Raw genomic sequence first — 144179 nt, forward strand, 5'->3', positions numbered from 1 at the left:
ATCGGCCCTAAAACTGAATGGGACGAAAACCGAGGTCCTTATACTTGGTCCGAAAGGAACCTCACTCCCCACGGACAGCTGGCCAACTTGTCTGGGCCCTCCCCCTGACCCTAAGCCAGAAGTGAAAAGTCTGGGTGTGTGGATCGATTCTGATCTCACTTTCGCTTCACAGGCAAAGAAGGTGGCAGGGACTTGCTTTGGTCTCTTAAAATCTCTGAGGAAAGTCCTGCCCCTTCTCCCCCCCAAATCCCAAAAACTATTAATCCAAGGTCTCATAATATCGAGACTGGATTATAGTAATGTGATATATCTGGGTGCTCCCGAAGCGACCCTCACTAAACTGCAGAGAATCCAGAACACCGCCGCCCGGATCATCACAAACACCCCGGCCAGATCGTCCGCTAAACCAGCCCTCAAACTCCTTCATTGGCTCCCCATCAGAGAGAGAGTCAAATTTAAGGCCCTGTGTCTTGTTCACAAAACACTGCATAACCAAGGCCCCCCAGTCCTCAGCAAATTCATTACCCCCTACATATCTTCTAGATCCCTTCGGTCCAATGCAGAAAACCTTGTCAATACCCCCAGATTCAGGAAAACCCGATCAGGAGGAAGACGCTTCTCGGTACAAGCCGCTCGCCTTTGGAATTCACTCCCTCATGACCTGCGACTTGAGCCACAATACCTGCGCTTCAGGAAGCTGCTAAAAACACATCTCTTCCCATAACCTGTGTTATTTTTGATCTTTTGTCCTTTCATCCTTCCCCGCTCCTGCTTCTCCCGCTCCTCAGATCTGGTTAATTAGGGTTCTTTAGCGCTGGGATACCTCCGGGTGACTATCGCGCTCTATAAAAATAAATAATAATAATAATAATTACTAGAGACTTATAATTAAACTAAATATGCCAATTGTGGATAAGCCAATGTTATCATGTTTTAAGAAGAGAGCACACGCACTTTAGCACTGACTAGCAGTGGTAAAATGCCTAGATTCCTAATGTGAACAAAAACAAATTCAGCAAAAAAAAAGTTGACGAGGAAGCCAAAGTGTTTCATGGTAACCCTAAAGAAAAGGCCATTTTCCAACATAGTCCAATGCAGGCACTCATGCATCATGTTGCAAGAGTGCCTCCATTGCTTGTAGTCAGCATTATTTATGTGCAGGAAAAGACATCTTCCTTCACAAACACAATCCTGAGAGGCATTTTCATCTTTATATGTATTCTGCAGAATGGAACACATGTAGAAAGAGGAAGCAAAGAAGAGAAATTAACATATTTATTCTTTTCATGCCTCACCTGGGGAGGCATAGCATTTTGACACATTCCCAGATCTACCACTAATGGTAAATATGGGAATGCACCAAAATCCATGGATTGATGCCTGAGAATACCCATGCTCCACCCATGGAGCACCTCCCTGCTGCATAGCAGCGCATGGCAGTGATTTGCGCTGCCGTGCGTTACTCTAGATTTATCAAGCCATTGAGGGCCACACAAGATGACCCAGCTTGACTTTATAAATTGCACTTAGGTTTTGTGTCACCATTGCGCCCCCTTCTGTGGCACAACAGTGACACAAACTCTTCATAAATATGCCCCTGAATTTCAATGTTTTTAGAGAACATAGGGCCAAAAGGTGTAAAGCGTCAATAGTGGATATTTGTTCAAACCTGACCTCGATAAATTCACAAGTTTAGGCCGACCATGATGGAGGGTGGACAGGCTAGAGGGGCCGAGTTAGGCCTGCCAAACCTTAAATATTAGTCTGCAGAGAGCTGCGTGGATCTACGTCGAAGATGCATCACATAGCCAAAGTGATGCATCAGTTTCAGGATGTGATGAGGTTGGCTGTGTGATCCAGTTGCGTCAACACTTTCATCAATGGGGCTTACGATGCAAAGTCCGGAGTCCGGATGCATCACAAATTTAGGATGATGCCTTGGCTCTGAGGAGCTGCAAGGCTGTGATGCGGAGTCTGGCATCATTGTCAATGGTGCTGCCAATGCAGGATTCGAGTGTCTGTGCCGAGAATTCATCACACAGTGGCAGTCCTGAAGGTGATGTGGGCTGTGGCGGTGATGCGAGTCTTTGCAATGGGCCCAAACCATGCAGAAGCAGAGATGCATCAGTTCTCCTCAGGGTTGCATCATGCAGCAAAGGAGATTCTTAGGTTCTGCTGGATACACAGAGGCTGGCAAAGCACTTTAAACCCACTTCCAAGGGTCCATGAATGGAGTGGCACCAATGTCAGTGTAGACTCACAGATGTCAAGGTGCAGATACAAGTTTGTTGGAAGGCTGTTATGTCCCTCAGGCATCAAATCATGAGGCCAACCAAAAATCCCCTGGAATCACTCTGGATTCTGGGTTCAAGAAATGCGGGTCCAGTCCTTCTCACCCAGACAAGAGGGCAGCGGACAAAGGTCAGCACAGCAAAGCAGGAGTACATCACAGTGGCAGTCATTCAGCAGCATAGCAGTCCTTCTATCCACATATCCAGAAGTGTACTGAAGTTGTGGTGTCCGAGTTCCAATATATATACCCAGTTGTGCCTTTGAAGTGGGGAAAAATATCTAGAGGTTTCCGCATTGAAGTCTCTAGTCATCCTGCCTTGCCTGTCCAGGCTGCAGACAAAATAGGGGGTATGTAGCCCTTTGTGTGAAAGGAGGACGCAGCCTTTTAAGGTCTAAGAGGGGCTGTGCCCAACTCCTCCCGCCCATCCTGCCAGTGATGGCCCATTCAGGCACACCTAAGCTCCCTATTGTGTGTGGCTCTCTAGGAGGAATACACAAAACTCAACTACACCCAGTCATGTGACCAGAGACAGGCTACAGGCACTTAATGGATAAGACTAGAAAATGGCATCCTTCTAAAAGTAAACACAAGGGGATGATGGACGGAGCGCTGAAACTTTTCAAACACTCACCGATCTGGTTTGAATCCATCATCATTCTTTAGCTCCCCACCACAGTTCATACCCAGCTATATTCAAATCAGTCTTGGCCCGTTGCCTCATGGGAACCGTCCAGCCCGAATTGCCAAGCCAGGTCTTCCCTGGACCGGAAGCAAGCATCCTGGGACCTATTTTGGGGTACTACCCCTCATCAACCAGACTAGCTTAAATCCAGTTGCAAAGTGAGCAAGGGACCCACGTCCTGGCATACCCTCAACACCTAGGGCTAACAAAGCAAACACAAAGAGATGACAGACGGGAGTGCTGAAACTTTTCAAATACTCATCCCCAGTCACAGATCAGGTTTGAATCCATCACTGGTTTTTAGCTCACTTGACCACCCCAGTTCAGACACAGCTATATGCAACTCTGTCTTGACCCTGTGCCTCATAGGAACAGTCCAGCCTGAATTGCCAAGCCAGGTCTTTCCTGGACCGGAAACAAGCATTCTGGGGTTTGTTTCGGGGTAACACTGCGAATCAGCCAGGCTAGCCTGAATCCAGCGGCAAAGTGGCAAAGTGAGCAAGGGACCCACGTCTAGGCATACACTCCCAACATAGGGCAAACAAAGCAAACACAAGGAGATGGTGGACAGAGCGCTGAAATGTTTCAAACACTCACTCCCAGTAACAGATCTGGTTAGAATCCATCATCGTTATTTAGCTCACTCCGCCATGTCATGTAGTTTCTAGCACCCCCATAAACCGGGGCGTTTTGGATGACCTATTCTGAGAGCTTGCTGTGCAGACAGACGCTGAACACCTCCACTGGATGAGTCAGCCATTAGACCAGCTAGCTCAATGGTGCCACTACCACCCTTCTGTATTATACAGTGGTGTGTGTAGTTTCTGGCAACCACCGTACATGATAACCCTGATTCCTAAGGTATTGTGGAAACAATACGGTATCTTTCCCTCAGTCACTCCTGCTTAATTTTCTCAGAGTACACATAGAATGACAATTGGAACAGTTTCAATAAATATTTATTGGTCAAGAGTCAGTCTAGGTTGAAACATATTAGCTGCGAAAATCAAAAGACAGGAGCAGACAAATGTGATTGCTAGCACCAATATCGTAAATAGCAGATACATTTCGACCATTGTGCTAATTAGATGAATAAAAGCATATTATATAAAACAATAGCATTGGCGTACCCCCACAATGCATAGCCTACCTAAATGTACCTAGCCTAGATATGTAGGTGAAGCCTGTATTTGTAGATGTCAGGATAGATCCTAACTAAGCCAAGAAACCCCCAGGGAAATGCCAACCCCTTGTCTGATGGTTCTGAATCAAGGACCCCGTATCTGCGTTGAGAATGTCACCATGAACTGCCAAGCCAAGTCTTCCCTGGCATGGTGAGCAAAAGAATGATGGATTTAACCCAGATCTATTGACTGGGGGTGAATGTTTGATTTGCTCTGCATTCCGTTCATCATCTGTGTGTCTTTTGTTTTCTCGCCCTAAATGCGCCGGACATGCCTAGACGTGGGTCCCGGGCTCACTGTGCCACTGGACAATTTGCTGACCTTGACCTGTTAAATTGAGGACTCTGCCTGACCAAATACTCTGCCGCTATATGTGGCATTTAAGGTTTTCACTTAAACCTTTGACAACGTACTGAGAGCCTACCTACCTGCTAAGCTGCATGGCTGGGGGATCACCCGCTATCTCCTGAAAGCACTTGAGTCTTTGTATAGTGAAACCTAGGTGAAAATCAAATTGGAACAAACTGGTCCAGTTCAGAGAAAATTAATACGGATAAAGGCCTTAAGCAAGGATGCATCCTTGCTCCCTCATCATTTGATCTCTGCGTGGTGGATTTAGAATACAATCTGATCCACACTTGATAATGCCTCCTGTGGCTAACTAATCAGGATGGCCAAATAATCCAATATGTGGATGATATGGGTATACTCGACCATGCCTAAGTGGGCCTACAAAGTATTCTCTACTCCTTGGCCTGATACTGCAATATCAACCCGATCAGGATTAATTTGAATACATTGAAATAGTGATATTTGGCAGGAAATTAAACGGAAAAGGTTGGTGGTATGTAGAGGGTGTGAAACTGGAGAGAGTGAAAAGTTTCAAAAACCTGGGTGTGCACTTGTGCAAGAGAGGCAGGAAAAGGGCAAACAAAGAGACTTTAAATGCCTCTACCAAGCAGCTATTATATGCAATGGGGCATCTGAAAAGGAGCTTGGCTTGCCCTAACTTGAAAGCACTGCTAACCGTGGGTAATGCCTACCCTCTCCTATTGTGCTATTATGATTAAAGATCACCTACTCAAACTTCTGGATAAACAACAATGTGCACAAGATAGAAATGTGTTTACTCTCCCAGAATGCATTAGTTAATCCCTGATTAGGCTAGAATGAAATTTCTCTAAGCAAAATCTGGTGCTGCTTGCCAAATGAATAGCATACGTCTTCGGGACAACTATAGTCAGGTTGCAGCAAGATAAGTATCAGTAGAATACTGGGGTAAAGTGCAATTTCTATTACTCCTGTCAACAGCCTAGTTTATACTGGGTGCTATTACTGGCTTTTAAATTTATGAAGATTACATGGACCACTGTTGACTCGCAATATCTATATGGGTATATTTTTTACTGCAATGGTTATAATTAATCAAACAGTCAAGAAATGCAATATCTTCAAACAAATCTTTTGCCTGTTTGCAACATCACGTTTCGAAAGGAGAAAGAAACTTGTTAAGAATGTGTATCTGTGCAGTTCTGAGAAGTATTTGCTCCATAAACAAGGAGATGTAAGGGTGTTCTTAGCAAAGATGGGCTACTGTCATCAGTGGATTCACAATTTTTCCCTAACTACTAAGCCATTACAGAAACTGACACCAGGTAACATAAGTGAATCAGCGCTCAGGAATGGGACATGCATGAAATCCGTAATGGACTTGAGACACACTGTGCACCACACTTGTTCTAGAAATGCCAGATTATGAGAAAGAGTACTTTTTATATGGTCACGAAAAGCAAGTGTGCTCTCTTTTTTTTTTTATGTCCTCATTGCCCAGGTGTACAGGAGTTAACTCCTAGATCCCTTCCCGAAAGGCGCCTCTAGTAATCTTTTAGAAACCTGGAGTGGTACACTCTACACCTTGCCATCTGAACTCAACCATTGCGCCTATTCCGCCCAGTCAACCGTCGGCAACCACCAGAGTATTTAGAAGTATGGTATAGGGGCCTAATCATTGGACTCATTGATTAGTGACTGTGCCCATCCCTCATAAGGAAGCCAAAACGCATTTCGCTTACATTTATCAGCTCTATCCAACATATTAGTGTACTTAATTGAAGCCAGCCATTCTATTTTGCTAGGGGGGTTAGCCTTTACCCAGTTTTTACGGATTTCCCTAAGAGCGAGTAGTATTAAGTAAAATATCAATTTTTTTGTATTTTTTAACAAAGATATATAATTATTTGCAAGTCCAAAAAAGACCAGCCATTCGCTTACCTGGGGTGCGTCACCAAGTATAGGGAATATTGTATTACTCACATCCAGCCAGAACCCTTGGCTCACCGGACAGAGCATAAACATGTGAGTATCATCACTTTTCTCCTTGTTGCATTTAGGACATCTAGATGTTGTTCCACTCCCCAGTTTAGATCATTTGTATGGGGTCCAATAAACCCTATGGAGGCAAAAGAGGTAGTTCTGCCTTAAATTTGCAGGTCGGAATGTGGAGTATAGTATGTCACAAGATACTTGCCATAAATCTTGGATCTGCTCTCCTGGCAATCTCTTCTCCCACAGCTCCGTAGGCAAGTTAAAGTCCCCATCCGCCATCTCCATTAGCAGCCAATAACCATTCCCCATCTCTTTTTTCTGGGTACCCCTGGCTACCAAACTTTCTTCCAATTTATTGGGCAGTCCTGCTCCACGGCCATCAGTGAGACTCCAACTCAACACTTGCAGATACTTAAATCTCGAAAGTTGGCCATTAGACAATGTTTGGCTCTCTTCCCAAGGTACTAGGGAACCGTTTGTAATCAATTGACTCCACATAGTGATTACTGCATTCTTTAATGGGTGCGCCATACAGTCCTTTGCCCAGTCTGGGGATCCAGGAGAGTCTAAGATTTCCGCTATCCCACTGTAATAATTAATTTTTAACTCTCTCCTGACTTTATGCCAAGTTTCTGCTAAGCTCTGTAGGGTTTTTAGACAATTCTTTTTAAAAAGCTCGGGTCTCCATATTTATGAATAAAATCATATTCTCCCCTGTTTTACATTTTTTAACATTGCTGAATACATCTTTCCTATTTTTGAGTTATCTGGCCCCTTAAACAACACTTTTCCTCTTTTTAAAAACCCAGGCATAATAAGATAGGTCTGGCAACCTTAGGCCCCCTTTCTCATATTCTCGTCTCAGTTTTTTCCACAAAATACGCACCCTTTTAGAGGTCCAAATAAAACGAGTTATTTTAGATTGTGTTTTTTTAAGCCACTCATCCTTAAAAGCCATTGGATTATTCTGGGAAAGTAATTTTAGGGAGAATGGCCATTTTGATGATACTGACTCTCCCATAGATGGATAAAGGCACGTGAGACCACCCCAACAGTAGTGTCCCAATTTTCCTATTGGTCTTTTGAAAATTAGATTCAGGGATTTGCTCTATTTTCTCAGTAATTTTAATACCCAAGTACCTCATTTCCTTTTTAACACAACTCTCTTGTGTGGTGATATTCCAAGCGATTATGACAGTTTTCCCTTGGTTGATTTCATATCCTGCGATCTTTCCAAAACCTGCCGTCAGCTCATACATTTTTGATAGTGCTGAACTGAGATTTGAAGTGTATACCACCAGATCGTCTGCATATAGCCCCACTTTTTCTTGCCAACGCCTGGCCCGAAAAGGGAGAATCTCCTCATGTTTCCTGATTTTCTCTGCAAAGGGTTTGATGTAAAGATTAAAAAGCAGTGGGGACAGCGGACACCCCTGTCTCATCCCTCTGAAGTTGTTGAATTTTTCAGATAACCTCCCGTTTATTAATATTTTTGCCATGGGGTTTTTATATATCTTCTTTATTGCCCTACAAAAGTTTCCTCCCAAATTTGATAATCTTAATAGTTCATGTAGGTAGGACCAATTTACTTGGTTGAACGCTTTGGTCGCTTCGACTGTGATGATCGCTAATGGCTCCCTATCCACTGAGGCTAAATCAATGGCGCCTATAAGACTATAAGTTAAATCTTTAATACCTTCCGCGCACAAAACCTTTTTGATCTTCATGAAGGAGTGCTCCCACCGCCCCATTCAATCTATCTGCTAATATCTTCGAATAGATCTTATGTTCCGAGTTTAGCAGGGAAATAGCAATCTGTTTTTTTATCGGTTTTAAGGATCAAAGTCACAAAGACATCATTCCATGAGGGAGGGATCTCTTCTTTATTTTCAAAAATAGCTGTAAATAACTCACTAACTGCTGGCATCAAGTATTTACTTAGTTTCTTAAAAACTTCCGTAGGCAGCCCATCCGGACTTGCTGCCTTACAGGATTTCCCTGATTTAATGGCATTTTCTATTTCTTTATCTGTTATTGTGTTAATAATAGCAACCTTTTTGGGTCTGGATACTTTATGAGGTAGTTCTTGTTCTAGCCAGTCTAGAACCCCCTTCCCTGTCATGCATAAGTCTTCTTTATATACTTCCTCATAATATTTTAACAACGTATCCTCTATACTAGCCCCTGCTGTAGTTGGACATCCAACATTACCATAGTTGACTTCTTTTATAAAACTCGTGGCCTGATCACTCTTCATCTTCCAGCAAGTAAATTGCCACAACCTTCCCCATACTTAACCCGTTCGACGCTACCGATGGAACCGTTTCGTCACGCCCCTCGGGTGGGCTGTGCTCATGACGGAGCGGTTCCGCCACGGCCCGGCCGCTGCACCTGCGTGGCGCTGATTTCACGCCTGCGCAGCGGGTTTCATTAAGCGGGCGGGGCCGTGACGGAACCGTTCCGTCATAAGCACAGCTCACCCGCGAGCCGTGACGGAACGGTTCTGTCACCAGCGCAGGTGAGCCGCGCGCCCGCCCACGACCGTTAGCGCTGCGGCGGAATAGCCGCCGCAGCGGAGTTAAAATGGGCCAGCTTGCTGGCTTGCTGCCTTTCTTGCAGCCGTCTTCCTACTGCCGCCAACAGATCCATCTTAAAAGTTTGAATCAATGATTGTCCCTCCTCATATTCTACTTCATTACATTGTATTTTATGTTCCAAACTCTGAATTTTGTTTTCGTTGCTTAGAATTTCCACCTTCCGCTGTTTTTTTTTATACAGCTGAATTGATGTAATCCTACCCCTCAAGAAGGCCTTGTATGTGTCCAAGACAATCCCCATCGAGGCACTGCCCAAATTATTATAAAATAATTCCTGGGATTCTAGGCCAAGTTTGTTTATCACCTCGTCATCAGACTATATGGAACGATTCATGGTCCATCTCCTTTGTGCCACTTCGGTCGAAGGGGCCAAAGTCAACGTTATCGCAGAACGGTCAGACAAGAGTTCACCTACATGATTTACATTACGAACCTGGTCTTTTACATTTTGATCCACTAAAAACAGGTCTATTCTTTATTGGTGCCCATATTTCTTATTATTAAACATAAAACTCTTTAGAGCTCCCTTCTTCTCTCTCCATATATCGCACCACCCAAGGTTCTTTATTGTATTTTTTTCATCAGTGCTCTTGACTTGTTGTACATTATACTCCTACTTTTGGTGGAACGTCAGGGTTGCCATCAAGAACCACATTAAAATCATCTGCCAATATGACGGGATCAGGGAAATACAGCAATTCAGAGAGCAAATTACTGAAATGCGAGGGGTCATCAATATTAGGCCCATAATAGCCCACTACCATATACAATTGATCATAATATTTAACTTTTACAATTACCCACCTTCCAGCCCTATCCAACCTGCATTCAATTACCACCAACTAAGTATTGATTGTAATCAGAATTGCTACCCCACTTATAGTGAGTTGCTGCTCTGTACATACAATGTTCTGTACCCATCTCCTCCTCTTAAACAACTCTCTCATCCCATCACCAGTAAGATGTGTTTCTTGAAGTAAGATGACTTGGGCTGAAGAATCTTTTAGCTACTGTAAAATCCTCTCATGCCTGTGACTCCCCCTTAATCCATTTACATTCCATGATAGAAACTCTATCAATGGCTTTGCTGTCATTTCTTCACTTTTTTTGTTCTTTTGACTGTACTACTACCTGAGTTTCGGTGTATAGAGAGGCCTTCATTTTTTTGTTTTTTTCCCCATGCTCCCACACCTGTGCACCAAAAGCTTCCCTTGACCCCCTCTCAACCCTCGGGAAACCCTCCTCTCCCTTCCTAATGGCCTAGGCCTAAGGAGGCCCTAATTACGAAGGACTCAATAATCTACTTATACTCATCAAAAAATAGTGATAAGCCACTAAGGACCTTTAACTCAACATTAAAAACACTATGTACCTTACGAATTAATAAAAGCTACAACAGTCATACTCCACCTCCTGATATTGATCTCAGAAACTCTTTTGCCTCCTCAACCCTACGAAAAGTCTTCAACTTAGTTTTGTTCATTACTCATAGGCTAGCCGGAAATTTCAACTAAGCTGTGGCTCCCAAACTTTTGAAAGTCTCGATCAAATTTACTAATTCCCATTGCTCGGTAGCCGTTAATTGTGAGATATCTGACATGATCTCAAAATTAGTACCATCCACTATCAGAGTTTTTAGTTTCAATGCCTTGAGAAGGATTTCTTCTTCAAAATTGTAGGTGTGGAAATTTACCAATATTTCTCCCGGTTTGGCTTTATTGACATTCCTTCAGTATGGATCTCTATGGACCCTCTGTATATCCATACTTAGTTCTTCTTCTGTCCATTTTACCTGTAACCCTTCCTTGATCAGATATATCACAATTATTTTATGTCTTCTCCTTCGGCTCCTTCCGGGAACATAAACAACCGGAAATTACATCTTCTTTTGTTGTTTTCCATTGATTCCATTTTGTCTTTCAATTGTTGTTCATTACTCCTGAGGTCACTAATCTCCTTAGTGTTAACCGCCACCTGAGATACCAGATCTTTCACCTCCTGTAACTACTTTCTCTTTGGCCAGTACCTGACCCCCTTCGCCCTTTGCTTTAACACATTTATCTGCACTGACCTGCTTCAAGGCGTCGCATTTTGCCTTGGTCCTCGATTTTGTAACTGCCTTAGACAGCCTCAGTTTATGGGTACCTCCACTGCCTGTCCACTGCATCAACGCCTTCTGGCCCCTGCCGAGCTCCCAAGCAGCTTGTGCCCAGCTGGGGTTTAGGATCAAAGAGACTTGCAGATCGCCCGAGCTCAAGGGAGTAAGAGCTCAAATCCCACCTTCAAACACGTCTGCTCCCTTGCGCCCCCGTCTCGGTTCCACCTCCACCTTCAGGACGGGAACCCCGGCGCTTGAGGAAAGTGAGCCGCCGCCGGCAGGAAAAAGGAAAGCCCGCACACCAACCGCCAAAAGGTGCCGCAAACCTTATGAGGAAAGGTTACTGTAGTATTTAAGGAATGTGTAGGACCAACATAGCTTAGACAATAGAGAATATGTAAATATGTGTATATTATTTTGATGTGAATAAGATTGTACATTGTTTTTTTTTCATTGTTTTTGTACTGTATATATGTAAGCACTGTAATGACTGTCACATTTGCAATATATTTCTATGGTTACATTCAAAATGTATTTGGTTTAAGGAATCCGAAAAAACTAAATACAAGAAATGATTTAAACGCCCTTAGTTAATAAAAAAAAGACTAATGAGGCAACAGCAATAGTTTGATTCATGGTCTCTGGGGTATTCTATGTATATTTAATCATGTTGATTCCTTCCCCTGAAGTCCTAAACAGAATCACTCCCCTATTTGTTTGAAGCGCTTCACTATACTGCCACTACACACAGCTGAAAAAACAGAAAGATTATCACTTTTCAAATCCTCCACATTTCCCTCCGTGAGCCAAAAGCCTCCGCTTTAGCAACTGGTGGTGTTTTCTTCACTAAATCCGCATAGAATCCACCGTAATCAGAAGCCTCTTCTACCGCGAACTAAACGGCCGCCATGTTTCCCCATCCGCGCCACCCAAGTGTGCTCTCTTTGTGTTCACATTTAGCAGCACAGCATTGGGAAACCCTCTTGCATAATATTCTGGAACTCTAGATCCAGGTGCCTTGGAGATCAGATGCGACTACTGCTGTAGCCATCACCCAAGGAGATTCTGTGGTTTTGAAGCATAGATGAATTGTGTTTGTGACACACTCAGCAGAGACACAGTTGACACAAAGAAGAACCCAACATCTAATCAATGCAAGATTAGCTGAGTGGAGCTAATAATTCTAGTAACCCTAAATGTGTCGAAGAGAGGATATACACCCAGATTCATGAAGGTGCCATTCTGCGTTTAGCAAATTGCGAGAAATAGCGATTCGCATTTTGAAAATCGCAGAATGGCATTCATGTAGAAATGCGATGGAAAAACGAATCGCAATCGGTCGCAATTGCTGATTGCGATCTTTCCACAATCGCTTAATTTTCGCAGATTCGGCACTGTTCCATGTAGAAATTGCGATCTCGCAATTAGCTAAATCGCATTTTGCGATCTCGCTAACTGCGAGATTGCAAAAACGGGAAGTTGCATTTCGAGCTCACTGATAACATCACAGCCAGGAAGTAGGCTTTCCCCACCCACAAACAGAACACAGAGCCAGAGAGTGGAAGCAGGATTCTGAAGAGCTCCAAACCTTTGACTGTGCAGCACCCCAGCAGGATACAAATCCTCAACATGTCCCAGGATGCAGCAGGGAGCAGTGGGCAGGAGAGGAAGAGAAAACTCAAGTTCTCAGAACTTGAACTCGAGTATTTGATTGAGGGGGTCACCAAGGACCATGCACGCCTCTTCTGCAAAGACTCCCGGAGGGTGCCAGATGCAGACAAGCGCAGGATCTGGCAGCGAATCCGCGCTAAAGTAAATTCGGTTGGGGTGACCCAGTGGTCAATTGATGACCTCAAAAAGCGCTGGTACGACCTGAGAGGTCGTTCAAAGGAGCGTATTGCCGAGAGGCTTTGGGAGCGACTGGCCACCGGTGGAGGGGAACCTGTAGCCACACCAAACACTCCATTGGAGGACTTTATAAAGGACACCATCGCACCAGAAGCCTGCGTGGGGGTAATCCAGCTGGACTCGTCCCGACCCAGCCAACAATTAGAAGGTAAGTGCCATGCGACTGCGACCCTGTCCCCCAACAATGCCCATGACTCCTGAGCTAGCAATATGACATTGACATCCCCAACAATGCAGCCCATGCACACCTGAAATGCCCCATTGCATTGTGGTAGTTGTAGTGTAATCATATATCCCCAGTTAGCTGAACACAGCCAGACCTGTCAAATCAAAGTAAACCCAAAAGCCAGTCAGGGTAAGCAAGGCTGCATGCATGTATCAACATTGCTTGTGCAAGATACATAACATTAATCATGCACCCTTTTACATTACAGGTGCTGTTGCGCAATCCAGAACAGATAGCGAGGCCCTGCACATCGCCGAGACCCAGGAGGACACTGAGGGTGAGGGCCAGTCCAACCAACGACCCGGTCCATCACAGCCACCTGCAGTGCTTCCACCACCACCACCACGTGCAGACAGGGCCACCCCTGCAGCCACAGGTGTCCAGCCAACACCCCAACAGACACCCACAGCAGTGGTACAGGCCCACCACCAGCGCCTAGGAGGCAGACGAGGCACACAGCTGGAGCCAGCACACACACCAGCGCACTGAGGTGCCAGCAGCGTCAGGCCACAGCAGGCACGGGCTGGCACTCCTACTTCCTGATCCTGGCCTGGCCATTGAACGCCGCATGCTGGCGGTGTACCGTACCCTGGCCAAAATATCGCCCAGATGACCGCTGCTGTCAGAGAGAACAGCCAGCTGATGGTAGCCCAGCAGGACATGACCCGCCACCGCCACCGCCAACTACTGGCCCGCCTGTCGGCCTACACCAGGTCGAACCACATTGTTGGTAATGCAACGTCACAGCTGGCACGCAGGTCACTTGCCATGCAGTGCCAGATGGTACAGTGTTGCCAGGATGTGGCCAGGTCACTAGATCTGCTAACAGCAGCAGTGCTCGGCAGCCAGTCCACTGTCCATGGATAACCAGGGGGGCCTGACGATGTGAGCGAGGTAGTGTCGACAAACAGCAGCGCATCCTTCCCGCCTGTGCCTGTACGTCCCCGCAGCAGCAGGCCGACAGCATCAACTCGGGCCAACACCGCCCCTCAGGACCCAGATAGACGACTTGGTTCGTCTCGTCGCCACCGACAGTGAGAACTTAGACACTCTCAGGGAGGCCATGCAGGACACCCCTGCAAGCCTTCTACCCCAGCATGGGGAGGTATGAAGTAATACTCTCTTCATGTGACACCAAAATAACAAAAGGCCAATTTATTGTGCATTAACAATAAAGATTTATAATCTGACTTGAATCACACTCATGTCATTATTACATTTGTCATGCATGAGTGCAGTGTTTTGTGAGGGGAATGGATGCACTAGAAACAGTTATTAGTGATGTGGTTGCGGCACCTGTGTCCTTCAGCAGGATTTTCTCCGCGTGCATGACGCACATGTGGAGGTGGGCGGTTGTCCCCTTCCGACTCACTGCCAGATATCTCCACTGGTATCCTGCGCTTGGTAGCAATGTTGTGGAGTATTGCACACACGCTACGATGCGGCAGCAGACCTCAGGTGTGTATTTGATTTCCCCACCAGTCTTGTGCAGTATGCGGAAACGGCTCTTCAATAGGCCAAATGTCCTCTCAATGCAATTTTCATGTGCGTATGTGTGCAGCATTGTAACGCCGTTGCTCTGGTGTGGCAGGGTTGAGGTATGGGGTGAGGAGGTACTCACGTAGACCATAGGCGCTGTCACCTGAAGGTAAGAAGCACAGGGTGAGTGCCTGTTCTGCACAGATACATGATCACAGTGTACTATTTGGGGGCATGTGTACTTACCTAGTAGGTGTCCTTCGCCAAAGTCTCCCCTGGCCAGTCGTGTGTGCATGCTGCTGTGCCAGAAGATGAAGGAGTCATGTGTGCTCCCCGGATATTGTGCCACTATGTCCCTGGTGATATTCTTGGCGTTGCACACCATCTGGATATTGAGCGAGTGGTATGACTTGTGGTTACGGTACATGTATTCGGTTTGTGCTGGGGGGCAGATGTGGATGTGGGTACAGTCAATGCTACAGTCAATGCATCCAATTACATGTGGGAATTGTGCAATGTTGTAGAATTTCAGCTTGGTGTCATTCAAGTCCTGTTGGGTGGTGGGGAATGAGATGTAATGGTGTAGCAGGGTCTGCATTGCATCCAGGAAACTCCTTAGGCAGCGTAACATGGTGGGCTGGGATTTCCCCCCTGGAACAGCGACTATCCCCTGGAAGCTTCCGGAGGCCAGTAGGTGCAGGCTGCACAATACCTGCACATGGGTGGGCACGGCATTGGTCCTCCTTGTTGGGTGCTGCATCAGGGGGTCCAGGTCTAGGATCAGCTTGATGATCATTGCCCCATTCAGGCTGTACTTAGCGTAAATTTGCTCCCTGGTTTGGCCCAGAAGGATGACCCGCTGGCGGAATATCCGCTCCTGGATCCTACGTCTGTTCCATGCTGCTCGTTGTAGCCTGACCACCATGTAGAGTCCTGGCATTGTGAGAGTCCTCAGGCTCCAGCTGCATGTCCTTAAGTGTGTTTGGTCAGGCCTGCACCTGTTGGTAGTTTGCTAAAGTTTAAAAAAAAAAATGTTTTCCTTACTGGTTACCACCTGGATGGGGTTTTCCTTAAATTGCGCGTCACAAATAGCGGTTTTCGGCTTTTTCGCAATCTGCGATTGTTCATGAATGGCGATTGTGATTATTTTGCGAGTTCGCAATTGATTTAGCAGAATCCATAGTTTCTCGCAATTTCAGATTTTCAAATGGGCTTGTTCCAGGACTCTGTGATTTTATTTGCGGACTCGCAATTTTTATTTTGCGAATTCGCAATTTTGGTACTTGCACTATCATGAATTCCTTTTATTCAAATTGCATTTGCAATTGCTAAATCACAGCTATTGCGATCGCAATTTGGCTACATGAATCTATCTCATAGTTCTTTAAATCCTGCTACTCTTTGGCCACTTCCAAATGTAGAGAATATTATTGACAATGATGGTGAAGAACATGATTGCTTGAAATTAACGGAATTGTGCACAAAACTACGACCTGACATCTGAGATATGCTATTGAATCCAACTGATATGGCTGTATTCACTGATGGCTCCTGTTTAAAAGACACCAAGGGAAATTTGTGTGCAGCATATGCTGATTACTCCTTAACATACATTTTTGAATTATCATATATGTGCAATGTATTTTCAGCGCATTTTGCCAAGTTGCTTACTCTTACTATTGCTCGCATACAAAGAGTTACCATTTACACTGAATTCAGGATTGTTTGAAGTTGTGAATGCTTTTGGCCACTTCTGGTAGTTTGTTTGTTTTCATGAGTTCTGCTGGGACACTAATTCAAAACATACCACAAATACTTAATTTTCTGTGTTCTGTGAGATTGCCATTTACACTTGCAGTTATGGAATGTGCAGCATATTGATATGAAAGTGATAATGTCACCAAAGGAAATTATTTTGCAGATGCAGTTTCACGTTACTACACAGCACTGGGTACTGCATTGCTAATGTAAGTTAATATTCACCAGGTACCTGTACATACTTGTGTATCAATTAAAACATTAGATGAGACTTGGGTAGTACAGGAAGCAATGTCAGATTGGGAAAAGAAAGAGTGGGAAAACACTGGATGTAAGCAAGGAAAGCATAGCTTCTGAAAAAGGAATGATGAAAGATTTATCTTGCCAAATTCGCTTTTACCACAGATGATGCGATTGTCTCATGGACCTACACATGTGGGAAGAAATGGGATTATAAATAGATGTAATAACTACTTATTCACCCTCACTTTAGGAATGGTTCGGAAAGTCATTTTCAGAGGTATGCAGTATATCAGCAAAATAATGCTGGGAAGAAAACTCACATAGCCTTGAGTAGTTGAGAAAGGCATGTGGTCCTTCACTAGATTTCAGGTTGATTTTATGGAAATGTCACCATGTAATAATCTAACGTACATGATAGTAGTGGTATGCATGTTTTCAAAGTGTGTTAAAGCATACCTGACAAAGATTCAATAACAAACAGTTGCAAAATATTGCTTAGGGAGTTGATTCCTATGTAAGTAATGCAGTTGACAATCAAATTAGATAGAGGTGGACACTTTTATGAATGACATCTCGAAGGTGATCTGTGAAAAATTAGACATTGATCGAATGTTTCACCACATTATCCTCCGCACGATCATCACGTGTTACTGAGAGACTGAATTGTGAGATAAAATAACATCTGGCAAAAGTGTGTTTGTCTACTTTTCTGAAATTACCAGATGCACTCCTTCCGATGATACTAACTATGAGATGCACTCTCAACCAAATGACTGGTCAAAGCCCACATGAAATATTGATGTGTGGACCAATAATGCAGTTCATTGGCATTCTATTGGCAGTCTTGCTCAAAATTACTGTTGACTTGATCCTGGATTATTGCAAGCATCTGGTTGATTTATTGTGCTTTATCTTTCATCAGGTGCAGCTTGCCACCCCTCTCTGACTTCAGTTTCATGTCACAATCTACAACTAGGATAGTGGATTCTTGTCAAAAAGCATATCAGTACTACCTGCAGCAGAGATGGAACGGGACTTATCAGGTTATCCTGGTACGGAACACCACTGTTAAGGGTAATAGACAGCCTTTTTTGATCCATGTCTCACACTCTCAGAAAATGTGGGCAACAGAAAGAATGTTATCAGTTTGTTGAGTCAGGGAGTAAGACTCACGTTTTGGAAAAAGAGGAAGGGCTGACAAAAAAGTCAAATGAAAGCAGTGAATACCAAAGTGAAAGCCCCGGTTTAAAAGCAAAACAAAAAGGGAGAAGACAGAGTAGAAGTTTAGTTGAACAAATTTGAACTTTGGAAAACAAGTTCAAACTATAGGTGAGCATAAGCAAGGCAGTGTGGAGCAGAGTAATTCTGCATTTGGTAGTTTAAAGGTAACTGAAAAAAAAGAGAAAGTGCCATTGGAGAGCCTGAAGCGCACCATAGATCAAGGGAGGTACAATATGTAAACCAATGAGACGGAGAAAGACAACCAAGAATTACACAGCTCCTGGGTGTGCATATTTGGGATTTATTGAACCAGAAAAGACATTAACTTGAAAAGGCTTACATTTTTCCTGAAGATTCAAAAGGGTCCCCATAAATTGAAAGAGTAGGGAATACTGAGATACAAAGACATGTTCCTGAAATGCAGTGAATTGATGACTGTTGAACATTTTTGAATAGATTTTTTAAGAAGTTTGTTTTACAAAACTTTTGAAGCACTTTGTTTTTGAAAGACAGATCAGATGAGAAAATTTCAACAAGAAGAGAGAAGATTTGTATTGCCTTCAAATTAGTTTTAATAGTTTGATTTTCACTGTTGTTGTTGCACTGCTAGTGTGTGCATTTCCTCCAAAAGGGTATCACTCAGGCACAGCAATGAGAATAGTACTAAATATGAAGAATTCGATTTTAGAAATAATATGAGAATTATTATTCAGAAAACTCACATGGCATGGAGAAATCATGGATGTTTCTGATTGCTATATGTGTACACGACTTCCTAATTCTGTTTCTGAACGTAGGAATTACACTATTGTCTTATGCTCTGAACTTTTCTTTTTTTTGTATATATATATTTTGATTTTTTCTCTCAGAGCACACTCAGTTAAAAACAAAGAGGGGGAAAAAACAGGAAAAAAACCAACAACAGCCAATACATCTTCAAATCAATGTACATCACAATAAAAGCTAAAATCAAAAATTCACATAAGCATGAGCTGTAACCTGTTTGAACATACATGTCTTAACCCCTTCCACGCTCATGACGAGCTGGCCTCGTCATGGCGTAGCCTCCTCGCACACTGATGACGAGCCCAGCTCGTCACGTAAAGTGCGATTTAAAAAAACTCAGCACATGAGCGGAATTGCGCTAGCGCGCATGCGGTTAAATAAATAAATCCAAATGTGGTTAGTGAAAATTAATAACCTAAGCGAAAGGGGCGTATCTTTCCTTCCAATTGTTAAGGAGGTCCCATATTTTTAGCCCTAGCGTTCTTCCCCTCTTGCCTTTTCTTACTTAAATACTCTTCTCTAGATTATAGGCATTTAGCAGCTTAGCCACCCATTGGTGTAAAATGGGTGGGATTCGGTCAAGCCATGCTGACGCAATACGGATTCGAAACACTGCCATAGCAACAAATAAGAAATAATCATATTGAGACTGGGAAGAATCTTTGGCTACCCCTAATAGAATTCTGACTGGGTTCAGCTTGACCTCTATTCCCAAAGAATTTTTCATAAATAGTTCAATGGAGTTAATTAGTACACCGATCTGACAACATGAGTACAGATTGGGAAACACATCTCATCTACATTCGAGGTTCGGCGAGGCACAAGACAGGGGTGCCCCCTGTCACCTCTCCTATTTGCACTGGCCGTCGAACCGCTGGCGGTTAGACTGCGCCAGGAGGGAACACATTGGGGCATCCCGCTCACGGACGTTTTGCATTGCGTCTCTATGTAAGCAGATGACCTCCTTATATACATCCGGGACATTGAGACTGACCTTAACCCCATAGGGGTGGCGCTCGCTGAGTTCACAGATGCCTCGGGACTCCAAGTGAACTGGGACAAATCCACGATCTATCCCTTCCACCCGGGCTTACCACCCCTTGACGTTGGGCTGGGGACCCATAGACTCTCGTGGTCCACGGAGGCCCCCCGGTACCTTGGTGTCCCCCTGTACCTCGCTCCGGCAGACATCTTCAAGGGTAATCACTGTAAAGCTGGCCTGCGCCCGACTGTTGCATTTTGGAGTAAGCTCCCACTAGCCCCGATAGGGCGGATAGCCCTGGCTAAAATGGTGATGCTTCCCCGGCTCCTCTATCACTTCACTAATCTACCGGTGGTGCCGCCCAGGTCCTTTTTCCGGGACCTCGACTCTCTCCTTAGTACCCTCATTTGGGGCGCAGGCCGACACAGGGTGGCCTTGAAAACCCTCCAACTCCCCACAACACAAGGCGGGCTCGGGGCTCCCTCCTTCGAGTCCTAGTTCCTGGCAGCACAGCTCCAATGACTATCGTATTGGACGGCGGACCGTTACACCCAAGAGACTTCTACCCAAACCGGCACAGTCACAACCCTGGAACTCACCCGTCTTCTCCTCCTGGGCACCAAACCTCGGCGTACTTACCCCCTTCAAGTCGCGATAGAGCGTCAATGCATGATGCGGATCCACCGGATGTCCCCCGGTAGAACCCAGTACTCTCCGCTACTACCACTGGTAGGCTGCCCCAGACGGGACTCTTATTTCTCGGCTCCAATGCTTGCTGAATGGACGCATTGTGCCATCACGGACATGGAGTCGCTTTTTGAGGAAGGTCAGCTGAAACCGATCGACCGGCTGGTCGCGGAGTTCGAACTCCTCCCAGGTCAATTCCTCAGACACCGACAGCTACTCGAGGGTTTCCGCCCTTACTATAATCTCCAAGCCGGCGAACCTGACACGCATCCAGTAATACACACTATTCTGCACATGGGAGTGGGACGCCATTTGGTCGCCTGGCTGTATAAATCGATCCGGGAACTTTCGCACGCTCCCCTAGCGACCCTACGGGCCACATGGGAGGAAGACATTGGGCGCGCACTACATGATTCTGAGTGGACCAAGGCGCTCGAGGCCCTGAAACGCGTCTCTAGGAACGCCCGATTCAAAAACATTCAATACTATATACTGCACAGGGCATACCTCACTCCGGCGCGACTGAAAAAGTTTTATCCGGCAACACAATTCCTATGCCCCAGATGCTGCTCCCTTGATGCAGATTTTCGCCACATGTTTTGGAGCTGTCCCAACCTCCACTCCCTGTGGCAAACGGTGCACGACACACTGGCAGATCTCACAGGCCTCACAACCCTAGCCTCCTGGGAATCCAGCGCGCTAGGCATTTTTCACGTCCCTAAACAAGAACCGGTACACAGACGCTTTGTATCCTTCGCTCTGCTGCTGGCAAAAAGATGCATAGCCATGCATTGGCGATCTCCGGAAGGTCCCCCGTAGCGGCATGGACGGGGGCGGTCTGTAAGTGGGCGGCGGCGGAGGAGGATGCCCTCAGGGAGGAGGAGGCCAGGGGCGCGTGGAAACATCCAATCTCTATGGAATGGGCCATGCTCCTTCATAGCTTCCGGCAGTTCTTACACTCAGAAGACCCACCTACACCCCCCTCCCCCACCCGAGTGAGCCCATGGTCCTTGACTGCGGCCCTTTCTCCCCGGTGCCCCTCGTCAAGGCCCCGCCCCCACGTCTACCGTCCCACTACTCACATGCACGGGATGCCTCTACCCTCTGACCGCCCTACCTCACTGTGAGTGCACACTGGGGAACCCCTTGCCTCCCGATGCTCGACACCTGTTATCTCCTACCATTCTCTTGCTAACACCTATATGCTCCCCCCCACAGTTCTGTCCCCCCAGTTACCTGGTAACACTGCTCTGCGTACTGTACAGACCCCGATCCAACGCCCCCAAGGCGGGAATGCACATGCCCACTGTTAATCTCCTTTCTTCCTTACGGAGCACGTTCCCTATATCCCAGCCTGAAGACCTGTCTGATTGATCTGTACTGTATAATGGAGGAAATACCAGATTACACAAGTGTATATACAGAAATGTTGCACGCATGGCTGACCATGGCTGAATGTTGACGCCACGCCAGCAAATGATCCACTCTGTACCCTTGTTCGATGATGCAACAATAAAAACAAATAAAGAAAATAAAAAAATGGAGTTAAGTAAAGGCTGTAAATGTGGGCATGAAGCAAAGATATGTGTTATGTCTGCCTCTAAGCTATTGCAACTTCAGCAGTTAATCCCCTGCGTTCCTCCCCATTTTGCAATCCTAGCTGGGGTGTAGTATAATGCATAAATAGTCTTATAATGTTGTGCTTGGAGGGCGGCCGAGCAAAGAGTTTTCTGGCTTAGCTCTAATGACAACCGGAAAACCTCCTAGCTTGTCTGCTCATTTAATTTCATATTTTGCAAGGTCGCCTTCTCTACTTTCAATAAGCTCAGCATAGAATTTTTTTGATCGTACATCCAGTTCCGCCTTGAATAGCCTCCAAAATTGTATTTTTTTCAAACCCCCTTGGTCCAACTTTTTGGCGGAGGCAAGATGACCGCTGACTTACCGTAGGGTGAAGTTGCACTAGCCCTCTCTCTCTGCAGATCGTGAGGATCGTGAAAATGCTGCAGAATGCTCGGTGCTCCTGGCTGGATACATTGTTTATTGAGTAGATTGCTGACTCCAGTAATGTGGCAGGCACCACATCAACTTTTGTTCTTGATAGTTGCAGCTGTGAAAACTTGCTTTTTAAAAGCTACTATGGCGCCAAGAGGCCCAAAACCAAAAGAGCAGAAGGATGCTCCAAACCCGAATGTCCCTGCCCCTGTGCCTAACTCTGCTGGACGCTTAGAGGTTCAAACAAGAAAGCAGACCGCTAAAAACACAGGCACATCAGATGATCCATGTGAAGGCATTAAGGGCCAGATGTAGGTAAGTAACATTTACCGAATCTTAATTACCGAAAATTACCGAATTTTACCGATTCGGTAATTAAGATTCGGTAAATGTGAGGGGTTGGTATGTAGGGAATCCAGATGTTCCCTTTTACCGAATCGGTAAAAGTCGGTATTTACAGATTCGGTAAATACCGAATCGGTAAAGCCTATTGATTCCTATGGGCTTCAAAGCCCATAGGAACCAATAGGCTTTACCGATTCGGTATTTACCGAATCGGTAAATACCGATTATGACAAGGGTGCAGGGGGTGTCACTTTGACAACCTCTAGCACCCCCAAAAAAGCTTCGGGGGCCATGTGGCAGGCATACCTGCCCTAAGGGCAGGTCTGCCTGTCATATGGCACAGGTGTGCATGCACACATGTGCATGCACACCAGAATCGTTATTTTACCATCAAATAGTATTTGATGGTAAAATACCGATTCTGTAATGCTTGTGGGACTCAGAAGAGTCCCACCTACATATCAATTTTACCGAATCGGAAAAAATACCGATTCGGTATTTTACAGAATCGGTAAATTTACCGATCGGTAAATTTACCGATTCTGTAAAATACAGGGCCCTACATCTCAAATTGCATTTACCGGTCGGTAACGGCCGAATTCGGCCGTTACCGACCGGTAAATGCCTACCTACATCTGGCCCTAAAGGAGCAAAGCAAAAAGATACCGATGCTGCTGCCAAGAAGGGTATCATGTACAAACAGAAAGAAAAGGAACTCTGTACTAATACTCCAAATGGGAGTAATCTCCGCAATCCACCTTGGTCCGGTCATTCTCTGCCGCATCAGCAGGTCTCAAGGCTCCCAAAGCTGTGGTGGCAGCCGGTACCGATCAGCTTCCCGGCTCTTCGCAAACTGAAGCTGAGAAGGCAGGAGAGCAAAGCACGCCAAGCGAGACGTGCCTCAATAACAAGCGGGAGGATCAGCCTTACCAGACAGCAGGAGACTAGGCGGTTCAGGCACGGCGGATGAAGGTGAGCAAAGCAGGAGTTGGGTGCGAGACGGCGACCCGAACTGACTCACAGCTAGAGGCTCCGGCAGAGCTGTGTGCGGACCGGGACACATCACAGGGGCAGTGTAATAGCAGGCCAGCAATAGAAATGGAGGTAGCAGACAGAACCCCATTGCCACATGCACAACCCGATTAGGATGGGAACCTTATTGCTAAAACTGTTACTGACGCTACTGGGGACTTCACACAGTACAGCGGAAGTCTGAGAGGTGACTTGGCGGCAGAAGGGATGAGGGACAGGGTTATTGAAGGCACAAAAACCCCTGAGATAGTGAGCACTGAGCTTAACTTGGAGAAGGTTGCTGGTGCGGAAGGGCTATTCCCCGTGAGACAAAGAACTCTTCCTCTCGACGCAGGCCCAGGCCTAGGCTCACCCAGTGATGATTGCTTCTTCTCTGTGAACAACGACACAGGCTCAATGTCTAGGGAGAGTGGGGAGAGTTATTCTGATGACTCAGATTCAGACCCAGACCTATCTGCAGCAGAGAGCAAAATCCATGGGGCTTCGCTCATCCAGAGGGCAAAGCAACAGAAAAACAGACCGCGCTTGTAACACAAGGTCCCCACCAGTCCATCACATGTGGAAGTGGCAAAAAAATTAGATTGGGATTATTCTGCTACCTCCCATTTGTATCACGAAGACGGTGGAATGAACAGCCAGCACCAACAGCAGGCTTCTACCTCTCCTCAGACTCCAACTATGGACTTGCTCTATGCCACACTAAGGCAGATGCAGGGGGAGGCCAGATCAGAGAGCAGAAGAGCTAAGCAGGCAAACAAAAAAATTAAGGCTCATTAAGCAAAATTAACAAATTATATGTGAAGATGGCAGGGAGAGTCACTGAAGTGGAAGAAAGGACTGGGAGGCTGGAGGATGACGTCTCAAGATGGCATGAATTCAAGGAGGCCCTGGAGAAAGTCACGGAGGACGTTCAATGGAAGTTGGAAGACTTCGAAAACCGACAGCGACAGAACACTATTAGGTTCTCGGGCTTTCTTGGGTGATATGCCTGCTATTGAAAATATTGGTAGAAATGATTTTATGACAGTTCTTCAAAAGATTTCTAGTCCTAGTATGAATGATTCTCGGCCCTTTGTCATCTTAGCACTAAAGGAGGCCTTTCCCGAACATTTCAGCTTGGAACTGGGAGAATGTAGTGCTACACGCTCATCGGTTTCCCTTAGCCCAGAGGAAAGGCTATGCTCCATCTCTGCCAGATAGACCCAGGGCGATGCTGGTTTATGTTGGGGATTTCCTACTCAGGCAAGAAGTTATGGACAAAGCGAAGCCTCAGTCCCGGCACTCCTTCAAAGGAACGACATTTTTTGCACGCCCAGACTTTTGCCACACCACAGTGGAAAGGAGACGGCGATTAAGACAACTGATATCTCCTTTTCAGACGATGGGATGTGAGGCCTATCTGCCATTCCCAGCATGCCTTAAAGTGTTAGTAGACGGGCAAACCAGGATGTTTTTTTCAGAGACTAAAGCCCAAGCATTTTTGTACGAGTTAAAGGAAAGAAGGGACCAGAGGAGCACTAATGTTGCATTGAGATAATAGAGATAAAGTTATATGGATGAATCTTTAGATTAACCGATATAGCAATCTACTAATACTATTAAGACTAAAAGCACTAAAAGCACTTCTATGGCATCTTTAGATTAACCGATATAGCAATCTACTAATACTATTAAGACTAAAAGCACTAAAAGCACTTTTATGGCATATTCACACTAGGTTAGGTTTTTGCACGGAGGGGGGCTTAGCGATTCCCTGCGGGCTAAAAGCTGTCACACATAGGTCAGGATTGACCTATTTGCCTGTAAGGGGAGTGGGAGTCAGAGGGGGGTGGGAGGATGTTGGGGGGGTAAGGGGGCTATGGTCACAGGGCACAGCGCAATTTTGCACCTTTTTACACATGAGCTTGGCGTTCGGGGGAGAATGCAACTAGAGTCAATACCCGGGCCATGGATGGTATCTGTACGAGACATTGAAGGAAAATTGATTGTGTGAGAACAGCTTGATTGGGTAGGACAGCCAACAGATGCACCCTAATGAACATAAGAATAATAACGCTCAATCTATTCAGTTTAAATTATCGTTTAAGAGGCAGCGTGTAGCGGTGCTGCTTAGAAATACAAGCACAGATTTTGTGTGTCTCCAGGAGACACACATTGAGGTAACCAAGGGTTTCCTATTGGAGCAACTGGGATTTCACCTGCTAGCTTACTCAAGGCAAGGGACTAAAACCAGAGGGTCGGTGATTCTCTCGAGGCTCAGTAATGTTGTGGTAAGGAAGAAGACCAATGCGGCAGGTGGGTCTTGATAGAATGCTTGATTGCTGGTGACTGGGGTTATGCTGGGATCAATTTATGGGTCAATAGAAGACGATCTGGAAGTTTTTGACCTTTTAGACCTAGAACTGGCTACATGGGCTCCACAAGTTATTTTAGCCGGAGATTTTAATAATAACGGGGCAGGAGGGCTAGGTTTAGACTCCATTGGGAGTTATCAGGGCTGAAAAAAGAAAGTCTGCCGGGCAATCTTGAGCCTTGCTAAAAACAATGCGCTAATGAATGTATGGGGGAAGTTAAAATCTAGTGACCCAGGGATTACTTACTATTCTGCTCCCCACAAGCTATGTGTTAGGTTAGAATATTTTATGACATCAAGCTCTTTGATATCAAAAGTACAGATTGAAAGATTCCCCCAGATCGTGTCCGAACACAACCCTTTAGTACTAACAATAGAGGTAGCGGCAAAACAAAGGCAGAAACGCGGTGGACATTTGAAAGGGGTTTACTGAGGGACACCGACTATGTCACACATATGATATCCTGGATTAAGATTTTTGGGAGGTCAATAGGGGTAATACGGCTTCAGGGAATGCTTGGGATGCCTTTAAGGCAGGGGTCCGCGGAGAGACACTTATTTTTAGCTCTTTAAACAAAAGCAAGAGCAATTAAAGATGGAAGAGTTAAGCAGGGCGTTATTAGGTGCCGAAAAGAATCTGGCACAGTGTACGACGACTGGTGTATTACTCGACCAGGCACTTCTCAAAGTTGCCAGGGCGGAGGCAGAAGAGAGAATAGTAACTAAAGCTGCTGATATCTTTTTAGCTAAAAGGGAAAATGTTACGAATTTAGTGAACGGGTGGTCATACTTCAGCAGTTCAGGTTAGACAGAAAGCAGCCTTAGGAGAAGTTAAAGAATTAAAGGACTCCAGCAGGCACCTTGTTTCAGAAACTGACGAAATTCGTGAAGTTTTTCGACAGTTTTATATTAAACTATATAAGGAAGAACAACCCAAAGATCCTGGAGAAATTCAAAAATACTTGCACGACACTCCCACTTATCCATTAGCAGAGGAAGATAGGGAATTATTGGACGCACCTCTGGTGAAAGAAGAGATTGCTGCTGCCCTGTCAGGCCTGCCTTCAGGTAAGGCAGCAGGCCCAGATCAGATCCCGGGGGAATTTTATAAGGTCTTTTTTGATGTAATCATCTACGATCTAGTTAATACAATACAGGAGACGCAGATAGGCCTGTCCATAACAGATAGCAGGGCAGGAGCGGACATAGTAATCATTTTAAAGAAAGGGAAACCACCTAGCGAGCCAGGTTCCTACCGGCCAATTACGTTTATGAACTCAGATGTAAAGATTTTTTCAAAGGCACTGGCAGTAAGATTTTCAAGAGTATTAGGCACACTGGTTAGTATAAATCAACATGGCTTTATTCCAGGAAGAGGCACTACTCATCACATTCTTAAGGTCATTACATTGTTCGATGCCACGGAAACCCCAGGAGACCCGATGGCAGTTATGCTTCTGGATGCTGAAAAAGCATTTGATCGGGTCTCTTGAGAGATTCTGTGGGCGGTTCTGAGGCGATCCGGCTTTGGGAGGCCTTTATCAAGGCAATACAAGCACTATACATTGCTCCCACAGCATGTATCCGGGTGAATGCAGGATGTACCTCCCCCTTTCAAATTACGTGAGGCACACGACAGGGGTGTCCGTGTTCTCCACTCATGTTTGCTATATAGACCAATTATTTCGAAAATTGGAACAGAACACCCAGATCCCCCCACTGGAGACTCAAAGAGTTCTATGTAAGGTTTTGGCTTATTCAGATGACGTGGTGGTTTTCACACCACTACCTACAGAGGCTATCAGAGAGGTAGAGGAGGAAGCAGCGCGAGTTGGCCAGGTCTCAGGATAAACCATGAAGAAATCTAAAACTCAAATTATTAAATACGAGCAGGCAAAGTGTAGAGATCTGCGTGTGGTCCAGTCTGGAGTCTATCTAGGGGTAAACATAACTGCGGTTCTGGAAAAGCTGGTAGAGACAAACATAGGGCCAGCAATCAACAAAGCCAAGAAAGATCTGGATAGGTTTCATAATCTACATCTGTAGATGGCGGACTAACATAGTTAAAATGATCCTTCTCCCAAAATTCCTCTACCTGTTCAGGGCAATCCCGCTTATGTTGGAAACAAAATGGTTTAACATTCTAGAACAGATGATAAATAGATTCGTCAGGGCGCAGGGCAATAACAAGAAGAGCATTGAGATACATGTCACTTCCTAGCGATAGAGGGGGATGGGCATTGCCTGATTTTAAATTGAAATATTGGGCAGCAGCCCTGCAGCAAATGATGGGGCTCATAGGGGGAGCGGAGTCTGAATTAGAGGAAGCAATGGGGTCTGTTCCTATTTATGCGCTAGTGCTTGGTGAAAAGGCGGAGAATGCTTTTTTGAAGTATACCGATCCCGGTTACTTTAAAAGAATGAAAGTCAAAACTGTCATTGCAGCACACAAGGTTTGGAAGGCATTCATGAAAAGCTTTGGTTTTGGAAGATTTAATGCATACACTAGGTTATTTCAGAATCTCACACTACCCCAAGAGATTTTTTCAGATGCCGTTGTTTTAGAGTGGGGGCGGCTGGGGTTGACAAAAGTGGGGGGATATGATTGGGCTTGAAGGAATGCGTCAATTCACTGATATTCAGTTGACATTTGGCCTCAACTCAAAGAATTTTTTTAAGTGCTTACAGATCAGGAGTTTCCTACCTAGTAAAAAAGGTAAGCTCTGTACTTTTCAGTAAATTACTCAGTAATAATGCATCATAGTCTCTTAAGGGAAGTTAATATACATTGTAATGTTCCAATAGGTGATATGCCTGCTATTGAAAATATTGGTAGAAATGATTTCATGACAGTTCTTCAAAAGATTTCTTGTCCTAATATGAAGGTACTAAAATTAAGAATATTTCTTTTTCAGAGATTAGTGTATGCAAACTAAGGAAAGGGCAGAGTTGTTTTATTAACCACATGGCTGCTGCCATGATTTTTCCCGTATGCTGGAAATTGCTATTCTGCTGCAGATATGACGAGCTCAGCTCGTCATCAGCACACGACACCCGTGGGTGATGACGAGCTGAGCTCGTCATCAGCAACGAAAGGGTTAAAGAATATAGTAATCAAAAAAGGATTTAACTACTATTGCACAAGGCGTTCAACCATGAGAAAAACCTAATATCTGCAATCTGATTGCTTAATGGTTAGTTGGTGGGCTAAATTGGTATTGGAAGTAGTTGCTATCTCCCTTGGTATATTATTGTCAGCTGTGATAGGTGTTTATAAAGCCTTTAAAACTGTGGGTATAATTTTAGCATGTGTTTGAAAATGAAGTGTCGAAACAAGAAGAAGACGAGAAGAGTTTCCTCACTAAAGAAAGAATTTAACTCTCTTGGAAAAAATCTGAGGAATGTGGTAGACTAAAAATGTTAATTCTGAAGGAGTCTAAAGGGTCATATATGATGACAATAGTTTTGTGACCCTGTGATGGGGTGATAATTTTAAATTATCAGAGGGAGGAACTGGGAAAGCTAATGATTAAATTGAAAAGCAATGCAACGTTATTTATAATTGCTAACACAGTAGGACTTTAAAGCGTGTTTGACAAATAAATGTACATAATTTTCTTTCTCTGTAAAAAAGAAAATATTGTAAATTATATGCCTGGCTTCATGGTCTATTGTATTTTTCTATAGCTAACAAGATGTAAGATAAAATTGAAAAGGTCAGTAGTGTGTTTTGGCAGAAGTTTAAATGTTCTCATATTGTTATATTTATGTGATGTTTTCTTCCAGCATGAATTACGTGCAAGAAAATATTGGTCACAGAAACAAATAAATGCTATATCTTTCAAAGTTGGTATTTACCTCTGGTTGAAAGTTTATATGAATATAGTGAATGCTCTCATTTAAAATGATTCTGTATTTGCAAAAGTGTCTGGATGGAAAGCTTGAGAATTCATTTTTAATTTCATGTAGCATCTCGGTTCCATTTCTCCTGCTTAGAGAATATTATACATTAAATATATCACAAATAGTTTTGTATATGTGATTTGTTTGTTTTGCTCAAAGCCCTACATTTATTTAGTTTAATTTATTGGAAAGTAGCTCATTTTTAGAGTCACATTTGAAATGTTTTTACGTTATGGGCTGTTATTTTATTTATTTGTTTATAAATTTTTATATGTATAACAAAACAGAACAATTACAAGACAAAGGGGACTTAGGAGATAAATACAATAACTGTTAGATAGCGTGCTCAGAAGAAAGCAAACGGTGGGGTCAATGAAGTAGCCTCCAAAGAAGATCTTACAGTTGCAAGGTCAATGACTTAGAGCAAACAATCCTATCCCATTTAAGGAAAGAACTTGTTCATCAAGGGCCATATGTAGGTAAAAGGAGAATACAGATTCCTTAATACCGAATTTTACCGAATCGGTATTAAGAATTCATTAAACGCGATGTAGATAAAAAATCGGTAAAGTTTACCGATTCATTAGGATTCGGTATTAAATACCGAATCTGAAAGAATCGGTAAAAAAAACAAAAATCCAACATCGAAATACCGAATCGGTGTTACAGAATCCATTACCGATTCGGTAAATACCGATTCGGTAATTCAAAAAATCGTACTTAGGAGAATCAGCCAATCCTGATTCACCCAATTACCTTTCAAACAGGAAGTGGCCACACCCAGCCAGGTGTACAGGACCCAGAGCTGACTGTGAGGCAGTCAGGCAGTCAGCCAGGAGAGCTGAGGAGGCAGCAGCAACACAGCCACACAGCCACAAGCAAGACTGAAGAACCCGAAAGCAGTGAAATGGCAAGCCAGGACAAGGAGAAGGAGGGAGGTGACAGCAAACGCAAACTGTTGTTCAGTGACAAGGAGCTGGAGGTCCTGATCCAGGATGTCAGCCAAGAGCACCACAAGCTGCTTGGAGCCCAGTCCCACCAAGTGCCAGAGTCACAGAAGAGGCAAATCTGGAGTGGCATTCGTGACAAAATTAATGCCATAGGTGTGACCCAGCGCACCATAGAGGACATCAGGAAGAGGTGGTACGACCTCAGGAAAGCAGCAAAGCAGAGGATGGCAGAGAGACACCGGCAGGCTGGCCTAACAGGTGGAGGGAAAAGCCGAGCCCCAGCAACAACACCACTGGAACTGATGGTGGAGTCCACCATCCAGCCGGAGAGTGTGAGTGGCGTGGGAGACGCAGACAGCTACACCCGAGCAGCAAGAAAACAAGGTAAAAAGCATGCCCTGCATGCTGTGCTACCGCCTCCCCAACCCCAATGCCCATAGTGGCAAAGGGACACCCACTCCACCCCATGTCTTACAGGTTACCTGCAATGCATGATGGGTGATGTAGTCAAAGGGAACACATGAATGGGTGAGTCAGGCTAGCAATTACAATACCATGCTAAAGGAATTGGTCAGGACAACCACTGTGCACTATAGGCATGTTGTTTAATGCAATTCCATTGCTGACAGAGCATTGAGTATATCTACATTTGTGTCATTGCAGGCGAGTCATCTCGCAGTGCAGCAGAGGGCAGCAGAGGCAAGTCAGCCAGGCCAGAGGGGAGCCAACATGAGGATGACAGCATGCCCTCACGGACCACAAGCACGGCGCCATCACAGCCACCCAATCCTCCTCCACAGCCATCACCACCGCGCCAGGGAGGGTCGCAATCCCCTCACAGAGTCCCCAGTGCGACGATCACCGACACCACCACCGCCACAGTCAGCCAGGAGGCATGCCGTGCCCAGCCTCCAGCAGATGGAGGGGTCGGAGGAGGAGGGCAGATTGGACGAACAAAGTCCCATAGCTGATCAATACCACAGGGAGAGGACTGGTTCAGCATCCGAGGGCTCCCACATAACATAAAGACGCCGCAGGGTAAGGCCGGACAGTCCAGTTGCTTCCGAGCTGGGTGACAGGGTGTTTTCTGGACTGGAAGGCAACATGCTGAAGGTCCAGCGCCTGCAATGGAGGGAGATGAAGTCAATGCACAGGGAGGTAGCACACATGAACAAGCATATGCACAGGATGGAGAAGGGCATCAGTGCAATGGGTGAGAACTTGTGTGCGGGAATGGAGAGAGTAGCTACCTCAGTGGACAACCTCTGCAGCCAGCTTCAGCAGGACCGTCTTGGCAGGCGCGGGGAGAGACAGAGGCTCCAGGCATATACCAAGTCGGTGAACCGGCTGGCCACTACAACTTCACTGATGTGTCGCAGGTCCATCGCCATGCAGGGGGAGATGGCGCATTGCAGAAGGGATGTGGCCACCAGGGGGATGGTGTCCATGACCTCTGTGCTACAGGTCATGCAGAATGCTAAAGCAGCCACAATGGAAGGGGGGGACGACAGTGAAGAGGCTACCAGCCGTGGTGGTATTACGCCCACACCCACAAAGTGCAGGAGGCGTAGTGAACGCAACGCGCCTGCACATGAACATTCGACCACACCAGACAGTGTCGATAGGGAACGTGGACGTGCAGCTCGTGGACGCAGGAAGAGCTATGGCTGTTTCCATGCATGAGATGGGTGATGTAACCCATGTTAAATTGGACATTGCTCACAATGCTGGAGGTGTGCACAATAAACACCTTTACATGTAACAGGTAATGGCTCAGTGTCGTTACTCGCTCAGAAAAAGTTTGATGTAATCTCTGCCCGTCTCTGTCTCCCATCATGTTCAATTGCAACACCAGCTGCGCAGGGCCCTGGCTGAGGGTTTTCCTCGTCCTCGTCCTCGTCCTCTGAGTCAGTTAGTTCCACTGCTGTACCTTTTTTTGTGGCCAGATTGTGCAGCATTGCACATGTTGCAATAATCTTGAAACATTTCATGGGGCTGTACAGACGTGCACCTCCAGTTTTGTGGAGGCAACGGATTCTGCTTTTGAGCAATCCAAATGTGCGCTCCACCACGTTGCGTGTGCTCCTATGTGCCACATTGTACCTCCTCTCCCTTGGGGTGGTTGGGTTATGATATGGTTTGAGTAGATAAGGCCGGAGGGCATATGCGCTGTCACCTATGTGCAGAAGTAAGTGGCAATGATTACTGTGAACAACAGCTTGAGCCAGGGTGTACATCAGGGTGTGTCACATTTACTTACCTAGTATGTATCCGTCTCCAAATTCACCAACAAGCAGACGTGTATGGATGCCACTCTTACGGAATATGTAGGCGTTGTGGCTACTCCCGGAGAATTTGGCCACGATGTCAGTTATGATGTGTTTGGCATTGCAAATCACCTGCACATTGATGGAGTCGCTGATTTTGCAGTTTCTGTATATGTATTCACTTGCTGCAGGTGGGCAGATGGGTATATGTGTCCCATCGATGCATCCAATGACGCTTGGGAACTGTGCAAGTTGGTAGAACTCAAGCTTGGTTCTCTGCAGCTCCGCCTGTGTACTGGGGAAGGACATGTAATGTTCCATTCTGTCCATCATGGCATCCAGGAAGGTCTGGAAGAAACGGGATAGACAGCTCTGTGACACTCCACCCACTGCAGCTATCACACCCTGGAAACTTCCTGATGCAAGAAGGTGCAGGCAGCAGAGTACCTGGACATGGGTGGGGATAGCATGGGCCCTTGGTGTCTGATGCTCCAGATAGGGTCTTATGTCACGGATTAGGTCCAGGATGGTGTCTGGGTGCAGTCTGTATCTTTCATGGATTTCTGCTTCTGTCAATTGGAACAATGTGATGCGTACTCTCTACACCCGCTCTTCAAGTCTCCAGATCCTCACTCCTGCTGCTCTCAAGCGTAGCCGCCTTGCAATGACGTAGAGGGCTGCCATTGTGGTCACACAGATGCATTTTGGGCCGCTTTCTACGCACTGCACCTCATTACCACATGCTCTTGAAACGTGGTAAATACTGAATTGTTATTTCCGATTCTGCTCGTATTCGGTGTTTCTGACGTTTGCTACATCGCATTTTTGGTGGTTTTACCGATTCGGTATTCATTGTTTCGGTATTTCCGAACCGGTAAATAAGGAATCAGTAATTTTTCACTGACTCATTATTAACGATTGCATTCGGTATTACGTACATCTAACATGGCTGGATACTGGTCGGTATCTCCGAAAAAGGGCCTTTTTTGGAGTTACTGACCGGTATTTGGCCACCTACATATGGCCCCAAGAATCTTTTAGTTTCCAATTTGAAAGCAACCATGGAGGAGATTCTGTGTATTTCCGGTGGAAGAGAGTTCCAGATCTTCAGGGCAGCGTCGGAGAAGGCTCAGTGGCAAGTTCTGTTTCTGCCAAAGATCTGTGGTTTAAGGAGTAAAGAGTTAGCACGTTTGAGGGTCTACAGCCTCCGGATAATTCGAGCTTATGCGCTAGGTAGCTGGAAGTTTGAATATGGAGGGCTTTGTGCGACAGTTGAGACAGACGGTGCGGAGACACGATGCTACAAGTATAGTTGCAAGGGACGCAGACTACGGAGCAACTTTACCCACGAGGGTGCTGTCTTCATGAATAAGTTTCTCTAATCAAATTGAAATGACGGCGAGCACACTCACGAATGTGCCTTTCTACCATATGTGTCCTTTATAATAAATTGAAATTACGGTAGGAATTTTAACTGACATCCCGCTGACCGTCTTTGTCTTAAACCACTCCATGAATTCGAAAATCTAGGAACCATCTGCCACACCGGGTCTCCAACTACCATTATAGGTATACTCCTTTAAGGACGTAATGGATGTCCAATAAATACGGGCCTCTCTCTTGGTCTTTTCTCGAATTAGCCGCACACTAAGAGGTCTGTTTGGCTAAAATATGTAATTCTCTGCTTATAGCCACTTCAAGGACAAACAGAACATCCTGCCCTATGAATATTGTGAGAGCCGGTCCTCCCTGACTCTACTGCCGTTGGTGCCAATTGATCCCTTGGTATTGATTGTATCACGAGGAAAAGGTCCTGATGAAGGCGGCCGAGTGCTGCCGAAACGCGCGTAGACCTGCTGCGATGGCCCAATAGTACATCTGGGGGCCAATATTTTAGCATTGTTATTCTGCTTATTATCTATTCAGTTCCTTCTCCATTTGAATATGAGGTTGAGTGTGGTATGATTGTTAGCATGTGAGGATGTTGAGAGATATGTTTGTTACCAAGGGGTTATAATTTTTATATATTAATTGTGTTGTATATATTGATGACTCCTCTGTTTTTTGTCAGGGTTTTGATATGAATTGTAATTTTTTCCTTTGTGACTTTTGTGATGAAAATTAGTATTTAAATGAATTGAAAAACTTAAAAAATAAAATTTTGTAATGTTTTGAACCTATTTAGTATGTTTGTATTTATCACCCAAATAGAAAATGTATAGAAGTAATTGTACAAATTAAAATATAAGGCCATTGCAGGAACGTCCTCACATTGCAGGGCTTTGTGCGACAGACAAGCAATCTTTAGCTGAATTTGTGCTTTGCAGGGCAACCACTTAAGGGATTTTAGAACTGGGGATATGTGCGCATTTCTTTTGGTGCCAGTCACCAATCTTGCTGCAGCAGTCATTGATGCCCTTAATGGAGCCAAAGTGTGTTTGGGGAGGCCACAGAGCCTAGCACTGCCATAGTCTAGTCTCGGCAAAACAAGCACTTGGACCACCTGCTTGAAGTCAGATTGTGTAAGGAATTGTTTGATATTTCCTCATCAAGTGATTAGCTCCCTTACAGATATTGCTGATATGATTCTGCATGTTCAGGTGATTGTCCACGGTGATTCCGAGAGATTTGGCTGAGTCTTTAATGAGGGGCAAGCAGTTGAAGGCAGTGAGGTGATTCAACCACCGATCTAGCTTGGGGATGTTATTCGGAGGACAGATGAGAAGGAATTCAGTTTTGGAGGTTTTGAGCAGGAGGTGGTTCTCGGTTAACCAGTTTTGAGTAGATGTTAGGGTAGTGTTGAGTGAAAGGATGTTATCCGGAGAGGAGATTTTCAGATAAAGTTGTCTATCATCTGCATACATATGGAAGAGAATGTTCGTGGAATTTAGTGCATTAGCTAATGGTTCCAAGAACAGGTTGAAGAGTATAGGAGATAGGGCAGACCCTTGGGAGATCCCTATGGATTCTGGAGAGAGTGGTTCACCTTGAGTCGTTGTGTCCTGTGGTGGAGGAAGGACCAGAACCATTGTAGCACCCAACCAGAGAGGCCCATCCTGTTCTTCAAAATGGATAGGAGGTTGTCACCATTGACTGTGTTGAAGGCAGAGGAAAGTTCACGGAGAATTAGAAGGTAGGATTCATTTTAGTCAAGCATTTTTTAAATGTCATCCATAACATGAGTGAGAGCTGTTTCAGTGCTGTGGATACTGCCAAAGCCAGATTGATGGTGGTCCAAGAGTTGGAAATTCTCTACGTGAGCACAGAGTTGGGATTGGACGCATTTTTCCAGAGGTTTGGCTAGTCTGGGGATGTTAGAGATTGGGCGGAAGTTGTTAAGGTCCTTACTATCTGCATTACATTTTTTAGTGTCGGTGAAACCTGAGCTGCTTTAAGGCAATCTGGCATCATACCTTGTGACAGTGAAGCATTTACAATCTTTGTCCAGATTGGGATGACGACATTCTTAATTTCTTTGAAAATGGAAGGAGGCAAAAGGTCGCTAAAGTGATTAGATGGGTTGTTACTCTGAAGAATCTTGTTGATGTCTGTTTCACTGAAGGGAGTAAAGGTGCCCCATGATCCATGGGTATTGGTGCTCAGGTTGATAGGTTTGAGCATCTATAAGAGGGCAGGAGGTGGTGTGGACCCAGAGGATGGCAGTAGGGCCTTCTTAGCTGTCAGTTCAATGTTGATAAGTCTTAGTTTCTCAGTGAAGAAAGCAGCCAGATCGTCACATGAGGGTGGGCTGACTCCAAAGTCAGAGTGGTTTGGAGCTTCCACTGATTGCTGTTTAAGCAATTGAAAAGGTTTCTTGGGGTAGTTAGCGGCTTGATCATGTTGGGCTCTGAAGTAGTCTGTCATAGTGCTCTTGATTTCTTTGTTGCAGGAGCTCCTAATCTCCCCAAGGAGTTTTAATTGATCCGAGGAGGGTTTGGATCTCCAAGATCGTTCAACTGCCCTAAGGTTGCTGCAGTCTGAGTTTAAATTGTCGTTGAACCACGGTTTGGATATTTTTGTTGAGGCATTTTTTGTTGGAGTGGTGCAATGGCATTCATAATGTTAGAGATGGTAGATATGTAAAAGTCAGTGAGTACCTGAACCTCAAACAAGTCAGCTTGGGAGGAGAGGGACTATTGACAGTGAGCTGCTAGTTCATCAGTATTGATAGATCTGAGGTCCGTTTTCCGGATCTTCAATTTCATAGGTTGAGCCTTCCTCATCAACAACTCCCTGTTAATATAAAAGAGGATGCAGTGGTGGTCAGACCAATTGCAAAGGGTGATGGAATCCAATGTGATGGTGTGACCTTTGGAGATGATGAGGTCTAGAGTTTCTACTTTATTATGGGTTGGTCAGTCACAATGCTAAATCAATTTTTGAGCACTTAAGAATGATTTAAGGCAAGTTACATCCTGATCATTGGGGTTGGACCAGTGACGGTTGAAATCACAGAGGAAGATACAGGCCAAAACTGAGTCGACATTGCCAGAGATGATTTGCATTAGGTGCTCGATGAAGGGGAGATTGTCCCCCGGTGGGTGATAAAAAATCTGAAGTTTGCACACCGGGAGGTTATTACTTGAAATGTTGATACACAAGTATTCGCAGGAGGATGGTGTAGAGGACTCCGAGTGAGACCCCAAGAGTGTATTCCGATGAATACAGACTAGGCCACCACCCAGCTTCAAAGCTCTGTCTAGATGAATTATGTTGTGAGTAGTAGGTACTAGGAGGTCTAGGATTATAGTGGAGGTGGGATTTAACCAAGCTTCAGTGAGGATGATGATATCTAACTCATTGCGCTGGATGAGGTCGAAAATATCGGAGGCGTGTTTACTGGCTGACCTGCAGTTGAGTAATACACATTTAAGTTGTAACCGATTAAGGGGTTTAGGAAGTCTGGATGACGTTCACTCTCGTGAGGTTCTCATTAATAATGGCTCTAAGATTGTGCTGAGGTTCTCTGTTTGGGTTATAGTGTATGGCTTGGATTTGCCCTGAAAGGGTTGTGTTGGTACCAAGCGTGTGCAAGTAAGAGTTGAGTAGGTCATCGGTATCATTAGTTGCCAGGTAGGCCTTCCATCTTCTGGAGCGGGAGGAGGCATTAGGTAGGGGTATGTTTTTCGAGACAGAGGGGGCAAGCTGGTAAGCTAGCTCATGCGATTTCTCACCGTAGGAGGGGCTCTGGGCAAATTCACAGAGGAGAGGGAGGGGCTGATCAAGGGGAAATGTACAATTGAGAGGGCTTACAGCTCATGTAGTTCGACAGTAAGAAGGTGCAGCTGAGGTGCTATATCGTCAAGACATGCCACAAAGTCAAAGTGCTGGCAGAGGGGTAAAGGATGAGTAGGGAGATCTGGCGGAGAGAGGGTGGGATGGTCTCTGAACTGTGAGTCAGGGATGATCAATTCAGGATTGAATGGGTTTGACCGATCATGGTCCATGAAGTGCAAATGCCAGGTCTTCGACGCAGTGGGTGGCGTGGAAAGAGGGATGAGGGAATGGGTATCTTTTGTTGAGATGACTGGGAGTGGGTTGCTAGAGAATCTCTCCACTCAAGAGTCAGTCAGTATCAGACAGGAGAGCTGTGAGCAGAGCGAACCTGTACTGTTGCTCGCTTTCTGCGTTGGGGGTCTAGAGATTTTACTTATGTTATGTTATGCAGATTTGTAGAGTGTACTATCCCCCAGGAGGGTATCCTGATACTGAGCAGGTGTGAGCCTAGCTAAACCTAGGGCCTAGTGGGACTACTCGAAAAACCAAGCCTTCAGCTTCTTGCGGAATTCAAGATGTGAGGAGGAGGAGGCTCTGATGTGTACGGCAGGTTGTTCCAAGCTTTAGAAGGCACATTTTAGAGCACAAACTCACTCTCGAGCTCATTTTAAAAAAGCAATTTTTTCTAACAACCCACTTTAGCGGAGCACAATTGAGCTCATATCAGAATGTCTACTTTATAGGCAGCTTTTGATGAAAAACATTGGTCTTGTTGACAGAGCACAATGTTGCTCAGTGTTATGGCATGTTGACTAATTGATTGTGCTCTTTTAATTTGGTTTACATGTTATTTGTTTGGGCATTCAATTTATGACATGTATTGTAATGTTAATTATATTTACTTAATAAATCTAATAATACGAAAAGACCAAGTGAGTGCCTTTAGTGGAGTCCTTCACAGCAGAGTTTCTGAATCCACTTTGCCTCCCATTGATCCTTCAGAGCAGCCCTTACTGGTAGAACCGAAGCGTCAAAAAGAGTTTTAGTTTACTTTCCATTAATCTACATTCTACTCCAAGGACTCATAGCATAATAAATAAAACAACACATTACAAGTCCAGTGGTGAGTCGGCCTACTTGTACTCTTGTACAGAGGATAGCTATATAATAGGCCCACATTTTCGTGTGCTAGGTTCTACTCATGTCACCAACTTGCATGAATCTTTCATTTAAATATATGCAAATTTACTTTTGGGGTTATTTCTAAACTGCTGTCCTCCTTTCCTAGTGTTACATTTATTGACTTTTGGTGCGCATAAATAAGTTTCGTTTAATAAGTCACAGTTGGAGCAGTACAATTCGTTTAAAAATACCCCAGTGAGACACGCATTATTATTAAGTTACAATACTCAAGTGCCCAAGTTTTGGTAGAGCTTGCACGTGCATGCAAGGCCTTGGTGCTGCTGCTGTTCAAAATGTTGCGAGCTACCCGGAACTACACTGTAAAGGTAATGTTACTGATTTGAGTATACAACATTTCGAGCGATTATCTTCAGGTGCAGAATCATCCATCCGTAAGAGAGTGTTGAAGTCAGTGGGATAACAAACTCCCCACTACAGCAGGTTAAGCGGGGACTGTCATTGTTCCCGATGAGCTGGTGAGATGAGTTCCATTAAACTACTGAGTGTTCATGGGTCACTTCTGTCTGAGGCAACAACCGGGAATGCCATGAAGGAGGGGCGAGGGCATGGGCTGACATACAAAGTGATGGAAACACAGAAAGAGAAATTATGAAACATAGGAGAAACTGACAGAGGCAACGAAAGTGAGCATGAGAGAGAAAACATGGGTAGATAGAAAGGGCTGGAATGATGAGAGGTGGACAGGTAACATGAACGAAAGAAGCACGAAAGGAAAGAAGGAAGAAAACGTGAAAGGATAGGTGGAAAAGTGAAAGGAAGCAAGGGTGAATTAATAAAAAATAAAACAATGGTAAAGTGGAAGAAAGAATAGCTAAAGGGTGAAAGGATGGATGGAAGAGTGGCAGGATCAATAGGTGAAAGGTTAAATAGATGGAAGAAGAGATCAAGAATGGACAGATGGTTGGATGGATACATAAATATACTGATGGGTGAATAGGTGAGAGGATGAATGTATGGATGGATGGAATAGTGTTCGGGTGAACAGGTAATTAGATGAATATATGCAAGGATGAAGTGATGGATGGATGAAATTGGGAAGGAAACTCTACTTAGATGCTCATGTGCTCAGTGTGATTAGAGGTGTGGTTTAAATGGCGGGTATTTATGCTTTTTGGCTACTCCCTTGGCGGAAGTTACCCTTTTGGCTTCGCCTGTGGGGCTGGAGAATCAGTATAATCTCAACACTTTAGCAAATGTTCTTGTCCTTTTTTTGGAAGGACATTTTGAAAGAACGCCTTGACAGGATTACTAAAATAACAGGGAATGTATAGTTGCCAAGACATAATCTTGTGTAAATGTCTCTCCTCATAAGTATTTCCAAACATTCAAGCAACTGAAACAGAGGATTAAATTCGAATAAACTAGAAAGGACCTGTTTTTCTAAAAACATTTAACCACTGAAAAGAGCAAAGCAATAGTCTGGTGCTTTGAAAAACATTGAATAATTAATGCTTGTTGTGTCGTTTCTGAATCAAAAAGTATTTAATACACCTCTGCTTTATTTTTCTTGGCAGCAACCATTGTGAGTTATAAAGGAAGCTGCTTTGGTCTCCACAGGAGACGACATCCACGGTCCTGTGGGTTTGAATATCGCGATATACATGTTTGCTTATGAATTCATAAATACTGTATGACGGGCAAATGCTTAAAAAGCTGTTTTCAGAGAAAGTTCAATAAAGAATGAAGCTCGCACACTGTTAGCTCATTTTTACCCAAATCATCTGCAGGTTGAATTGCCGAGGCCCGTTCACATACTGGCTTTCCTTAGGGCATTTTATGAGCCACTGAATGTAGCTTTGATTACTGAGGTGTCCGCCTGTAACTGCGTCTGTGGCTCAGGCTCTGTCGATCGTCCATTGTTGCAATTGGTGACTAAACAAAGATCCAGCTGGAATTTTATAGTAAGTGATAAGGATAGTAGGGAACATTATTTTTGGTTCTTTCTGAGTGAGCATTAAAGGGCGTGTTGGCACCCTCCAACTTGCTGTAGTTATGCCCTTGGTAATCACCACAAACAAGCATAAAGGCAAGTTTAGAATAGGTATTGCCAAATCAAATAGTTGTCAGTTGTAATTAGATGATCTATTGGCATTGCCAATCATAGTCAGCACTTACATGATACATACACATGCATGAGTCATGCCTCGTGTGTGTGCATATGTTATGACACAGCTTCCATTTATTTGTAATTTACCATTCCAAGATTGAAGATGCCTACCTTGGAAAGATAAATAACAAAAATAATCAAATGCCTTCAAAAGCACATGTTGAGAAAGGAGTGGCCTGGCAGCAGATTGTAGATGCTCGGCTCTCCAGAAACAAAGAAATAAAAAAAACACACTTGACAAATTCGACAGAGAGGGTCTGGGAGCAGTTGTAGTGCGGGATGAGGCAGAAGAAAATAAAAGCTGTCAAGCCATGAGAGCACTGGGTGGCAATCAGAGGGAAATATTTTTAAAATTCAATAAATAAACGCCGGGATGGGCGAGCGAAGTCTCTTACAAGCATCGGTGAGGGGTTGGAGGAATGTGAGGGTGAAGCAGCACATGGGGAAAAGAGCACATAATAATATGCGTTCCCACGTTGTGCTGAAATACAAGATAAAAGTAGTCCCTTGAATGCAGCGCCAGCAGTGGATGTGTATCAATTGACCAAGCGGAACCATGTGATACCAAAATTCTCCTGGGAGGGTCAAACAACAGGAAAGGAAGGAAAGTAATTGAATCAAAAGAAGGAAGTTATTTAGACAACAAAGCCTCCACTCATGGTGATGGGTACCACACAGTTAGCAGTGTGAGTGGCCAAATCTTAAAAGGCTCTACCTTTTCCATTTCAACTACTTATGTCATGAGAGCAGACCAGGTCCAATATTATAATGGTCTATCAATCTGGAATCAATTCATAAATCCCCAGTAGGTTATGATAAACATCCCTGCTATAATGAATACAACATTTCTCCAATTGTTTTACCGAAAGTGTGCAATGGTTTCAGTGGTTGCTAGGTACAGTTTTTTTCGCTTCCTTTGCCTAATAATTGTTGTTGTATTTTGTGTACCTTTGTGTACAAATAATATCTTTACTGGCTGAAACCTGTATGCATTAAAGTTTTTTATTTTTTTATTTTTTTATTGAGAGTTCATGTAAGCATAAAAAACAGTACATATCAGTTTCATTTACGATAAAAGAGAAACTAAAAAAGACATACACAACAAGGTAAAAATGTGGCACATAAGTCCTAATGCTGGGAGAAGATATTTCTTATAAATTGCAACGTGCATATTCCTTATGAGGTGCAATGTGCATTGAACAATCTATACTACTATAATAAAGGAGGAACTTTCAGCCTTTGAGGCGGGTAAACTCGGGAACCACAGCGCCAATCCACACACCCGATACACCGTTGAAATCGCCAGGGTGTGTAGATGGTTATAGGCTATATAATTTTTTTTTAAAAAACGTTATTTAATAAATTTACAGTAAAAAAAAAAGTAGTCCCTCCGAAGTAGCGCCGGCTGCGATGGGTGTGCTCAAGTGAGGAGCGCGGGGAGGAGCATGTCCAGGAGCGCCACGCGGAGCTGCAGACATTGCGTGGGGAGGAGCGGCGTCTTGAGGAGCAGCAGACAGGCCAGCGGTGGTGCGAGCAGCGGACAGGCTGGAGGAGCGGCGGCTGAGGTAAGGGAGCAGCGGACATGGCGCGGGGGAGGAGCGGTGACGTGAGGAGCAGTGGACAGGCCAGCGGCAATGCGAGCAGCGGACAGGCGGGAGGAGCAGCGGCTGAGGTAAGGGGACCCATGTCGGGGCAGGCGGGGGTCGGGGCAGACGGGGGACGGGCCTGGCGGGGTCCCGGGCTGCTGGACAATGTCGGGCGGGGCGGGGTCGGGGAAGCCTGTTGCTCCCGGACAAGGTTGGGACGGGCTGCTAGTATAATATAATAGAGAAACCCGTTAGCATTCAAAAACACTCCAGAATTTATCATATTTTTTGATTGCCCCTGACCTTAGTGCATATTTTCTTTCCCTTCCCTGAACTTTTAGTATTTCAGCTTTCCAAGCATTAAAAGTCGGTACTCTATCTGTTTCCAAGGTATTTTTCGATATCTTTCCAGAATTTCTGTATTTCGGTACATTCCCATATAATATGTTTCCAATTACCCTTTTCTTCGCACCGAAAACACTTATCCTCTACTTGGGGGTATACTTTGTGAAGGAACGAAGGTGTTCTATAGATTAGCCATTTAGAAAAGAATTTCATCCGTTTGAAGTTAGCACCTCGGAATAATGATCTATTAAATGTATTAATTTTATCTCAAGTGGATCTGGTAATCTCCATATCTTCTCGCTTTCTCCACCTGTCTCTTGCTTTATCATATGTCGTACCTGATCTATCTTCAATAAAAATTTTGATCCAAGTGCTAATCTTCCTATGTGTCTGGCTGTTTAATGTATGCATCAAAGTTGTTCCTAAAGAACTACATGACATATTCTCAGTTAGGCAAAAAGTGTATATTTCTGCAAAATTTGTATCTGCACTGACTTCAACTGAGAACATGTGCTCAAAGTGGCAAGTAGAGGTATATATCATAGAAAAGTTGCTGTATTTGTGCAACCAAAGTATTCAAAGCACTGTTTGCATAGTACTATTTTGTTCACAATATGGCATCAGGTGACTTTATTTTCTCTGCAAGTATACCAACACCCATTTCATTCTCATCAAACTAATTGACCTCTACCAATCTTGAATGACAGTCTTCTGTCTTGTGGATGGTTGGAATACACGTAGCCTCAAAGTCAAAGCCTTGCAATCCTGTAACTAACTTCCCTATATTTGAAGATAGCATGTTCAACTTCTCGCTAGACATATCACACTAAGGGTAGCCACCGCTGACCTGGCGGGGACGATCCGCCCGCCATCTGTGCCGGAATGACCCCCGCCATATTATTATGGCTGGGGGGTCCGCCGCTTTTCCACCCGGTCGACATGTTGACCGGGGGGAAAAGGGTTCTATATGGTGGCGGTATCTATCAGACACCGCCATCCATATTAGAATGGGCAGTTTACAATCTCTTTGAAAGGCAGGTGGAGTATGCTTTGAGGGCCTGTTGCGGGCCCCAGGGGACTCCGGGGGGGTGGGGTGTGCCATGCGCAACATGGCAGGCGCCGCGCGGTGCCTGCCATGTTGTGCATGGAAGTGCACAGCATGCCTTCCTGGCATTGTGGCGGGCGGTGCTGAGTGCACCGCCTGCCACAATGTCAGGAATGCTGAGTGCGCCCGCCACTGTGGACGGTGCATCCTAATTGCAGGCACAAGACCCCCGCCCTTATAGTGGGCGGTCCCTTTCTACGATGGGATTGCGGGCCGACAAAGTCCGCCCATCATCCTAATGTGCCCCTAAGTGTTTATGATCAGTTATCACATCACATTTTTTAATTTCCTTACTTCTCCAGTGTTGTAAGGGACAAAAGGGCCTCCATTTTAGATGCACGTTTAAACTTGACATCTTTTTCTAAACTATAAATTTTTACATGCTTTGCACTTATACAATAACATACTTAGAAATTCGTCGGCTTGCATCACTTTTCTTAGTAAAAATGTTATCATGTCGTTTTTATACTCTGTCCAAGGCTAAGGAACACTGAAAGTGATGCCAGTTGGAGACAGCTCAGAGTCACAAGACAAACAATCACATCAGCACTGCACCTCTGCCACAGTGCGATTGGAACAGTGCTTTATTGTATAAACCACCTTGGAGCCAAATTCAGAAGAGGAGCACTTCTGCAGATTATTCAGGAACATTGTGCCAGTGATTGAGGTTTAGCCCTGCTGACTCTAACCTTTTATCCTACTCTGCACCAGAACAGCTTCCTGAGACATCATACAAAGATATGAAGCGCTGGTTTGCTCCAAGACATCTGGCAGAGGGTAGTCAAACAATGCTCTCAATAGTATAGGTAGTATAAAGTAGGAGTATAAGTAGACATATAATCATAATTACACTGTAATGCTAAACTGGTTGAACTGATAATCTTTTTTACCATTCTTGTATTTCCTGGTTGCAATGCTTTGTTTCATCCTACTAATAACTAAAAGCTCATGCATTTTACACAAGAATAAAATTGTTTCAATAAATCTTTGAAAAGCATTGTGTCTTCCTTGGGCATGCCTGAGAAATAACAAAAGGGTAGACCTGTTTCCACAACTCCCATTGGGAATTAGAGTGATCATGTTTTGAGGTTGCAGATACCATCTGATACACTGGAAGTTTAAGGGTTCAGAAGGCACAGTGGGAGCTAGCTAGGAATTGGGCCAACATCTTCTTATGATATGCATGGACTCAGTATCCATATTCTGACGGTTGTTGTCCGGATACATAATCCTACAAGATCCGTAGTAACCTTATGACATAAGAAATGTGGAAGCCTCTATCTCTTTAGAATAATGTTTTTTTAATCTGGCTCCTTCAGTATCTGTATTGCAAAATTATCTCAACCATTCACTCTATGCATGAGAACTAAGCTTATACGTATGACACTAGCATCTAAGGAAATGCTACATTGAACCCCGGTAAAAATCTCTAAAATTTAGCAGCATTAGTCAAATAAACTCCACCAAATTAAGCTGCACACTACTCATGCCAAAGAAAATCTACACCATTTTTTAAGCATCTTTCTCATAGGCTCTGTTTTACTGGCAAGGTCTTTAATGGATTTGGCATATACTTCAGGTATGCTTAATAAGGTAAACCATTATCCTTCTGTTCTAGCATTGGCATCCTATTTATAGTTTGTATGAACCTCTCCGTGGGTTTAACACCCTTTATTTCATTCAGTGTCTAAACCATCTGCTACAGATGGGCAATACACTTCTTACCCCCATCATATTTAATCAGTGTCACATTAAGAAATTAACATTATCTTTGACAAATTGCACTCCTTCAACTTTAACCAGTAACTCCCTTATGATCCTTAGGAACACTGCTGTGACCAAGACTAACCCAGATAGCATTCTGGTAAGTCTGTAGTCCCCAAACAGCATGATGAAAGCAGCCAAGTGTTTAGACTTCACATAAAGCCAGACTAGCTGAAGTCAAGACTAATATGAATACAACTTTGCTTGTGCCAATAAAGTCACAATTTCAGTGCCTTCACAGATTTATTTAATTTCTTAAGATCAATTCCAAGTATTATCTCCACACTGGACTTACAGGAACTCACTAATACATTTAAGTACCCTATCTCTCCAACCAACTCACACAAATCCTTCATGCCTCTAACTTTGCTGCTAACCACAGCTTTGGATACCTTTTTCAACTTCATTTTCTGCACATGTCTTTAGGATGTCCAACACCATGCCTGGAATCCTATAAATAGTTTTGGACAAATATGTTTTTCCAGCCAATAAATTTACCAACTTTATTGGAGTGCTAGTATCTTCATTCTCATGACTAGCCTGCACTGGATGATTGTCCCTCGTAAGAATACTATCCTCACGTTTCTGATGTTTGTAGCCCAACACAATGTCCTATTTTACAGAAACCTATACTATGCCTTGCTCACCTGCCCTTATCTGCGTCAAAGTAATCTCAAAGTTGTAGAGGCTTGCCACTGATCCAAGTCATTTCACATCAGGTTTCTTCAATTTTACCTTATCTTCAAAATATTCTACAGAATCAACTTCCAAGTGAAAGGTAAATGTGCACATGAATTTATCAGCATATCCATGCCTGCACAACCTACTCCATTATATTGGGGGTAAGATCTTTTCCAAGACCAGAACCTTGTAGAATATGTCTTCGAATAGTCCTTTCACGTAATTCACTTTTCCATCAGTTTTCCCACTCTTACAGCATTTTATGCATGGCTTGCACATCAAACCAATGCAGAGGAATCCTTATTTATGGCAAAGTGACTCATATTACCACACCTAATACACTGCCTCTTAAACTTAAATATGTTTTCAATTTTCTCTTGATTTTCACACCCACTGGTTAGAACTGGGGTTGGGCAGAACCGGTGTTACATGAAAACTCCAAAGGATTCTGAGGATTCCGCAAATGAGCCAAATTAGGAATGTCGAGATGCTCATGCTGATTTTTAGTGCTTGGAGCTCATTTGACACTGACAAATCATTACAAACGTCACCAGGCGTCAAAAGGCGCTGCTTCTCAAGTTGATTTTGCTGCCGCTTGGGTAGATTGCTGCTCAAATGGCATCTTTCTGGACACAAATGGTCATAATCGCTAGCTTTGGGGAAATCCTGCTGGGTGCCATCCCTGCGACCTAAAATTGCACTAGGGGACATCAAACCTCGCTTGCACTCTCCAACTTACCATTGGTAAGCTGCGCATGAGAAAAAACTCCAACACACAGCAGACAGTGTCACATGGAAACAAAGGCCGACCAGTGTGGCCTGAATACTGCAGTTTAACTTAGCAGTCAGACCAGTCGCAATTACCCATTTTCATAGGAAAAAACTATATTTAAAAAATGTATAATTCACCCTACATAGGCCTTGTAGCCCATACATTAGGGTGCTTGGAATTTAAAAGTGAGACATGTATACATTAAATGCTCCTGCATCCATAGAGTGACCAAACCCAACAGCTGTTTTCACTATTGAAAGCTCTAGCTGACCTTTGAGGAAAACTAGAGATCAGATTGAAATACTAATTCTTCTATCTTGGGTTCAGCTAGAAAATGTGTTAAACCTCTATTTTTAATGCTTGTTAGAATCTCAATTCAATAGTGAAGTTGAATTTTTAAAAGAATAATATAGGAAAAGTAACTTTTAGAAAAATATCTTTTGCCTTCCTGAAGCTGCAAGGATTGCTACTCTACTTAACTGCTGCTCTGAAAGAACTGCTTTTCTGCTTTGCAGTGCTGCCCTTCTGCCAGCTGATTTCTGTCCTGCTGACAACAAATACTGGACCTATCTCATTTCAAGCCAGAGTAACTCAAAGGACTTGCTGGCGTGGCCATGTTCTGAAGTCTCAGGGCAGTCAAAGACTTTTTTCAACCTTGCAAGATCACCTGAACTCTGCCCTCTGTGAGTCTTGTACTGCCAAGTGAAGCCAATCCAGTCCTGGGCCCTTGAAAGTTGATTTCTGCTGTGCTGCGCCATTAAAAACGATACAGCGGCCTTGGAAGACTGTGTGGCTCGACATCGATGGATTGGGTGGCTTCATGATGATGCATTACCGGGTTCATCTACGAAGCCTTTATTGACTGACCAGGTCAGAAGTGATGCATGCACGGTATCGACAACAACACCTCACACTTCTGCTCCTCGTATTCAGTCTTTGACGTTGATGCTTCCTCCATCCAAGGTACTTTTTCCATGGGACCTGCATGAGCCCTGTAGCTGGCCTGCCCTCCATTGGCATTGCGTAAACTTTGGATTTATCCTGCTCTAGTATGACCAGATGTCTTTGGGTGGCGCTTTATGCCTCTGAGCACTATAATTTCATTTAATCTTTAAACATTCATAACTCCAGTTCTACCTATTGGATTTTTGTCCTTTTAGTCTTGTTTTACTACCAAAAACCCTGTGTGGAGTAATTGTGTGAGGTTTTTATTGTATTACTGTGTGTCTGTGCCTATTGCACAAATACTTTACACATTGCCTCTTTAGATAAGTCTGACTTCACTGTGCCAAGCTACTGGAGGGAGAGTACAGGTTATAAGTCAGTGTGTATCTAACTTACCCTGACTAGAGTGGTGGTTCCTATTTGTACAGAGTGCAATCTCTGACAACCAAAAACCCAATTTCTAACAATCACCATCAGGTAAAACCTGGCTGTAAGGTTCATTCAAACTGAATAATTACATCTTTTCCATGGGAAAAAACACATGGCAAGGGTACAATTGCTTCTTTTATTTTCCAAAAACAAAATAGTGACTTGGAGTTTTGCTTTCGAAAATAAAAAAATATATAGTTTGACTTATGGGTGCAGAGTCGTATGTAGAAATTTCAGTGTATTTACATGCCATGACAGTGATTCCACGAAAAACAAGAGATGTCTGCTGGCATAGCGGACATCTCCAAATTTGGCAGCTGGATACTCTTGCAATGCCAAAAGAAAAACACTCTGCTATGGTGGTGGTTCATACTCTGTCTGCCAAAGTGTAAACTAATCACTAAGTTTCAACATATAAATCTTTACTAGGTGAAGGCATCAGAAGCATCTGCCCAATGTAAGGCCTTCCCTGGTGGTGAAGTTCATATTTTACCATTCAGACCTTATCTTGAAGAAACCAGCAGCTACAGCTAGATAACTATTTATCTTAGAGAGAACCTCATCAGATAACCGTGCCCCTCTGGAGGATTTAAACTAAATTTCAGAGACTAATTCCAAAGTTAAAATATCTGATCGAGACACATTTGGTTCATGTATCCTCTCTAGGGTACCCAGCTCAAAATCAATTCTAGGTCCAGATTGATCATGATCAGAGACTATCATTGGTGCTTTATGCCTTCTGGCGCTATTTTTCTTTAACTTGTCTAAAGGTATTATCTCAGTTTGCTCTTGGTGGATTTTTGTAGCTTTACTGTCATTTTGGTCATTACATTTGATTTATTTTTGTAAATTTGAGTGGTATTTTCATAGTGTTGTATTTTTGACTTTGTACATGTTTTTGTACTTTTAAATGCTTTACACATTTTCTCTAGGTTATTTCTGTCTGCTGTGTGCCATAGCTACCGGATGTTGAGCTCAGGTTTAAATGACTAAACCTCACCCTGGACATAAGAGGTTAGTGACTTTATTACTTTTGGCGGACAACCATAAAAATAATGCCCCTTAATGTCGGATTGATTTCTCTTTTTCTTTTCTCATCAGTACGTGAGCTTTGTTGGCTGTTTGCCTGTTTGCTGTTCTATTAGCTAAACAGCATGCTTTCTCTGGAATCTCACGAGGAGCAGGTGACAGAGACTGATCTATTGAAATCCATGCAATTTCAAAGGCTGTGCTGTATTTTGTACCTAGAAACCATACGTGTGGCAACATTTCATATGTCTAGTGGTTCCTGTCTCATAATCGGGTGTTATCCAGATAGATGTGATGCCTTTCGTTACAGTGGGTCCTGCTTCATCTAGGTGCTAAACTTTATGATTTCAAAGCAACATATTGAACGTGATCTACTCAATGAAAAATCTTCAAATAGCTACTTTATGTGAACTTAAATATACAATAATTTCTGTTGTTTTGATTTCCGAACTCCATGTTTTGATATTAATAATTATTTACAAACAATGGTCAATAATTGATTATTTTAGAAGTTGTTTGTGGCAGCTCAAGTTAGTTTGTTCTTTGAATGCTGTGCATCTGTGGCACTGAGTATATGCACGTATGTAGACAAGCGTCTAATTACTTTAAAAATTGTGATTATATTAGCATTCATTTATGCAATGTGCCTAATGCTGTACTACCATATGGGCAAAACTCAAAATGACTGGCTAACTACACTATGCATAGTCATACATCTATTCATTCATCATTCATGCTTTGTCAGAAAATCAGAAAAGTAATATGGCACCCACCTATATGTATACTATGAAAAATGTCATCAAATATGTCATTTGAGAGGTCATCAGTGATGTCATCAATGATGTCATAGAACATGTCATCAGTGATGTAATATGTGAGGTCATAAGAAGTGTGTAGTGGGACACAAATTATAGTTAGCTCAGCTAACTATAACTGGTGAATTTCTGATTTTTTTCTGTTCAAAACGATACTCAAATATTCACTTGACTATGACGTTAATTCAATCTTTGTTTTTCAGTAAATTTCTAAGGCTTTTAAAAAAAATAAACAATGTATTTTTATCACAACTAACTACAGCAATACTTTTTCTAGGGTTTGTATGCAATGTAATGTTTTATTACCGTAGGTAAAGTCAACCCCCACCAGGCAAGTTGTGACCAGGTCCAGTGGTAATCCCCCACAGGCAGCCTTTGTCTGTGGACAGCAAGGAGTTAGCAACAGGGCTTGCCCTGTGGCCAAGCCATGTGGCTAACCCACATGGAGGCAGCCAACCCCTTGCTGGCGTGGGGTTAGCCGCAGGGCCTGGCTTGTAACCATTCCCTCCAATGCCCCGCAGTCAGCCAAACCCATACTGCGCAAAGCTTTTGGTTGTGTGCTGCACGGGGTCAGCCACAGGGCTTGGCCTGCCATCAGGTCTTGTGGCAAAACCCCTAGAAGGCTGCCAACTCCACACCGTACACAGCTTATGGTGTGCATGGCGCAGGATTGGCCTTTGAGCATCTGGGACCCCTTCTGCTGCAGCCCCTGGGACCCCATCTTCTGCTTTTACCCTTGCATATTAAATCACTCATAACATACTACATTTATAACATCCCTAGGATTGGAAAACTGCTTGTATTTCGCTGCTGTGCGCTTTATTTGCCGATCTGCCTTCTCACTCATTAACATATTTTATTCTGCCAGCGCTACTCTGTTGCCGTCTGTGTTATTGTTTGCAGCACATTTTTCACCGAATCTGACCTCATTTTTGTTGACTGCTATCTGTTTGGGTATAGCGCTCTGCTTATTAGCTTTTCATTACTGCTAGCGTTGCTCACTGCTGCATTGAAGTTTTCCCCCAGGCGCTCCTGCCGTGCTGACCCCTCCATTTTGTGTGTTGTTGTCCTTGTGTGCCCGCCCCGCCTCCCAGCTGAGACGCCCTCCCACAAAGTAGAAACAGCGCTCCCATACCTGGTAGCGCCGTGACTCGCTCTCCGCTTCTGTGCTGAGTGGTCGCTCCCCTCTGGCCCTGGTATCGTTTTGCAGCGCTTGGAAAACGGATTGGAAAACTGCTTGTATTTCGCTGCTGTGCGCTTTATTTGCCGATCTGCCTTCTCACTCATTAACATATTTTATTCTGCCAGCGCTACTCTGTTGCCGTCTGTGTTATTGTTTGCAGCGCATTTTTCACCGAATCTGACCTCATTTTAGTTGAATGCTATCTGTTTGGGTATAGCGCTCTGCTTATTAGCTTTTCATTACTGCTAGCGTTGCTCACTGCTGCCTTGAAGTTTTCCCCCAGGCGCTCCTGCCGTGCTGACCCCTCCATTTTGTGTGTTGTTGTCCTCGTGTGCCCGCCCCGCCTCCCAGCTGAGACGCCCTTGCCCCTCCCCCTCCACCATCCATATATGACAGGAGTATTTGCGCGCAGCGTTCACGCGCAGCGACCGCGCCCAACCCACGCCGAAGGTGCGCCAAAGGTAAGCCCGTCTACGCCCGTCCACGCCTGGACCGCGCCCAGCGCCAGACCCCCTGTCCCCCGTCCCTCCCAGCCCCCCGCATTACCTACGATGCCGCCACCCTCCTAGCCCTCGACCCCGGTCGCGCCCCCAACTGCGTCCAAGCCGCTCCAGGACACACCCATGGCCCTTTCTCCTGCTACTCCTGCAAATTCAGCGGCACCGACAACATCTCTGCTACGACCACACCTCAGATTCCCGACCCCAACCACCTACAATGCATCCTTCTCAACACCAGATCGATCCACAGGCATGCCATTGACCTATGGAATCTATTAGACACCATTTCTCCGGACATCGCCTTCCTTACGGAAACATGGATGAATGCTTCCTCCGCACCAGACATCACTATTGCCATTCCTGAAGACTATAAGATCACCCGCAAAGACCGTACCAGCCACACAGGAGGAGGAATCGCTATCGTCCATAAGAAATCTATCCGCATCTCTACCAGCTCTGACGTCAATCTCGCCAACTCCGAACACCTTCACTTCCAGATCCACATCGATCCCAAAACAACACTCAGAGGCACTCTCCTCTACAGACCACCAGGACCACGCGCAAAATTCAGTGAAGACATCACGGACTTCATCACCCCACACGCGCTCCCCTCCAAAGACTACATCCTTCTGGGAGACCTCAACTTTCACCTCGAAAAGACCAACGACCGCAACACCACCACCCTCTTGGACAACCTCGCCAACCTCGGACTTAAACAACTAGTCACTTCCCCCACCCACATCGCAGGTCACACACTCGACCCCATCTTCACATCCAGCAACCATGTCTCCTTCAGCCACACCACGGATCTCCTCTGGACCGACCACAGCTGCGTTCACTTCATCTACAACAAGCCGAAACCCAGCAACCACTCCCAACCTACCCTGCAAAGAAACTGGAACAAAATCACCACTGACCAAATCTCCGCATCGCTCCTTCGAAACTCCCCAGCCCCCTCTTCCAACGCCAACGAAGCCGCTGCCAACCTCACCCGATGGTTATCCAACACCGCCGACACCTTAGCTCCACTGAAAAAACGTCAAAGCAAACCTGGCAGCAAGAAAGCCTCATGGTTCAACGATGATCTCAAGAAGTCCAAGAAACTCTGCCGATCCCTTGAAAAGGCCTGGAAAAAAGACCCAACCACCAGCACCAAGGACGCCTTCAAAAGCGCCACCCGCTCTCACCACCAACTAATCCGAAAAGCCAAGAAAACAGCATTCAAGGATCGACTTGACAACAACGCCCACAACAGCAAGGAACTCTTCAACATCGTCAAGGAATTTTCCAATCCCTCAGCCAACTCCAACGACATCACACCCTCTCAAACCCTCTGCGACTCCCTAGCCTCTTTTTTCCACAACAAGATTGCAGACATCCACAACGGCTTTGACAACCAACCCGGAAACCAGCCCACCCTACCATCTGCGGACCATCTTCACCCCCCGCGAACACCCTTAACGCTTGGAACCCAATCTCCACGGAGGACACCACCCGCCTGATGAATTCCATCCACTCAGGATCCCCCACAGACCCATGCCCTCACCACATCTTCAACAAAGCAGACTCCGTCATCGCACCGCACCTCCGAGACGTCATCAACTGCTCCTTCAACTCCGCCACCTTCCCAGAAAACTGGAAACACGCTGAACTCACCGCCCTTCTGAAAAAACCAACAGCGGACCCCACCGAACTCAAAAATTACCGCGCCATCTCGCTTCTTCCATTCCCGGCCAAAGTCATCGAGAAAGCCGTCAACAACCAGCTCGCCGCTTTCCTCGAAGCCAACAAATCCCTCGACCCCTCACAATCTGGCTTCCGAGCAAAACATAGCACTGAGACCGCCCTCATCGCAGCAACAGACGACATTCGAACTCTACTGGACAATGGAGACACAGTCGCCCTCATCCTCCTCGACCTCTCTGCAGCATTCGACACAGTCTGCCACAGCACCCTTCTACAACGCCTCAATAACATCGGAATCCAAGGAAAAGCACTTGAATGGATCACCTCATTCCTCACCGGAAGAACCCAGAGAGTCCGCCTTCCTCCATTCAAGTCCGAGGCCTCTGAAGTCATCTGCGGAGTACCTCAAGGATCCTCACTCAGTCCCACCCTCTTCAACGTATACATGAGCCCCCTCGCGGCCATCGCACGCCAACACAACCTCAACATCATCTCCTACGCGGACGACACTCAACTAATCCTTTCTCTCACCAATGACCCCAGCACCGCCAAAACTAACCTTCACGAAGGAATGAAAGAAGTTGCCGAATGGATGAAGCTAAGCCGTCTGAAACTGAACTCAGACAAAACAGAAGTCCTCATCTTAGGTACTTCCCCCTCTGCATGGGACGACTCCTGGTGGCCGGAAGCCCTCGGAAAAGCACCCATCCCGACAGACCACGCACGGAACCTGGGCGTCATCCTGGATTCCTCACTTTCGATGAACAGACAAGTCAGCGCCGTATCCTCTTCCTGCTTCAACATTCTTCGCATGCTCAGAAAAACATTTCGCTGGATCCCCTCCGAAACAAGGAAAACAGTCACCTACGCTCTGGTCACGAGCCGACTGGACTACGGAAACACCCTCTACGCGGGCACTACCGCAAAACTCCAGAAGAAACTTCAACGAATCCAAAACGCATCAGCCAGACTCATATTAGACATCCCACGCAACGAACACATCTCTGGTCACCTTAAAGGCCTCCACTGGCTACCCGTCAATAAGAGGATCACTTTCCGACTGCTTACCCACGCACACAAATCACTCTACGACATCGGACCAGATTGCCTCAACTCTCGCCTGTCCTTCTACACCCCCCCCCGCCAACTACGGTCTTCCAGCCAAGCCCTCGCCACTGTACCTCGCATCAACAAGACCACCATGGGAGGCAGATCCTTTTCATACCTGGCTGCTAAAACATGGAACTCACTCCCCGCCTACCTGCGCCTCACCCAGAACCACCTAGCGTTCAGAAAGCAGCTTAAAACGTGGATATTTGACAAATAATCCTCCTCCCCTTCCTAAGCGCCTTGAAACCCTCTGGGTATGTAGTGCGCTATACACATTTTATGACTTGACTTGACTTGACTTGGTGGAGGAGCGAGTTATAGTTACTCTATTGCACAAAATACAGTTACTTGAGAGGACTATGACTGGTGAATTTGATTGTTTTTTAAAGTTTCAAATGCTATGCTTTATGTATCATTTTCACCTAACAATAATATACCTTTAATATTTCGATATCTCAGTGAATTTCTACTTTTGTTTTTTAAATGTAAAGTTAGATATTTTTACATGTCCTTACTATAGTCCCACAAGAGCAAGCGCTCTGACTGGATGGATTTTGGAGGAACAGAAATGAATTAGACACCATTACTGGAATTCTTTTTTTTTATTTGTTATGAAAATGATTGTAAAAGGATATACAAGGAGGCATGATAAAGGCATCCTATCCCACTAGTAAATGACAGGAGGACTATAAGGCATAAGTTCTGTGATGACCCCTACTGTAAATATATTTTTTTAAAGGCTGTGATCCCATGGGACTTTTTCATGATCGTTAAGAAAAATAGGGACGGGTAGGCACTCTACTATGCACATTTGTCACCTCAGGGAGGAGTCTCAGTGTAGATGTTGTCTATCATCACACCCTACTATGCTAAGATGTAAACATATAGAATAGTCTACTATGCACACCATCATCTCAGAAAGAAGTCTGAAAGGCCAGTCCCTCTCAACACCCTACTACACACACCGAATGCCCTTACTTACTTGCTTACTTACTTTGTGGATTTATTGAGCGCATACGAATCATCCCCAAGGGGATCTCTTGGTGCTGTACAAAGAGGGAGATAAGTGAGGATGTATATCTCAAAGAGCCATGTCTTTAACAGTCTCTTAAATTTGGTTAGTTCAACGCAGGACCTGATGTTCTGTGGGAGCATATTCTGCCATCCCGTGCACTCCGTATTTTCTGGGTGCACAGAAAGTTGGAACTGCTGGATCTCAATTGTCGGGCCGGTTGATACCACCTGGGTTTATTCCTAAGGTAGGCCGGGCCTTTCCCCTGTAGTGATCTAAAGACTACACAGAGCATCTTAAAGATAGCTCTTTTCCTCACCGTAAGCCAGTGTAACTGATGCAGCAGCGGTGCTGATGGTGTCCTTGCCGGCTTGTTGAGGGCAAGGCGAGCCGCCGTATTCTGCACTACCTGGAGTCGAGATAAGAGATCTTCACTTGCTCCCACCAGTAGCCGCCTGGGGATAGATGTCAGTAGAGAGGTCAGTCCCTCCCCACACCATATTATGGACTTCTGTCATGCTAGAGAACGATCTCAGCGGAGAGGCCAGTCCATCTCCACTCTCTACTAGACATGTCCATGATCCAAGAGAGAGGTCTTAGTTGAGAAGCCCATGCCTCTCCATGTCCCAGTATGCACACCCATCATCTAAGAAAGATATCTCAGCAGAGAGGTCAGTCCCACCCTACATCCTTCTTCTCACACCGGTCATGCAGAGAAAGGTCTCAGCAGAGAAACCGTCCCACTCTCGCTCTAATATGGACACATGGCATCCAAGTGAGAGGTCAGTCCCTCCCTACATCTTACGATGCACTTCTGTCGTCCAAGAGAGAGGTCTGAGTGGAGAGGCCAGTCCCTCGCCACACCCTACTATGTACAATCATCACTACAAATGAGAGGTCTCAGTGGAGAGGCCAGTCCCTCCCAACATCCTATGATGCACATCTGTCATCCAAGCAAAAAGCTGCAGCAAAGAGGCCAGCCTCTCCCCACATCTTACTCTGCACTGCTGTTTTCCTAGAGTGTGGACTGTGTAGTGAGGCCTGTCCACCTCTACACCCCAATATGCACACCCATTCTTTAAGACAAAGCTCTGAGCAAAGAGGCCACTCCTTGCTCACATTCTACTATATACACCCATCATTCTGGGGAGGAGTCTAAACAGAGAGGCCAGTCCCTCATCATCCAGTTAAGCTCACATATCACTCAACACAGAGGCTTCAGCAGATAATGCAAAACCTCCCCACACCCCACCATGAACAGCCATTCCTTGGAAGGGGTTTGTGCCGACAGGACAGTTCCTCCCCACATCCTGCTAAGTGCACTATTGTAAAAAACATTGCTTTATCTAAAACAAAACTAGAAGTTCACTGGAAAAAAACAAAGGTTAAAGTAATGTTATTGTTAGATGAAAATGTCAGTGAAAATGTACAATTTTGAGAAATAAACTGAAATTTAGAAGTTAGATTTCTTAGAGCTAACTATAACTTGCATCCTTGCCATACAGTGCTCGTGACCTCACATATTATAACACGGATGGCATGATCTATGACATAATTTATGCTATCACTGATGAGATCTCAAATGACATCACTGATGATATGTGGGGAGGAACTGCCCTGTTTACTATTCACACGTTCTGAACAATGCCCCTCTATAATAGTCGGTGATAGACATCTTCAGTCATGAAGAAGAGAATGGAAACCATAGTGCTTCCAAGGGATTCCACTGTATTCCTTCAAGTCCTATTTGTATCTGCACTTTTAGGAAATAAATGTTACAGACAACCTCATTCAAATAAAAGGGGTACAGAAAAGTTAATACCATTTTAAGGTGCATTTGGTCGCTGTTTATGAAACCATGGTAATTTTTCAAAAGCAACTGTTAGTGTTAGGGGAAACCAGTCTCTTAGATCCTCCAGATGAGTAATATATGGCAGTTATATACAACATAAGTCACCCCCTTTAATTACTGATGCACCCCTATCATTAACAGACCAGCCTTATAGTATCAAAGTACTTTCATCATACAATTTGAATGTGGCGTTTATCAAGACCACTATCAAGTGTACAATTTATGACTGGAGAGATTTCAAATATCTGTTTCAATAAGAATGACACTAGAGTGCTCCACATCGTATAAGGAAGTGAGTGGATTTCATGATGTTAGATGTAACGTTTCCATGTGCAATGTTCATGTTGACATGGTTAAATTTCTAAAACCTTTTATTGTCAACACTTATAATACATTGAAGAGATTGGAATAGAAGGGACTAAGCTTGGATCATAGAGTCATGGAGGCAGAACCATGCTTAAGTAAAACTGAAGACATAATTACAATTTACAGATAGGTCAAAGGAACTTGATTAACTAAAAAACTCACAGAAGATTTAGAAAACAGAAACAGGAGGAACAATCAACACATATATGGCATAGCAGAAGGCTTAATGGGCCCTGTCATGTTATCCTTTCTTAACCCGCGTTCCTGATCTGTTGGAGCTGTCTGGTTCAGTATTATCTAATATTCAAAGACCTAACAGATTGGATCTGAACTTACTTGCTGCCTCACCTACTGCTAAGAAAGAGCCATCATTCTTTACTTCCTGCAGTTTAGGTAAGTCCATCAAGCTGCCAAAAAAAGAGAAATACTACAATATAGAGGTTTAAAGTATTTTGAGCTGTGATTAGCTGCTCATGTTTAACACTAAGGAATTTTTGCTGCGGCTACCACTCCTGTATCGAGTTCCTGATGCTGGTATTGAGCGCTCTGATTGGTCCAGTTACAACCAGTCAGAGGCAAGCCCAGGAGGAGCCTGTTGAACCCCCGGTACTTCATGCAGCCCACAGCGTGGACATGCAGCAGGCACGTTGACGGCGTACCGAAGGCATGCCTAGGGCAAGTCTGTCTGTGCCCGTCCACGCTTGGATGGCTCGAGAGGCTAGGACCCCGGTTTGTTTACCTATACCTTCAAGTCAGTATTCTTCCTGGAACTAAATGAGTTAGCTCCTGTGTTTGCTCTTGACTGTTGTTAGGTTATGTATCCTATTGCAGTGCGGGCATGTGTACACTGTGGCCTTGTGCCTGTGAGCACATTATCCACGAACCAGGAGGGGAAAGCAGCGCCTTTAGATGTCACCTCCTGGTTTTTGCATGTATGGGCCCCCTCGAGCTCCTGAGAAAGACCATTTTTATTCACCAAACTTATGCTCTCTGGTGAAACACTAAAATCTTTGATCTTATCTCCAAACAGAATCCAAGTGCAATTTTCTTAACAGAGACTTGGCTATTCCAGCAGGCTGTGCAAGAGTTCGATGGGATAGATTAGTCCATTGTTGGGTGGTATTGCTGTAACTTTAAGCAATCTCTTACTTGTAGCCTCTACAAACTGATTATATCTTACTGCGAGGAAGCTCTCTTTTGTTTAACTAGTACTAGTAATTTTATCTTGTCTTGGGTTTTAATTTATCGATCACATGGTCCAGTCTCAAATGTAATTTCTTCCCTAGCAGATGTTTTTCCTTCCCTGGTCTTACATTGCTCTAGGTTAACCATGTTAGGGGCTATAAATCTCTATTTTGAGGATCTCTCCTGCCCTTTAGCGCTATGTGCTGATTTGGAAGGACTTTAATTGTCACAATTAGTTGTGTGACCTACACATAAGGGCGGGCATATGCTAACCCAATATTTCAAATTTGTAGAAGCTTTTACCTGATCCTCCCCTGCATCTCCCTTGGTTGGATCACTTAACTGTCCCTTTTCAGGTTGTTATGCCTAAAGTCTAATCTAGCTTTAATTGTGGTCAAAGGTTTAGATATAGGAGATGGGCCAAGGTCATCACTAGCATTTTGCCAAGGCCTTGTTCATAACCCGCATTAAACTGGACAACTGTGTTTCCACAGCAAACACGCAAGTAGATGACAGGATTTCTGGGGCTCTTGATTGTATTGCTCCTATAATGGAGAGGATATCTCATAGAACGAAACCCTCAGCGGACTGATACAATGAGCAAATTGCTATGCTCAAAAGTAACCGCAAACACTGTGAGCGTATGTGGCGTAGGAAGCTTGATCTAGCGAGAAAGGAAACTTATCGTCTAACGCTGAATTCTTATAATAGTTATATCAGGCAAGCGAGTTGGGCTTTTTATGCAAATAAAATTGAGTCGCACAAAACATCTCCAGAGAGCTATTAGTGATTGTTAAATCTTTATCCTTGTTGGACTGTGTCTCAGCAAATGTTGCCCCATCTGAGGATAGCTAAAGCTGCCAGAAATGCTCCATGTCTTGACGCCTGGTTTGAGCCTTCTACAGAACCTGAGAAACCCTTACAGTTTAATCAGATTATGCTTTCAGGGTTACAGACCTGTATGGTGTTAGGTAAATCAGGCTCCACTGTTGGTCTATTATCTCCTGAGATCTTGGAGTGTGGAATGGATTCACTCCTTCCTCTCTTTAGAGGCATCTTGAATAACTCTTTTAGGGTGGCCAAGGTGCCTTTGAGTTGGAAATATCGCACTATGTGGAGCTCCCCAAGTGGCGTAGTACAATAGAAAAATGTTGTTTGTGGTGATTGCACAGTGCCAGATGCTTTTCCGCACTGTGCAATCATTGCGAACGGGACCATGCACAGCGCAAGCGGTCCCTGCTTTCCTTTTCTGCTGCTCGAGTACATTTTTACTCCAGCGGCAGCTTTCTCAATGCGAACAGGCAGTTTCTCAACGAGAGCGGTCACGAGCATTCGCGACCAGTCTCAATGAGAAACCTGACCCCCCACGTTGAGAAATCTCACCGGGATGTTGATTTTCCTCACTCCCACTCACCAACTTGACGTTGACGTACGGGAGCAGGGAAAAAACTTTTTTTGAACTAAACGAGCACGAGTGTGGAAAACTCTGCAAACTCCACAGAGACTGCAGGGACCTTCGTTATGCCCCTGAATCGGACCAACTTTGACAACAGAGGAACATTGTAAGGAAAATGTATTTATCTGCTAATCCCAACACTCTCCAGACATGTCATGGTTATTTATTTGAGAGAAGCAGACACACCTTTTTCAGGTTGACCATTAGCAGTAGCGCGCATGCGCTGCTCACTCTGCGAGGCATGCAGTAGTGTCCTTCCTAAATTCTGCCTTCTGATTGCTAATGAGGCTTGCTAGTCCCGCCTTACAATGCTATGTTGTCATTTGTATCATTCCGTGGCTACTGGCCCCTTTACTTCGAGTGTTACTCTGTACCGTACGAAGCACTATTTTTTCCCGCTTCCCTGCTCGCACTCCATTGTCCTTGCCTTCTTGCACCCCTGTTTAACTACCCCACTCCCGTTGTCCGTGTCTTTTCACCCCCCTGCCCCCATATGCACTCCAGTTTGCAATGCAATAGGTCTCGCATAAATGCGAGTCTTATTGCATTGCAAATGCTTGTTCCCTACCCATTAGCGACAACAACTTGAAAAAAAAAGCAGCAGAAAACAAAAGTGTAGCGTCCAGAAGGCCTGTGACTGGAAGGAAGGGGCCTGGCTGCACAGGGGCCGCCGGCACTGCTACTGCGCAGGAGGAAGTGACAGGAGCCCAGGCCTACTGCACCCAACACCAATGCCGCTGCTCAGCTGCTAGCAGTTCCCTTGTTCCTGCGGATGCGGCATGGCCTCTCTGTAACTGAGCTTTATCTGTCTTGTTTTGTTAGTAGTTTGTTTTGGCAGTTTGTTTTGGCGGACCTCTGGATGTACCTGGGAAGGGGTCAGCCTTCGTTTTTGGCTTACGAGACCAATGCTTTTTTATAAACTATCTAGGTATCATTTTATACATTTATTTTCTCACAGTTCTATTAGTGGGAATATAATAATAAATAGTGAGAAGTAAAGGATTGAGACGATTCATCTGATTTCAATAAATGGTGGTTCGACAGGTTTTCCTCCAATTCAGGTTAAAATGAGGGCATTTGCCACAAAAGATCAGAATAAAATTTAGGATGTGGGGCGGAATGTTAAGCTTCATTGTTTTGATGTGTGCAATATTGGGAATACTATTATAATTAGGATAGATACAAGAAGCGCAATAACTTTTCTTAGTTTATTAGGAATAGACCGTAAAACGGCATAGGTAAATAAAAAATACCACTCTGTTTGGATGTGGGGTGGTGTAATTAGAGGATTTGCAGGGGTAAAGTTTTCTGGGACTCCGAGGAAATTCGTGTAAGAAGGGAGATTAATATTAAGAGAAGAGGTATAAGTATAAATTCAAATAGGTAAGAAAAGTATGGGTGACATTTTTTTATCTTGGTTAGAGGAAATTCCTGTTGGATTGTTTGATCCATGGCCAATTTCCTAGTGGCAGCGTCCAGATCTAGAAGATGTATGAATTTGTCAAACCAGTGTGTATAACTCGTTTTTAAATGTTTTAATCATAACATCATGCCAAATTAACTTGTTTGTAAAGAAACAGTTTAATCCTTTTTTTAATTGTAAATAACTTTGTTTTTATGTACTTTGTATGATTTTAATCAAATCGAATAAAGTTAATTTGACTGACTGACTGACTGATCCAGTCTCTTGTAGGAATAATAGGTAAGCAATGCTTGCCCCGCGATCAAAAATGAGAATAGGAAATGGAATGCAAGGAATTGTGTGAGGGTTGCTTAATCTATAGATAACCCCCCACAGATTCACTGTACTTGGGTGTCTCCTATATATGGCATGGCTGGGAGGAGGTTTGTAATAACTGTAGCCCCTAAAAATGATCTTTGTCCTCATGGGAGAACATATCCAACAAAGTCAGTGGCTGTAAGTAAAAATAGTAGAATTACACCAATATTTCGTGTTTCTTTAAATATGTGTGATCCATAGTACAGTCCCCGTCCGATGTGTCGGAAAATGCAAATAAAGAAGAATGAGGCTCCTTTAGCTTGAATGTTCCGCACTAGTCATCCATAATTAACATTGCGGCAAATGTGGAATATGGATGAGAATGCTGATTGTATGTCTGCTGTGTAGTGCATTGCTAGGAATAGGCCTGTGATAATCTGTGTAACTAGGCAAATTCCAAGAAGGGAGCCAAAGGTACATCAATATGAGCTGTTTGATGGTGTTGTCAGGTCAATGAATGAGTTGTTATTCATTTTTAGTAATGGATGGGTTTTTCATATAATGTGGGCTATTGTTTTTATAGTTGAATACAACATTGATTTTTCAGGTAAAAAGTCATGGTTAAAAGTCTGGGGGGAAAATAATGGCATATTTAAGTTCATTGGTTTAATTGCTGTAGCTTCTAATCCTCCTTATTTTGCGACTTTTGGTTTAATTTTAGCTTCTATTAGTGGGTGTTGTTTATTGGTTGATTTTGGGGTGTACTTTTTATGTCTTGTTTTATTATTAATTTCTCTCGGGGATAATAGTTGTTTTTGCATAGTCTGCCTCGCTTGTTGCAGAGCACTATCCTGGAACATGGGGTAATTGGTCTGTAGTGGCGTATGTGTGTGTTTATTTGATTTTGTTGATGTTTGGATGCCTGTGGTTTGGTTGTAGTTATTCTATTGAACATCTGTTTACTGTTTTGACTTTTTTTGTACACGGTCAACAAACTTGGCAAGATGTTTGGTGTTTATGGTGTTTATGAACTGAGCTGGGAGTTGTGAGAAGCATTTGCCTGCAGCGCTCCACTTACTGTTTTTATTGCCCCTTTTTGTGCACTTCCAAAAACCTAGTTAGCCGTTTGGTGCCTAGCGAACTGTGAGATGGTAGTCGTGAGGAGTGCCTCCTTGAATCACCTTGGTACTTCTGTAAGTGAGATGGGGATAGGTTGCAGTAAGCCTGTTAAGATTGCACTCCTTGTGAGTAAATGACTACCAAACAATTATTCTTGGGGCGTGTGCTCTCTTCTTCACCAAGTCAGTCATATAAATTAAAGAGATTGTACTGTGGCACTAGACAACTGCATCAACTCTGCTATAAAGCCCACCCAGTTATTACAGGTTTTTTCAGTAAAATACCCCGGATTGCACCTGAAGTGGTAGCAGTAATTCAAGATGGACAGTTTGCTAATTTCCATTCTTCAACGCCCTCTTCCCCTTTCTCTATGGAGCAACTGGGAGACACTTGCATTCTAGCAGGGATCTCGACCCATTCCCAATCCTGTGAAGGAGCACAGGCCCAGATGATAAAAGCTGTCGAGGATGGTCAAAGCGTGCATTCCTCTGCCGCTCTTCTACATGCAAATTTGGGTCTTGTCTTTTGTGCTAACCAACAGAGCCAGCTACAATCCTCTCCAATCAGGTCAAAGCTGGACTGGATTTCCCTTGCAAAACCTGTCACACCTGATACTCTTTCTTGTGCAAATCTGTGCTCAGACACTTCGGTCAACCTACAAAGTCAACAACATATCACTTTGGATGATCTAAAGCTTGACTGTATGTCTGTTGTTTTATTACTACCTGTTTCATCTATGCAGGGGTAAATTTGTAAGCAAATAAGTGGGGAGGGTGGTTCGGATGGTAAATCAGATGATGTTTCTCCTATGGTTGAGAAGTCAATCGTTTGTGAGAGGTTAAACCTAGGGGAAGACTTTACACTCCCAGACATTGATATAGAAGCCCATACAAGGGGCTGGGCATTCCCACACAAGGATGATCCTCCAATGAGTGGTCTTAGGGGAAATAATAGCCCAATTGTAAGCTCTTCTCCTAGGTGCTTCTCTTTGCCTCTCTTGGATTGCAGCACAAGTCATTTGATTGGCACCTCTCTGGAGTATGCCCATGATGTTTTCTTACAATGTACACACAGAAGTTGGGAAATGAGAAGGACGCTGTGCCTTCAGAATATCTTGTTTGCATTAAAAAAATATTCTATTCTGTCTTTACTAGAGAAATCTGTATTAAGTTCTGACCACATTTTGGAAATGATTTCTGTAATGTTGTCTGAAGTGCAAAACGTACCTAAGTCGGATTTTATCCAATCTCTGTCTATGTAACATCCCCATAAGGAAGAACTGGTAAATGATAGGCTTCCTTTACCCCCGCTCTTGAGAGAGTTAAAAGATGTTTCCATTCAAGCAGGAATACCACTTTTTCTGTTGCCCCCTTGTGACCCCATGAGTAATCTTGATAAAGAAGAGTTACGCTTAAGTACTGTATTTTGGGAGGATGTATCGGGACCCCTGCGGGGAAGTCTGCATACAAACCTTTCATTTAGTTTAAAATTGGTAAGAAAGGGGGTAATAGAGAAACTGAAAAGACTTGGGTTTCCGAAAAACAGTTGGGTATGGGAAAGGGGGAGGCTTCAATTACCTCTACCTCCCAGGCTTGCCCCTCAAATCTATCTGAGAAGGGAGAGTTGAAGGCAAGGAAGAGGGGATGCCCCGGAACAACCCTTAAGGGGGAAAATATGAAAAAGAAACATAAAAAGCTGAGACAATTTTCTAAACAAAAAGCATAAAAATTGCATTTCTCACATATTCTCTGAAGCCAGAGTGACACTCAAGCTTTATTGGAGGAGGAGGTCCCCAAACCCCTGTCTGAAGAGGCTGGTGGTAGTGAGCCCCATATAGCGCATATGTCATTGGCTGGGGGAGTGGGGGTTTCTGGAGCAGGAGAACCTTTTCCAAATCCAATGTCACAGCCCCCTGTAGAATTTCATATTTGATTAACGAGCTGGTTGATCACCCTGGAAGGGAAATGCAAATAGGAGGTCGGGGTTCTATGCACCAGACTGGGTCTGGGGTTTCAGGGACTAGGGTGGATGATAATCTCGAGGAGGGGCATCAAACTCAGAGTTTTGAGTAGGTGGAATGGAAAAGAGCTCCCTTAGGGAATACATCTTTGCCTTATAGAAATCTTGGGGCATCAAATATTACTACTGCACCATACTTGGACATGCAGTCCAATGACGGCTCACCTTTAGCCCTTTGACCATTGCCAACTTGGTTATGCAGAATTGTGAGCGTCTCCTGAAATGAGGGCTTGATATAACATATGTTTCCAAATATGAGGAATATGTAAATGTACAGGAATTTATATATATATTCCTTGTCCGCCTCCTCTAACCAGTGAGCCACACTATGCCCCTATGTGTTCCCCAAAGTGGTACCCGACAACTTCTAGGGCCAGTAAATCTGTGGCGCTAGATACGTTGGGACACGATTTTGAGTACTCTGTGGAGAACACTAAAAAACATAGTGGTTTCCCTGGACAGAAAAGCCCACTTAATAAATCTGGTGTCTGATGTGGTAGCTGTTTCCCAGGTCTTAGATTTAGAAGAAGAATCGGCCCAGTGGAGTTGGGATGCAAGAGCATTGAATAACACCTGTTCGGTAGCAGAAGGGAGCCTTCCTTTGAGGTAGCCTGGGTGGGTTACTGTTGTCTTTGAATATGGCTGGTTTGGGTCACAATGAGGCTAAACTGAACTTTCTGAAAACAATGAATCCTTTAATCATCTGTTTGCAAGACACTTGGTCTTGCAAGAATTTTGACTTTGAAGGTTATTTCATTTTCTCCTGCATGCTAAACGTTCTGAAAGAGGTCAAGCTAGTGGGGGGGTCCATTTTGCTCAAGAACTCGATTAACTGGCACCAATAGGTTTTCCGCCATTCTTCAAATCTTTGTATTTGCTTGAAGCTGGCTTGCTTGGGAGACCATGGTAGGCCCGCTTTTTTCCTTGTGGCAAATCTATATGTCCCTCCTGGGAGAAATTTTGATGAATTACTGAGTATTCTGTTTCTTTACATTCATGACAGAGCCATCAGGGAAGCATGCCCTTTAGTGGCAATAGTGGGAGAATTAAATGCCAACATTTCCAACTCTGCTCTAGAGATTTTTGTGAATATTAATAAAGAGGACACTTAGCATATCCCTGGGATTCATGTTACGGAAAAAAATTAAAACAGATAAACGGGGCTTCTCCTTGTTGGACACATTCAGAAGTACAGATTTGGTTTTTTTAAACGGGAGAGTGCAAGTTGATAAAATTGTACAATATACTTTTCACTCCCATCACTCTCAGAGTCTTTTAGACAATGTGGTTGTGTGCTATCAAATGTTTAGGGCTTGTGAAAGTCTATTTGTCCTTCTGGCGGTATGGAGTGACCATAGTATAATGTGACCTTTGCTCTTCCGGCACTGCACCCGGGGAACTCGGGCCAGGGCAAGGTGGTTTATAATAGAACAAATGGTCGCTCTTTCTGGACGTTTGAAAATATCATTGAAGTGAGCTTCCTAGTGAAGAAGGATCATGTACAACAAGAGGGGCATGCAGATGTGAATATTATACAGCACTTTGAGGCCCCAATGGAAGAGATACAAAACTTAAGTTCAAGATCTGCTGGTGCCCGGCTGTTTAAACAGGGTATGTCCTGGTTAAAGTTGTTAAACCAGGAAATTAATTGACTAGTTCGTAATCAATATATCCAATTTTCAATAGGTCAACAGCAGGAAATTAATTGTCTTAAGCAAATAAGAAGCCGTCGTAAACTCAGCGAAAAGAGAAGGGAGTTCGACGCTAAGTAGATTGGGCTGTGGGAAGCTGTAAGGGCCAAATACTCAAGAAAGTACTAGCATTTGATTGAGGAATATGCGACTCAAGACAGAGGGCTTTACCTACACTGATTCCAGAAAAAGGAGTGAGTGGAATATATTTTTTCATTATATAAAATCAACAGTTCAGTAGTTTTAACACCTATATGTATGGAGGAGTCTTCTCTCCTTGAATATGGTCCCCCATCAGGGGATGAAGTAGTAGGTTTTATAAAGAATGCCAGAACCTCTGGCACACAAGGACTGGATGGAAATCCGATCGCACTAATCAAAAAGGAGTCAGCCACATGAGAAGAACTCTTTTAACCCCACTTTTCAAACATTGATTTCAAACGAATACCATCCGGCCCTTTTGGAAAGGGAGTATACCAGTTAGTTTTAGACAGATTGCTTTGTTGGATGCCTCGAGCAAGTTATTTGAAAAGAGTATTCTATGTCATCTACAGCAATGGTTCTATGATCAGAACATCTTACCTCCAGAGCAAGGTGGCTTTAGAAGTAACCATGGTACTTTGGACAACATTGCGGTTGTCCAGACCATTGTTGAGAAATAAGTTTTCTTGGGAAGTATGTCCGTTTACACAGCATTTATTGATTTCTCCACAGCGTTTGACAAAGTCGATCGTCAAAAGCTGTGATGAAAGCTCGCCCAATTGGGTATACCACAGCACCTCTTGGGTCTTAATATAGAATTGCACATAGATACCTGGTGTCAAATCCTGATGGGAGGTGCACAGAGGCTATCACATAGGATTAAAACACACAATGTGCTGAAGCAGGGCTCTTGTTGGCCCCACTACTGTTTTCTTTGTACATATATGATCTGCCCACTGATTTGAATTCAGTACTGGGGGATGCCCCTAAGATTGGCATAATGTCTGTTGGATCCTTGTTATATGCAGATGACGTTGCAGTTTTTGATTTAACGCCTATCGGTCAGAAACGTCGCCTGGATGCCCTAACTAAATACACAAAGCCCACTTTTTGAAAATTAATATTGCTAAAAGCTCAATTCTGGTCTTCTGCAAAGAAGGTCATAGAATAAAAAGATGTTTTAAATAGTCCCTGGGTCTGAAGAACTGGAATTGATTGATTCCTACTCATATCTGGGAAAGGTATTTTTAAAAACAGGGCGAGAGCTAGAGCTCATTAATCTGTGTTAGAAAGGCTGTCTCCCAGGCTGGAGCTTTAAACAGATTATACAACATTTGTGGGAAACATTTCACTCATGTTTTGTCAGTTTTTAAGGTGCAAATCCCTCCCTCATTAATATACGCAGCTGAGGTACTGAATATGAAATACTGGCTATCTTTTGATAAAGCCGAAGGCAGAATTCTTCACCAAATTTGTAATCTAAATTCTCAAGCTGCTGTACATGTCTTACGACTGGAATTTGTTTTAGTTTGTTTTAGTTTCCTCATACATTTTTTCATTGGCTGCAGTTTTAAGGTGGGGTAACTCTTTGTGTTGGAGGGAAGAGGGCACCCTTAGGGCTGCTTTGAGAATATAATTTTTTGCCAAATTGAAAGACCACTTAACATTTTGTAGGTCCTTTTTACATGCAAATGACACATTTAGGCTTACAATGAATACTAATTCCCCCATCCCAAAAACTGAATTAAAGCTGTTCATAAAGAAGTTTGTTTCCTCCATCAGCTTGGCTACAGACACTGGTTTAAGTCAGACTAAGTCTCTCAATGATGTAGTCTGTGGGAGCGCTGTGGGAAATAGACTACAGCTTTATTTAACCTGGAACCTCCCTCACGGTATTAGAAGGCTAATTCTTTTATTAAGAATTAATTTGTTGCCCTTTAGAGATGTCACTGGTATATGGGACAACATTCCAAGTGAGGAGAGAATCTGTGAAATGTGTCATTCGCAAATTCAAGATTTTAACCATGTGTTATTTGTTTGTACGAAGTTACAAAGGGCCAGGCAAGTGTTTTTAAGACTTGTATTTATCAAATATAATATTCAGTCAGCCCAGTAGGCCCACTCGTTTGTCTTGTCCCCTCCAAACGAAATGGTGTGTTTTAGAATGTATCCATTTTTTAAAACTTTTCTGGATATTTATTAGATACTTTTTAGTGCCATTTTTATATTTTGTAATATAGGACATTTTAATATGGAAGAATTTTGTACAGTACATAAAGTATCTATTATATCTATCTGTGTACTTTTGTGGCCCTCCGGTGGAGTGCCATATCAAAATAAATAAAAGTGGTTGGGTTTGATTGAGGGGGTAGGGGGGTATATGTTTTTCGTGGGGGCCTGTTAGTCGTTGTTGGTTGGGCCCTTAAGTTGACTGGTATTAGAGGTGACTCGTGGGTTGTCTTGGGGGTATTACTGGCTGTAAAATAGTGCTAGAATTAACAGAATGTTGGTTACAAAAATTATTATATACATTTTAACTAGCCTGATTGAAAGTTTGTTGTGGTTTTGATAGGTGGCAGAATTTGGTCTGATATACCTTTCAGGCCTGACTTTTTGTACCATAATCATATATCTATGACATGAGTTGATATGCTTTGTCCAAAGTTTAGCTTTGTTTTTGGTATAATTATCGCTGGGGCTTGAAAATATGGCCCTTTGTTTTATTGTTTGGCCCACTCTGTCCCTTTTGGCTAAAGAGGGTGACTCTTGTTTTGAGATTGGACAAAATTATTTGTTTATTTTGCACCATGAAAGTGATATATATTGTGTACCACTTAAACAGCGCAGTGTAAAATATGATCCACGTGTTTTCTGTTGCACTGTTATCTTCTATCTGCAATGCTCTTGTTTTCTGATTAAACAACTTTAATGTAATACCACACATGCAGATTCATTAAATCCAAAACTTCCATCCTCCGTAGATTTATGATAGCGTTTTTTGTGGAAAAACTGGAAAAGGTAAACTCGTAATTTAACACAATGTTATTACTCTTCTAAGCCAAGCAAGTGCATAAGTAATGGCTAGATTATAAATCACATCTTTAAATATTTTTAAATTGCATTATTGGGTCCTAACAAGTTACTCCTTATTTTCATTTTTGAACTTTCTTTAGTGGTATTATACATATATATATATATATATATATATATATATATATATATATATATATATATATATATATATATATATATATATATATATATATATATATATATATATATATATATATATATATATTGCTTAAATAACAGGGAATCCTGAGGTGTCCTGGTGAGAGTTTCCTTCAGTAAGAGATCACAAAAATGTGCATGCCAGATTAATATGGAACAGTGTTTAGCTTTGGCCATATTATATCACATTTATAAACACTGAGCTTTGCCAAACTTGCTTTTCACATCCATCACCTCCCTTCACTGTGATAATTAAAGAAAACATGAGTATTTACAATCTGTAAAAGGCAAAGAAATAAAATAAAATAAAATGTATACGAAAACACGAGCCGCTAATTAAATTTACATTTTGATATAATCCAGCAAAGCTGTTTTGCTAATAGGACGTGAAAGCTTTTTACGTCTCTGTCTAAATCAAAACCATGTTACTTATTTAAAACAAACATTTCTATACCAAAATGCATGAGGAGATATGATATCAGCAGTCACAAACCAGAAAGTGTATAATATATTTCATTTAGCTTTGTGAAGAATATGGGCAGGCCACATGAAATTCCCCATTGCACGCAGTAATTTTCAAGATTCTGTCATGCAATTTTCGGGCTAAATGGCTGCCAATGACCCCTGGCAGGCATCACCAGTAGATCTTCTTCAGAAACGAATAAGTGCGTGCGGCGGTAATGAACACTGACCAGACAGTACTTGAATGACGATATTATTTCAATCAGGAAAACACTTAACAAAAAGCATCTCGTCCACGAGCACAGTCCATTCAGTGATACAAGGGGCACTTGCACAAGAACGGAGCAAGGTTCAGTTACGCATAGACCATGCCTTGCGATTTTTTACTAGTGTGAATCAATTTTCTTTTAAATAGGCCCTCAGCTTGAGTGTTTTGCAATCTCGATGCTGTCGGTAACAGAAGTAATCGGAAGAATTCCAATTTACAAACTGAATTGCACGTCCACTACTGATACAGATGAGGGATCATAGCCATTAGCCAGCCCTGTGAGACTTATCACCAACCAATAATTATTACCTCCCAACCGGGAGAGGATCACACACAAAAATGACCAGAGATTAGCCAGTTGTCATCATTGCATTAGAGGATATACCATTCTCCTGCCATATTTAATACACATCACAAAATACGACGCTGACTCAGAAATGTGACATTATCTGCAATAACTATATTGTTGTTCATTATCGGATGTATAACTAATACATGTAATATCCTATTGAATTCTCGAAGGAGGCATGGTTGACCACCCCTCTGGCCTTTGGGGAATCTATAGCTTTAATACGCTTGACATCGGGTCCCAGGTACAATCTGTGGATCCCCCCATAAATATTATTTTACAAGACAAACTCAACTTCCCCTTCAAGATAGAGGGAGCAACTGCCAGCATAAGATCTAGACCCCCAAACAATCCTGACAGAGTCAAGCCAATGAAAGGATCATCCTAGCATTCAATGGGGGATGGGCCTGGTCAACTGGGCCATATCTTGGTCCCCTTGCACAACCCCTCGCCGACATTCCCAGAGCCATATAATGGGGCACTTTGAAAGGCAATAGCCAATTCTAGCGGCGTCCCCACTCCCGCCCTAGACACCATAGTAGCCCTGCCCCGGTTAGAGCAAAAGGATACACAATCAATTCCATCTTGAATCTGCCTGGACTTGTACACTTGATGCCAGTGTTGTCTATCGGTTATGTGGCTAAACATGACACATTCCCTGCCACATGCCTTGGAGGTGCCACAAACAACCTGGTCACTCGCCAACTTGCATCACCTAATGTTTTGAAAAAATGCTGTACTGCACAGGCCACCAAGTTCTCAACAAACAATTTGATACGCGGGTGTAACAGGTTAACTTTATTACATGAAAACAGCAACATTCCACAGAGGTACCAGTGAAAAATAATTTATTAATGAAGTGTTGAGGACCCTCCTGCTGTTCCACAGCCTGACCAATTCATTAAGGTCCTTAGTTGACCAGCCTGACAGACTCGCTTAGTGATCACATGGGGCCATGCAATAATCCCACCCAGACAACTTTTAGCCCACCATGAGATCTCATTCATGAAGTTACAGAATAGGGCTCTTCTGCCCCCTGCAATCAAATCATTAGCCCCACTGTGTAGGATGGTGAGTGCAGGTGGTGGGAGCCACCTCCCTACCCTCTTCCTTGGCGAGCTGGCTGAGACCATCCACGCATAAAACACTTTTACTGGCTCAATGGAAATCAAGACCTGCTCCTCCCACCAGCATAGTTGATTAAAAGTTGGTTTTGCCAGCTCCAAGAGTGAATGACCGAGGATCCACATACTGGCTGGAGCCAAGTGACCTAGTGAATAAAGACAGGAGACATGAAACTTATTGTCACTTACATCATGTTAAGATGCATTTAGCTATTATAACAGCATGATTTCCATCTTCCATCCTCCTTACTGCCTCAGCGCTGAGCCCTGCACCCACTATTAGTGTTGCTGATCCTATTTTTCTGTTCAAATAAACAATGTGAACTGAAAATGTCCCTGGATGTCACCTGCCTGCATGGCAGGGAAGTGATATTAAGTGAGGTGCACGTCTGTCTTATAGAAAAATCAGGTGGCGGATGCAACCTGACAGCCGCGGTGTACCTTAAGTCTAGTAATGGGTTTACCTGTAGGGCGGTGATGTGGGGAGGGGGAGTAGCAGGGTGGGGGGTAGTAATCTATGGATTACGGAGCTTTACAGGTAAGTAAACATTTAAATAAATAAAACGAATTTTGTTGTGTGCACTGCATCCCCAAATGCGATGCAGTGCGCGCAACGAAATTAGTTTTATTTATTTAAATGTTTACCTACCTGTAAATCTCCGTGATCCATAGATTACTATCCCCCACCCTGCCCCTCCCCCTCTCCATGTCCCCCCTGCAGGTACACTCATTACCGACCGCGGCTGCAGCCTGAGGGCACATCTGTGAGAGTTACTGTATTGTGGATACTGAACACCCTGGGAAGTCAACTGGCTATTAAGATTAACTGGTCCCCTTTTCCCAAATGATCCTCAGTAAAAATCAGCAGAGGCTCGCACAGGTAAATGCTGTGGGATGGTGAGGGTGGGCGTGTGCGGGGCAGGGTGGGGGGTATTGGAATCCGACATTCAACAGCAATGTGAAAACTAACTAAATTAATAAATAAAAGCACTTACCTTGTGCTCTACCCATGAAGTCGGCGATGAGGCGAGTGTAAGGTATGTGCTTTTATTAATTTATTTTGTTAGTTTTCACATTGCCGTTGAATGCCGGATTCCACTACCCCCCACCTCGCCTCCCCACCCCACAGCATTTACCTGTGCGAGCCACTGCTGGTAACATTTTCAATGAGTATTTCCCTCATTGGCTTTCAGTAATTACAAGCTAATGCTCGGACTAAAACCGTGTTCAAAATAATGAAGGCAGCAGCATTTTAACAAGCAAAGGTTTTGGATTTAATTTGTTAATGCATTTAGTGGTAGCACTTTTATAACATGACACACTGGATCGTTATAAAAGTGCTACCACTAAATGCATTCGCAAATTAAATCCAAAACCTTTGCCAGTGCTTGTTAAAAAGCAGTCCAGAGTGTAGTGTAGTTCCTATATTCCCAATTGGCTCTGCGCATTGGAATAATATATCCTGCAGTTTAGACGTAGGACTTAAGTCGACTAGGTCTCTGCCGAATATATTAGACTTAATTGTAAGTGCCAGCTAGCTCAGAGGTCACTAGAAACTTTCTCGAAAGTACAAGAAGGGATTAGTCTCTGACAACCATATAACATGACAACCTTGCTTCCACAGAATGAAACGTATCTCTAGAGTCGCGGAAACAATAGACGGCTATTTCACTCAGTCAGATGTGCATGCTTTGTTTAACCAGAGTTGCTTAGAAATAGAGAGACAAGCGTTTTCAACAAAAGTATTTATTGAACAGTCTTATTTCTTAAGCATAAGAAATGCACTGCTACAACTGAAATGCTAGTTAAGAAGTACAAGGTGTATAATATGAATAGTATTATAAAATAGTACTGTAAAAGCATGATATGATTTCTAAGCCATAAACATAGAATACAGAAAATGCATAAAATACATACAGTGATAAAATAGTGGCTAAAAGTACTCAACTGGTGCTTCTAAAATATGCCAACCCCGGTGTACCTAACCTAAGTCTAGTACGAGGGAGGAGTAAGTGTGGTGTACCTTAAGTCTAGTAATTTTCTGCCAAGAATCTGTTCCAAGAATTCTCTAAGGGCCTAATCAGCTCTGTACCTTGGTTTTAGAATGATAGAGGTCTTGTATCTCTCTCTCAGGACTCGATCACCCAGCAACCCGCAAGGGTAGCCTGGAAATACCGGAGCTGGATTTCCCGGCAAGAGAAAAGACAGCGTCTTCTCAGTGCGTCAGTTGGAGGGTCGGCTTCCTTTGGTACTTGCAGCAGCAGGGTGTCGGGCAGGTAGTTAGCCGATCTGCTCCTAAACCACCGTGTGTTTGACTGGGCAAATGTAGGCATATTTATACTTTGAAGGTGCCGAGTTTGACGTAAGATTTGACATAATATCGTCACTAGTGCCTCAGTTCCTTGAAAACTCCAGGAGTTCTTGGATAAATTAGTATTCAAGAAGGGGGAAGTCCCTGACTGCTGAAGGCTGGTTTTTCTGAGAAATCGTTGTGGATTCTCGGAGTTTAGTGGAAGTAGCCATGCCGTATTTGGGATGCATAGGCTAAGACTAAATAAGGTAATGATTCCTATGCCTATATATAGTTTGGGTGAATTATATCTATATATGGGCATGAAACGGGAAAATTTCACTAGGGTCCTGGATTCCCACATAACAAGAGGAGGCACAATTTGTAAATGTGATGTGCTCATTAGAAGTCTTAGGTTTACATGCCCGAAACATAAAAATGTTCTGTGCCGATATGAGACTATTCAGTCCTATTCCTGGACCGCTGATATAGCTCTTTAAAACAAATTGTTGTCCAGAGATTTTCATCTTTGATTTGCATTTTTGGATCATTGGAGAAGTAATTTAGTTTGGATAGACATTACTGATCCAGGCTTTTCTGGACAACATTTTTTTAAATGGCAGATGTGGTGCAGTGATGATGTAATTTTTCAGGAACCATGAGACCTATATACTTCATTTTTGTGTCAAAATATAGGTTTTGGTGGTCAAATAGTCTTATATAGACAGAATAATCACTCCTCAGAGCAACCCTTCCGCCATTTTCCAACATAGCAGCTATATAAGAGGAAGAAGAGACACATATAGAAATGAAACACATAATAATGGTTTTTAATCCTTTTATGTATACACCAAATAATGTTTTATAATCTAAATATGAAAACAAATGAATGTTTATCACTCCAGTTTTAGACACATTTTCATAGTTCCCTTTATTTCTTTGTTTCGGTAATCACTTGTGGTACATTTGCAGAAAATTAAACATTTGAGAAGGGCATATCGACAGGGAATCTTTTCGAAGCACAGGATTTTCAAGTACATGTATGTGTAAGTTCTGGGGTAGAGACTTTAGAAATTGTGTGAGTTTTAGCACCCCAACAATCGTTTCCCAACCAAATTCACATACATCTTTCTCTACATATACATGATCCAAAACATTTACACATCTTCTGATCAAGCAGAATGCACTTTGATGTGTCCACGCACAGAATATGACATTGGTGGAAGGTCACTCATGGGAACTGATCTCTTAAATTCATTGTACCGAAGATTATCAAATGTGTGACATTCAGAAATCATTTTTGACACATGCATAAGATATTTTTCTACGTCTTTAAAGTCACATTCTTCTTCTGTCTCAGAAAATCCTTTTAGAAAATTCGCTGGTTCAGCTGTTAACGGTAAAAGGTAGGTTCCAATTTTGCTCATAATGTAATCACCCAAAATAATATGTGCCTTGATAAGAACACTGGGCATCTTTTGTACAGAATATGAAGTGAGATTACATTCTCCCGCCTGTTCCATAAGGTATACATAGCCCTGACAATCCTTGAGTTATGAATATTGCAACAAATGTAAGTAGCAGAATTATAACATCTGTGTCATTTGACAACACACTCAACATGTGGCACATCATGAAGGTCAGCTTCCTCCAATTTGCTGTTAAGTTCTTGAACAATATGGCCTGTACCTTATGAATATATCTCTGCAGGAACCAAATCCTCAATGACAATTATTTCACTTGCAATAATTGGAAATCCAGTGATCACTGAAGCATCAGCAATGTTTTGGCAAGTTAACATCACAAAGTTCGACTTGTTCAATGTTGATGACCAGAATTTATCAAGTTGCATAGGTATAGGTGTAGAATTTTTGATGCAGTCAAGGTCAATAACTTGCTACATGGGGAGAATACCATAGACATTCATTTTTGTCATTAGGACCCACTAATCAAACAAGAAATCCTTGGTCAAACCACCACTGTGATTGAAAGTCTCTTGTTTAACCAAAGTTGAGTCAATTTAGTGTATAGACGTTTTCTGCATCAACGCGTTTCGGTGGGTTTAAATGATCCAACCACCTAGGCTCATTTAAAAGTGAGACGGAAGGTGACCACATTAGGATCGGAGGCAAAATTCGCGAATTTGTGGATTTTTTGGTTTTTTGCGTGTTCGCAGGGTTTTTTGCGTGTTCGCAGGGCTTTTTGCGTCTTCGCGAGCCGCTTGCATAGCGAAGTTACCCATGCAGTCATTTATGGGAGAGGGAGAGAGAGATAGATAGATAGATAGATAGATAGATAGATAGATAGATAGATAGATAGATAGAAAGAGAGAGAAAGAGAGGGAAAGAGAGAGGGAGAGAGAGAACGGATCTCTGAAGGGCCAGATTCCTGAGTTGCCCCTACAGAACATACAGCTTTTTATTTTTAGCAAAATGCATATGAAAATTGCGCTGTAAAGGTCTCTTTTAGTTTAACCCCTCCTGACAACTCAAAATGGGTGTATTTGCCATCCTCTCCCTTCTTCCTGTTTTTTATATCTGTAAGTGCTTCCTGATGAGGTTTAATTCCTTGGACAGGTGCCTCGTTGCCTACTTGTAACTATTCTCTGACCCTGCTTCAAGGGTCAGAGCAGGGTCAGAGAATAGTTGCAAGTAGGCAACGAGGCTCCAGGAAGCAATTAGCAGCAGGTGTCCAAGTTGAAGTTAATTTGTTTGTAACCATTTTGTAAAAGGTTACAAAGAAATTAGGTTAAAATTTTGCACCTGCTGCTGTAACCCTTGCTTGGCTGAAAATTCGTCCCCGCTGATTCGCGGAAGTTACCGCGATTTCGCGAGATTCGCGGATCGCGAAATCGCGGAAAATCCGCCCGCGAAACAGATTTGGGAAAGTGCTGGATAATAAATCAAATTAAATTACTATTCAAACTCCAAAACCAACTGCTCTTAGAGAAAGTGCTGGATAATAAAACATAATAAATTACAATTCCAACTCAAAAACTAACAACATATGGGGAGAGTGCTGTATAATAAACTTAATTAAATTACTATTCCAACTCCAAAGCAAAATAAACTCAATGAAAGTGCTGGATAATAAAACATAATAAATTACTATTCCAACTACTATTCCAACTCCAAAACAAAAAAATCTCAGGGAAAGTGCTGGATAATAAGCCAAATGATATTACCCTTCCAACTCCAAAACAAAATAAACCCAGGGAAAGTGCTAATTACAAACCAAAATAAATTACTAGTCCAACTCCAAAGTAGGTGTGGCGGCGCTCTGCCTGCTTCACACAAGTCCTCTTCCAGAGCCCCCAGCTGCCTGGCAGCAGCCGCACACTCAGTCCAGCTGCCAGAGGCCAGAGGAGGCAGGGTATAGCGCAGCAAGTGCTCGACCAGCAGACCCAGGTGGGGGAGCAGCTCTGAAGGTCGGTTCCACCTTGGGGAATTCGACCGCCAGGCGTCCCTGAGAACGCTGGTCACAGCCAGGCACAGTGCGGACAGCACCGGAGCAAAATCAGCGCTAATGGGGAAGGATAGTGGAAGGATTTATTGTCGGGTCTCCGAGGCTCGTCTAGAGAGAGTCCGCCATGTGGGACTGCTCGGCCACGCCCCCACTAATGTTAACTTTTTCTCATACAAGTCAAATTGTTTAAAATAAATAAACTATTACATTATTTACTTTACTATTACATGACCATAATTCCCAAAACTGCAACATTTTTCAAATATACTTTAAAACATATTTACATAAAATAAATTGTTAATTTTCCAATTCTACATGAAAAATGTGTTAAAAAATATTGTTAATTTTCTAATTTTACATGAAAAATGTTTGTTTAAAATACATTATACTTGGTAATAAATTTTGAACATCCAAAAACCTGAACAATGTTTTTACCATTGCAAAAAAATGCATGACAAAACCAAATGAGAACAAACAAATTGTAAAATAAAAAAAGTGTAAATAACAATGTTTAAAATAATAACTAACATTCATCTCCTTTCTTATTTAAATATACATACAATATATACAAATAAAAAAGTTAATAAACAATAAAAATGTACTATTCCTAACTCCAAAACCAAGAAAACTCAGAGAAAGTGCCGGATAATAAACCAAATTAAATTACTATTCCAACTCCAAAACAAAATAAACTCAGGTAAAGTGCTGGATAATAACATGTAATAAATTACTATTCTAACTCCAAAACTAACACAATGCAGGGAAAGTGCTGGATAATAAATCAAATTAAATTACTATTCAAACTCCAAAACCAACTGCTCTTAGGGAAAGTACTGGATAATAAAACATAATAAATTACAATTCCAACTCAAAAACTAACAAAATTTGGGGAGAGTGCTGTATAAAAATCCTAATTAAATTACTATTCCAACTCCAAAACAAAATAAACTCAATGAAAGTGCTGGGTAATAAAACATAATAAATTACTATTCCAACTACTATTCCAACTCCAAAACAAACAAATCTCAGGGAAAGTGCTGGATAATAAACCAAAATATATTACCCTTCCAACTCCAAAACAAAATAAACTCAGGGAAAGTGCTAGATAACAAACCAAATTAAATTACTAGTCCAACTCCAAAGTAGGTGTGGCGGCGCTCTGCCCGCTTCACACAAGTCCTCTTCCAGAGCACCCACCTGCCTGTCAGCAGCCGCACACTCAGTCCAGCTGCCAGAGGCCAGAGGAGGCAGGGTATAGTGCGGCAACTGCTCGACCAGCAGACCCAGGTTGGGGAGCAGCTCTGAAGGTCGGTCCCACCTTGGGGAATTTGACCGCCAGGCGTCCCCGCAGAATGCTGGTCACAGGCAGGCACAGTGCGGACAGCACTGGAGCAAAATCAGCGCTGATGGGGCAGGATAGTGGAAGGATTTATTGTCGGGCCGAGGCTCATCTAGAGAGATTCCGCCATGTTGGACTGCTCGGCCACGCCCCCACAAATGTTAACTTTTTCTCATACAAGTCAAATTGTTTAAAATAAATAAACTATTAAATTATTTACTTTACTATTACATGACCATAATTCCAAAAACTGAAACATTTTTCAAATATATTTTAAAACATATTTACATAAAAAATATTGCTAATTTTCCAATTCTACATAGAAATGTATATTAAAATTGTTAATTTTCCAATTCTACATGAAAAATGTGTTAAAAAATATTGTTAATTTTCTAATTTTACATGAAAATTGTTTGTTTAAAATATATTATACTTTGTAATAAATGTTTAACATCCAAAAACCTGAACAATGTTTTTAACATTGCAAAAAAATGCACAACAAAACCAAATGAGAACAAACAAATTGTAAAATAAAAAAAGTGTAAATAATAATGTTTACAATAATAACTAACATTCATCTCCTTTCTTATTTAAATATACATACAATATATACAAATAAAATAGTTAAGAAACAATAAAAATGTACTATTCCTAACTCCAAAACCAACAAAACTCAGAGAAAGTTCTGGATAATAAACCAAATTAAATTACTATTCCAACTCCAAACCAAAATAAACTCAGGTAAAGTGCTGGATAATAAAACGTAATAAATTATCATTCTAACTCCAAAACTAACAGAATTTAGCGAAAGTGCTGGATAATAAATCAAATTAAATGACTATTCAAACTCCAAAACCAACTAAACTTAGGGAAAGTGCTGGATAATAAAACATAATAAAATACAATTCCAACTCCAAAACTAACAAAATTTGGGGAGAGTGCTGTATAATAAACCTAATTAGATTACTATTCCAACTCCAAAACAAAATAAACTCAATGAAAGTGCTGGATAATAAAACATAATAAATTACTATTCAAACTACCATTCCAACTCCAAAACAAACAAATCTCAGGGAAAGTGCTAGATAATAAACCAAATTATATTACCCTTACATCTCCAAAACAAAATAAACTCAGGGAAAGTGCTAGATAACAAACCAAATTAAATTACTAGTCCAACTCCAAGGTAGCTAAACTCAATGAAACAGCTAGATAATAAAATATAATAAGTTACTATTACAACTCCAAATTTATGAAATTTAGTACCAAAATTATCTTCAAAATGAAAATTTAAATAAATACAATAATAATATGTTTCTACAAATTAAAGATTTTAGATAGAAAATATATAGAAAAATATACTCAAACATACATATAACCCCAATTTTGTTTTCCATTTTCAAATTTAAATTGTAAAAATGGATTTAACAAATATTCAAATTGTATTTTTCAAAAAAATATATTTTTAAACAACATTAAAAAACTACTCCCTAATCAACATCAGACTACTAAAGTTTATCAAAACATTCAAAATGTACTAGACAGACGGGAGATTGTCTCAGTCTCTCTGGGTGTTTTAAAATGGCTAGTACAAAGCTGAGTGTGCTAAATAATTAATTAAGACACTGGCATTTGGTACGGTACTCTATCAAGGGGGTACGCGCTGGCCGGTGTTTGGTAAATGGGGTAGACTTTAGCCGGCAGGTAGTGCGGAGTTATAGCTAACAGAACTTACTTGAAGCTTGTGGATTTCACGGCAAATAGTCTTTTTGCTCAATCGGCGAAGAGTGGTACTTCCCTCGGTCAAAAGTGGCAGCGTCAGCAATTGAAAACCGCTGATGAAAGCTGCTCCGGTATTGTCCCTTATTTATATTGATGCGGCAAATATCGCGAGATTACGCTATGTACTCGGATATGAGAATTCTTAGTGGCTGCCACGTTTTAATGTGTTTGGAATGGCTAATGATCAGTTCAGCTTCGAAAACATGCCGAGGTGAACAATAGACTTAAGTCGTTAGGGACGACAGTGATTCGTGATTTTAGCAGAAATAAAAAATTAAATTAAATAATACAGACCTGTGAAACATATTCAAAACATTTTAACAGCCATTCTTAGAAGAAGGCTGGCGCACTGATTTGCGTGTAACTGTTACTATCAGGACTTATATTGATCAGCAAACAATACAAATTGGATCATTTGAGAATTTATAATGAATAATAGTACACAATAACAGCAAAACCAATCTGAAACAATCATATGTCATGATTGAAATGGAGTTGACAGCTAACTTATCTCTCAGATAGCGGCATTGAACTTGTCGGACTGTCGCTATTGAGGAAGCGCTCACAATCTTGGTAAACTGCCATGTTCTCATTTATATTCTATCAAGAGAATTGTACTAATAGCAGTACTAGAAATTCTCAGCTTAACCAGTGGGTGTGTTAGGAGAGGCATGCTAAGGAATGCCATTCTGTTGATGAGTTCATACCCTTCCTCACACTGTCTGCAGTTTCAATCCATCTGTTTTCTTTGACGGTCAGGGTCTTATCAACATTTTTCTGCCTAATTGTGGGTTTCACCAATTCGATGACCCACCAAGTCATTTCATGGGCTGAGTGTTGGCATTGGAGGTAATGGTCTCCCATAGGTGCATTGTCCACTTTGCAGCAGATCCGTGATTGATGCTGAAGAATCCTCTGTTTTATCATCTGTGTAGTTTTGCCAATATACAGTTGGTGGCAAGGGCACCTGATGCAGTATATGACATTCGTAGTTCGACAGTTTGAAAAATGATTGATCAAGATAATCTTGCCATTGATCTCAAATGACTTGATGTTGTTGGTGGTGTTACAGGCTGTGCAGCCGTTGCATTTAAAATGCCCTTTTATTGGCACAAGCTGTCTCATGTTATCGACAATGTCAGAGTTTGGTTTGTCGTAGGCATGCACAAGGCGGTCTCTCAGGTTGGGTCCACGTTTGAAAGTAAACAGAGGTTTTTGTCTCAGTTCTGGGAGTTCCTGTAATAGTGGCCAGTTCTTGGTTACTATCTTTTTCACCTGTTGACTCATGGTCCCAAAAGTCGTTATACATACTAGGGGCAATTCTGATATTTTTGGTTTGTTTTCAAGAAGAGATTCGCGATTATTATACCATGCCCGTTTCAGTGAATTCTTGAGAAGCTTGTTTGGGTAGCCTCTCTCAGCCAATTTCATTTTCAGAATTTTGGCCTAGTGAAAATAGTCAGCTCGTTTGGCACAATTTCTACGGATCCATAGGAATTGGCCAAAAGGAAGCCCATCTCGCAGTGCTTTCGGGTGATGACTATTGTATTTGAGCAAGGTATTTCTTGCTGTCGGTTTGGTATACAATGTAGTGTAGATTGTATTATCATTGTCAACCCTGATAGTAATATCGAGAAAATTCATCTCCCTGTTGTTGTGCTCAAGGGTGAATTGTAAATTCGGATTAATGCTGTTGATCCATTTGTGAAATTGAGTGAGAAGATCGATGTTGCCTTTCCATAATAAAAACACGTCATCAATATACCTGATCCAACAGGATATATTGGCTGAAAATGGATTCAGAGGATGGTAAATTGAATTCTGCTCAAAGTTTGAGACATAGATATTAGCTATGTTGGGGGCATAGACTGCCCCCATTGCTACTCATTTGAGCTGTTATTAATAATCTCTTTCAAATAGGAAAAAATTCTCACACATGGAGAGACGGATACATTCGATAATGAACTCTGTGGGTACATTGTGTGGTCTCTCTCTGCCTTCCAAAGTGCTGTTAAGGATAGTTAGAGCCTCATCCTGGGGGATGTTGGTGTAAAGGCTCGTAATATCCATAGTAACTAGATATTCCTCTTGGGGGTCAAAACTATGGTTTTCAAGTTTGTTGATAACAGAGGTAGTGTCTTTGATGTATGTTTTTGATTCTAAGACAAAGGGTCTGATAAAAAAGTCAGCATACTGGGCGAGTGGTTTGAGGATGGAGTTACAGCCAGACACTATTGGTCTCCCTGGTGGTTCTGTGGCGTGTTTATGAACCTTAGGGAGAATGTATATTGCAGGAACAGTGGGGGTCTTATTTACCAGGAAGGCTGCCTCCTTGTCACTTAACCAGCCTCCCTCCTTTCCTCTGCAACTTAGAGCTGTTATTTCTGTTTCTAATCTTTTGGTCGGATCAGATCTCAAGAGTTTGTAGTTTTCAGACACAGATAGTTGTTTTAGCATTTCCTGTCTGTATGCATCACGGTCCCAAAGCACTAGCCCACCACCCTTGTCCGCCGGTTTAATTAGCGTATCTGGCAGTGATCCAAGGTTTTTTAGTGCCTGATGTTCTTCTTTGTTAAGGTTGTTTTTACAAAAAATTGTTTCTTGGAACAGTTTTTCGATTTCAATCAAAACAACGTTTTCGAAGGTAAGTATGTTTTTAGCTACCATGTTGTTTAACGGAAAAAACGTTGATGGTGGAGTAAGACCTGTAAAGTTCATTGTCCTTGTATCAGGTTTAGATGCAAAGAAATTTTTGAGGCGTACTGTACGGAAAAATTTATACAGTTCTAATTTTGTTTGAAACTTATTATTTCTGTAGGTAGGTACAAAGGAAAGGTCCGATGTTAGCACAGAAATTTCAGCTGGTGACAGAGTGTGTTTTGATAGATTGAAGATTGGTATCATAGATGAACTATTTACCATTCGTAATGTTGGTTTCGGGTCTGGAGTTGACCAGGGGTGTATTGATTCCTGTACCAGCCTCTTCTTGCTCCCCTTGTTCTCCGAGGGGGGCGTGATCCCCTCCCTTCCTGTCCTAAAAAAACTTGTCGTGAGGTTGATGGTTGTTGATCATATGTTGGTCTATATTGGGCAGTTGAAGATTGTTCCCCGTTTTATTTCGTATAATGTTAGTGTGGTAACATTATTGATCTATAGCGATAATTCAGCTCTCCAGTTATAATTGATGAATAGTGTGAGCACATAATTAAATTAAGTTCTGCACTTACTGGTTTCTAACCATAGAAATAAAATCCCTTGCTGGCCCAATCTATCACTAACTCTTCTGCCCAAGCCCGCAAGGGTATATTGGGTTGCTCACCTCTACACATATATTTTTACTTTCAGTTCTAAATTACTCAGAAAGCAAACTTGTTTGTAAGAACGAAAGCCCAGATCTCCACATCGCTTGTTTACCCCTACTAGTTGCCCTGTTTCTGCCATTTTTTAGCTGATGATTTTAAACCAGAAACCAATTCTGAGGTGCTGCAAGGCTGAATGTTGCACTATTTGGTTCAGGAAAACCCAACATGCTCATCCTTTAAAAACACTCAAGAGTATACTCCAGAGCAGACCAAAGATCAACTGGTTGGTGCCAAAATAATTCAAACTCATTAGGGGCAAGGTTTTTTACTGCACCACTTTCACTAAGTCTACCTCAGCCATGTGAAACTGGCATGGTAACCCCTAGTTCATCTTGTTCCTAGATCCAGCGAGTGTACAAAAAGGAGTCTATGAATCCCTAGCTCCATGGATGTGCGCACAAAACCCTAATTCCCCTCCTGCATGGCCAGTCCTCCTCGGTGCATCTGTTTTGTCATATTTTCCATTGCTCATCCTGGGAGGATCACAGTTTCCCTTACTTTCATCACTTTTCCCAGCCCAAAATCCTACTTTCTGCAGAGTGGTCATGTTCTGTGCAGAAAGGCCAAATCCAAGATGGCTCTTAATCTACTAGCTCACAAAACACTGCCAACAAATTTCATTTTTGACCCTGACTCGACAGCCAATCAGATTTGTGAGCCTAGCATTGCACTGACTGGAGATGGGGGCCTGCCTAGTCCCCTTAAAAACACAATATATATACTGGACCCCTTGTCCCCGAACCAGGTACCATGATTTCTTACTTTCTGTCAGTCTATTATTCCTCTCACTCTCATCGCTTGCTGTAACATTGACCTCCAGCCCTCTAATTCCTCTTCAGCCTGCTGCAACCTTCTTGCTCTTCCTAGGGACATTCCATCTAGTTTGCTGCATACCTGCAAGCCAGGTATTGTGTTACAGTTAATGAGAGTTTATCCTCTATTGACTGACAGCTGAAAACATGTGCAGCAGTTACTGCAAAGAAGAAGGCCTTTTGTGACTTTTTTTGCAGCCTTCTACTGCAGGATGTTTTGGCTGTTCACATAGAATAGATTCTGTTTACATTCATTTCTGATGTAGAAACTTACGGTTTTCACCACTAAGGTCCTGATTACGATGCCAGGAAGTTTGCCCCTACTGTATTGCAATGCAACCGCTGCTACCATGGTGGTTGCATCTTCAGCGGAGCACATATCCCTGAATATATCCCTGAAAATACGTGCAAAATCACTGAAAGTATGTGAATTGTACAGACAGGCATTGCATATGTGGGGATATGCCTTGTGCATCATATACACCATTGCCTGAGTGTGGCTGAATGTGCACAGTTCAGTTCATGGGGATATGTACCGCATAAGGACTTACCTGGATTCTGACGCCCACAGGATCATAGTCATCGGGGTGCATCTGCTTAGGTGTAGGGGACCTGGAGGAAGTTAGCCAGGGCAGAGACTGCTGTAGAGACGTGGATTTGGGTGAGTATATACCCCAAATCCAATTGTTTCCAATCACTTGCAGCAGTCAGTTGTATCACCATGGTATGGTCGTCGAAAACCCACATTGTAATTCAGATGGCAGTCAGAGATCACTGTACTGCCCCATGGATGCTGTTTTTTGCCGGCTGCCATCTCGGCGGTCGGAAAAAGGCTGTTGGAATTAGTGGTCTTTCTAGAGGTCGATGGAGTAGGGGATGCATGCATCGTAAGCTGGTGGTCAGACCGACCACTTCCAACGAGACCGCCGTGGTCTGACCACTTCCAACAGGACTGTGGAAGTTGGTCCTACTGGCATCATAATTAGGCCCTAAGTGCTGCCTTTTCTAAACCGTTTCTCTCTTGTTATATTAAAGACCTAGCAAAAGGCAACTTCTTAGTCCGAACACCATCTTCATTGATTATGCTCTCATTTTATATTAAAAAAACTGGAACAAAGTGAATCCATTCATTTTCATTGTAAATATCAACATATCACATGTTTCGACATTATCTAACAACTGCTGCATATTTGCTGAGCGTACCTTTCCAAAGCAGGTCAAAAGTAGTTTAAAGTTGCTTTACTAAGGATACAACACCAGGCCAGATATTTTTCAAATGTTAGTTGATTACTTTTCAGCTAGCTGTTAATTACTGTGTCCATGCATTTAAGGAGGAGCTCATTTTAAACAAGCATTTGCAAAGTCAATAGGTTTCGCCTTTGCAAAATATGTTGGCTTTCTCAATTTTTTTTTGTTTGCATGTTGCATAGCAGTTGAGCTGCTATGCAACATGGTTTAAAATAAAAAAAAATCAGAGTCTTAAAGTTGGAAAACAGCAGCAATGGAAGACATCAGTTGAAATTCCAGCAGAACTGTGATACCTGAATGCATGTTAAAAAATGTAACACAATAGTTCTTCAGCAACTGCTGAAATTGGGAGATTCTGAGTCTAGAGCAATCAGTTTTAGCCGGCTAATAGATTATGGCAATTACATGGCTGAAACAGAGCATCAGCCAGTTCTATTGTCCCTGCTTTATGCTTTTACAGCATAATAATTAGTTTAGATATTTTGAGTGGTGAAAACATGACTGAGTTTCACAGACAAAGCAATTTCAGTGCATAAATCGAGTGCATAAAGTAGGTCTTTTTACTTTTATTTTAAAGTCACCATTGTTTATAACATGTTTTATATCAGCGATAGGCTACGCATCCCTCTACAAGCTGAGTTATTGCTTCTTGAAGGCCAGAGAATCTAGGGATTTTGAAGCAGGACTGTGATGAGACAGGTGCCTGACTAACTCGCCAAGAACACTTTCAAAGAGCAGCATACATTGAAAGTGAAAAAATGAGGAGAAGTGAAAACAATTTTGCTCGTTGTACTTTGCTATACCAATAGGAGGATTGTGTAGCATTCACAAACATGTCCTGATTTATGATTTATGATAAATCTGGAGATAGTTGTGTAGCTACAAAATGTTTAATGAAAGTGTCCAATTTTCTTCCGTCAGCTGTACAACGCTGCATCATTTAAAATTATATATTGTCCATATCTTTGTATAAATAATGTTGATAACATTTCTGATTTGCATTGGCTAAACTTCATGTTTTGATTTGCAGCTTTAACTAATTTATTGAAAGACACTGCTTTACAGTCCGGTAATGTGAAATATAAAAATCTTTCAGTGTCTACATTAGTGCTACATGTATACATACAATTCTCACAATAATGATCCCATTCATAACATAGGCCAAAAATACTCTCTATGTCTACACCTTCATTTTCCAAAACAGTAACCATATACATTAAAAATTCCTGAGCATCTTGTTGGATATTTTGTGTAAATTGTGTAGAACCAGAACATACATCCAAAAAATTACGAACATCAGAAACGCTTTGTATTTTACTTTTATCAGTTCTCAATTTTCCATAAACAGAATGCACCAAGGAACAACATCTTTTTTCCTGATTCTCCATAATTTGCTGTTGCAAACCTTCAAGAAAAAAAACAACATTGACCACTACAGTAACATAGCAACAATCTCTTCAACAGTGTCCTTTTTCTTTTTGCTTGCAATTATAACCTTACCTTTTTTTTCCCTTCTCTACACCTTCAGTACAGATATTCTCATACCTTCTTTTTCGACCAACCAAACGCTTTTCAAATACAGGATATTGACCTAAATTAGGAGCATATGTTCTTTTTAACCTATTATACTCTTTGACACAGTTGGCATCTGCAGTAACCTTTGTATCATCAGATTCAATCAAAAACAAAACAGATAATCTTCTAACTCGCGAAAAAGCAACATATGCCATACCCTCTTTAAGCACAGTATTTCCACTGTTAACCAAAGCACTGTCAACACTTAAACCTTGAGATTTATGAATAGTCACTGCATATGCCAGAGAAACTGAAACTGTTTTATACGGAGATATAAATCTTTAACAAGCAAAAAACGAACTGAACCAATTTGTTTACCTTCTTCAATCTGATCAAATTTTATTTTTAAGAATTCAATACCATCTTTATTTTGATAATTAACAAAATCCACAACTTTGCCCATTGCTCCATTAACTAACCTTTTTCTACATCAAAATTCCGCCCTAAAATTATTCAACAGTTTAATAACCGAACTCAGCGCTCTACTCAAGAAACCAACAGCGGACCCCACCGACCTCAAGAATTACCGCCCCATCTCGCTTCTCCCGTTTCCAGCCAAAGTCATCGAGAAGACCGTCAACAAGCAGATGGCCGCCTTCCTCGAGACGAACGGATCCCTCGACCCCTCACAGTCCGGCTTCCGAGCCAAACACAGCACCGAGACCGCCCTCATCGCCGCCACCGATGACATCCGAGCCCTGATGGACAATGGAGAAACTGCGGCCCTCATCCTCCTAGACCTCTCCGCGGCATTCGACACGGTCTGCCACCGCACCCTAGTACGGCGCCTCAGCAACATCGGAATCCAGGACAAGGCGCTGGAATGGATCATCTCCTTCCTCGACGGAAGAACACAGCGAGTCCGCCTACCACCGTACAAGTCAGAGGCCTCCGAAGTCATCTGCGGCGTCCCCCAAGGATCATCCCTGAGCCCCACCCTCTTCAACGTCTACATGAGCCCCCTCGCGGCCATCGTACGCAAACACCACCTCAGCATAATCTCCTACGCCGACGACACCCAGCTGATCCTCTCCCTGACCAACGACCCCGCCGCCGCCAGAGCCAACCTGCACGAAGGGATGAAAGAGGTAGCCGAGTTGATGACGACCAGCCGCCTGAAACTGAACTCGGACAAGACGGAGGTCCTCATCCTGGGCTCCTCACCCTCCGCCTGGGACGACTCCTGGTGGCCTCCCGCCCTGGGCACCGCACCCAAACCGACAGACCATGCACGAAACCTGGGCTTCATCCTGGACTCCTCCCTCTCCATGACCAGGCAAGTCAACAGCGTCTCCTCGGCGTGCTTCAACATCCTACGCATGCTACGGAAGATCTTCTGGTGGATCCCCACAGAGACCAGGAAGACCGTCACCCAGGCCCTCGTCACCAGCCGACTGGACTACGGCAACGCCCTCTACGCCGGGACCACCGCCAAGCTCCAGAAGAGACTCCAGCGGATCCAAAACGCCTCAGCCAGACTCATCCTCGACATCCCACGATCCAGCCACATCTCCGGACATCTGAGAGACCTTCACTGGCTCCCCGTCAACAAGAGAATCACCTTCCGCCTCCTCACCCACGCACACAAAGCCCTACACGACCAAGGCCCGAGCTACCTCAACAGCCGAGTCAACTTCTACGCTCCCAAACGCCACCTCCGATCAGCCAACCACGCCCTCGCCGCCGTCCCCCGCATCCGAAGAGCGACTACAGGAGGAAGGTCCTTCTCCTACCTGGCCGCCAAGACCTGGAACTCCCTCCCGTCCGACCTGCGCCTGACCCAAGACCACCTCTCCTTCAGGAAGAAGCTGAAGACCTGGCTGTTCGAGCAGTAGCGGCACCCCCCCCCCCAGCGCCTTGAGACCCTACGGGTATGTAGCGCGCTTTATAAGTGTCACTGATTGATTGATTGATTGATTGAACAGTTTCAACATGCATATAGATTCTTTTCTAAACCAGCAGTTTTAGATATTGATTTTTCTAAAGAATCCAATTTTGTCTTCAATTTTTCGGTCAAAATATTTTGGGGGCATTATAAGAAAAGAGACGACCCCCTTTTTGAGCTCTTTTGATTCTGGGGACACTGGCCAGAGAGAGGGTGTTAGATCTCAGATGCCTAGTGCATTGGTGTGGTTTTATGAGGGGAGTCAGGATAGGAGGGCCTTTACCGTGAAGGATCTTATGAGAAATGCATAGGGTTTTAAAGAGAATTCTTTCTTGAATTGGGAGCCAGTGTAGTAAATTCAGGGCGGGTTTGGCCGAGCTTCCAGGTTTTGTCCCAGTAAGAAGCCTGGCTGCTGCGTTTTGAACGTGCTGGAGCTTGTTAACGACCAATTTTGGGGCTCCCAGAAGTAGGGCATTTCCATAGTCCAATCTTGAAATAACAAGACCTTGAATGAAAAGTTTCCTAGCCTGAGGAGGAATCAAGGGGAGAATTTTATGCGCCATGCGTAGAAGGCCAAAACAGGTTCCCGCAGTTTTCCTGGCCTGGGTCTTAAAGCTAAGGTCGTGGTCCAGACAGATGCCTAGGCTTTTTATTTCCTTTTTTGGAGTGGGGTGTGTACCCAGGCCGGGGGGCCACACTAGTCTAGCCGGAAGTTTAGAGGGATTACGCAGTAGAAATATCTCAGTTTTCCCCCCTGTTTAATTTAAGGAACGACTCACTCATCCAATTTGAGATGTTCTGAAGGCCAGCAGCTAGGTTGTCTAGGCATTGAGCCGACTGGTTTAAAGAGACTACGAGTTGAGTGTCGTCGGCGTACATGACTACCTTCATACCGAAGGGTGTCACGATGTCTTCCAAGGGTGACATGTACACATTAAAAAGTGTGGGGCTCAGAGAGGAGCCCGGAGGAACCCCACACTGCAAGGGCAGAGCTTTAGAGTGTACATGTCCATCAACTACATCAAAGGTTCTATGCTCCAGAAACGACTTAAGCCAGGCCAGGGCGGTGCCAGTAACTCCAACCCTCCCTAACCGCTCGACCAAGGTGGCATGGTCCACCGTGTTGAATGTGGCGCTCAGGTCCAGGAGGATCACTATTGAGATCAATATTGCAAACATTACACACATGACTACTATGGGTCTGATTCACAAAGGTAAGCTAACACTTTGTGTAAGTTTATGACTTTTTCCATTTCACAAAGCAATTTAATTTTCTGTGTAGACTGTGGTGCCACTACAATCGTGGCAGATGCTCTGCACATAAAGATATAGGCAGTCGTAGAGATGCTACTTGTGAATAGAAAAAAACAATGTAAGCTTACACAAAAACATAAGTAAACCTTTGTGAATCTGGCCCTCGGTGGGTTATGGGGACAGCTGTATCTGCTTCACAGCTCCAATTCTTGAAAGTGTACGAAAATAGAGCTGCTAACAATTGACACATGTCCACAGACATTGCTGATGAACTAATACATTGTCATGGTCAGATGATAGTCAAAGACTTTTAGGAATCAGTTCTGCCCTATTTATGGGCGTTGTTTGACACCCTACACCCAAATCAATGTCCATTGTTTAATTTTTCTTTTTTTCGGGGCATATTTTTTTATCCTATATCAAAATGTTGAGATATATCATTATTGATGAATAGTTAAGGAAGGACATAGCATAAGCCACAGCTATGATATAATGTTAGTTAACACATTTAAAACTAAGAAAATGTATCTGAAAAGAAGGCAGAAAACAGCAAAGCTGACAGAATGAGTCATTCATAAAAACACAATTGCGACCCTATCTACAAAAATTACGATTTTTATTAATACAATTTAAATGATTTCAGCCTACTCGTGGGAGTTTACAAATTAGTGCCATAACATTTTAAGGTGGTATTTGAAAGAAAGAATTAAAATAAGCGTGTATGAGAATAATGGCCCTGTTCATGATCCCTTGGATCGCTTACTGTTATGGTTGTCTGTTAAAATCTGCAGGGCATTTTACCTCTGTGCAATAAGGTATGCCAATTTTACTGATATGAATTCAGTTGGGCTAGCTGCATGCAAATGTCATCTTAGTTTTTCGGAAATAAGCGGATTTTCAGTCAAGGAAGAAACTGTACAAAGAAAGACGCTGATTTATGTAAGATAACGTAATTTTAATTATCTGTATCTCGGTTGACTTGCTTTTGTAACAATTGCTACCCAGCTTGGAATAAAATGAAATACATTGTAATGCTGCCTTGTAGTTGCCACAGTCTTGTATTGAAACTGGTCAATATCTATTTAAAGAAATGCCCTTGTAGGATTCTTTTATAAATAACAAGCACAACAAATGTCCCATCAGAATGAGCTAGGATCCTGGTGCCATGACATGGTAGCCTAATGAGCCATGCAGAGTGAAGGGAGTTTTGTGCTTTATTTCAATAAAATGGACCACAGGACATTTGGTATTTCAGAAACACCACAGTGCATATTTACAAGCCCCTGTCACCACCATGTCACTTTTACTGACGTAGTGATGGCAATAGGAACTTTGCCTCATTTACAAAGCAGCGTTTAAGCCACTTAACATTGCTCAACGCAGCCTTGTAAATAAGGCCCCTTTCACACTACACGTAGCGCGAAAGGAACGGGCAATGGGTGTTGTGGTGGGCGTTCCACTACAACACAAATTGATTTTGTCGCCGCCCCCATTTACAAGTTTGGTGTGAAATGGAGGCAGCGCCAAAATTAAGACCAGGGAAAACCTGGTTTAAACAGGCGAAATGAGGAGAAATGCTTTATTACTCCACGTTTTTGCAGTTTCAAAGAGTGCTGCCTCGGGCAGCATGCATAGAAATAGAAACATTTCAATGATTGATTACGTGCAGGACGGTCCCCGTTCCTGCACATACACAACCATTCTTTTAAAAAATGCTGTTTTGCAACTTCAATGTTTGCTGCATTAAGCAGCACACATAGAAGTTACAAAATGACATTTAAAGATTGTTTAAGTGCAGGAAGGGGGACCTTCCTGCACTTAAGCAATCTTCCCCTTAACGCAGGCACCCTTGCACTATGCCTATGTTGGCACAAGGAAGCTTAATTTAGCGCCAGCCCAAGGGTAACCGCAGGGCTGCACCATATTCTAGTAAATATGGTGCAGCCCTGTGTTTCTGAAGTGTTGTTAGCCTTCTTGGCTTAACACTATCCATACTCATGACGAGCTCATGAACAAACTAGCACACACAAAATATCTGTAAGCAGAATGATTTTAATGAACACTAGTAGCTATTCCTCTATTGCTACTCTACACCAGCACAGGACGGGATTGTAATGTGGCACTAGGTGCTCAGGCCATGTGACATGATCATTTTGTATGATTGCTCATTGTAGAACACTACTGAATAGCAAAATAGGGGCATGTATGGCCCAATGTTCTAAAAGAGTTTCAATGGTGCATACATTTAAGTAATTCACTTTCTTTTTTTCACTAGTTGCAGGATATCGATTTGCTATACTTAAATCATTCAGAAGAAGGCATTTGGTTCACATTTAGGTTTAAGTGTACAGATTCTAAACCAGATGAACAAAAGAATTGTGCATTCAGAAATCTTGAGATATGAAAAAATGCACTGGCTTTGTAACTGCAAAATAGTATGTTGCTATGTACAAGGTGTGCTTTATAAATCAGAAATAATTTTCTGATGCATATTTTAGGCTTTGCCATCCATTTTGTTGACACAGTTTTATGTCGGGAGATATGCACAGAACAGACTACCTAAAGAGAAAATAAATGTCAATCATCATGATGTAACTGGTAGACCCCAATTGAGTTCAAGGTGGATGAACGGAAAGACAAGAAGAAAACCTAACGACAGATCGCTCTTTAAACAAAAAAAAACCTTAGTTGTTAATATTTTAAAAACACAAGTGACACAACCATGCTAAATGTCCCTCAAAAAGCATTGTCTTTAAATATGAAACAAAGGTTCTTATATAAAAATGTATTCATGAAGTTCATTGGAAAGCATTTTTCCTATGAGCGGAAACCCCATGAACAGATAAGAGGATTTAAACTGTTCCAACCCAGATGCAGACAGAATACTTTGATGCTAAACAAGAACAATGTTATATTTAGTAATTTGATATACCAGGACCTTAACACACATTAGCCAAATCAAAAGGAATATACATGAATCTAAAGAAAATCAATCATTAATAATTAGAAGATGAATTCAGTTTAACTCTGGTCATCGAGAAAAATCTAGTCTTATCCGAAAGTAACTAATTTTATCAATGTATGGTTATTTAAACTATTTCAAGGTTCTACATTTGAGACACAATTCTATTTCAGGACCTCTTCAAGAATGTCAAGAATCTCAAAAAAATAGTTTGATTAAGGAACAAATTACTAGTACGTATATCAAACGGAATCATTTACATCAGTTTTCAAATGTTTGCCATAAATATAGAAAGATCAACAATATCTACCCATTAGCCCAATTGCATCAGGCCAGGAGTCTTTATTTGTACCCCTTGCACGCTGCCAAATTACTACTTATAATATAATAAAACACATACCAATCAACAACTTTATTTATTTATTTGAAATGTTTTACAGAGCGCAAACAAGACCCAAAGGGGTATCAGAGCGCTGTACAGAGTTGTCGCCAGAAAATATAAAACAAATAAAGAAGGTAAGTGAAATTACAACCTGTGAGAAAACATTCAAGGATAAAGAGTAGTGTGTATCAGAGGCGTCATAGCGTGCTCCGAGTAAACCATCATACAATAGAAATAACCACAATGTGCAATGTGCATCAAGGAATATTAACAAAAAAAGGGGAACAAGCCTAAAAATCAATGGCTGATGCAGTTAAAGGAGCTATCAAGGACTGGAATAAAAAGAAGGTAAAAACATATAGAATATCATTGACAATACTTCAAGATTTTGATTATTAACAAAACACACAAGCATGATCAGTGCTTTAACGTTCGTTCATTAGTAGTCTTTTGACCAATTTATTAAAGGAAGTAGTGGAAGGATTTGATCTGATCTCGGATGGCAAGGAGTTCCAGATTCTCGGAGCAAGACCAGAGAACGCACAGTTGTACAACCTTTTCTTTTTGAATGTTGGAGTTTTCAAGAGAAGGGTGGATGTACTTCTGAGGTTCTAACTGAAAGATATGACAAGACATATTATTCTTCTATGATGAGGAGAGCCTCTATGGAAATAGTTAACATAACAAGGGATAAATATGTCATTTCTTTGTTACAAATTGAGTTTGGATAAAAGACATTTTAAAAATAAAATGATTACATTTACTCCTACTCCATAGTGATTTACAATAATGCACATATTTTATCTTCAAACTGTTAGGACTTTGGTGGGTATTAAATGCATCCAGCTCTGGCAAACATCTATATGCATTACATTAATCAAACATGCACTTTGGAGATTTGATTCATGGAGATCAGAATGGTTTTGTTGCCGGAAGGCAATTGTTGACCAATACTCATTTTCTAACGGAGGCTCTTGATTTCTTTGAAGCACGAAAGATTCCAGCATTAATTCTATTATTTGATGCTGAAAAAGCTTTTGATTTGGTGGTATGGGAGACACTTTTTGTTATTATACAGCACTTCGGCATTCCAGATGCAATAATAGATCTGATACGGAATCTTTATTCAGGGGCCCGGGCCAATATCATTATCAATACAGAATCAGTGGGACTAGTTTCGGTGAAACGTGGCACTAGACAAGGCTGTCCACTGTCTCCGATATTATTTGCTTTTTTTCATAGAACCATTAGCTACTGCAATTAGGAAAGCTCCACTGTTACTTCCCCCTATTAACTCGATGCCTAAAATTAAACTTTACGCAGACGATGTAATCCTGCTAGTCAGGCCAGAAATGCAATGTCAAGCTCAGGCCCTACAAATATTCGAAGAGTTTGAGGTTCTGGGGGGATATCGGATAAATAAAAAAAACGAAATTCTAGTGTGCGGGGGTATTAAGCCCGTAATACATCACTATTTAAAGTCATGCATTAATAATAAACCAAAAAGATACTGGGGGGTTTGGTTTTCATCCTCAGTTGCTGATCTTTATAGTTTGAATTTTGTACCAATGCTGCAGAAAATCTGAGTAATGTTTGAAAGATGGAATTCCCTACCATTGAATATTATGGGACGTATTGCTCTAATTAAGATGTCGGTTCTTCGATTATTCAATTTTCTATTTTCAACTATCTCTTGTGCTCTGCCTGGCTCATTCTTCTCTAAGGCGGAATCTTTGTTTCCTTCCTTTATATGGGCTAAAAAGACGCCACACATTGCCTTGCACACTTTATTTGAGGATAAGGAACAAGGAGGGCTTGCTCTTCCCAATCTGAAAGACTATTATAATGCTTATTTGGCTCAATTTATGACTAGATTTAAGGACAATACCCAACAACTTTTTATCAATTTTGTCTTTAATTTGATTTGTAAAGAAGCTCAGATTCCCTCACCACTTCAAGTTTTCAAATCACCAAAAACAGTTAGGTACAAGGTTTTGCACTTTTTTTTAAAAGACGTACAGCACTCCTAAAGAGGCACTCTCTTTCATTTCTCAATATATTCTCTCCCATTAGCTCTGTTTTTTCATTCTTTGGGGTGGATATTAATTTGGAGTTATTAGAAAAATGGCAGAAAATAGGGTTCAGGAAACTGAATGATTTTTTGAAAAATGACACCTGGTTTAGGATGTCAGATTTGACAGCCCGGGTTCAGGGTAATTTTATATTACTGGGCTCACATAAGCTGATTCATGGTGTTTTGCTTCAATAAGATCCCACACATCTTTCCCCCCCTGATTCACTATTCAATGAACTTTTTCTGTCAATACAAGAAAGAAAGCCAGGGGAGTGGAAACACCGTTTAACCATGAACAGGGATCTGAATCTTTGTGGCAAAGCAAGTAATACATGGCTAGACCACTAAAACATGGTATTAACGCCCGCCGTATGGAAGAGAATTAATGTGCTGAATTTTTCTGCATTAAGAGGGGTCAATTGGCGCAGAATGCTGTTTTTCAGTAAATGGCTTCCGTATTTAACTCCGGTCAAAATTAACAAGATGTATCCTGAGTGCTCTTCGAATTGTTATAGGTGTTTGCAGCATGACTCTGCTAATTGGTCTCATCTGGTTGCTAAATGTTCCAAAATTGTTCCTTTCTGGGAAGATATATTCACGTTTCTGCAAAACCAGTGCGAAATCTCAATCTCTGTTAATTATAAAATGATTTTGTATGGATTCGATCCTGAAATGATGCTAGAAGGGAAATTAGTTAAATTCACATATATCGCTATGGCTGTAGCGAGGTCATTAATTCTTCAAAATTGGCGATCGCAATACTGCCCCAACGTACATGAATGGCGTTATAAAATGCAAAAAGTTAGAAACAGCGAACAAGTGTATGCTTAAAGAGTGGGGTCGATTCGGAAGTTTGAGAAAATCTGGGGTTTGTTTTATTTTGATGTTAATTGTGCCTAAGTGTATATATGTTTGTTTTTTTCTGTTTATCTTTCTCCCCTCAGTATTTATCTTCATTGTTCAAATTTACTGTCATGGTGATATGTGTGTTTACTGATTTTTGGTGTTTTGTGTACATTTGGGTCAATTAACGTTATGCTTTTCTGTGTCCAAGACTTCAATAAAAATTTTCAACAAAAAAAAAAACATGCACTTTGGGATTGAACAAATGAAAAACATAAGATCAAAATATGTTAGTGATACATTGATCACACATTCAGTATCTTTAAAAGAACACCAGAATAAATAATTACATTCAAGTAGTATTTGAGAAGTTTCAGTAATTCATTCCATACCACCATTGATATTACTACCTTACAAGTGACATTCTTGGATCCATAATTACAAAATGAAAATTATAACACAGGACAACACTATATCAACGCTACCATCAAGAACTGTATATTTCAAATGCAGCAAACTGCCGTCCAAAGTTGATCAACAAAAGTATGCATTTTTGTCAATGTTTTAAATTATGAATATTATTTCTTGAATACACAATATTTTTGACAAAGGTAATCTCCTGAAAACATGATCTCATACTTCAAGATCTTCGGAGTAACTTACCCTTGTTAGGTGATGTTTTTTATCTTGTAGAATAATTCAAATAATAAGATACTAAGGTACCTGTTAACAGCAATTGAGCAATGCCCTGGCTTTTTCCTTTGGCCTTGGAAGTCCCAAGTAACAATAACCTTAAACCAGTGTGTGGTAATGATCGAAAACAAAATCGGATTCCAGCAAAGCGGTAACACCCTTAATGCTGACAAATGGCCCCAGAAGCCACACGCGTCACAGGCATAAACACCAGATTGTGGCATCACTTGAACAAAGCAACAGAGTAAGGCTACAGTATTCAAGGCCTCAAAGCTTTGTGGTGGAGGTAGTCCTTACAGATTTAATTTCATGTTGATCAGTTTTCAGTGATGTATTCTCCCAGCACTTGAACAGTTCAATTTTCATTAAGATAATCAGACCACATTTCAGTTAAATTAAAGATCTTCAGATTTTTATATGGTGATGATTTTCAGTGCTGTGGAGCAATTTCAATGGTAAAATACCCAAGAATCGCTCCCAGCAAGGGAGCAACCTGCTCTTCACAGAACACTGTCTAAAGAAGCCACATTTTTGAAAGGCATAAACACATATTGAAGTAGTTCTCAAAAAAGCAACACAGAACTCTTCACAAGTATGTGCCTTCATTAAATCTAACTTCAGTGAGATTCCATAACAAAATGATGGATGAAGTCCTCTCATCTTGCATTTTGTTTTCCTAGTATTTAGTTAGCAGTAAAATCCTGATCAACTTTCAGGAAACTAACACACAGCTGCCACAAATTCTTGGATGCTATGTTTGAGCATTAAATAAACTATGTTTATATCTTTTACTAACCAAATTTCTTTGTTTCTTTTTGAGTATTTCATTTAAAAAGTCTTGAATGTCTCTTTACATATTCCAATTAATATGATGAAAGGATCCTGAAACACATTGAGAATGTTGTGATTTATTGACAGATGAATGAAGGAGCATCATGCAAGTGGACACGATATTATCAGAAAACAGGATCTTTTTGAGCAATGAATAAACACAGTACTCGTTTTCAGACCTATGAATTTATCTTCTTCACTTGGAACTGAGGGCCTCATGTACAGGAAAGTGCTGCAGCATTGCAGCACAAAAGCTTTTGCTGTGCCAGACTAGGGCACTTTCAAAGCACAGGGATGTGACATATTTGCAACATTATGTCACATCCCTTTGCTTTTCCCTGCGCTGGCACACAATTGGCTGCCATGTGCTGACGCAGGCACCCCTGCACCATGGTTCAAGGATGCCTGCGTCAAGGAGATGATTGCTTATATGCAGGAATGTGTTCCTTCCTGCACATAAACAATCTGAAATGGCATTTGTCAGCTTCGATGTGTGCTGCATTAGCACAAATAGAAGTTACAAAATGTCATTTTCTGAATGAATGTTTATGTTCAGGAAGGGACACCTTCCTGCACATAAACAATCACAAGAGGTAATTTCCTCATTCTATGTGTGCTGCAGAATGCAACATGCATAGAAAGTGGGAAAAAAACGAGGAAGACATTTCTCTTCATTGCACCTCCCTATATCTTCCCTGGCGAGGCATAGCATTCAGACTCATTTCCAGGTTTACGATTTCTTTTACTTCTGGAAATTTATCAGGTTCCATGGTTGTTTCGTGGGAACACTGACAGCGACACCCATAGAACGCCCCTTTTAGAGAAAAGTGCTGCGTGTAAAGGGGCCATATTTGCAGGGACAGGACAAGCCACACAGGGTGGCTTTTAGTTTCCTTGCCAAAATTGTGCTTTACAAATAGTGATACACATGCGGCGCAAGGGGTTTGTAAATAAGCCAACATACGATTTTGCATTGCGCAATGGCAGACAAAAATAGCAGCCCATAGCCATCCCCAGAAGCAAATCTGTCAAAGAATCCTTCTAAATACCATGTAATGCCAACACACCACTACCTGGGAAGAATCAAAGAAAAATTTTACTTGGAGGACAATCAAGCCTTTCTTCTCTTGCAGGCTAATGACACAATAGGCTTCCGAGGTATGGTCTACACAAAGGACCCAAATGTCATAGCTGTAACTGACAGGAAAAAGAGGGGTTTGGGTGATTCACTGAGTTTATTTTACCCCGTCCCTTAAATTATAGCCATTTTGGTGAGCCCGGTGTGTGTTCATGCTGGGCATTTAGCTTAATATTAGATACATGTAACCATTTGAGTAGTATAGATTAATTTGATTCATCTGTTGCTTTTGCTATACTTATGTATCTCTACAGTGTATGAACAGAGTTTGAACAATAGTTAGCAAATATACCATATATTTAAACACATGACACGCTTTCAAATTCACCCCACTGGAGAAAGTAGAAATATATTGATAGCTAAACCAATCTGACCCCATTAAATTTAATGGAGAAAACATCAATAATTTGAGATTTGAAGATTCGAGCATTAACCAGCTGTGCAAAACCGTCAGGCACCTTTAAAGATGACTTACAAAGGTGTTAAATCTGATATTGGGTTTGCAAAAATGTTGTTCCCATTTTACTTACCCATAGCCCAAAATTATGTACACTTTGATGGACTGTTTTAAGCCCATAATACATTTTTCTTCAGATGAAAGTGAGAACAATTCTGCTCATGCCCAAGATTCAATCCTCATGCTGACAAATGTGCCTCTGATCCTAACAGATATCTTCCACACAAAAGGGGAGAGTGATAAGCTGTTCCTGACTGTGAAAAGAGGCATATGTGTTAGTCAGTTTCCTTCCTGATTTAACTGTACCCCAGCTGCTAAGCCCACATTCCCATTTACTCCAGTTGTAAGTGGTGAAAAAATATCTCAATCTCTCTCTATTTCTTTAATTTATTTATTTATTTGAGTTTTATATAGCGCTGGCTAGACCGAAAGGTATCAGAGCGCTTTACATGAGGTTCCACATTGTTAGGAAGATACTTCAGTTACAAATTACATCTGTTGCAAGCATTTAAAGAACATAGAAAACAAGATAAAAGGAGGGTAAGGTAGAAGGATAGGAGGGAGATACAGTGGAGAGACTAAGGAAAGTCTGTCCAAAGTCCGGCTGGGTAGGAGACGGCTGGGGGGGTTGTCCACAGCCCATTTCCTCTATAGCTATCAAGGTAGCTCCTCCGGGCGTCAGTCAAAAAGCAAGGTCTCAATGGTCAGTGGTAATGGTCCTAGATGTATACTCCATGAGTGTAAAGAAAGTTCCAACACTTCAGCTGCCTTTTTAAAACAGAGTGTAAGGAGGTCATCTCCACTGGTGCTGGGTCAGGGGATGATATAATATCAATATCTGGAGAGGTATCCAAGCTGCTGGTATCCTACAGGGACAGCATTTAAGAGATGTCAAAAGTGGGCAAGAGTTCAGTGTCATGACCTTGATCATCTTACAAATGCTAGTCTGAATCTAATGCAAAAAGCATGTGGATTTTCTCTAAGAGATATGTGCTATAGGCCCCAACTGCATTACATTGATCCTTCTCCAGAAGTTATTGCACCTATCTCCTGGATCCTAGCTGTTTTACATATGGAACCATTAATTCTTGAGGCAGAAGAGGGAATGGGGCTGGCAATGCAGCCACAATCAGCATCGGAAGAGGTGCCAGGTGTTGAATTTGGTCGAACCACTCACCTGAAATCCAGGTAGTTGGCAGGGGCGATGATGATGAAGATTATTCCCTAACCCGTCCAGACTATATCCCAGTCTCACTGACTATAACAGTGGTTCTGGGAAATATTCTGAAAGGGAAAGGGTTTTGGGACGACAAACAACACAGAAAAAGGAGAAGACACTGCAACTTCATTCCTGGACCTGCCATGTTCTTAACTGCTAGTTGCTTGCGTCTGTCTGTGTTGGGAACAAAATGAACCTTTATGGATAATGTATGTAACTGGAGTAGATCTATTGCATTAATAACTATACTAACATTATAAATCACCTTTTATGCAAGAAACACCATGCAAACACACATCGAGCTCAAAAGGCGCCATGGTATGTCTTTCTTGAATGACTGATCACAAATTGAATTCAAGAAATCTGCTTGCTTGGACAAACTAAAATGTAAGAGGAAAAAGAAAGAAAAATGTCACATTAAATAAAGTATGTTCCCTCTTGGTTTTCTTTTTCTAATGTATAAACTTTTGCGTTTAGTCTCACCTAATTAACTTCTCTAAAACTGTTCAGATTTATTTTCTGTGCTCCTTTAAAGATGTTCTCAACAGAGAATAACCTAATAAATAATTTTCTTTAGAATCATGTCTTATCATTCACATGCACAAGATTAGAATAATAAACTGCACATGACAAGGTTAGAAAAATAAACTGCACATGAATCATGTGAGTAGTTTTGTCAATCTTTTTCTTACACAAAGCCAGCACTGAATAAACACAAGGAATAAATACAAGATCTGCCCAATGTCTGTGAAAGCGTTTGCTACACGCGGCCAGTTTCTGATTAATGCACAATCTGCCCAATGTCGATGAAAGAGTTAACACCTTTACACTGCTTTCAACAAAGTTGTGCTGAATAAACACAAGTTCTGTTTAATGACCAAGAAGTTCAGAGTTATTAGTAGCACTGAATAAACACAGATTTCTCTTAATATCGAATACATACCAGCAACTGAAATAAAATAAAGAACCAGGATTAAAAATTATTTTTAGCAATTTGAGGAAGGCACACATGATTAATGTTTTTAAAGGATGCAGAACCACAAATTACACAATCAATGAAAACAGCCGCCTGCTGATTAATGACAGTACTCCCCCTCAAAACCCTTGACACAGGACGTGGATTTTGTGGGTTGTTGTTGATGGAATCATCTGACTAAACGAGGAGCGTGGACAGGGGAAGCTGGATCCCATGAATTCTCCTCAGAACCATACCCTTTCCAACTAAGCAGATAGTATAGAATGCCATGCTCTATTTTTGAATCCAAAACCTTGGCAACCTCAAATTCCCCCTTACCATTAACCTTTCATGGAGGAGGTGGTGGACCTGCCCTGGTCTGTGTCACAAACGGTTGTAAGAAAGAAACATGGCATACGGGATAGATCTGGTAATCATTGGGTAAGGACAATTCTACTGTGACTGGATTAATGACTTTCTTAATTGAGAATGGTCCTAAAAATTGGGGTTGTAGTTTCCGAGACCCTGCTAATCGTAAGTTCTTGGACGACAACCAGACCATATCTCCTACAGAATACTGAGGAGAAGGTCTCCTATATTTGCCTGACTGTTTTTTAACCTGTTGTTGATAATGTAGGAGATGAGCATGCACTTGATCTTGTATTTTGTGCAGTCTTAAATGATGAGCAGAGACAGCTGGAACTGAATTGTTAAGTTCTGTTTGAGGGATAGGTAACATACGTGGATGAAAACCTAGTAAGCAATAAAAAGGAGAAACTCCTGTTGCCGAATGGAAAGAGTTATTATAAAATATCTAAACTAAAGGTAGGGATTTATCCCATTCCGTGGACCACATAGAGGAGAAACAACACAGAAGTTGTTCCATGGTTTGATTGAGACGTTCCATCTGCCCATCCATCTGTGGGTGGTATGAGGAGGACAGACAGACGTCTATTTTCATGGATGAACAAAAAATCCACCAGAACCTGGATATAAATTAAGGGCCAGGGTCGGAAACAATTGCAGTTGGCAAACCATGTAACCTTACTATGTCTTGTACAAAAAGGACCGTGAGTTCTTTGAAATCTGGGAGATCTGTGACAAAGTCCATGCTTAGTGTATTCCAAGGAGTAGGTGGAACGGGCATTGGATGTAGAAAACCTGCTGGAGTGACATGAGGGGTCTTAGACTGTACACAAATTGGACAGATTTGAATATAACTTGTGTCATCATCGATCAGAGTAGGCCACCAAAACTGTCTTTTAACTAATTCAATGTTCTTTTTAATTCCAGGGTGACCCGCGAAAACAGAATCATGTGTCCAGGCTAAAGCTGTCTGTTGTAAATCTTTAGTTGGAACATAAAGACGGTCATTTTGAAAACAAAGATCCACTTTTTCACCAACTCAGGCAAAACTTGACAAACAGCTGTTGTTCTCGAAGGCGTTGTAAAACTGCTCTAACATGACCGATGTGTTCTTCAGTGGAAGAAGAGTAAATCAGGATGTCATTGATGTAACAAATGACACAGATGTCTAGGATTTCCTGTAAAACCTCATTAATAAAGAACTGGAACATTGCAGGAGCGTTACAGAGCCCAAAGGGCATCACTGTACATTCAAACAATCAGAACTCTGTTCGGTAGAACGTCATCCACTCATCTCCATCTTTAACTCTGATGAGATGGTAAGCACCGCTAAGATCCAACTTGGTGAAGATGGTGGAATCACGCACTTGATACAAAAGGACAGGTATGAGTGGAAGAGGGTACCTGATCTTTACCGTGACTTTGTATATTGAGCGATAGTTGATGCAAGCGCGCAATTCTTTGTTCTTCTTTGGAACGAAGAATAGAGGAGAGCTTACAGGAGAGGTAGAGTGACGAATAAACCCCTTCATAAGTAAATCATCAAGGTATTCTCTTAGGTAACGGGTCTCTGGATCAGACAGATAAAACTCACTACAAGGTAGAGTTGCTTCCAGAATGAGATCAATACGACAGTCATATGACCGGTGTGGAGGAAGTTGTGTAGCTTGTCCTTTCGAGAACACATCATGGAAATCTTCATAGGAGTGCAGAATTTTTGGCTCTTGAATATCAGAGGTTGTACCAACAGAAGTGCAATGTAAATGCGTAATGGGCAATTTTTTTTGTTGATAACAGGATTAAGAACAAAAAGATGAATCTAGAGTAATAGTTCTTTTGACCCAATCTATTTTGGGATTGTGTTTCTAAAGCCATGGTATTCCCAAGATTGCTCCGAATACTGGTGTGTCAATCAGGTCAAATTTATTAGATTCAGAATGGCCGTTAGCACAAATCATGGTCAAACATTGTGTCTGGTGCTGAATTAAGCAAGAGTTTAACTCAGAACAATCTGCGTCTCTGACTGGTTCTGGAACCGCCTTCTTTATGATGGGGATGTTAAGAGTGTTAGCTAAACCTATATCCAAAAAAATACCTGTGGCTCCAGAATCAAGAAGAATAGGAAGTACTTTTCTAGTATGGGCTGTAAGAAGCAAAGTGATAATGAGGGTTAAGTGTTGAAGAACAATGGAAACAGTATTTTCCAATTACTGAGGAGAGACCCTTGGTTTTAAAGTGCACAATAAGGAGGTCTCTTTCCTTATCTGGCTGAAACGCTTCCCGACTGATCTTCTTTCACAAGAGATGAATCATTACAACCTACAACCTTTCTAGGTGTAGCAGGCTTTACCGTACAATCCTGAGCAAAATGTCTGGGCTTCCCACAATATAAACATAATTTTAGTCGACGCCGACGCTCCTTCTCATCCTTTGATAATGGTCCTCTGATCACACCAATCTGCATAGGCTCAATGTTGTCAGATGGGGTATGGTTATTTTCTTTGTTTTTCTGTTTGAATACTAGTACTCTAGGGGTATCAGCTAAAGTTTTTCCTACCTTACCATCACCAAAACGGTGATCTAAATGGACAACTAAGTCAATAAACTCAGAGCACTCAGTGGGAAGATCAACGATTTGAGCAAGTACATCTTTGAGCTCATCTCTAAGCCCCCGATAGAACAACTATGTTCTTTTTTCATCAGGCCACTCTGTCTCGGCAATGAGGCGGTTAAAGGATGTGATATATGTTAGTAAGTCTTTCGAACTTTGACATAGGTTCAAGAGTTCATTATCACTAGCTTGAACAAACTGATGCCTAGCAAATAATTTGCGCATCTCAGCTATAAAATGTGGGAAACTGTGTAAAATGGGATTATCCCTTTCTACAAAAGGAATGGACCAGTTAGCGGCAACACCATCCAAATAAGACAAAATAAAAACTACCTTGGTCTCATCATTAGGAAAAGCTGTTGGGCGGCAAGAGAAATGTAATTGACACTGATTTACAAATATATTGTATTTATTATGATCTCAGAGAAACCGCTCTGGGGGGCTAATGGAACTGGCGTAGGAGTAGTGACTGAGACATTGATGGGTTGGGTTGAAGGAGTCTCGGTTGATGCAGAATGCAAAGTAAAACACAGGTTGTATAACTACTTTAGGTTTAACTGAAGGATCCCATGGGTTATCATGTGGTTTATATCTTTGTAAATTTGTTTTTAGAAGTGTGTTCTCTTGTTTTAAAATTGCTATCTCCTGTCGCAACTTCTGGAGTACTCTAGAAAAGTCCTGTATTGATAGGGTACCATCCTCTACAGGTAAGGAATCAATAGTAGGGGAATCCATTGCCCAGGCCAACCTTAAATGTTGTTGCTTGACTTTCTGTTGAGTTTGGTCGAACCACTCACCTGAAATCCAGGTAGTTGAAGTTGAAGTTGAAGTTAAAATATTTATAAAGCGCACATTTACCAGGCGGTTCCTTGGCGCTATGGATGCAGACCCAGGTGGGCGACGGGTGGATGCTTACGACGGGAAGGCTTGCATGAACAGTATGGTCTTCAAGGCTTTGCAAAAGTCAATGTAGGAGGGTGTGGATCTGATAGTGTAGGGGGGGTGTTCCAGAAGGTGGGGGCGAGGACGGAAAACTTCACGCCCCAGATTTTTTCTTCCTGAAGCAGGGTATGGTTAGGAGAGATTTGGTAGAAGAGCGCAACTCTCTGCTGGGGGCATAGATATTGATTGCCGAATTGATGAAGGCTGGAGCGGTTCCAGCACGGGCTTGAAAGGTTTTGCAACCCATTTTAAATAGGGCACGTTCCCGGATGGGGAGCCAGTGCAAGGATTTAAGGCAGGGGAGTGACATGGTGGAATTTCGTAAGACCGAAAATAATATAAAATAAGATAAGCCGCCTGGTTTTGAACCATTTGAAGGCGTCGTAAGTCATAGGCGGGGACACCGTTGTACAGAATGTTGCCGTAGTCAAGGCAAGACAAAACCATAGCCAGTAGAATCAGTTTCAGAGCAGAAAAGGAAAAGAACCGGGAGATCTTACGAATAGTGCGAAGGGCTAAAAAACAACATGACACCACTGAGCTGATTTGAGAATGAAGAGTGAGGTGATTGTTGAGAGTGATCCCTAGTGTCTTAACTGAGGAAGAAGGTGAAGGAGGGGCACCCAGGGAAATAAAATAATGGGGTCCAGGGACTGGAGCTGCCACCTGTAAGGAGTAGTTCAGTTTTATCTGGATTTAATTTAAGGTGGTTACAGTTCATCCAGTCCCTGATGAAAATCATAACCAATTAAAAATTGTGGATAGACTCGGGAGAGGAAGAAAGGTTAAAAATAAGCTGGAGGTCATCGGCATAATTGAAGACCGTGACCTCCATCCGCTGTAAACTAAAACTGAGAGGGAAGATGTAAATGTTAAAAAGGAGAGGGGAAAGGGAAGAGCCTTGAGGAACGCCACATTGGACCTTGCGTGGGGGTGCGGAAAAGTCGGCCAGGTGGACGGCCTGTGTTTGGCCGCCCCGAAAGGAGGTAAGCCACGCCAGAGCGTGTCCCCCGATGCCCGCCGCCTTGACACGGGAAAGAAGGATGGAGTGATCAACCGCGCCAAAGGCGGCGGACAAATCGAGGAGGACCAATGCCTGGGTCGCGTTGACATCCAGCCCCTCTCTGAGCTTGTCCATGACAGACAGAACAACCTTTTCCGTGAAATGAGATGGGCGAAAGCCCGCCTGGCAGGGGGCTAAGCAGCCGCTGTCCTCCATAAAAGCACTCAGGACTTTAGTGACGTGGCTTTCAAGGACTTTACCCAAGTATGGGAGAAGGGAGATGGGGCGATAGTTAGGGAGGGAAGTAGGGTCAGCGCCAGGCTTCTTAAGGATGGGGATAATGATTGCTGTTTTGTGGAGGGCTGGGACCATGCTCTGGGTAAGAGAGTCGTTGAGGAAAGTGAGAGGGGGCAGGGGACAGGCCATAAATATCTCTCTTAAGATGTAGGCCGGGCAAATGTCGGAGGGAGATCCTGATTTGACTCTTGTAAGCAGGGCCAAAAAACATTCTCTGGTCAGAGGAGGAATGTGATCCAGGTGGAACTGATTGGGAGTGGTTTGAGGGTCAATAAAGGATGGGGAAGGAGGTGGAATGTTAGATTACATGACAGCTATTTTCTCAATTAAAAACTCATTGAGAGAGTCACAGATGGTTTAGGAAGGAGAGGGTTTGAGGGTGGTTCTGTCAGAGGAAGCCAACTCGTGGACAGTCGCAAAGATTTCCCTGGGTTGATTTTCGGGCGAGAGAATTTTTGAGGAGAAATAGTTGGTCTTGGCTAGGAGGATGGCTTTTTTGTATTCATTAGATACAGAAGTGTAGTGCAATTTCAACATCGGGCAGTAGGCGCGTCTCCAAGCGCGCTCTGCCTGTCGCACAATAAGCTTCTTGTCCTTAAGCTCAGCATTGAACCATCTGTTGGCGTCATGTGCACGCCTGGTTCTAGCGCGTCTGAGCGGGCCACTTGATCACACGCTGTAGACAACCAGTTGTTAATGGTGTCTGCTTGGGATGAAAAGGGCGAGTCTGTAAAGATGGGGCAGGAGGTTGAGAGGGAAGAGCACAGAGAGGGTACATCTACCCGATTCCAGTTCCTGGCCCAGTTGTTTCTAGGAAGAGGGGGTCTTTTGGCAAGACTATGGTCTAAGAAGAAAGAGACCAAGAAATGGTCAGACCAGGAACAGGGCATAACAACAGGGGGGGATACAGCTACATTGAGTGACCAAAGCTGGTCCAAATTGTGGGCTCGGACATGAGTTGGAGTATGGATGTGGGATGAGAAATTTAAACTAAGGAGGAGTTCGGTGAATTCTTTTGACATCGCATCCGCTGCTGGGTCGGAGGACCAAAAGTTAAAGTCCCCCAGCAGTAGAACCGACGAGTTGTTGACTACTAGAGTTGCTAATAAGTCCTGGATAGCAGAGATGAAATGAGGTGTCTGCTGGGGGGGGGGGGGGGGGAGGGGGGCGGTAGGTGAGTACACAAGTGATGGGGGTGAGAAAGGAGGGCGAGTGAGCAACTAAACAGTCAACCGCCATAATGGGCGGGGAAGATAACACTTGGAAATGAAGTCCAGAGCGAGCGATCAGGGTGACACCGCCTCCGGCCTTTCTCACGGGCCGGTTGGCGCGTAGGACATAGTAGGAGGAGGGGAGGGCCGCTAACACGTTGGCCAGCGAGTCTGGGCAGAACCAGGTTTCTGTTAAAAACAGAAGATCTGGTTTTATGGTATCTAAAAAAAAAAAAAATTTGAGATGGTGCTTGACAGCCGATCTAGTGTTGAGGAGGAAGGCAGAGATGGGCGGTGCAGGGCAGGACAGGGCGGGGGCAGGCTGCAGTTCTAGGAGGGAATAGGATGGGTGGCATTTAAGGAGGTAGGGGTTGGCTTGGCTTAGGCCGAGATTGTTAATGTGCTCGATGGTTGGGGCACTTAACGGCCAGGGGCCTTGAACTGAGCTGAGTTGCTCTCGGGAGTAAGTTAAAAAAACATGCACAATGGGCAAGTGCAGACGGGCTTGCCTTTGGCGCGCCTTCGGCACAACCGCTGCGCGCGTCCGCTGCACGTGCCATGGAGCGTCCCTTAAATGGGATTAGGAGCGCGAAAACCTCAGCGCTGACCTAGCCTCTTCTGCCCTTCTCAAGATGGCGCCAGCAACCCCCTCATCCCTCCGGTTTCAAGCCGCACTCAGCCATGCCGGAACGGGGCTAGGGGAGCTGGGAGATGACAAGGGGAAGTGCGCAGTAGAGGTAAGCAAAAGAATAACAATTTTAAAAACTAGTTGTTTTAAAAAGAGAAATCCACCAAACGCTGCCGCAGCACACGCGAACCCCCTGCCACTGGGTTGATGCGTCCGCTGCGCGTGCGCATGGGGAGTCCCTTAAATGGGATTAGGTGTGCGAAAACTGCAGTGCTGACCTAGCCTCTTCTGCCCTTCCCAAGAAGGCGCCAGCAACCAAGTCAGCCCTCCGGTTTCAAGCGGCACTCAGCCGTGCCGGAACGGGGCTAGGGGAGCTGGGAGATGACAAGGGGAAGTGCGCAGTAGAGGTAAGCAAAAGAATAACAATTTTAAAAACAAGTTATTTTAAAAGGAGAAATCCATCAAACGCTGCCTCAGCACACGCAAACCCCCTGCCACTGGGTTGATGGGTCCCAGTTGGCTGGGGTGATGATGATGAAGATTATTCCCTAACCCATCCAGACTATATCCCAGTCTCACTGACTATAACAGTGGTTCTGGCAAATACTCTGAGAGGGAAAGGGTTTTGGGATGACAAATAACACAGAAAAAGGAGAAGATGCTGCAACTTCACTCCTGGACCTGCCGGGTTCTTAACTGTTAGTTGCTTGCGTCTGTCTGTGTTGGGAACAAAACAAACCTTTATAGATAATGTATGTAACTGGAGTAGATATATTTCATTAATAACTATCCTAACATTATAAATCACCTTTTATGCAAGAAGCACCATGCAAACACACGCCTAGCTCAAAAGGTGCTATGGTATGTCTTTCTTGAATGACTCATCACAAATTGAATTTAAGAAATCTGCTTGCTGGGACAGACTAAAATTTGAGAGGAAAAAGAAAGAAATATGTTGCATTAAATAAAGTCTTTTCCCTCTTGGTTTCTTTTTCTAATGTATAAACTTTTGCGTTTAGTCTCACCTAATTAACTTCCCTAAATCTGTTCAGATTTATTTTCTGTGCTCCTTTAAAGAAGTTCTCACCAAAGAATAACCTAATAAATCATTTTCTGTAGAATTGAGTCTTAACATTCACATACACAAGATTAGAATAATAAACTGCACATGAATCATGCGAGTAGTTCTGTTAAGATTTTTTCTTACACGAAGCAAGCACTGAATTAACACAAGGAATAAACACAAGATCCACCAAATGTCTGTGAAAGCATTTGCTACACGAGGCCAGTTTCTGATTAATGCACATTCTGCCCACTGTCAATGAAAGAGTTAACACCTTGACACAGCTTTCAACAAAGTTGCGCTGAATAAACACAAGATCTGCTTAATGACCAAGAAGTTCGGAGTTATTAGTAGCGCTGAATAAACACAGATTTCTCTTAATGAGTAAAAGCCTAGAATACGCTAGTCAGGATCGGGTTTAAAAAATGTCTAATGAAAACCCTGATTACACAGAGTGTTCACGGGACCTAGGGCCAGATGTAGGTAAATCGTTTTTACCGATTCTAAAATACCAAATGTTACCGAATCGATATTTTAGAATCGGAAAATGTGATGTAGGTAAAAAATCGGTAAAAAATACCGATTCGGTAAAATTCGGTATCTGACAATCGGAACTTACCGAATCGGTTTTTACCGAATCGGTAAATACCAAATCGGCATTCCCCATTCATTCCTATGGGCCAGGAATGAATAGGGAATACCGATTCGGTATTTACCGAATCGGTAAATAACGATTCGGTAAATACCTAATCGGAAACCTAACAAAAGTGAAACTCAAGTAGGCAGCCAATCATGTGCCACCACCCTCCCCCTCCCCACCAGGAAGGGGCTACACAGGCAGCTGCAACTAATCAGAAGCTTCTGGGAAGGCAGTTGGAGCTGAGCAGAGTGCAGGAGCATCAGAAAGGGTTTGGAGCACTTTTAAAAGTGAAAAATGACAAGCAGCCAAGAGAAAGAGCAACCTGAGAGGAGGAGAAAACTGAAAGTCAGCAGCATGGAGTTGCAGGTCCTTGTGGAGGAGGTGGTCAAGGTGCACCACAAATTGTTTGGCAGACAGTCCCTCACTGTGGCTGAATCAGCCAAAAGAAAAATCTGGCTGGACATCATGGAGAAAGTGAATGCCGTGGGGGTGACCACCAGGGACATAGATGACCTTAAAACACGTTTTTATGACCTGAGGAGCCAAACCAAAAAGAAAATGGCAGAACAACACAAGCAGGCATCGAAAACAGGCGGAGGCAAGAACCCAACATCCCCCCTGACTGACCTGGAGGAGATGGTGGCCTCAACCCTCGAACCAGACAGCGTCTGCGGACTGGGAGACGTAGACAGCTCGGCCAGAGCTGTAAGCAAAAAAGGTAAGACAAATGCACAGCATTACCCCCCATACCATCATCCTTACCTGTACCCTTAGTGGGCAAGTGAACCCAATCCCAGTACTGCTAGCAATATACAGTGCCAATGCATGATGCGATATGTACACAGGAAATGTAAGGACATGTCATACAGCACACCAACCAACTAGTTCATGTAATGACTGCATACATAACATGGCCAATGTGATAATTATTTAATTGTAGTGATTGTGAGACAGTAGCACTTAGCTAATGTACGCTCATATGTCCACAGGTGAAACGTTTCGCAGGCGCTCGCAGGAGGCTGAATGGACACCACCTGGGAGGGAGGAGAGTCAGGATGCAGGAGAAAGTACCCCCAACGTACCACAGGAGAAAGCTGTATCAAGTAGCCATCCACCTACCCAAGACACAGAAATGGCACAGGAATTGCTGGCATCCCCTAGCAGATCTCCATCCCCACTCCTGCTGTCATCACCAGATATGCCAGCATCACAACATGATGTGATACCCCAACACAACCAGGCATGAGGCATGTCGTGGGTCCACTCACCGAATTTGAGTCCGTAGCAGCTAACATGGAGGGTGATGGACAACAGAACTTGCCTGTAGCAGTGAGCCCTGGCACAACACACTCCAGTGCAAGGATGGGCCATGGTACTGCAAGACGCCGCAGAGTGCAAGAAAGGCCAGCTGACGCACCAGTTGAGGGTCAAAGTGTGTTCCTTGGTCTGGAGGGGAGCATGGTGCGGATACAAAGGATGCAGGGAAGAGCCATCCAGGCCTGCCAACGACAGCTGTGGTCCCTGAATAGTAACATTGGAGAGATAGGAAAGGGCATCAGTGAGAAGGTACAGGTAAACAAGGAGATGGTACAGGTAAACAAGGAGATGGTACAGGTAAACAAGGAGATGGCAGCAGGCATGCGAGGAATCAACAACTCGGTGCAGCTAGTATGCACATAAATAGACAATGATTTTGCTGCAAGGGACAGGGATAGGCGTCGTGCACATGTCCAAAGTACTGCCATCAACCGCCTGGCCACTGCCACATCCCTGTTATGCAGGAGGAGCTCCAACATGCAGGAGACCAGTGCCCTTGAGGCGCTGTTGAATACACAGACTGCACACACGGCTGCTCTGGATGTGCCTATCAGTGAGGAGAGCACAAGCAGGAGCAGCATTGGAAGCACCCCTGTAACTGAAACTAGGAGGAGCAGGCGCCATGCTCTGGCCACAGGCCAGCATGACAGTGAGCAGGTTGAACAACCTACTAGTGTTACAGGGAACCGAGCAAGGAAATAACTTTCACAGTTCAAGGTGAACTCCAGCAGAACTGAGAGCATTGCAGTTAAATGCTTTTTGTTGCACTTTTGTGCTTTAAAAACCAACCTCATCTCAAAATTAAACTAGTGTTGTAGCATACTACGCCTGTCTTTGTCTCCTTACTTACTTAAAAATAGTTGCGTGTGACCTCTTCCCGTCTGTGTCTGCCATCAGTTGATGTTGCTCCTACAGATGTGTGTGGTTCGGGGACGGCATCCACGTCGTCATGGTCCTCATAATCTGAGATTTCAACTTATGTGCCCTTCTTGACCGCCAGGTTGTGCAGCATTGCACAGGCTGCAATCATTTTGCAGCAGGTGATTGTGTGTACTGGCGGGCACCTCCGCTTTTATGGAGGCAGCAAAACCTGCTTTTCCACATGCCAAAGGTGCGCTCCACAATGTTTCTAGTTGTGTTGTGTGCTCTGTCGTATCTCCTCTGACTTTGTGTTGTTGGGTTGAGGTAGGGTGTGAGGATGAAGGACCGGAGGGCATATGCACTGTCCCCTATTATTAATAAGAAATTGACATTAATCACATGCTCACACACATCCACCTGTCAGACGATTCAAGTGATTTCAACACAGTGTCTCACCTAGCAAGTATCCTTCGCCGAATTCCCCCGCAGTCAGGCCTGCGTAGATCCCACTCTTTTGGAAGATGTAGGAGTCGTGGCTACTCCCTGGGAATTTGGCTACTATGTCTGTGATCAGGTATTTTGCAATCAAATACTTTATTTGGTTCTTGAAAAAACCATAAAAGTTTACAACAGATACAATTTACAGACCAATTATTAAAATACATTTTAAGAGACCAAAGTACAGTAAAATAGAGTCCCAAACATAAAGATTTAGGAAGTATCGAAGGAATTCATAAATAATAACTTAAGTTCATTCCAGATATTCAGGGAGGGAAACACGGTTTTATGGGGTAGAAATCATGTAAGTCCCATAGAGATATTGGGCCATCTCTTACTTGGGGCGGCCAGGTTTTCAAATAAGGTACAATATTTCGATCTCTAAAACGCACAAGTACCAAGTCCCCAGCCACATCTTCAGGAAGAGAGCCTAACCAGCCCACCCTTCTAACGCTCCTAATTGCTCCGTATAAATTACGGGGCAGTGGCCTATGCTTTGACAGCCAAAATTTAGTTTTATGAAGCAGGTCATATTGTCTCTCAATTTTGCCAGGTGGAAGGGGAGGTACACCCGCAAGGATGCACACGTAGGGGGCCGCTTCCGGTGGTAAGTGGATGGAGTGCACATTAATTAGGCCTGCTCTGGGTGCGGCCGGATAAGAAGGAGGGACTTTTACAGGGTGTTTAACTGTTTGTAGCCCTGGAGCGCCAGGGCCAATAGATTGTGGTTGACAAGTTTTTTCCTGCACAGGTGGATTTAAACCTAGACGAGTAGGAAATGTCTTAGGGCAATTGGAGGCGTCACTACATTTATCAGCCTGCAAGTTTAACTTAATGGCTTTCTCTATCCCAGAAAGCCTATCCCCTAAAGTGACAATTTTTTCTAGCAGTGGGGCTATCATTGCACTAACCATTTGTTCAATGAGGGGTAGTAAATGGAGAAGGGGGGGGGGTGTTTGTACTTGGGGGGATTCAGCAATCAGAGGAATTGTTGGGGAATTAGCACAGGATGGGGTACAAGACTGTTTTTCAATTTGGGATTTATTTCCACCACGGTTAACATCGTTAGGGTTCCGTTTCACGGAGGAAACCTGAGAAAGTTCAGTGCTTAACATGGTCGGGTTGCGGGAAAAGTTAGTTAATATTGGGGGATCTGGAGGGGTAGCCATGTCAAAGGGGGTACTCGCACTTTTAGTCATGGGTGGAGTTTCCAGTATGGTATACTTGGTTTTACAAAGAAGATTTAAATCATCTATTAAAGAATACGTTTCCCCAGCGCACTCCTCACCGGTGGTATGGTCCCCCTTGGAGGTCATGGTGGGAATGGGCTATAGGGCCGTGGGGTATTCAGAAATCCGAGAGTATGTAAACAAGGTAAATAGAAGTGGTCTTTACCTTATGGAAATTATGCCTTTATGTATCAACCGTAAGGGGGGTGGCCCGTCCCGTCCGTATCCGGCCTTTGAGGGCCGTAGAGGGCCCGCCCTTTTGCATCACAGATCACCTGTACGTTGATGGTGTGGGTGGATTTGCGGCTCTGATAGATGTACTCTGTGGTAGCTGGTGGGCATATTAGTACGTGGGTACCATCAATACAGCCTATGATGTGTGGGAAATGCGCCATCTGGTAAAAGCCTGTCTTTGTCCTTAGCAGTTCTGCATGCGTTGCAGGAAAGCGGATGTATAAATGCATTCTCTGCAACATGGCATCAAGGAATTTATTTAAAAAACGTGACAGACAGCTCTGGGACACCCCACTTACCGCAGCAACCACACTCTGGTAACTTCCAGATGCGAGCAGGTGTAGGCTGCACAGCATCTTCACATGGGGTGGGATGGCGTGGGCCCTTGTGGTTGGATGTTCTAATAGTGGGTGGAGGTCCCTGATTAGGTCCAGGATGGTATGGGGATCCAGCCTGTACCTCTGCAGGATCTCTGGGTCAGTCAGCTGGAATAGTGTGATACTCTGTCTGTACACCTGCTCCTCCCTCCTCCCGACCCTCTCACCTTCAGCCTGTAGGCGTAGCCACCTCGCAATGACATAGAATGCCGCCATTGTTGAGAAAATGTTGCATTTTGGGGCCTTTTTTATTCCTTGCACCTGTTTACCACCTGATTTAAATCCATGGTAATTACAGACACTTAAATACCGAATTTCAGTCAAATTCGGTATTTCTGAGGTTCCCTACATCTCAAATACTCATTTTTACCACTTCTTATTTTCCGATTCGGTAATTTTACCGATTCGGTAAAGTTACCGATTCGGTAAAGTTACCGATTCTGTATTTTTTCCGATTCGGTAACTTTACCGATTCGATATATTTTCCGATTCGGTATGATTTACGAATCGGTAACTTTACCGATTCGGTAAAATTACCGATTCAGATGTTTTTCTGTCCCCTACATCCCAAATGGCCGATACCGGGCGGTAACGGCCGAAATTCTGTAAATTCGGCCGTTACCGACCGGTATTGGCCTACCTACATCTGGCCCTTAGCTCTGTGTTGTCTTGGGGTCACTTTGGAGCGGGCTCTCCACTCCTCGATTCTTCCGTGTTCTATGCTAGGCGACGATGCGTCTTCTTCTGGAGAGTCCAACGAAGTCAAGCACATGGGAACTGCCTTGCGGTTATTTATAACCAAGGTAGGGTGTTGCAGAGCATGCGTGTAGTTAGTTAAAAGGCACGCTTTCTCTGCTGGTTGCATTACAACATTGCAAGAGTCCTTTTGCACGTTTCTGTTGCACGTTTCTGTCCCAACATGTGCAAGCGTAAACTGTCAAAGGGGAAAGGAGTATAGAAATACTCGCAATAAGTGCCATTGCAAATATGTGAATAAAAATGAGATCGAATACATACCAGCAGCTGAAATAAAATAAAGAACCAGGATTTAACATTCTTTTTAGCAATTTTAGGAAGGCACACATGATTAATGTTTTTAAAGTATACAGAACCACAAATTAAACAATCAATGAAAACAGCCGCCTGCTGATTCCTGACACCAGGGATGAATTAAGAGGCAGTGCCAGAGTCAACATCGGACGAGGTGATAATATCGGAATGGGAAACTCTGATGGTGCCAACTCTGATGGTGCCAAGAGGATATTTTGTGCCGTAGAGAGATGCAGAGTGGAGCCCCATAATGTCTCATGGAGAGGTCGGCACACCAGAGGGGACTGCCACTCTCCCAAAAATGTAGGGCATTGCCTAGATCTGCATCCACAGTTGCAAACTCAGGGTACTCTGCTGCTTTGGAGGCATGGTAGGAGAGGCAACATGAAACATGGGCCGTATTTCCAGGAAGGTTAATTTTGGAGCCATGGTCAAAACACCAGAAGCAGACTTGTCCCCAGATTTCAATTTTCATTGAGAAGAGGAGTGACCTTTTTCTTCGTCTTGTGACTCCTCTTCTCCCTTGAAGATTAGAAAGACAGCGACAAGCATGATGGCTATCTGGATCACTTTCTGTACCAAAACAAGCTCCTTTGTCTTCGGCAATCTCTATGCTTATCCTTTCCTCAGGCCATAAATATTTGGCCTCAAACTCTTTGATGGTGTTGGGATTAATCTGAAGGCATAAGTCCCTCAAAAATGAGTCTTGTCTCAAACCAAAACACAACCAGCAGTCATCATCTAGGTCTTTGATGGACAGTGACCCATCACACATACGGAAGGGATTAAACCCCTACTTCTTAGATGAGGACATGTCCTCTAAGCTGCACCAAATTTTGTTTTCAGAGACAACTTTTTCCAGCTAAGAATAGGAAGAGAAACTGTGTCCCTGGTTCTCAAGACACAGAAAAATGGATCTGATGTTAGGGTGGTTGGCAGTATGCTTTACCGCTCCAGTGATGTCACAGTGGATCCACTTCTCACTTCGAGATGGAATCAGCGCCAAAGAGCTATGTCAGATATTTCGAGATCAAGACTGAAACTGGATCTTTTGGGAATTTAAATGTGGGTACACCTTACCGATTTCTGAGGATGTGCTTCTTTAGTAATACATATTAAAAGCCACGCCTTATCTTGGATAGAATTTGAAAAATGAGTAAATCGAATAGGCAGTGGGGCAAGATAACTCTGAAAAAATTGCTATTCTTGTACATACCTTTTAGGAATTTCATTATAATAACAATTCTCTTTATTTTCACTGATTTACATTCTAAATTTTTATGTATCAAGTATTTCTAGAACAGCCTTGACTGCTGTGTCAGAAATCATCATAGATGGGTTTCATTTCCAAAGTTCAAAGGTAACACCACATTTTTTTCTTGGAACACTTGAGGGAATAATCATGTGTAGTCAAGAAAGATTCTTTAGATTATCTAAAAGATGAGTGGGGAATTTCTAAATAATGATGTTGTAAGTGCGAACTAGTGGTCTAGTTTGCGTTGGTCCTTTAGAGAAGTTCAGTGCCCAAAACAACCATCTAACAGCCAAAAGAGTGTCAAATCTTTTCATGTCAACTGGCAATCAGTTTATCAATAAAAATTAAATTGATATATTTTGATGGTCTATTGACAGATTAACAGTCAACATATAAACTGTTCCCACTGACCCAAAGTAAAAAATGGATGATCACAATTTCTCAATTTATTATGCACATTCGTAACACAGTCTCAACCAGCAAGCCGGCCATTTGTCAATATTGAAATATACTGATCCCCCTCGTTCACAGATTAAATGGACCAGTTTTTTCCTCGCACAGTTGATGGTCAACCACTCCCATCCTCTAGATTGTCACTTCCTGCTTTCACCCCACAAAAATCCTATTTATTAGCAGTCTGATTTGGTACTATATATGGAGGCAGTTCCTTTTCATTTTGCAAGGTCACGATCATAACATCCCAAATATTTTCCTTGTCTGTTGGTAGGCTCTTCCTCTCATTTTAGTCAAAAAATCTCCCTCTGCTGTAGTCCATTTCAACATTTGTGCTAAACACATCTCTATCCTAGGCAGAATGGAGCATTTCCAGTTCTTTGCAATCCACTTGGTCTTAAAGATTAGACCAAGGTGTACACATTTAGACTCCAATGTTGCCTTCATAAGAGTGCTACCCAGCCCCTAAATGCACCTCTTCAATCAAATTAGCTTGGTTGTACCAATAATTTCAGAAAATATATCCATGACTTTTTTCCAAACTAGAGTTAACACGAGCAACACCAAAACATATGTAGCAAATATGCATGTAGCAAAACAGCGTTTGATGAACAACATCTGCAGCATGTGTCTCTGGAGCCTGGATAGATTTTTCTTAACCCATATGATCAGGGCTGGACTGGGAAACAAAACCGGCCCCGGCAACGTGCTCGGCCCCCTCCCCGCCTCCCCCGCGGGGGGGTTGGAGGTACCACAAGCTCTTTGCAGGGGGCCGGTTTTCTGCCGATTTTGTTACAGGGACGATTTTGCAGCTATACTGCAAAAACGGCCCTGTAACAAAAATGACCAACAGGGGCTCCAAACCGGCCCCCACCCGTGTGGCGCACCGGGGGATTGCCCGGTGCCCGCTACTGCCAGTCCGGGCCTGCATATGATGTGAGAAATGCCCTATATTTAAGCTTGGACTTTATCAGTTTTAATTATGTGTACCTGGACATATTGAAAGGATGTCTAAACATACTTATGCATTCTACTTCACTGAGGAGACCCTGCAGATCCAATTCCAACCTCTCTTGTAATGTTTGTAAATCAACATTGGTTTTATCAGTGAGTCCTCTGTGATAAATCATTATTGCTTTATGCTTTCTACTGTCTGCTAAAGGTACTTGTAGGGTGGCATATGTGAGTAGCTCCTCACTCCCATAGTTCTACTATATTTTAATTAGCCATGTAAGTGCCCCATATGTTAGCAATTGTCCCACTCATAGCTCCTTAGTGTTCCACAGATTCTCAAGGAACAGAGCTGTTCATTCTCATACAAAACTCCTAATGGTGCAATGTGATTGCCCTCTGTCTACCGCCACAGGAGTAGGGTGGGTCAGTAGATCCTCACTGCCTTATGACATCTCATATGCATTGTTACGCCCACCAATTGCAATGATCAGGTAAGCAGAGCCCCACCATTCATCACAAGCGAAGGCAGCGTAACCATCTCACACCAGCCACAAGAAGCCATGCAGCTCCCTCTGTCCCTTCAATACATGCAATTGAGAAACCCACTGCAGGTGGGCAGCCAAACAGTAATTGTCCAAATTTAGCAAATTAAGGCCCCCTTCAGCTGGGGGCAACTGAGGCTTGTGCAACACTACCTGGTGTCTGACTCCTCTGTAAATGCTTTTCTAAGAGCTTGACACTTAAGATTTCGAAAAAGGGATTGAGTATAACCACTGCCACACTAGCTGGACTAGCTGGAAAAGTACAGCCATAAAGTAAAAACTTTAATCTTTTTTTTCTTTTTTGCCATTCAAACTATCCGCTGAAAGTGTGGAACAGAGATAATCCCAATTAACTTGGTCAAATGCCTTTTCGACATCCAACAATATCAGCCCCATATTAATGCATGATTTCCATTTCACATCAAAAACCACAATTGCCCTGCTAACATTGGCAGCGGCGTACCTACCTAGTATGAAAAAATGCTGCTGTCTTGATACCAATCCTGGCATCAAAGGTGCCAACAGGTCAACTAGAAGTTTAGCAAAGATCTTTGCATCCATATTTATGAGAGAAATAGGTCGGTATGAACCGCACTGCTCTGATGGCTTGCCATTTAAAAACAAAAAGACAATATTTGTCATGTTCCATGAGCTAGGCAGATCCCCACTGTCCCCGATAGATTGCAAAACATCTCACTGCAAGGGCACAATATGATCCTTAAACATTTTATAGAACTCAATAGGTATTGAGTCATCACCAGCTGCATTTCCAGTGGTCAATGCTGCCAAGGCCTCCAAAATGTCTCCTCCAGCAATTTTGTCTTGTAGAATATTGGCTTGTTCTACACTCAGCCTTGGGAGGGCACATCCCAGTAAATATTTACTAAACCACTTAACACATTAATTTGGCCATATAATGTCTGATAGAACACAGCAATTTGTTATAATATTGATTGCAGCTGTGTGTGTAAAACTCTATCCTTGATCTTAATAGCCTTAATATGACTATTAGCTTTTTATGTCTGCCTGTTGATGTGCCAGCACTCTTCTTACCTGCTCGCCATACTCATACAGAAGGGAACAATGTTTTTTGTAACTAGCCGCTACCCTCTCCCTTAATATACATCCCAGGCATGAGCGTTTCTCAATCAGAGAAAAATAATTTTCTGTTGCTCATGCCCCCCAGCTTGCAATACTCTTAGCTGTGTGGCTTCACACCGGGTTGCCCTCATACAGAGTTCTTTATTTTAATTTTCCTGGTAAATATACTGCTGAGTAATGCCCCTTATTAAGGCATCATACTAGTGTCCCAAACAATCAGTGGGGATGCAGAACCAACATGGTTCTCTATGAACTCTACTAAGTTTTTTTGGACCTGCACTATGTATTCCTTCTCCATAAGTAAGTAACAAGGAATAGAAAATGAGCAGCTTTGACTACTTGCATCCTGCAGATAAAAAGATAGCAGAATAGGATTATGATCTGATGTCACTCTAGGACACACTTCCATAACCACAGATTTTAGTATCCTGTCATTAACAATGGCAAATAAAACCATAGAATATTGTTGTAGAATGGAGCTATAATACGCGTATCCTGGCACTGTTGGATGTAGTGACCTCTATACACCCCTAAAGCAGTGTAAATGTGCTAGTTCAAGAATGGAGGCCCTGCCCATCCTTATTCTTAAAGGAGCATGCTGGTTAGTAGAATCAATGGCGTAATCCATAGTACTATGAAAATCGCCCATGACTAAAAGTTCCCACTGCCAAGCCAGTAATTCTAAAGTCAGTGCATCTAGCATATTGGGTTCATCAACATTGAGCCCATATATTGGGCAAAGCACAAATTTAGTGCCATTCATTATTAAGTGCATTATCCCCCTTGAGTCAGGTCAGGCCCTCAGAATATCATTCAGCATAGCCACCCCTCTGATTGAAACAACCTGGGATGTGCACACCATAATATTGTAGCCCAACTGCTGAAGTAAAAACGTGTCCTTGTAAGCCATATGCATCTCTGTAAGACATACTATGTGGGGTTTGTAAATTTTGAGCTCTTCTCGAACTAGTTGTTGTTTGCTAGTTGTGTTTAAGCCAGTAAGATCCGGCATATACATCCTATTAAACCCATTATAAACCAACTACTACCTTCCTTAGCATTGTCACAAAGCACGTCACATCACACCAATGCTTTAATTTCATCAAGAAGAAAAAATGCAAAATTATGTCTGAAACCGTCATCGCATTTCCAACATTAGCTGTAATCGCCATCGACACTAACAGTGACTTTGACCACTTTGACTTTTGCCCTCTTTTACCACCCAACTCCACTCTAAAGCCCCACTCCTCTCCCCCTGAAACTCCCATACTCCCTCCCGAACTCTAGCTGGAAGAGTCACCCCTATCCCTGGGATGTCAGACTCAACAGCCTGTGAGCTCCCACCTGCCATGTCCCCCATGAAACCTGCTACCTGACAATGGCCCGCCCCTTCACAAAAAATTAACAGATAAAAAAGTGGGATGAGCTTATATTATGCTCGAAAATCAGAGGGAGGCCACCATATTCCATCTCAACCCCCATCATCAATACCCCCTCTCTCCAACACCCCATCTGCAAAATAATGCAAAGATAAGAAAGAAGAGGTAAAAATGGGGAATTCTCAACATCAAAGAGTAACTACCAAGAATGCCCCCTCCCTAGCCCTTAAATAATTAGGGTGCTTGGCTAACTCATGTGCAGCCCCCCTCTTATTTTAGACAAAATATGAGCTGCCTCCTGTTCTGTGGAGCTAAACCATCTTTGATCCTCTTTGACAACTTTAAGCCTGGCTTGCTCCTGTAAAAAAGACCTGTGCCCGGGCAGACTTAAATGGGTCTATGAGTTGTCGTAGTTTCTACTGCCTGTCCCCTGTAGGCTTACAAAAGTCAGAGCCAACTAATATAGACATTGAGTCAATTAGAACAGGAGCAGTTGGTCCAGCTTTAATGGAGATAGCTTGCCTCAGAAGAAAGTTACCAAAGTATACCAATACTGGGCGTCCATTTGTACCTCCACTAGAATCAGAAATATTTGGCTTAGTGGATTGATTGAATTTGTAAACCCACTTCACAGTCTGATAACTCAAGAAATGCCTTTCTGAAGGGCTGCACAATGAACTGGTGTGGATCCTCCCCTTTCTGCCCTTCTGGTATATCATATATACACAGGTTATTTCTTCTCTGTCTGTTTTCCAACTCCTTATTCTTAGCCTGTACAAAGTACAGGTGTCCATCATGACTATCTACAGTTTTTTAGTGATTACTCCAGCATCTTATATGTCTGACACCCGTTGTTGGAGTTCCCCCATCTCTGCCTTAAGAGTAGCTATTTTCCTAGTAGCCTCCGCCAATGTTTGCTGCACAACATGTTATCAGCTCTAACTTGTGCATTATATTTTTGTGCCTGCAGCATCTGTAGGAAAGTTAACAGTGTTTGTTCCGGCTCACTCTCGGACGTAAACGAGTCAGAAGAAGCAGTAGGTGGATAGCTAGAAGTGGTAATGCCCATACGTGAGAGAGGGTTGGTCACGGATGGTGGCATAGTTCCCGGGCTACAGATAGCTGGGGATAGTGAATTTGCTGGGTCTTGTTTACCCTTCTTGCCCCCCTTACTTGGTGTTAGAGAGTCAGCTTATGCAGTAGACAAAGGTGATATACCGTATTGGCAGTTGGGGCAAAGGGTCCTAGTCTGGCTCTCATTTAGCAGGAACAGGTAAAACTTGCCTTTGTTGCACTGCAGTACAGATATTTGTCTGAAGTATTCTACTTGGTGCAATACACATTCCACAAAAGTTGCTGGGCCTTGCATGGATATGAGTACATCATCTGTATAAAGGGACAACAAATCCCTACAACCATAAAGCACCATCCCTCTGTGGATCTCCCTATACACTATGCATCATGGTATCAAATGGCAAGTGCGAACAGCATGAGTGACTACGGGCACCCCTGCCTCATTCCCCCTGCACCTCCTCCATCCTCGATATCATATGCCCATCACAGACTCTAACCCAAACATAACAGCCAGATCCATGCCATGACCTCACTTCGAAGGCCTGTATCCTCCAATATGAAATAGGGAATAATCTTGAGCTTGAAATAAAGTAATTGGTATGGATTTGAGCTTCTAATTGGTGAGCATAATACCTTAGGGAATATTTTGGTTACCTTGTTCATTTAATGCTTATTATTTAAAATTCATGTACCTTTCTTTTGTTATGTCTAACTGTATACAATTTTTACAGCCTTCACATTTAATCAGAAAAGCATTCATTTGTAGCAGGCTACTCACTCTTCTTGACTTGAATCATTTTTCAATCAGGACATCATTTCAAGAAATTATCAAAATAAGAAAGAAGCATGATACCTTATGAAAATGGTCCTTCGAAGATTACAGTTGATGGTTTCAGACTGACGTGGTTAGATACTAACTGAAAATGGTGACCTTCTGCAACAATTGATAGATGCTGATAATGAGCGGGGAGGAGTGAAATGAGCTTGTATGCATCCTGGAGAACTAGGGAAATCAGGAAATATTTTCTGAGAAGTGTGATTGAGATGATGGGCTGGAGGGTTTTTAATACTATATTGCATCATATTTGTGTAAAAGCTCTAACTCTTTTGAAGTCCATTTTTAGTCAATATTCCAAAGATCTCTTGCCAAAAAGATAACGGAGTAGAACCCTTCCTTCTTTTCATCGGAATGTTATGATCAAAGGCATTCTTGAAAAGAAGAATATGAATTTTGCCACAGAGCCTGTTTTTAAGAATGAAAGTCAAAGGCAGAGATAGATGACCAATCTGAATCGAAAGAGCTTCCAAATTGTGAAGTCTTTCAATGGCAGTCTAAAGGAGCGCCAATTTCAGTGCTATCACATTCCTGAAACCACCACCGCCATTCGATACTGCCAAAAAGCAGAATATTGGTGCCATATGAACTACATGGTTCGAAATGTTCGATGACATCATAGATGCCCTAAAAGAAGTAGATGACACAAAGATCATAAAATAGTTAAAGAACCTTGCAGGTGATGGTATGAAAGAAGAGATAAAGAAAATATCACAAGCTGACAAAACATTGTACTGTCAAAACAAGGAAGCGGTGGAAGCCTAGTTTGATAAAATGCTGCATGTCAACAATAAAAGATAGATTGTTAATCAGGCAAGACAGCAAACTGCTCTAAACAATGGATGAGCTTGTCAAAATACTTGATACCATCATCAAACATTGCAAATTCAGTGAATTCAATGAGAAAGGAGCCATGCGGCTTAGAGTAATCGATGGGTGCCTCTCCACTTTGGTCACATGACACATGCTTAGAGAGACGCTCAGTCTCGGAAAGGTACTTATGGCTTCAAGAACTGATGAATATTTCAGATCGAAAGGCTGCCGATATGGAAGCTGGAACATCCCAAAGTGAATCAGCGTTGATCATGAAATGCAAGCAGAAATACTAAGTGGAGGCCCAGAAGATGATGTGTTCGAAGAAAAAGACATTGTGTTTCCGATGTATATAGAGAAAATAATTTTGTAACAGTCTGAAAAGCAAAAGAGAAACTAAGCACATCACAACAAGAAGAGAAAATGGCTGCCAGAAAGTACAATGTCTGCAAGACCAAACGGGAACATCAACTGAGGCAAGTAAGACTAAACAAACTCAATTGTTATCAAAGCCATCTTCCAAGGGCTCTTCAGTGTCATCATAGAGCAGCAGTGAAGAAGAAGGGTGTACAATGGTGATGTCGACCATAGAAAAACAAGCACATGTAGCATTGGCTGCTTGAAAAGACGAACACAAATCAAAGAGAGATTGCCATGCAAAATGACCCAACTCATTTCGCCGATGCCCTGTGACCACACTAAAGGTGAATCGTTGTGCTACAACTTTATTTATAGACAGTGGTGAATCAACCAACATCATGTTTACAGAAAAATACAACAACAGGCTCCGATACCATGTCTATCACCATCGAAACAAAGGTGTACACTTGGGCTGCTTCTACACCATTACAAAGTCAGGGGTCATTTGCAACAATCATGAGGCATACGAAAATGACTGTATATGCACTAATTCATGTTTTCCAAAGCACTTTGTCAAGTGCATGTCTACTCAGTTTCAGCCCTGCAAATGACATGGGAATATTATCCCTTAACTACAACTTCAATTTACAATCTGAAATAGTGAGTCGATTCCTATTGTTATCTCATGGACTAGGGAATCTTAAGAAAATGTAGATGGAACTTCACATTAATGAGGATATTCATCCTGTTGCTCAGCGAATTGCTTTTAATTTACAGGAGACTATTGGGAAAGAACTAGAAACACTACTAAAGCATGACATCATTGAGCGCTCTACTGGTTCACGTCATGGGTTTTACCCATAGTGGTAGTGCCAAAAAAGGGCAGTGGAGTTGCAGTGTGCATTTGTATTGATATGCACCAAGCCACCAAAGTAATTCAGAGAGAAAGACATCTAGGTCCACATACAATGGACATGATTACACAGCTGAATCGCGCCAAAGTCTTCTTCCGTCTTGACTTGAACAAAGGATACCATCAGCTAGAGCTGTAAGAGAACTGTAGGGACATGACTACTTTTTCAACACAAGTTGGTTTGTTCAGACAGGAAAGACTCAGTTTGGGTGTGTCATTGACTGCAGAATTCTTTGCAGATGCCTTTCGTTGAATAATTCAACCTATTACGCATGCCTTTAACTACAGGGTTGATATATTAGTGTTTGGGGTCACAAGAAATGAACATGCCAAAGCTCTTGCACAAGTATGTAATTTGCTGGCCAATGCTGATATGACTTTAAATGCAGAAAAGTGTGAGTTTCACAAAACTAAATCCAAATCTTTGGGCATATTTTCTCTGAAACTGGAATGTCTCTTGACTCTGAAAAAGTACAAGCATTGTCATCCACCTATCCCTTGGCAAGATGTAAACATGCTGCGATCCTTCTGAGACATGGTGATAGAGCGCGGGCTGACCTGCTCCCTTTACCATACTCACCTGGGCCCATTAAATATTATACAATTTGAACAGGTAAACCTATGCTAATCAGCAATTTATTTTAACCATTTAGGACCTATACCAGTTATCTTACCAATCCTTGTCACCAGTACCTAGAGTCCTAAGGGATCAAGGGTGTTAGCATAATAGACAGTAAATAAACATTTGCACTCATAAAATAACCACAGATTCAGGAAAGGATTAAACACTTTATCTATGTAAATTCTTAAATGTTAGAGTCCATACTAATTCAATCAGAGCTTGTTCAATTAGAAAGAAAAAATTTAAAGCAAGATGATGTGAAATTATTACAAGACTTTCTTTAAGCATGGAAACATAGGAAGGGTAAGAAAAGAGAAACAATACATTAACATACCCATGCAACTTTATATTTACCTAGAATGGTGTGAAGACCAACCCTGGCCACGGGCTGGGATAAAAGACAGGACCCCTGATAGTTTAGGTGCCAACAGGACAGGATAGGTGCAGCCCAGAATCAGGATAAGTACGGACCAAATTGGATCAGGACAGGACCACCGTAGGTCAGGACCCGCACCCACAGCTAAAGTGCAATGCCAGCATCACACCCCTCTCTGCAGCTAACAGTCGGACCCTGATTGGGTTATCGAACCTTCTCCCACAGAACCCCGATTGGGTTATCGAACTCCATCCCAGAACCCCGATTGGGTTATCGAATCTTCTAAGAGAGTGCTCCGCCAGCACCTCTGCTCTCCATCGCCTATTGAATGCTTTGGGTCACTGACAGGTCAGCCATTCGGACAAGTCGGACAATCTAACTAGCTATGCCTAACTTAGCTATACCATTTTTCCAGGGCAGTGTACCACCCCCCAATGTTGCAAGTGTGTGTATTCCCTCAATTTGATTGGTCAAAAGACGAGGAGAGGTCATCACACCATACCAGTTATGAGATTATTTTATTCAAATATTCAAATGAATGTTCCCTCCCATAGTTTTATTTTCCCGTGCACTTTTATTCCTCCCTACAATGTATGTTTCAATAACAAATACAATGTATACAAAGATTGGTAAGTTGTTTTCCTTTCCGTGGGTCATTAGTTCATTTTCTAAGGCGCATTGCCATGGTTTGTGGACTCGGGAGAATTCAGCACATGCACAGTTGCGGGACCCAAGACGGAGCAACATTGTACTTGATTGGTCCAAACACGAGCTAATAGCAAAGTCAAAGAAAAAAACAGTTTTAGAACAAATAATAAGTGAATGCACTGTATATCACTTATCTCTACTCAATTCCCATTACTTTCTTTTAACTACAGCATTAGGAATGAGGCAGAACAAACAGTTTAGTAAAAGCAGCAATGCAAACGTTAGCACGTGAAAACATAGAGCTACCAACTTTAGTTCTAATGTGCAGAAGCAAAGATTTCCCATCAAGCAAAGAATATGTCACGTCACTTGAGTGTGACAGATGCATGCGCAGATAAGTTTCCACGTTGCGGCGGCCATATTAGGTCACTCAAGTTACTGTTAGTGAAAGCAGATACGCAAGCTTCCCATTCCAAAAATGTTGATTAGAGTATTATATATTATTTCGAGAGGGTTAAGTCCAAGCAAGTCTCTTTACGAGTGAAACCTTGCTCCATCAATCCCCTCTTTGATGATATTTTATATCATCACAAATTACAGAAACAGATGCCAACTTTTCAAAATGTACTCATTTCTATTTCTTCAAACACTCTTTTAGGTTTTTCCCCATTATTCATGTGGAAGTTTTTAATCTTTTTATGCAAATCCCCATTTAATTCTTCAAGTTCAATTTCATTAAAGTTTCTTTTCTTCCCTTTCTTACTTACTGTATAAGTCTTTTTATGCTTGCGACATTTGCATCACATTATTATCCCTAAAATCAATAGAGCTACTCCCACCATTGGCATCAGTATTTTACCTACAAAACTCTTTCCTATGTTAGAGAACCGACTACCTATTGAAGAGAGACCACTAATTAGTAACCCTGGGCGTAGTGTGCGTAGTGGGGCTACGCGAAGCTACGCAAAGTGGGCGGGAAACTATGCCCACCTGCGCACTTCACGTAGCCCCACTATGCGCCGCATGCCCCCCCTCCCCTACATACTTAATTTAATTAAAGGGGCAAAGTAAAATAAATAAAATGCACTTACCTTGCCCGCGGCGTCCCAGGGCTCCCTCTGCTCATTCACGCCGCTGTCTACTAACCAATGCGCATGCGCGGGCGGCCGCGCAAGCGCATTGGTTAGCAGACGGCGCCGTGAATGAGCAGAGGGAGCCCCGGGACGCCGCGGACAAGTGTATTTTAAATATTTACATCTGCCCATTTAATTAAATTAGGTATGTTCGGGAGGGCGGGAGGGAGGCGGGTTGCGGGCAACTTCGCTACGCCCAAGGAGTGGGCGTAGTGTTGCCTGCTTCGCCTACTTTGAAAAGGCCGAAGTAGGCAACACTTGGGCGTAGCGAAGTTGCCCACCCAGGGTTACTAATTAGTCTCTTCCATGCACTGTCAACCTCCAGTGGTTTTAATTCTTCTCTAAAATGTGTTATATTTTTTGCATACTTCTTAATTTCTCTGCTTTCATCTGGAATGTAAGTGCGACAATGTTGCGTCTTCAGCATTCTACAGACTCCACCCTCTTTTACCAATAATATATCAAGAGCAAGTCGATTTTATAAAACCATTGATCTTACCGCAACTAGTTTGGTATTGATCATTAGAAATCTACTAGCAGTGTCAGTCGATAAGCGATCCACCACTGTTGACAATTTACAAATTCTTTGAGTGTTCAGAACCACTCCCACTGAAGATATTATTGCACTAGATATATCACCTACTATTTCAGCAAATTATGCTCTTTTACTATGAGTTAATCCATTAGTTTCTTCATTGCTTCCAGTAACTTGTTCTACATGGTATACCTTTGGGAATAATATTTCAAAATAGCAACTCCCATACCAATGATCAGGCAATTTAAAATAGGCCTTGTTCCCGCAAATGTAATAAATTCCAGGATAAACTGATTCAGTTCCATCTTTGAAACCCCAACCCCCAATAACTTTGAAATTATGTTTGCATTCACTGGAACCAATGAATATATTGTTATATTAATCTGTTTTCTCTCTATGGAGACAGACATAGCAGCTTGAGTCTTGCCGTTAGAGGTAAACTCTTTATTTTCAGCCCATTTAGGAATCTTTCGTTTATGATCAGATGCTTTCTTATGGAAATCCTGTCTCCTTCTCTCTACTAAATCTAGAAAAATCTTTTGTTTCTCCTGCAATGTACATGTTAGATTGTTTTTGTGTGCTTCAGCTATGTCTATTGATCCTATTGTTAGAAAATAATCTCCGATAAAGTGTGTAGAATCTCTAGTGCTTGAAATACAATTCAAATTTCTAGGAACTTCAGAAAAGACTACATCTACATTAGAATAATAATACTGCAATTTTCCAGTTCTATAATATAAGCTAGCTAAAATGCTACATGAAATACCATAGGTCAGAGGTAAATGATGGTAAGTACCCCTTCAGCTATTGATGTGGGCAATTTCATGCCCACATAGCAATCACTGATTTCTTTAGCTTCTTCGTAATGTACTAACAAATTAGCAAATACATTTAAATGAGTTCTATTTCAAGCTCTTCTATAATGTAAGTCTCCATCATCTGGTGCTTCTAAACCTACTCCAGGTTGCTTAAGACTAACTGCTTTCTCATGTGTATGTGTATCTACTTTCTTAGGTGAATCTACTTGCTCAGGTATTTTAGTGTTATTCTGCCTTACTTTGCTCATTAGGTAAGGTATAGCTAATGTCAATCCAAACCATACTATAACTACTATTAATATACACATGTGCATATTCTACAACATGTCTTTGGACAATTTCTTTTCGGTCTTCCATTACCATTATAATCAGCCATTTCTAACTAAGGATACTTTACCCCCTCTTTGTAACTTTTCCACATACTTTAACCTGTGATTATTTTCTTATGTTGGTCTCACTTCTTCGTCAGTCTGGTCAACAATCAGCTCGTCATCATTCAGTTCTAGATTTTCAAAATCTTCAAGTATTACGTAGGTCCACTCAGGTCCTTTAAACTTGTTATTCAGTCTTTTCGAACGTGGACTTCTCCTTCTGGGTTGCTCTGTGGATAGTCCAGCTTGGCTTGATATTACATTTACTTGCTCTGGTTCTTTATTTATTGTTTTAAGGCAAAATTTCAGTCTTTTGACAAAACCAGACCACTTATCTCCCTTTCTGAGTCTTTTTGTCAGGTACGCTCCACAGGATCCGGATGATGATCATACAGCCCACCTCCAAACGTCACAAACCCTCTGAGTATAAGTCAACAGAGGATCTGAGCCATTAGGCGAGGGATAAATACAAAATAATAAACAGGGAAGGTAAGGGAGGGGTCTGCAGGGGAAGGGAATATCTGAAACGACAAAAGGCACAGAGATAAGAATACTGTTCCTTTCTATGATCTGACCACTCATATAGTAGACATATATAAACTGTATACCTGTGGATATAAAACAGGAGTTCTGGAAAAGTATTTCTGTTATCCCTCTTTGGGTACTCTCGTCCTATATGAGATATAAATACAGTGAGACTAATAATCACATGCGCCACAGTAACAATGAACCTAGTACGCTATGTCTCTCATACCTTCTACAAGAAGCAGCAATATCTAAACAAGGGGGTTCCTGGGATAGTATCCCACTATTCTCATTCAAAAGGAGGACTGATGAGGACCAAAGAGCGGCAGCACAGACAATAGAAACGCAGAACACGGCAATGCGTGGGAAGCAAGAACCACAGCATTCCGCTCTGCCAGATCCTGTTGAATACCAAACAGTCAGTTTTCCACAGATAGAATAAAAAGGAATCCAAAAGAAATAATGACAGTTGTTAGATAGTATTATCCACAGATAAATACTATTGGAACACAACCCTTCAGTTAGTTAATGACTGTCCTCACGTAAACACATAGCTGAGACCGCCACTGTGCTCCGTTGTAACTTGAATCCAGAATTGATCATAAACGAAGAAAAAACAAGCAGCTTGTACTGGTGACACGTAGCGTCTAACACCACCGTGCACCCCTTAAGCCTCAGCAGGCTAGACTGACAATAGCGATATCACAGAACACCCAGTCCAGGTCAAAACGGTAACGTGTGGCTGGGAACCACTACGCTCCGCAAATAGGCAGAAAAACAATCCACAAATAATAACGTGCGCAGTTCCTTCACTGCACGCGACGAGCCAGACGGCAACGCGTAGCAGCCACCACAGCGCTCCGCTCAATGACGGGGAATTAGAACAGGATACCGCTCCTACCTTTAACAAAGTTCTTCCACGCAGGAGAATCCTCAATGACCAAACGAAAGAGCGAGAGAAGGCTTCCCTCTCGCGTAGCACCCAAAACGCCGGAATTACACGCAACAGGAAGCGTGTCTTACTTCCTGAAATAGCCTCAGCCGAGGCTTCTGGGAAATGTAGTTTCTAGGCGATGTACCAGGTTTTCAATGCAGGCGCCTAGGTAGATCCTGACAGTATGTCCCCCTTCTAGCGCCTACTAGGACCAGGCCGCAGAGGGAATCTACGATGGAAGGAACGTATAGCCCCAGGTGCATGGATGTTGGTCACAGGTTCCCATGAGTCATCCTCAGCAGAATACCCTTTCCATGACACCAGGTACCATAGCACCCCCCTACGAAACTTTGAATCCTTAATGCTCCGTACCACATACTCGAAACCGCCGTCACACAACACAGGGGGAGGGGCCCTACGCCTGGCCGAGTATGCTGGTTTCAATAGATGACAATGAAACACTGGATGTATACGAAGAGACCCAGGTAGCTTCAGTTTGTAGGTGACAGGATTAATCTGTTTCACCACTGTGTATGGCCCAATGTATTTAGGGTGGAAAATGCTGCGGAGCTTGAATCTGATGTTTCTGGTTGAAAGCCATACTTTATCTCCCACCGCATAAGAAGGCCCTTGTCTCCTGTGTCTATCCTCGTATCTCTTATACTCCCTTTTTGCTTTGATCAAATGGGACCTGATCGTTTTGTGGATGGCCTGTACCTTACGCATTTGACCCAATACAGTAGGCTGGTTGGATAACACCTCAGGAAGGGTAATGGGAAGGATTTTAGCGTCGTACCCATAGGTAGCACAGAATGGGGTTACCCCCAAGGAACAGTGCCAAGCGTTGTTGTACGCTACTTCAGCCAGCCACAATAATGAAACCCATGAATCCTGAGCTTCTGCAGCATAACACCTTAGATACTTCTTCAGGGTTTGATTTAACCTCTCCGTTTGTCCATCTGTTTGTGGATGGAAACTGGTTGAAAGAGAGGAACGAATGCCCAGAGCCTGACACCAAAACTTCCAAAACCGGGCTATGAACTGAGGTCCTCTGTCGGAGACAATTACTTCGGGTACTCCATGGAGCCTGATAACCTGGGACAACAGTAATTGCGCTGTCTGGCTTGCCGTGGGCAAGTTTACACATGGAATAAAATGACCCAACTTGGATAGACAATCAACTACCACTAAGATAGCGGTTTTCCCTTGATCCGGGGGTAAGCCAGTAACAAAGTCCAGGCTTATAGTCTGCCAGGGTCTTTTGGGAGTGGGTAAAGGAAGTAACAGCCCTTTCTTTTTCCCAGTCTCGGTCTTTGCCATGGCACATTCACTGCACGACCTTACCCAAGTGACCACGTCTTTCTTGACAGAGTCCCACCAAAAGTGTCTTTGTAATAACTGCATAGTCTTGCTCACTCCTTGATGTCCTGCCAACCGAGAATCATGACACCATTCAAAAGCAGTCTTTCTCATGGGTTCCTCCGGAAGAAACAACTTGTTGTTTTGGAAAGGAAGTCCTTTCTTTAACGTGCGGTCACTACCCTGGGCTGCCCACTCGATCCATTCCCCTGGGGTCTTTGCCTGACTGATATGATCCAGGAAAGAGTTGGCCTGCAATACACACACCACCTTTTTTGGATCCACAATGGCCTCAAGTCTAGGTAGTTCAGTGGATGTCTCCCCCTGTTGTTGACGGGATAGGGTATCAGCCTTCTTGTTGTCAGCCCCAGGACGGAAGGTGATAACAAAGTCATATTCAGAGAAAAACAGCATCCACCGCATTTGTCTCTGAGAGAGGTTGCAAGCGGTTTTCATGTACTGTAAGTTTCGGTGGTCCGAAAATACGGTAACCGGAAAAGCCGCCCCCCACAGGTGCTGTCGCCATTCCTGGAAGGCTTTTTTAATCGCAAGCAGTTCTTTTTCCGCTATCGTGTAGTTCCTTTCAGCCAGACTAAGCTTCTTCGATAGATAGGCCACAGGGTGTAATTGTCCCGTAAGATGATTTCTTTGTGACAAGATAGCCCCTACAGCCTCATCCGATGCATCCGCTTCGACAATGAATGGGTATTCTGGTTTAGGGTGTGCCAAAACGGGAGCCGATGTAAAAGCTGTCTTAAGGGACTGAAAGGCTCCATCCGCAACCTCACTCCACTGAAAGGGAACCCCTTTTCTCAACAACCTGGACAAAGGGGCTGCCACCTGAGAAAACTGTGCTATAAACCTGCGATAGTAGTTGGAAAACCCTAAAAAGCTTTGTACTTCCTTAACACTTTTTGGAACAGGCCATTCTTGCACCGCCTTCACCTTTCGTTCTGACATCTGCAACCCAGAATGATTCAGCACCACCCCTAAAAACTCAACTTCAGGCACACTGAACTCACATTTGGATAGCTTGCAGAAAAGTCTGTTGTCACCCAACTTTTGCAACACTTGAGTGACATGAACATGATGCTGTTTGGAGTTGTCGGAATAGATAAGAATGTCGTCTATGTAGACAACCGCACACTAATCCACGAACTTTAAGACATCGTTAAGAAAATACTGAAATGCCGCAGGGGCATTACACAGCCCAAACGGCATGACAGTATACTCGTAGAGGCCATAACGAGTCTTAAAGGCCATTTTCCACTCGTCGCCCTCTCTAACCCTGACCAGGTGGTAGGCTCCCCTTAAATCCAGACGAGTGTAGATTTTTGCATCTTTTACCTGATCTAGTAGGACAGTTATTAAGGGCAGAGGGTATCTATTCCTCACTGTGTTTTTATTTAGGACTCTGTAGTCGACACATGCCCTCAACTCACCGTTGGCTTTTTTGATAAAAAACAAGGGGGAGGCAGCGGGGGATCTGGAGGGACGGATGAACCCAATGGCCACGTAGTGGTCTAAATATTCCCTCAAGTGAGCGGTTTCAGGAACCGATAGGGCATATACTCTGCAGGAGGGAAGTGTTGCCCCTTCCACCAAATCGATCCGACAATCGTAGGGTCTATGAGGAGGCAGTTGTTCAGCCATGCTTTCACTAAAGACATCCTCATACCCCCTATATTGTAAGGGCAATACCACCTCCTTTTCAGCAGCTGTAGCCACTACTAGCGGCAGATTCGAGACTGCAGCCTTCTCTGTACCTGAGATGATCACATGTTCCCTACAATCCTCGGAAGCAAACCGAACCTCCTTCGTCTTCCAATCAATCGTCGGATTGTGGCGGCTTAACCAGGGCATTCCTAGTATAACCTCATATTGAGGTGCTTCAATGATATTCAATTGTAACTCCTCTCTATGGAGTCCTTCCGGTATTGGTACAGACAACACAAGAGTGTCTGTTAGTTCTGTAATCTTTCCTGACTTTAACGGTTTTCCGTCCACAGCCAGTACCTCTTCAGGGAACTCCCGTGGCACTCTCTCCAGAGACAGAGCGGAAACCAGCCCACTATCAATAAAATTCCCGGTGGCTCCGGAGTCGATCATGACGCTCACCTGGTGGGTATGCGACCGACTCTCCAAGCCCATGGGAAGGAGTATGTGTGTCTCGGTCTCCATCAATGTCATTACTGTCAAGGAGGGGATTTGATAAGGCGGGGAACCCTTTTCTACTTCAGCCGCCACCTGCCTACCTTTCTCCGGAGTTCCCATCGATGTTTTACTCCTATTCCACCCACCACTCATCTTAGGTTTAGCAGGACACTCCCGAACATAATGGCCCTTCTTCCCGCAGTACAGGCACAGACCCTGAGCTCGGCGATGTTCCTTTTCTTCCTTTGTCAGTGGGGCCTTAACCGCCCCTATCTCCATAGGTTCAGCCCCCTGTTCTGTAGCCATCCCTGTTCTCTTGGGTGTAACGTCGGACCCAAAGGACCCTCGTTCCCATCGCCTTCTGTCATTCCCTCTATCACTTATCCGACCATCCAGACGTAGGGTCAGGTTTATCATGTCGGCACAGGTAACTGGCTGGGGGTCTATCTGTGCGATAACATCCTTAAGACTATCCCTCAACCCTTGATAAAAAAGAGACATCCTTTTTTCTTCAGGCCAAGCTGTTTCAGCTACCAAACGATTGAAATCCGTTAAATAGGTTATTAAGTCTTTCTTACCCTGTCTAAGAGACAACAATTCCCTGTCTGCGCTGAAAGAGGTGGCTCGGCAGTCAAACACACGCTCAAACTCAGCCCTAAACGCCGTCCAATTATTCAGAACAGGGTCATCGTTACGCACTAAAGGCACAGCCCAATTAGCAGCATCTCCAATCAAATAGGAGATAGCGAAAGCCACTCTAGAATGATTGGTCGGGAAGGAGGCCGGCTTGCACGAGAAGTGCATCATAATCTGTGTCAGGAATACTTGGGTTTTGGAGGGATCACCAGAGTATCTTTCTGGACTAGCCAGAGGAATAGGAGGTGGAACAGTGACCTGGATTTGCGAGGGAGAGGCATCAAAAGGGTTCCTACTTAATCTATCCACCTTTTCCTTTAAGGCAGTAGCTTCTGCCTTGGAGGCAACCAGCTCTTGTTGCACCAGTACCAAGGCCTGAAGCACATCCTCCAAGGTAGCCATATGACCCCCACCCGGATAGGGTGTAGCTAAATTCGTGGGCGTGTAATTCTGTCAGGTACGCTCCACAGGATCCGGATGATGATCATACAGCCCACCTCCAAACGTCACAAACCCTCTGAGTATAAGTCAACAGAGGATTTGAGCCATTAGGCGAGGGGTAAATACAAAATAATAAACAGGGAAGGTAAGGGAGGGGTCTGCAGGGGAAGGGAATATCTGAAACGACAAAAGGCACAGAGATAAGAATACTGTTCCTTTCTATGATCTGACCACTCATATAGTAGACATATATAAACTGTATACCTGTGGATATAAAACAGGAGTTCTGGAAAAGTATTTCTGTTATCCCTCTTTGGGTACTCTCTTTTTTTTTTTTTTTTTTTTTTTTTAAATTTTTTTTTTTATCCTCATTTGCCTGGCCACCTCTTATTTAACCTCCAACTGCCAACCACTCTATCCAGGAGCATAGTTTCCTCTGCATCCTATGCTCTATTAGGTGGAATTCGGCAATGGATGGCCCGAAGAGTATCGTGGGAAAAGACTCCAAACTTGAAGTTTTATTCAGTTGAACTAGCCATTCTGAGCCGACTGGGGGGGGCCTAGTTCTTGGAGTTTCAAGGCATAATCATAGGACCGGGGAAAAAAAAAAAAAAAACCCCGGTTATTGTCTCGATTGAACCAGAACGTCCCAAAAGATACGGCTCCGCTCGCTGCCTGATCTCCTCAAGTCAGTTTTAGAGGTTGCATAGAGAGACGACAGCCAATTTGCATGGGTTGGTGCTGAATTTTCAATCCAAACCTTGCATATCTCTCTTCTTGCAAGTAGTATGGCAAAAAACAGAAATGTCCTAGCGTGGCCCTTTATATTGTTGTCCCATCCAAATATGATCAAGGAAAGTGTGATGGAGATTGAAGTATTAAGAATGGAGTCCAGAGTTGCTTTAACTTCCTTCCATAATTGTAATATGTTGGGGCATTCTTTAAACATGTGGACATCTGAGGCTGCGATATGGCCACATTTATTGCATTTCTTCCCTGGGATAAATTTAGAAAGTTTTAGCGGTGTAAAATATGCACGGTGAATTGTAAAAAAATGATTGCGTCTTAGCCATGCGGGTTTGACACATTTATATAGTAGGGTACAGGAGTTCTGCCAGATTTCAATGCTCTGGGCCCCCAGATCTGAGCCCCATAGTTGTTCCGGGAGGATGAAATCTCCGTCTATCTCTTCTAGCAGGCACCAATACCATTTCGAGACCTCTTTACCCCCTGCAGGTTGCGCTACCAATTTCTCTTCTGTGATGCTATACTTCCCTAATGGTACTCCAGACCTGTTTGTTGCCTTAGCCCAACTATCTAGTTGTAAATACTTAATCCTCGAGAGCTCTATCCCCCGCTGCTCCCGCAAGTCCTCCCAGGGCCTCAGAGAGTCGCCTGTCAACACATCACCCCATGTTAGTATCCCTCCTGATCTCAACGGAATAGTAAGCCTATCATCCCAGCAGGAAGGGAGCCCAGGGGATTCCCAGATGGGTGCAAGGTTGGAGTAGTATGACAAACCCAGGTTCCTCCTTATATGTGACCATAGCTTTGCTTGGGACATAAGAGTTTTTAATTTTACTTTCTTGAAGTATTTCTGTTCTCCAAACTTGAACATGTAGCCGTTAGTTGGTAAGCCAGCACCAATCAGCATTGCCATGAACATAATGCCTTTTGATGTATTAGATGGTACTTTTAAAAGCATTCTCGAATGGGATAGTTGGAATGCCCACGCATAGTATTGTAGATCGGGTAGGGATAGGCCCCCCTTTTCCCTCCTCCTCCTCAGCTTTTTCCAGGATATTCTAGCTGACTTATATCCCCAAACGAAGGAGTTAAGCTCTCTCTGGCATTTCTCTAGCGCTGTTTTATCAAATGCAAGGGGGATCATGTTAAATAAGAAGGTAAACTTGGGAAGAATTGACATCTTTAGCAGGCTTACTCTGCCTAGGATAGTTAGTGGGAGTTTGGACCAAGATTTTAGAGATTTTTTGATTTCCTTGAGAATTCTCTCAAGATTGACTTGGGCAATTTGTGTGATATCTTGCACTATCCGAATTCCCAAATATCTCATTGTGTTTGATGTATTTAACCGTAGGTCAGGTATGTTCCATGCCATGATATCTGTTTTAGAGGCGTTTATCTCATAGCCCGAGATACGGCCGAAATCTTCGGCTCTCTTGATGACTACTGGAAGAGCGATCTCCGGGTCTGAGGTAAAGACCAAAATGTCATCTGCGTACAAGGCTACTCGCTTTTCCCACTCCCCGAACCTGAAAGATGGAATCGAGTCTTCTCGTCTGAGAACTTCCGCAAACGGTTCTATGTATAGGTTAAAGAGGAGGGGGGAAAGCGGGCAGCCCTGTCTTGTGCCTCTGGAGATCTTGAACGATTTAGTCAGCTTTCCATTTATTAGAAGCCGTGCTGTTGGCGATTTGTATATAAGTTTTATTGTTCGGCAGAGTTTCTCCCCTAAGTTGACCTTTTTTAAAACGTCGTTTAAGTAGGGCCAGTTTACCCTGTCGAAAGCTTTAGCTGCGTCCAGGGTGAGGGTTGCCAGTGGAATAGAAAAGGCTGAGGCGATGTCGATTGCTCCCACTAGTCATACTACAACTGCCATACATGAGAATAGTATTATCTGTATACCGGAGTGTAATTTTAGGTAAGAGAATAGGAAGTATGAAAATAAGTATCTTTAAGTTAATCAAAGTAAGAGTTAGTTTAGAAATCTGCATTTTGTTCTTTGTGAATAATTGAAGCATTAAATAAGCCTAGTTAAACGGTTGAAAGAAATACGAAACGAGCTCCCTGGAATAAGGATATTGAATGTTTTCCTTTCTTCTTTTCTTCTCTACAATTTTTCTATCCCTTTGTTTCCTCTTATACTCAAGAGATTAAGAAGTTTTATTTTAGAACAAACGTTACAGGCAAACAAGTGCACTTGAAAGGAGGAAGGGGATTATGTAAAAGGAAATGTATCATGTATGATGAAAAATAACTATCAATTAAATCATGTAATCGGATTATATGAGAGTAGTCCATGTTGATATCAAAATAATTAAATATGTTCTGAAATGATACTTGTTAATTGTGCATCTTGATAAGGATTGTTTTCTGAAATTTGTTCCCCTGTTTGCACACACATAATACAATATGGTTTGTTCTTAATAACTTCGTAGATGCATAGGTTACTGATATTTGTGTATAAAAAGCGGTACATCAAAAATGTGAAAACAATTCTCTGCCAATAGAATGTTGTAACAAACAGGAAACTGGTTCGGTAAAAATATTTTTTATATATTAAGCTAAAACAGTAAAACATTGTTATGATCTTTCTTACAGAAATTTGATGGTTAAAGTCCCGATGAAGGCACATTCTTTATGTCGAAACGCGTCGACCGGATGCCATCTAACCTCTCCTTTTTAAAATATTTCTTATGAATACATATGTATCATTACATTGCTATTTTATCAAGTTCGATCATTGCACTGACTTTTATTATTTCTCTTTTTTTAATCAAATTAAAAATGTATATTTTCTAAACCGGACTAGTTTGTTTGTTTAATCTATTGTGCATTTGTTGTAGTATATGCCTGGGAGTGTTACTTTGCATAGATTGCTCCCACTAGATCATATGTTAGGTCGGAAAGCTGACGCCCTTTAATGAATCCCTTTTGATCTTGATGGATTATTTCCCCCATAACTGATCCCAATCTAGCTGCTAAAATAGAAGCATATATTTTGTAATCATTATTTAACAATGATATAGGGCGGTAAGACCCACATAGAGTTGGGTCTTTTCCAGGTTTTAAGATCAAGACTATAGTTGCCTCGCTCCATGATTGAGGAGGGTCGTTACCGTCCTTCAGAATGCTGTTGAAAAGGGCCGTCAGAGTGGGGACAATTGTATCGGCCAAGGCTCTGTACAGTTCTCCGGGGAGTCCGTCAGGACCTGTGGCTTTGCCATGTTTTAGTGCGGATACAGCCTTTTTAACCTCTGTCTCTGAGATATCCAATTCCAATGCCTCACTTTGCGCTTGCGATAAATGTGGAAGAGATACATTATCCAGCCATGACTTCCTTGCCTGTTGGTCATCTATAATATCATCCCTATATATTTCCGCAAAAAACTGCGTAAAAGCAGTACTGATTCCTACATCTGTTGACCTGAGCTGATTTTCCCCCGCTGCCATGATCCCTCTTATGTGGTTTTTTGCTTGGTCTGCTTTGACCCTCCAGGCTAAAATCTTACCTGCGGTTTCTCCAAATTCAAAATTGGACAGTTTACTCGCCTCCCATTTCTTTGAGACCCTTTCTTGTAGGATATCTTCTATCTGACTTTTGAGGTCTGACATATTTTTTTGATCTTGTAGTGAGCCAGTTGTGCCCCTAAGCCTTTGTTCAATTATCTCCAGCTCCTGTTCTAAGTTTTTGATTTTGGCTAGATATTTTTTCCTCCTAAAGGAAGCTCTGTTGGTGATGCAACCTCTCAGGTATGCCTTAAGAGTTTCCCATACTAAGGCTAGGGAGGTTGAGTGCAAATTGCTATCTAAAAACATCCTAACTTCGGAGTTGAGGTATGTCACTTCCTCCGGGGCCAGTAGAATAGTTCGATCAAATGCCCAAGAGGGATGTTTTTTGTGAATTTGAAGTATTAAGGTGAAAGAGAGAGCTGAATGGTCGGATAAGTGGGAGGGTATATAGTTAATGCTGGCTATAGAGTTTTGGAGACAGTAGCTGAACAGGGCAAAATCTATACGTGAAGTATGTTTATATTTTAGATTCCTATAAGATACCCCTGGTTTAGTGCCGGCTCTTTCTCTCCAAAGATCTGCCAGACCCAAATCCTCCATAATCCCTTTTAGAGTCTGTCTAGATTTTGAAGGGGGTTGGCAACTATACCTGCTACTATTAGTGGTTTTATCAAGTTTTGGGTTCAAAATGACGTTAAAGTCCCCTGTCCAAATTATGGGGTCAGAGGTAGTTATTAAATCGTTCCTTATTATTTCCAAGAAAGATGGGTCGTCAGAGTTAGGACCGTAATATCCGACTAGATTGTATTTCTGCCCGTGTATAGAGAGGTTTACTATGAGCCATCTTCCAGATTTGTCCTCTCTGAATTCAAGAATCCGCACATTGGCGGGTTTTTTGCAGATTAAGAGAATTCCTCTTATATTTGCATTATGGTCAGTACTTAAGAATACGTCAATCCATTTTTGCTTTTTTTAAATTGCATCTGCCTCATTTTTTAAGAGATGTGATTCTTGGATAATGATGATCTGCGCCGGGGAGTCGCGCAAATATTGAAAAATACGTTCTCTTCTCCCCTGCACGCGCAAACCATTCACGTTCCAAGATAAAAAAGATAACGATGTCATTTCACCTTCTTATTGCTCACTTCCATTCCACCCGGTTTAGTTTTTGTTG

The sequence above is a fragment of the Lissotriton vulgaris genome, chromosome 3_1 (genome assembly GCF_964263255.1).
Source record: "Lissotriton vulgaris chromosome 3_1, aLisVul1.2, whole genome shotgun sequence".
Taxonomy (NCBI): Eukaryota; Metazoa; Chordata; class Amphibia; order Caudata; family Salamandridae; genus Lissotriton; species Lissotriton vulgaris.